We start from the raw sequence: 106,552 nt of genomic DNA, 5'->3' as shown, positions 1-106,552 counted from the left end.
TAAAATCAACATCTGAACGAAGCCATGGCGGCCATGTCACGACTACAACGACCCACTCTTTCTCGCTCAGTACGATTTGACGGGTTGTTTGGTGAACACATGCGTTCAATTTCGATGCCGTCCTTCGCGTCGCCGAGTCCGAGTTGGAGCGTTTCTTTGCATCGAAGTTGTTCGGTTGGCGCTTTTTCCTCCACTTCTCAGCAGAGAAAACATAGCCGGTTTGAATCAAACCCCACTGGGCTCCTATCTCCGGTCACGTTGGAGCGAAAGAGCTACAGTGCGAGCATCCCTGTGTGTGTGTAAGAGAGAAACAGTAATCGAGAGATGCTTGAGCTGTGGAACCCACTAGGAAAAACAACGCACAGAGAGCAGACAAAAAATAAGGAAAATTATACCTTTACCAGAGCTTCAAGCGAATCCCGAACCGAGCAGTCGCAGCCGGGTCCGAGCGAGAGTTGATTTTTTTTTAGAGTGCGACGTTCAATAAAAATTTATATACTCCATCATAATCGTTTATCACACTCGGTGAGTGAAGGCAGTGAAAATCGGAAGCAGCGGGAAAAAATTGGTGATCAAGAGCAGGTCGATCCGGGAACGAGCAAAAATACGCTACGGCACACATTTTCAGTTGTTTGTTTTTTTTGCGTATAATTTCATTTTATAGTTTTAGTTATATTGTTGCTATCAATATCTAATAACATGGGAAAGCCGAGAAACAAGTGTAAAATCATAATGATCTATTAAAATATTTATAACATCAGCGCTCGAAGAAAGACAAAAAGAAGGTGATGAGAGGATAAGGCGGTTAAATACGCGTAAATTTAACACATCGCAATAATCATAAACAATAAATTCATATACGACTTTTGCCTTCTGGCAAAGTGACTGGAGGAGCAAAATAATAAATCGTTTTAAAACAAATATAAATAAATAATTAGCTGATTTTAATATTCACTGCTCGTGCCCACGCATGTACGCGTTCACGTCGACCAATAGTGGCAGTGGTGATAGTGAACGGAACAACAGTAAAGATTGTCGAGATAGTGAAACTAGACAGAAGTGAGAAGAAACGCATAAAATTAAAATATACTGTGTTAGTGTGAGTGATTTTTCGAAATTGTCGCATTTTTATGTCAATACACAACGTATTCTGTATGACATGACTTCAAAAATGAAATTGTAAAATCGAAACGTTGTGTATGAAGGCCCGTGCTGCAGCAGTGATCGATAGAAGAGAAACATAAACGCGAGCAAAAAGTTAAAATCAAACAAGTTATGATCATTAAAAAAGGTAAATATGTTTGTAGGATTATTGTTTTCATTTGCGTGTTTAACGTTTGGTTGGTATGGTTTGTTTTGGATTTAATTTTTCAGTTTTTAGTCAAGACACTAGTGTAGCCATTTGTAGAATATATGTATTTTTCATATCAATGACACTAAAGTAAGTACTGGGTAGTTTAAAGTTGTGTCAAATGGGGGTGAAATATTTGTTGAGGGATGACAAGACAGCAGCGTGAGGGTTTTCATGTGCGTGTTTCAGTTTCTCAGTATTTATTTAAATTACAATTTGATGCGTTTCATCCAGTAATAAAAATGAATTCAATGTATAAATAACATGGCGAATAAAGCAGCACACTCCCATCGAAATAAGTTGCACTATTGTGACAATTGTGCTGCTAGGGATGGCTTATCATAAATATGTTGAAAATATTGTCCAATGACTTATGTAAAGAATCAATTATACTTTAAATTACTTCATTTCATACATTTATACAAACTACAAAGCGCAATAGGTGGAGCCTCTCATTACGGATACGATTTTTTTTTCATTTAAATCAAAAGTATAAATGTTTATACTCGAAACATATAAATTATCCAAAGTAAATTAAAATCAACTTTAACACCAAAATATGTTTGTTTAAATTCAATTAAAAATTATGCTTATTTCAATAATATCGAAATCAACTAGCATCTGTTGCCGACGTGTCTGTGTTTGACTGATGATCATTGTCTTCTGTACGTGACGAATAATAATGGAATCAATGTCCAGTGGGACCTGACCAAGCGGGACGGTTTATGGGATCAAAAGCGCAGAAGACGGTAGTTCTTTCGCTGGCAATTTCGCAGGATCTGAAGTTTTTGGCAGTGGCCAATGAGATCAGGAGCTGACGGAGTGACACTGGAGCTGGTGAATACTCTGAGTGGACAGTCACACGTTGTTACCGGGGTGTTTTTCCGGAAGAATTCCCAATAATTATATTCGTGTACGAAAGATAGGACTAGGGCCCCATTGCGCATCTTGAAACGATAAACTTTTTCATACAGGCATTCGTAAAAAAAATGTTTCGTTTCGAGATGCGCAATGTAGCCCCTGGTCGCTGAGATTTTCTATGTGGAGACATTATACGATCATCAAACGCCGGTTACCACCATTGATGCCCTCTCTCGAAAACGGTGCATTCCTTCCGGGGAAACGATTGCTCTATACGCATCTGCAAGATTGTGGAAGAATCGTAGTTGGTGTGCAACTGTCTTCCCAGCACGGATATATTCAGTGTGTCAAGTTGATCGGTAACGAACAAGTCGTGTCCTGTGGGACTCATCGTTTCCTATTGGCTTGGAGTTCTGGCAATAAAAAGCCCCTGAACAATGAAGGATGGTGAAAAACGTACCGTTTAAGCAAAATCGTCAGTTGCTTGCATTATGGTTCATTACAATTTTTTCAACTGATTCATGGTGCAATATGCACTACAACATTGGGGCAAGACGCACGACAACAATGGACAAAACGCACCAGAACGTTGGGGTAAAAGGCACTGCTTGATAGAGAAAAACCATAAACTGCAAGTAGAGAATACAAAGGCATGAGATATTTCAAATGAGTATTCCTTTATTTTACATCAGAAATAAGGTCTCAATAGTGTTAAACTGTTATTAATAAAGTTAAATATATTAAAAATAAACGAAAAGTGCTATGTTGTTTAAAGCATAATTTGTAGTCGATAATTTTAACAACTGTGTCATGTTTTGAACAAAATTCAATTTTTTCATCGAATCGGTATGTCAATAACTAGGGGAAATGGCTCTAATGTTGACCCATGGATCTAAGATTGGGCCCATCGCTAAAAATCTGCTATTGATCTATTTTATCTAGCTAAACGCGTCATTGGGACGATACTAATTGATATTTCTAGTCGCTATTGAAAATTTAGTCGATTGCTGAATCTATGTATCGGCCCAAATTAGAGGCATTTAGGCTGACATGACATCAATTTCCCCTATATGATTTAATGATCAGGAATTATTTGTGAAACTTTCAGATGAAAACAAATACAATTCGTTACACGGAAAAAAATCTGAGGAAAAGTTATCGCTGTTTTCTACAAGTGGGCATTACACCCCAGGGGTGCATTATGTGCTGTTCTCCCCTATTTTTAAGTTTGCCCATGGAAAGACGGACAATGGGGAGGAATATTGGAGAAGTGCCATCGCGTCACTTCTGATACGGATACGGATACGGATGGCGATAATGCAAAGAAAAGCACACGCTTAGTTTGAATCATCTTAGTGTCTGCAACGTATTTAAATCTGGTGTTTTAACCTAATCGCGCATTTTTATTTGTGTTATCGCGCATTCGAAGATAATTTATTATCATAAATAGAGAGGGGAAATGGCTTTAATGTTGGCCTATCGATATAAGGTTGGGCCCATCGCTAAAAATCTGCTATTTATTAATTTTATCTATATGAACACGTCATTGGGGTGGTGTAATGTCTATTTTTGGTCGCTATTGAAAATTTAGTCGATTGCTGAATTTATGTATGGGCCCAAATTTAGGACACTTAGGCCGACATTACCTTCATTTCCCCTTTGTTTTTCTTAATATAAAATACGAAAATCATGTTTAATATAAAAATGTTTTTGTCAAATCAAACAAAAATTCACGTTAATTTTCAACACGGATATTTTTTAAATATACTGGGTTCAATCCCAGCCGAGATCGGTGAGATTTTTCTGAGGCATAAAAATGTCTTGTCGCGTCTTCCTTCGGATATCATACGCAGATGTGGAAGTTGCCGCCTGCACATTCGATTGCCGTTAATGGATTGCAATCGATGTCCGTCGGTGATTGGCACTAGGCACTGCGGAACAGAGACCGACTTTAAATAAAGGAACGAAGACGAACGTATAATGATTTTTATTCTAAACATTGATGTCACATGACTTTTAACATTAAATACGTTTGAAACAACCTAGTTTATTTTTGTGGCCAAATCAAACTGAGATTACGTTTATATTTACCTCAAATATTTTTATTTTGATGCTCGTTTTTTTCTGCGTTATGTTGAATACTGCATGTTTAAGTAAACATCATTCATCACCAATAAAAAATTTATTATAAAATATAATCCAAACAAAAACAGAGTATGGCATTTAACCACTGGTCCAAGTCCAAGTTTTTAGCTTTCTATCTAAATCAACTCCGACGGATGATAGATTAATGAAGGGGGTCAGATTTTGATAAGTTCTTTAGTGGGAATGACACTGATGAAGACTGCACATTGTAGTCGAAATACGTATCTGTCATGGATACCAAAATTAATTAAGTGGAATTAAATGGAAGATAACCTTTTTTGCTGTTTTATTTAGCATTCCGCTAACAACCCAATTTCATTACTTCATTATGATGGCTACCAAGCCTTTGGGGATTTTCCTTATTAGAGAGTTGTATAGATTTTTCTCCTTTAGCTTACTTAAATCTTTGGTTTTTATTAGTTAGGTAGGTTCCGATTCAACACATTGTAGTTTCATTTTTATACCTATGATCTTGACTTTTTTTTTACCTAGGGGATGAGTACTTAAGGGGGTCAGATTTTGATAAGTTCTTTAGTGGGAATGACACTGATGAAGACTGCACATTGTAGTCGAAATACGTATCTGTCATGGATACCAAAATTAATTAAGTGGAATTAAATGGAAGATAACCTTTTTTGCTGTTTTATTTAGCATTCCGCTAACAACCCAATTTCATTACTTCATTATGATGGCTACCAAGCCTTTGGGGATTTTCCTTATTAGAGAGTTGTATAGATTTTTCTCCTTTAGCTTACTTAAATCTTTGGTTTTTATTAGTTAGGTAGGTTCCGATTCAACACATTGTAGTTTCATTTTTATACCTATGATCTTGACTTTTTTTTACCTAGGGGATGAGTACTTAAGGGGGTCAGATTTTGATAAGTTCTTTAGTGGGAATGACACTGATGAAGACTGCACATTGTAGTCGAAATACGTATCTGTCATGGATACCAAAATTAATTAAGTGGAATTAAATGGAAGATAACCTTTTTTGCTGTTTTATTTAGCATTCCGCTAACAACCCAATTTCATTACTTCACGATAGATTAATGGTTGAAAACGTTTTCAAAAAAGGAATTCCCAAAGAAATCTTCGATTGCGAATCATGCAATATTTCCAGAGATCATTTGCAATTTATAGTCGTTAAAAAATTCCTTATAATTAATCTTTTGATTGTGTCTCAGAGACCAACCGTTGCACGCACCATTTGCATTGAAATTCTATTTAGTATTGCACACTTTGCATCTAATTATTGAACACCCATAAAATATGGCTAAATGCATCTTAGAATGAAATTTTTCAGCAAGAAGAATTCTTCACTCCTTCTGATTTACTCCTAGATTTAGATATATTGTGTAGGGCCTTCCTTAGTTCAGTTGGGTTGGTAAATTTTTCGATTTCCCTGGTATGATTGTACTTGCCACACAATTACACTAATGCAAAAATTGTAAAAGTGCGCCCCTTTGTCAGTCAAAATTGGATTCCTTAGCAACTAATTAATTGATTAATTTATCTTCATTAGGGAGGCTTTCAGCCTTGGGCTGGTTCGCCTCCAAACCCGGAATCCTTAGCAACTAGTTTTTGTCTTTGCCTGCAACTATTTTATTTGTCGTCAATCAGTGTATACCGTTTTACAATTGTTGCCTTAAGTTCTATGTTTTACAATTGTGTCTTTGTTATACCTATACATTTTAGTATGCCATGAGAACAAATAAAAATACTACTACTAACTGACGTTACGCAAGGAATTAAAATATTGCTTTAATTTGGTTTGGTAAAGTCAATGTTATCGCAGTGCTTATTGTATTAATCATTTTGTTCAAGAGTCCAAATTTGGCACAATTCGTATGATGGAGATTTGTAGCAAATATGTTTCTATTTCGTAGATGCCTAGATGTAAGGGAAATGGCTCTAATGTTGGCCTATAGATCTAAGATTGGGCCCATCGCTAAAAATCTGCTATCTACCAATTTTATCTAGCTGAACGGGACGGAGTATATCCCATTAGGCATAAATACGTTAGGCATACGCACGTTAGGCATACGGACGTTAGGCATACGGACGTTAGGCATACGGACGTTAGGCATAATGGACGTTAGGCATACGGACGTTAGGCATACGGACGTTAGGCATAATGGATGTTAGGCATAAAGTGATTAGGCATAATGGACGTTAGGCATAATATACGTTAGGCATAATGGAAGTTAGGCATAAAATACCTTGCTGCTGTGCAACTCTAGAAACCTGTTTCGAGCATGGAACAATGCTTAAATTAGGCTAAGCATTGATTAAAAATTGATATAAGTTAAACAAACATAGTTTATTTAATAAGCACAGTTTGGAATCCATTATTAATCATATCATTAGTGACGTAGCTACATATATACTTAGATCCAAAATAAGTAGCGATAGCGGTTAAGCAATCTGGCAATGAAAACTCAGCATAGTTTTGAACTATATCTTGAAATCAATCGCATCTAGAAAAATCACACATTTGTTGTAATATATTCTTACAAACATATTGCAATTTTTAAAGAAGAAAAGGTTTTCCTCAAAGAACAGCTCATGAAATTGAGAATGGTGAATTCATTCAATAATAATAAAAAAAAAACAACAAAGGTTGAATTAAATATGATGCCAGCTCATGAAACGAAGAATGGTGAATTCAGTGGTTTTTCATTCAATAACAAAAAACATACCTGTTGCTTCCAGGATTTCCTGCCATACTTTTCGATACAACGATTCTGATTTTGTTGTCATCAGAATGAAAACTAGCGGAGCCGTCTGATGATGTGAGGGAGCGATACTTTCATGAACAGTGACCGAAACAAACAAGGAACTGTGGCAAACGTACCATCTGTAGCCCAATACTTTGCCTGTCCAAGACGTCGCAAGTTTTCATGAGTTCCAAGAAATAAGGCTCTTTCATTATTGTCCCCGAAGTCAGCAATCAATAGACGGTCCCCATTATCATCCTTCCGGAATTAATCGGGTAGCTTATGCCTAAAGTCCATTATGCCTAACATCCTTTATGCCCAACGTCCATTATGCCGATCGTACATTATGCTTAACGTCCGTATGCCTAACGTTGTGTACCCATTGGGACGGTACTAATGACTATTTTTGGTCGCTATTGAAAATTTAGTCAATTTAAGTATGGGCCCAAATTAGGGGCTTTTGGATATAATGTCATCCCTTTCATCTGTATAAATATTTTTTTTTTCAGCAAAATCAATAAAAACTCATCTTTTTTGCGATCTAATGTGCTATAATATTATTAAAAAAAAATGTTTTGAATAACTTTGTTAAACATTTCAAACCAGTATAAGTTTATAGAAAGCACGGAGCGTTAGCCTTAGAATGTTAGCCTATTGCGTAGTTCATCTCTTACTAGAATCAAGAGTTCGGCTTTAAATCTATATCATTGACGGGGTTAGAATGAAAGGGGTGTAAATGACAAACCTGTAAAAATAGAAACTTTGAGCATCATTTTATATTCACATCAAGGGCTGTCCATAACTATAATATGAGGAGAGATGTTTTGATAAGTGCACATTTCGAAAATGGAGTGTACATTTATGTTCAATAAAATGCACATAAATGGAGCGTTTATGGAGTTAACATTATAAATCGTGTAAAGTTCTGAGACATTTCATGAAATGTTACAAATATTGCATATAAAAGCTCATCTTTGCAAGCCATGTAAGTTGCTAGGTTCCGTGAATAAAAAAGAAGTTTACGTGACGAGTTCACAATTAAAATTAGGATGTTTTGCTGTGCGTGTATGCGGTTGATATTATCTTATAATAGTGCCCGTTTCTATTTGTCACTTGAAACCATTTTTTCTGACCCCTCAATTCATATTAAAATATAATTCTCTAGACTGCTATAATTAACTAGAGCCTAGAATCTCAATTCGGCCTATCAAGGAAATAAATAATTTTTCGGCGATTATTCACACTTTTTATTGAACTGCTCACTGAAAATTGTGATCCGCAAACGAATTTATGTGATGAATGAAGTACATTTTCTCAAACTTAGTGTTCTAGATGCACTTCCACAGTTATTAATTGAGAGCTTTCGATGCCTGTACCATTTTTGCATTGGTATAATTGTGTGGCAAGTCCAATCATACTTCTATGCCCAGGGAAGTCGAGAAATTTTCCTACCCGAAAAATTCCTAGACCGAACCGTGAATCGAACCCAGCCACCTCCAGCTGCGACTTTACCGACTGAGGCTAATAAACATAGGCTAATATGACATCCATTTACCTGAAAAGTATTCATGTTATAATGGTTTAAAATTTACACGTCTTTCGTTATATATTAATGTAATTTTACACGTGCTGTAAAATTCAAATCTCATGTAATATTAGCAGTATGAAATGCTTTATGGCTATAGTTGAGGTTATGTACCAAAATCTCATTTGGGTTGTTTCTTTCAGAACGCAATCAATAAAATAAACGCTGCATTGTTTTTCCACTGTTAAAATTTATTTTTATCATTATTTTTTAGAACATACCGTGCCGATTCAAATTTCGGACACTTAAACTCGAATTTCGGACACTTTTAAAAGTTGATTATCTCGGTCGAATATGATCCACATGTCTTGTAAATTTTAATTTTTTTTGACTAGTGCCCTCCACGATCATCTAACATTATTACTTTGTTTCTAACTGGATGCAATATTTAATTAAAAATGAAAGTGTCCGAAATTTGAATCGTCCGAAATTTGAATCGGAACGGTACTTGGATTGACGCTGATTTTTCAATGATAGATGTTGAACATTTCGTTAATTTTTCCGCTTTGTCTCTTCGAAAGTGCATGTCGGAAGTGTACACTTCTGCAGAGGGGCGTGCGTTGCTTCTGATTGTCACTGTCTCAGAAATTTTCGGAAAGGTTTATAAACACTGAAACACTGCTTCACAATTTTCGACCAAGCATTTTATCTTCCGGTGTACTCGAATATGTTCCGAGAAGCTTGAAATGTTCTCACACAGCTTATTTAAAAAAAAAATACACTGCATTTTCACTTTTCATATTTTTTCGACACTTACGTTCAACACTCACCAATGATAATGGCTGCCGCGATACTTTTCAGGTAACGCCAAGCATTTTTACGTTGAATGTATGTAAATTTATAGCGTATATTGTTTGGTTCTATAGAATATTTCTGAATATTTTTGGAATCGGTCAACTGGTTTCGGAGAAAAAATACGTGATTTTCAACAACCACTGAACCGAATGAAAGGTTTAATTGTACTATCAGTTGCCTTTAATTATTTATAAAATCTGCAATGGACTCCGGAGATATGCACGGAACAACATCCTAAAATAATGGATTTAGAAAACTAAGTCGTGTTCAGTCAACCACTCAACCGAATTGGACGCAACAACCATCAAATGAGAGGTTTCATGGTCCCATAGAACGTATATCGTTGGAATCGGTTAGGGAACTAAGTTGTATTTCTCGAAAACCACTGAACCGAATAGGACACAACAACCACCAAATGAAAGGTACTGAGATCCTGTCGATCAGTTTTGAATATTGTTGGAACAAGTCAATTGGTTCCGAAGACATGACCGAAACATGATCTGGTTTTTATGTGCCATAAGATTAAATCCGTCCTAAAACGAATAAAACCTATCATGTTTGAGGTGTCACATGAAATGAGAATTCATAATCCAGATCAAATGTAGTCCTTTGATGTGCTCAGAACCACACTGGCCATATCTGACCATGTTTTTGGAACCCCCGGATAGTGAAAAATTTCTGACTTGGGTTAAAATCCATCATGCGATATCTTTAGTCACATCAGAATTCATATATTAAATCACATCATATGAGCCATTTTGGTGGGATTTTTATTAGTAAGAACGGTTAGATTTCAACATAGGTGAATTAATTCAGGTTTTCTTTTTCAAAAACTTCTGGCTTTTTTCGTCGTGAACAGATTTTAGGAAATTTGGATCAGTTTAAATAATAATTTCACTCAGGATACGAAATTACCTCTTTTCGTTGTCAAAAATAGACGTCCTGAAAGTAGAGCATATTTTTTAAATTAAATTAAATCCATCGATCACACCTATTGTGGTAAGGCGGTGCCGTTGGTGTAGTGGTAAACATGATTACCTCTCACCCCAGCAGGCCTGGGTTCAATCCCAGTCGGCGCCGCCAGGATGTTCTGAGGCATAACATCTCTTATCACGCCTTCCTTCAGAAGGGAAGTTGATCTCCGATTCATGAGTTGATGGGTCGATAGGAGGAAGGGTCCAGGTGTAGGAGCTGCCTCCCTGAAGTCGGTAGCATTGGTGCTCAGCACGGAAAACAAGATCGACGGAAAACAAATCAAAGAAAAAAAAGCATATTGCGGTACAGGCAATACCTGAAATTGTACCTGTTTTCAGGCGTGAAGTTACAATTGAGATGAAGAATAATAATATGAATTCCAGTATGTGAACTTAACGTGGTAGATCACCTTTTTGTGGTACGTTACGGGATGTAAGATCTACTGACTACTTCAAACTAGGGGAACAGGATTTTTCAGTAATCAAAGGAACACATCTTAGACCTTGTTACTTTTTATGTCGGGTTACTTTTTATGTCGGGTTACTTTTTATGACTTGTTGACCAGACTCAGCTTTGTCCACCGAGAATGATCTTGAAACAAGGAAAAAATGAGTTAGTTAGTCTTCATCTAATCTCCTAATCTTCCATTCGTTGTTCCCTAGGTTGAAGTAGTTAAGACTAGGGTTCTGATGCATGGTCATTATCAGTGTCATTGCTTAATTGTGTTGCTAAGGAATCCAATTTTGACTGACAAAGGGGCGCGCCTTTGGAGGGTGTTCCAACACTCCTAATGGGTATAACTAGCGGGATCTTTTAATTAGAGCCGGATCCTTGCGATAAATGCAAAAATGACATACACTTAACTTAATAAAGAAAACCTAACTAACCCATACACTTAACTAAGGACACGGGATATAAGTATTGTAGTATCAAATTACTGGTCGGAGTAGTGTTAGGGCCCGAACAGAGGAAACAATGTGGAACGTAGCTTTATATTTCATATAAAATTTTGTGATAGCAAAACGTTATCATGTGAAACTTAAAAGTCTGAATTATCTTTAAAATTACGAAACTTAAAACATACACACTCACTTTTTCTCATCGAAATCGGTCTAATTTTTGACGAGATTAGAAAAGCTGAGCACTCAGCGAACGGTTCGGTTATTTACAAAATATGACGAGTGCTCAGTAATCAGGGCACTCCTTCGTGCTGCCAAATATGACGAGTACTCAGTAATAAGGGCACTCCTTCGAGCTGCTAAATATAACTGCAACGTTTGCTTAGGCGTGACGATTACTCAGCACATTATTTGGAAAGCTTTCGGCAAAAAATTATAAATATTATAGATCGATAGCTGAGCAGCTCAGTAATTTTATAGCAAAGTTCTGTAAATATGAAATGTTTTTGTTTCCAAAAATGACCAAAAACTTGAATGAATTTGGTTATAATCTCGATTTGCGGGAGAATTTTAAGTTTTGCATGGGAAAATGTATAGGAAACGAAACGATCATATTCATTTGCTTACCAACATGCCAAATACTGCTCAAATTTCACCAAATCTCGAGATTGAAAATGCTTTACAAAACAACTTTGTTGAAGACTACAAATCGATTTGATCTTTGTACAAAACGTTACTAATCTTATACTTTAGACCAGGTTTAGACTAGGTATGCGCGGAGCAATAGGTCTGAATTAATATAATAATAGCTTTTTTCTCAGAAGACTAATCAATTTGCAGTCTTGGACAAATTTGTTCTGCATAGTATTACTAAACTATGTTTTGTACTATGTACTAAGTATATTTCGTTTTCCATATACACGATTTAAAATTCTCCCGCAATCCAGATCACAACCAAATTCGAACAAATTAGACACCGTTAATAATAATAAAAAATATAATAAGTAAACGTGTGTCAATTTATTACTTACGGTTGAAGAAGCAAAATTGTTTTCCATATTGCCTTTCCATTCCTTGCCATATCATTCCCAATATACGTTCAGTATAATGCATCTAGTTTGGTACCCCAGTTTCATTTAGTTATTTACGTGTATCTATGATTCTGGCATACCTAGAATCCTTTTACTTTTTTTTTTTATAATCCTAATTTTCTGTGCAAGGTCAGCCAGTAAAAAATCCACTCGCACAAAAACTAGAGCAATTTATTCCCGACAAGGTCTGCCATAAAAGTAGGCATCAAGGCAATGACCTTCAAAAATCTATTTTAAAATTGCATCACCACTATTCTACCCTTCTTTTGGGTTTGATTGTTTGGCTGAGTTTTCTTTGTAGCCTTCCTCTGCCGTCATCCGACGGGTTAACCTTGAACGGCTGGGAGCGGGTGATAAACTAGATCAACCGACCGATGCCGATGGTAAAAAGGATATCCTGCTGGCCGGGAGTGAGCGGGTGTAAACATGCGTTCAGTTCCAAAAAATCCTTCGATGCTCTCTGCTATTTGAGACAGCTCTGTGTTGTTCGTGTGAAGACAAACAATCCAAAGTTTTGAACTAAAGTGCTACATTTGGCTGAGAAAGGTTTCGTGTAAACAGTGCGTTCCAGTTAATTTTCGTGTGTTAACGTTTACGCGAGAATTGAGCGTTGTTTGTATGGTTAAACATAGGGTCTTTCATGGGGCCGCGCCGGCACAGAGTTGTGATATCACTTCGAACATTAAACGACGGTGACGCTACGGGACATTGTGACACATCGAAGAGTAAATGAATCATCACCAGGTTAGGCAGCTCGAAAAATGTGTTACATTATTTCAGACCATTCAAAATAAAATATTGTGGGTGGGTAAGGTGAGAAGAAATGCGATTTCGTCTAAAGGGGCTTGTGTGACATTTTCTTGGTCGTAAAACGTTGAAAGTAGTTTTTTTTTGCATTGCCTTGCGTCAGGGACAGTCCTCCTTGAAAATGAAGCGGTGCGCATCATAATTTGCTTGATATACGACGAAGACTTGGTAATGTTGAAAAACGAACCGTACCGACCTGCTGTTGTGCCACATATCTGCCGCATCCATGGACTGTTCAGTGCATATGTATGTATAGGTACATGCTCAGAGCAAAGGAGTGTATAAAATATGGATTGCAATTAACATCACATACCGAAGGATGGTCATAAATAACGCGAATTTTTTTTTTATGTCATCGTAAATATGCATTAGCGAGTTCTCGTTTTGGTCCCGCTGTCGTTCCAGTGGGACTCTACTGTACTCGCGCATTGGAATGTTACAAAATCCTCTGAAAGGTTGGCTGGTTGGAAAAAATATGACATTTTCGACAAAGGTACACAATTGACGATTTAATTGTCAATGTGCAGGTGAACCTTTCCATCCTGGTAAGTTTATGACGTGTTTGTGTTACCTTTTGAAAAAAATCGTTACTTATCATGAGGTAGTCTACTTCAGTTGAATGAAAGCGACGGTAGCGGTCACGATCAATTAGGGCCGTCGTAAAAAAAAACTCATTTTGCTGCACGTCAAACTGACCGTGCTGTACCATTAACGAGTAGTGATCACATCAGTGGCATTCATATGCACGGCGATAGTAAAAAAAAAACATATATCTAAGGTTCCGAGTAGTCAATAAATAAAAGAAAACTATGCTCGGCACAACACACGAGATCCAGAGTCTACTCAGAGGACGACCGGAAACGAAGATCAAATCGACCTTATGCTCTGAATAAATATTTACCGAATAATTTGTGAAGACATGAACCCAACTGTGATCGTGTGATGGAGTTCAATTTTGAAACCTGGCGTTGGAAAACTGTGGAATGAGAAAGGGCATTCCTTTTGAATGGGGGTGTATGTGTGTGTGTTCGTGTGAATGTTCTCAGCTCTTCCGTTTGCCGTGTGCGCTCTCATTTTACGATTATTGCCCTAGTAAATATTTATTCAAATATTTATGAAGATGAACGCGTTCGAATGTGTGCCGTACATATGCAGTTATGGGTGTAATTTATTTCAACCCAAGGGAAAATCGTAGTGGAAAAGCCGCGCAGAGAATGGAAGAAAAATAATGAAGCACGGAAAAGTAACTGTAGTCGTTGAAGGTGCTGCTCTGCAGTTGGCATTTTGTTTTGTTTTGTTTTGTTTCATTAGGGCATAATGAGGCTGAACGGTTGATCTGCTCAAAGGGCATAAAGGTTATAATAAGCTAGTTAGAGCACACGTGAGTTTTTCAGGTGCTTAGACGTGCGGATTTACAAGGAGGAAATGCTCGGTGTGGATTTTTATGACCGTTACATGTTGCCGTGGTAATTTTGGTGACGGATAGCATATACCTGTCAGTGCATTTCAATGGCAATAGAGTATCGTATAGCTTGAAATTACGCTCCGTGCGAAAAAAGAGGTACAGAAGTGAGTTAGTCTCGACTAACCATCCATCGTGTAAACCATAATTTCCTACATACGCGTCTTTCGGAAATATTTAAATGCAAGATCTTGATGTTGTTGTTGTTGTTGATCTTGTTGTTTCTTTATTGTTGATATCTTCCCTAAGAATTGGAAGAAATTCGGTCGCTAATGATAATGCAGTAAGCCAAATAACGATTATCTGAAAAAATGTGTAGGCAAACAAGGAATTTGGGCCTTAAATGCAAAGTAGCAATGTTTGCCAAGAGCAATGATATACACACTAATCTAGGCATCCACTGGGCGATAAATTTTAAACTACGGAATTGTTCGGTAAAAGTTTAAAAATGAATGAAAAATTCTAAATTGAATAAATCTATTCCGAACTTGCGTAGGCTTTGTTCATTTAACCCCATTTAATATAAAAAAATACATTTGTCAATTTTATTGATATATCACGTGTAACGGTAATTTGAACCTTTTACAGACCTGTTCAGGTGTTCAAAAACCCGGTTAAAATTCTACAGACTTCAGCGATCAGAATTCAGTGTGTAGCGCTGTAAAATGTAGCTTCTATATTTAAAGAAATCTAAATCTTGATTGTAACTTAAAAAGTTAAACCAATGTAAGTATTACACGGCCTAGCTGCAAGGTTGCAAATACTCATTTCAGCTAAAACAATGTTTTTTTATTATGAAATAATTAGATGCTATGATCATAGTTTGAATTTGTAAGATACAAGAAGAGGTTGCAAAAAATGTGTTTGACATATTAAACCTGTTTATTTCACTTCATGAGAGTCACAATCAGCGATTTTTCACAAACTCACTCACTCACTCACTCACTCACTCAGCGATCAGCAAATCGCTTATTGTGACCAATAGAAAGCAAAATTTTCAGGTTTTACATTTCAAACGCATACATTGTAACCTCATCTTGTAAGTTACAAGTAAAACATGTCATCATACCATCTTTTGGTTTTATTATTCCGAAAAACATTATTTTAGCTGAAATGAGTATTTGCAACCTTGCCTAGCTGACGACTTTAAGACAGTTGAATCTGAAGTAGGGTAGTTTTAATTTAGTCCGACGGCACTGCTCATCAACGATTTCTCTCTAAAATGAACCTCCGGTAATTAATTAATTAATTTATCTTTATTAGGGAGGCTTTCAGCCTGGGGCTGGTTCGCCTCTATACCTCCGGTACCTCCGGGTCATTAAATCTAAATTTGTAACTAGAATTGATGTAACACATTAAATGTAATTCGTTAAATATTCACAGATCAATGATGTTGATCAACTTTGAACCTTTGTTAAAGCAATTTAAATTCAAACTTATTAATTGTCCATAATCAATATTGAATATTACTTAAAAATATGCCATTGAGTATTGCTTGAAAAAATCCATAAAACATTCGTTTTTCAATTGGGGAATAGTTTTTTAAATTTCCATAATTAAAAATTTCAAATCGAAATGTACCAAAATGTTCGAATGGAATTCATCCTTCGGAATGGAAGTAAAACCTTTGGTCCAGACCCATGTGTTAATGGGTTCGATGAGTTCCATCTATGGAAGTCGCCTCCCTAGTACTCGAATTCCCTCGGTGATTAATCACTAATCGGCAATCGACGCTTGCCGAGGATTGGCAGTCAATTACGGCACATAGACCGGTTCTGTTAGTTTCCGAAAAACTCCAGGAACTATTAAGAAGTTCCTAGAATTTCAGAGAACTTAAACGGTATCAAGAGAACTTTAGAAATTTTGAGAACTATATAGAGAAATTTCAGAGATCTTACGGACAGCTCCTGTAACTTTAGTCCAGACTTTCATCTTTTTCTTCGCATTTCAAGCTTATTGCTGAAAAATATCGAGAACCCTTAGATGTTCCGAAAATTTTAGGGAAGTACAGAGACCTTCAGAGAATTTGTGAAAATTTCAGAAATATTTCTGGAGTCTCTCAGAAGTTCAGAGAAATTCAGGGAAGTTTAAATGTGTTTACGAGAATTCAATTTATTTCAGAGCAGAACCGATATCTTCAATAGTATCTTGGCAACCTATGCCTATGTGGTTTCCAGCATCTCTGCGAATGCAATCAAGATAGGCGCTGCTCGATTTTCTCTGGCTATGACAATTCGCTTGGCTCAAAATCAGCGAGTCCGCTCCTCTCTTACACTACAACCTCTCTATTCGATAATATTAAGAGCCTCAGGTAAGCTCCGAGAACATCAAGACAGATCAGAGAATCAAAGGGCATGTCAAACAATTTCAAAGAAATTGGAGAAACCTTAAAACAGTTTAACATGCGATAAATGTGAAAGTATTTTAAGGGTGTTATATTATGGAAATTTCGAAAATTTTGTTAATTTAGCAAAGTTTAAAAAATGGGAGAGGTTTTAGTAAGCACCAATATTTAATTTTTTTTATTTTAATTTATTTATTGTGGAAACTTCAAGGCAATTCAATTTACTTCAGTAAATTGGTGGTTTTCATAAAAATGCTAAGAATTTCAGGGTAGTCAAGAGAGCTCCTCTAGAGAAGGAAATTCAGAAATGTTTTGGGCAGTTTTAATAATATCGAGAAAGTCTAGACTATTGAAGAAGTTATGAATTAGTGTCTTCCCTTTAAAGTTCCATGAAATTCAGAAAAAAATCTTGAGTACTCATGAGACTCATAGAAGTCTATTAATAATTCGTTATGATTCCAAGGTAATTGTGGAAGCCGGGAAAACCGGAAAATAACCGGGATTTTGAAAAGTAACCGGGAAAAATCAACAATCTCTGAGATCTGTACACTTAACTTCTATGTTGTATTTTAATTTATTTGTGAATGTACAAGTTTAATTTAACTAATAATGGTTTTAAAAAAACAAAAAATTATAATTGATTCTAAGTACCTCGAAAATATCGTGATATTGCAATTATTTCAACACATTCGTTTTTTTTTAACTAAATAGGGGAATTTACGTATTCTCGGCAACCTAAGCAGCGACCTTCTTTCTATAGCCTTTTTCTCTATGGAACGCACACATATGCAGTATTGGTTTGTTTACAATCTTTTGCTGCCAGCTGCTCTAACAATTTCAGTCGAAAGAATTGTTAAAAACTGTTTTGAAACGCTTTTACAAAGCTCCAATCTTCTCTAGTGAGAGCGAGTATTGTCGGCAACCAGTTTTTCTTCGGCAACCGTTCCATTTGAACTGCATGTAAATCTGCTGTTCTATTATCGGCAACTCGAAATCAGCTACAATTTGTAGTGCGTGTGTTTCATTTCAAGAAAACCCTGCTAGATTGCTTTTCTCAGTGGTAAAAATATAGTCAAATTGAAGCTGAAAGCATAAAGAATCGTTTGCATGCATTCAGCGAAGTGTTTTCGTAAGAAAATCCAGTGAAAATAGTGTTTTAATTTGGGTTGCCGAAAATAGTCTGTCATGCAGAAGCCGTCATTTCCCCTATTAACAACCGAGAATTGTTTAAGATTTGAATCGGAAAAACCAGGAGAAACCCGGAAATTAAAAAAAAAAAACAAAAATTCACGTGCCGCTCTGAATTCGAATTCTTTTGAAAATCCTCTGGAGTTATTCTCAGATTTAATTGTAATCTTCCTTTTAGCATCTTTCACTAACGCCTAAGTATTCTACAAAAATTTGCAAGGACTTATGCTCCGGGTGCGTTTTCTCCCACAAATTTCATGAAATTATTCTCAGAATGCCCTTGGAATTTATCTTTGAAGTGCACAGGAGTTCTGCTCATCAGGAATTCCTATGAGTATTATCTGAATTTTATGTTTAGCCTACTCAAAACTATCTCAGGCATATGTGTGTGTTTGTGTCCTTACTCAGCTAGGAGCCAGCATGGAAAATAATTTGCATTCATTCCGTGAATTCATTTACATTCATTTTCCCCTAACTTTTTTCATCAACAGAATTCCACATAATAATGTATGTAACTTTTGTAGGTTTTGTAATAACATAATAGCTAATAAGCTACAACTTTTGTAAACAACTCAAATCCATATCTCTTATGCATGACGAACCAGAGCGAACAGAATCCACTACTATTTTTCAGTGAATGTATTTTACATTCACTGAAAAACAGTAACAAGTTCTGCCCGCTCTAATTCGTGATGCAGAAAAGATACAGGTTTGAGTTATGAGCAAAAGTTGTAGTTAATAACAAAACCTACTAAAGCTCCATACATCATTTACATCAAAAGTTAAAGACAAATGAATGTAAATGAATGCATGAAATGAATGTAAATGATTTTCCATGCCTGGCTAGGAGCGTTGGAAAAATAAAGCTGCGAATAATTTGATCAAACCTAATGCTCCGTAATAGTGCGCTTTATGTTGTGATGATCAGTACTTTAAAAACGACCACTTTTGAGGCAGGATAGGGCGTCCTTAACAAGTTTAAGGAAAAGGATGTACTAATGTCCACAACAGGTACAGCAAAACATTACATAGACGCCCTTATTCGCACTATCAGGGATAGTGCGAATATTCAGGTAGAGGATATTCAGGGATAGAATGAAAAGAAGAACCGCAGTAGCCAACTGAAGCTTGAACCGTGTACCTAGGAAACTCATAAAACCGGTGGCAACAGCCATTGCATTTATGAATGCGTTTTATGTTATATACTGGAATGAATTTAATGTTTACTAAATGGATGAATTTCACAAAATTTTGAGCCGGATCCATTGAATGTCATAATGTAGTGTTATGCTGACTGCCCACTTTCACTACTCCTCTTTCTGAATTCTACAGACTTCTTCCATTCATAATGGGGGTTATTCCGAGAGTCGAAGTGACTTTTGTCACTGGTGAAGTGAGAAAAGTCACGTCGTGGTGACGTGACTCTCCATTTGATTTTCACTGAGAGTCACGTCACCACGACGTGACTTTTCTCACTTCACCAGTGACAAAAGTCACTTCGACTCTCGGAATAACCCTCAATATCTATTCCATATACCAAACCTCCACTACTATCATGATCTGAACTTTCTTCTTACCTTCTGAACTCCTGACTTCTGAAGTAAACCTTCATATTCTAAATTCCTTCGTCCCAACAGTATAGATTTTCTCTCGTTTCCATTGTTATTCTACAACTTCGATACCGGACTTCACGAACCCTTCACAACTACCAAACCCTTCGTTCACTCCTTCCTCCTCTTCCAACCGTCGTTGACGCGACACACTAAAAAAAAACACTACTTAATTTTCCACTATTAAAAAAACGATCGAATCAACGTCACCAAAACACTACATCAACCGAACAACCGTACCAAAACCACTAACGATAACGTTTTTCAATACCGGAAAATCACATACGCGAGAAAAAAAAAACGAAAATCGTGACAGCTCTTTAAACTGCCAACCGACCGCGGGCAGAGCCTACTGTCCATGTTTCAACAATCTCCTTCTTCACATGCAATCTAAAATTCCTCAGAAATACCGTTCCGATTCAAATTTCGGACGATTCAAATTTCGGACACTTTCATTTTTAATTAAATATTACATCCAGTTAGAAACAAAGTAATAATGTTAAATGATCGTGGAGGGCACTAGTCAAAAAAATTTAAAATTTACAAGACATGTGGATCATATTGGACCGAGATAATCAACTTTTAAAAGTGTCCGAAATTCGAGTTTAAGTGTCCGAAATTTGAATCGGCACGGTACCTTGAAACCAGATAGCACTTGATGTTCCCTGAAAAAAAAAATCCCTGAGCTCCATTGGAATTATACATTATTGTCTTTAAAATATCCTTAGTATTTCTTTTTAATTTTCCTTGAGTAATGATGAGATTCCCTGAAACACTTATTTCTTCAACATGGTCACTAAACTATTTTGGCAGCATTGATCGCTACCAGCCCTGTAAATTTGTTATTGGGGTTTTTCAAAAATCCCGGAGCTCCCTTGGAATGATGTCTTTAGAAATTATAATAAAATTACATGAGTCTTTAAAATTGTGCAAGAAATGACTGCAGATTCATGAACATTTCTTGAAGTATTGTAAGTTTTAAGACCAGAATTTCAAAAATTTTAATTAATTTATAATGTAAATTTTATTTGTCACTAAAAATACATTATTTTCTTTAAAATATCCTTAGTATTTTTTTAATATTCCTTGAGTAATGCGCTATGATGAGTATTTCCAGGAAAGATAAAATTCCCTGAGGATTCCAGGTTTTTCAAGTAGTAGACACCCTGACTACACCGTGGGTTTGGTCATAAACTTTCTATTGAATCTTTCGCTTTGAAGGTTCATATCGAACATAAGTGTCTATGAGTTAGCAATTGAATAAGTCTAAAATATTAAACGTTTATTTTATGTACATTCAGAACGACTAATTTTCTTCTCTTAGTTGACTTTTGACGCAGGACTACATCTGTTATTTCTATATGGGGGTACACTTGTGAAAACCGATTATGGAAAATGTAACAAAATTATGAAAGATTTTGAACGTTAATAACTAAGCTGCCCCTGGACCAATTTCAATAATTTTATCAAAAATCGATCAGAAATATTTCTAGGCACTTCACTATTGAAAATTACACGAATGTGCAATTGTTGCTATGATAATTAAAATTATCAACGATTGCCTGCGAAAAGCAATTTCCCTAACACAGATTTCAAAGTTGAATTCCATCCGGTCTCACCAAACGGTATTTATTCAACCACCGCGTAATGAGTGGTGGTGTTCTCCAGTACACAACGAAAGGCTCCCCTCAAGCAGCGAGCTGCAGCCCACATGAGCATCCATAGAAGGAAGAAGAAGCCGCACCGCTATTGATCGGAATCAGTAGCCCTTCGTGAGTCGCTGTGGGCCATCTATGTCAAGCGCGTCATACTTAAGAGTATAAACAGAGAGAACACCGCTCAAATTCCTATTCATACACAAAACACAAGCTCCTGTGTCAGTTAACAAATAAGATTTATTATATAAGACCACGTAGTTCTACGTAGTAGTACAATCCCATAGAGCTGACGCTTGTAGTTTTAGACATTTTTTTTACAACTATAAGTCGCTATTTGGTCACTTATTTCTTCCACCTGGTCACTAAACTATTTTGACAGCATTGATCGCTACCAGCCTTGCAAATTTATCATTAGGATTGTTCAAAATATTCATTTTGCTAAATCAAGCTCAATCGATTTCAAATCAAGTCCTGATAATTCTCTCAAAAATTTAGCTCATTTGGATGCCAACTCATACTGCACTGGTCCTCTGAAGTTAATATGGGAATTACTATAGGAAAAGTGAACTATTTGTTCACCTTGTCCTAACCTTTAACCATAATGATTTACTGATAAACTTGCTATCTGTACTTATGGGAAATTTTCTCAGCTACAACTTTCTCAAGGCCACTTTTTAATTGATCGTCAGGATAATTAGTTAATAATTGATTCGGAAGATGATTGTTTGTGCAAGCGTCCACTACGTGTGGTACTACCCTACCAGGTGTGCATTGTATTGTGTCCTATACATTATCAATAAATAATAGTAGTACGTATGCCTCTGCCATGGCAGGACGACCAAAATAATCGGTCGTGTATTTTATTTTCACAACACAACGTCGAAAGGGTCCAACCCGTGCGCGATCAATGATATTCTTCTGACTTGCTCCATCAACTGCTCAGGAGGGAACATTGCACAGTGGGCCAGGAAATAAATCTAGCAGGTAAACAATAAAAACACGCTGGTATTGCATCCAATTGAGTTGAAGTCTTCAGTGAAGTATCTCAAATATATGCTTTGATTCAAATCCAAATATCTACAATAGGGGAAATGAATGTAATGTTGGCCTATATGCCCTTAATTTGGGCCAAAATTGATAAAAAGCGGATTTTTAGCGAGGAGCCCTATCTTAGATCCATAGGCCAACATTAGAGCCATTTCCCCTATAGAGAGGGTCTAGTATGAGAGAGGTGCCGACTGGCTGGTTTTGAGCCAAACGAACAGCGCCTATCTTTATTGCATTGGCAGTGTTGCTAGAAATTACCTTGACATAGGTTGCCAAGGCATTTTGTTTTGAATCCGCTCCTCTCTTATACTAGACCCTCTCTATTCCGTCATGTATTTTATTAAATTTCATGTAAAATACATTTTTGAGTATTCTTAAAATAATAGCATTGATCTGGAAAAGATAAGATTGATCAGTACCGATCGAGAAAAAAGGATGACTGCCGAAGACAGCAAATTATGCGAATTAAAAAAAGTTCGTAACGGTGCTCCATCTTTGCGGCCAAAAATTAAACAATTTTTATCCACCAAATTGTAGTCCTAATACATCCAAGCAATTTCACTGAAGACGTCAACTCAATTGAATCCAATACCAGATGCGTTATTAATTTTATTCCTGGCCCACTGTGCTTGGCGCGTAGAATAGGGTAAACAATCCTGGCTACTATGTCATAAGTACAAGATGTAGTGTTGCCCTGAAAACAGTTGATTAATCATATAAGAAAGTAATTGGCTTTGAAATCAAAGAATTACTATTTACCTTGAAGTCTAATAAAAAATGTGGGTTTGAGCAAAGTTGTAAGCTTACCCGTAAATCATTATGGAAAAAGACTAGGACGGTGATAACAAATAGCTCGCTTTTTTATAGTCATTCCCATATAAACATTGAATGGCCACTGCAGGATGAGTTCGCATCCAAATGAACTGAAATTTTTGGTGAATTATCAGAGCCTTCTTATTCTTCTTATTCTTCGCATTTCAAGCTTATTGCATATCGCATATTAGCTTATTGCGTGCTCTCAACTTAGTGTTCTAGATGCACTTCCACAGTTATTAATTGAGAGCATTCGATGCCTGTACCATTTTTGCATTGGTATAATTGTGTGGCAAGTCCAATCATACTTCTATGCCCAGGAAAGTCGAAAAATTTACCAACCCGAAAAATTCCTAGACCGGACCGGGAATCGAACCCAGCCGCCTCCAGCATGGTCTTGCTTTGTAGCTGCGCCTTTACCGGCTGAGCTAAGGAAGGCCCCACAGAGCCTGATTTGCTATAAATAAAGAATCGATATAGTAAACCACCATATTCCTAAATGTTTTCATAATTTTAGGTCCATTAATTTAATTTGCTTGGCTGATTTAGTAACTCACATGAGGTCACCTTATTTTTTTTCTTTATTTAAGAGGTTTTCAGCCTAAAGACTGGTTCGCCTCTAAGATTACCTTATTAAAGAGATTATTTGTATTTTTGTTGACTTATTTTGTTGTGATAGAGCTGTGTTTGGTAGTTCCTGAAACAACACTGACAGGGTTTGTATCACTTAACCTTTGCTCGTTTTACCTAATATCATTTTTTGCAGAATGAGTTACTGATTTTGGGCTTCCCGATGGCCAATCAGCAGTCAGGTTTGGATATTTATGCATAACTCTTAGCTTATAACAGTGGAAGTACTCAACACAATACAAAACAAAAGAGGTTCACGGCAGACGTAATGTTCTACTTGCGGCCAAGAAAAAGAAGATGGGTCACCTAATTTTGACAAATACCTAGAATGCAGCATTTTTCATGGCTAAGATTTACCTTGAAATCAATGAATATTCAATCACCTCTCATGTAAAAAGTTAACGTTGATGTTTTTTTTACTTTATTAGAGAGATTTTTAGCCTTTGGTTAGTTCATCTCTATCAAATAGGAGGCCCCAAAGGGGGGCTCTGCCTGCAAATTGTGTTACGGAGTTGGCTTACAGTTCACAAACAAGCTGATACTATGCTACTACTAGTATTTCCTTTATTTAACGTCGGTCTCTGTTGCGCAATCTAGTGCCAATCACCGAAGGACATCGATTGCCATCCATTGACGGCAACCGAATGTGCAGGAAGGCAGATTCCACTCCTGCGTAGGATATCGCACCCATTCACAACACACATGGGCCGGGACCAACGGCTTTACTTCCCTTCCGAAGGAAGACGTGACCAGAGATTTTTATGCCTCAGAAAAACCCACCGACCTCGGCTGGTAATGGAACCCAGACCCATTGGGGTGTTAGAAAGCAGTCACGCTTACCACTACACCATCGACGCCGGCTATCTGATACTATACTGATACTATACTTTCCTTGAGATGCATTATTGAAGGAAAATGGTCAGATTTTAATTTGGTTTTTACGTAATTAAAGAAGTTCTTTGGACAGGACTTTATTTCATGTTCGGTTTTTGCATTATATTTTTCAAATACAGTACTGATCGCATACATCCAAATAAATTAATAAACTATTACTATTTTTTTTTTTTTTTTTTTTTTTTATTATAGTCACTTTAACACTCTTGGGTCATTCGTGACTTGTCCGGGGGTGAGATTTGAACTCGTGACTTTGGCGTGAGAGGTATGGATGTTAACCACTACGCCGGGGTCGCCGCCCAACTGTTACTACTATTGTGTTTTTTTTATAAATTTTATGTGCCTTTTGCTTCCTATTTTTCAAGTTTTTTATTTGTCTGTTATACCAGACTGGATTTTGTGTGTTTCTGTAGCGTCTTTTTTTTCTTCAAAGGAATTTCTTCCGAAATTATTTCAGTTAAAATTTTGTAGAACACGTCTATACCAATTTCGACATTTCCTACATTCCTTAAAATTAATTGCCAATTTACACTGTTTAATTTAAATTTTATTTTTTTGTAGTCTGCTAATTTGTATTCAAATACTTCTTCGTATTCGCAGTCGTTGGGTCTTTGGTTTTCATGCACAAATAAAGAATATTCAATTGCTGTGTGAAACGCTTCATTTTTCCACAGTGGATTTTCGGTCACCCAGAAATAATCATAAATATTCGTTAGTAAAAAGTCCAAATAGCAATTTTGTTGGTTTTTGATGTGGTTAATTTTTTGATGTTGGTATTGCGGACACAGGCATAGGATGTGTTCCATCGATGCAGTGGTTCCGCAAACGTAGCACATTCTGCGGAACTGCGTCCCACCAAAACTATGTGAGCTCCTTGTATGGCCTGTCCTAAGACGAGAAACCACCTTCTGGTCCCGTAGTTTCAACATATCCGTCCATTTGCTCGTCGTTCTTTTGATTCTTCGGATGATTGGCACAACTCTGCTTCCCAGGCTTCCCACATTTTCCAGACCCTGCCAGGCTGTCGGCTTCGCTATTTCCTGAGATCCAGGAAAACACCGTGTTCGGAGGTGTGGCCTTCACGATACCCTGTATCCAAGGGTGAGTCGGGGTCTCAGATGTAAGGGCTTATATCACGCTGTACGAATCGGATAGCACCAGTATGGGCCGGTCCGAGGGTGTTGTAACGGCAACAAAGATGGCCGCAGCTTCGGCGGAGAAAACCGAGCATTGTGGCGGTAGGCTGCTACTCATCGGTGCTGAAATTCCGGCTACTCCAATTCCGACCCCGGCTCGGGAAAGCGATCTGTTCGTGTATATGTGGGCATGGGTTGGGTAGTCCGAGCCTAGCATAGCGACTCTCGATTTTTGGTGGAGGTATGCGCCAACTTTTGTCTCCGTACCAGTGGACCTTGGCCACTGGGGGGAGCTCCGAATTGGCAGTCATGCGGAGGAGTCTGTTCCCCTCATCGAGGAGAAAGATCCTGCCATTTCCGGAGGTCATTGCTGTAAAGGCAGCGGCTTTCGTTGCAATTGCTGCGGTCATACGATGGCGGAAGGGTAGCGGTGCGTTGACGGAGACAATCCGAACGTAGGTGTTGAAAGTTGGTGCTAGTATCTGCACGAGCTTTTCGGTGGCGATGCACGTCATCTCATGACCGTACAGTATGCGACTATCGATGTTGTTGATGTTGAATGTTAATGAACTAAGAGCTTGTCAGCAAATAAATCTACAATCAACGATCAACGAGTGTTGTCACCTGAGTCACCAGCTGTCAGTTTTTCGAATTAATTGCTAGTCGAGGAAAAACGGACGGATAAAAAACATAACTGCACAAGCCGGGCAATCAACCCGTCGCTCAATCGTAAAAACAGCCTTTGCAAACTGATGTCCAAATCCGACAAGAGTCGGTCTTGTTTGCTATCATAAACAATAACACTCGGACATGTCGCCGACGGAAATGTTCAAAGACGGGGATAAATATCAAAGACTGGAAAGATGTGAATTACATTCTGCGATGAGGTGCTCATGAGAGACAAAAATGGATCGAGCATTACTGAGATTGATATATTTGTTTCAGCTCTTTCAGTTTGATTGGTATAGTAAAATTCAAGTGCCGTTCGAATCAATTTGTAAACTCTAAATAGTGTACATTATCCGTCGTTAGGTCCGGTCCGGGATTTGATTTGCTTGGTTCATTCATAAATTGATTATACGAGGCTATTAAACGAAATTATTGCTCCTTCGCTTTGGGAGAGGGCAGAGGTGCTATTTTAGGTGCAAGCGTTATTGCCCATCTTGGCGTCGTCGGCGGTGAATGCGACGCTGGAGGAGGTCGCTTTATTATTAGTTAGTTGGTCACAAGAGAATAAAATGACCACTTGATTCACGCTTGCTCAGGTTGCTCGCTTGATGGACCCATCATGATCACTCACCGCCGGCCACTGGCTTCATCAAGTGAGAGTTTAATGGATTTTTAATTTAATTTACCACACGCAATTGCCGGGTTGAACAAATTTTTACAACCCACAACCGTAAAATGCGCATACGACCACACCACCGGGAGTGTGTATTTAGTGGATTGCAAAGCTAATAATAAGTAGTGCTGTAAAAAGTTCGAGATTACGAGAATGAGTTTATTACAATTTTTATTCAACCAGTTATAGCTTCCTTAATTACTTAGTGTCTGTTGTCTCTTTCTCCGGCATTTCACGATTGTTCCATTGGAAATTGAGCGGAAAATGCTCTCAGACCTTATCAATCATATTAAAAAGCTTTTCAGTGAATGCCATTAAAATGTACGCACTCTGCCATTGCATCACACGACGCCGAGAAAAATGAATTTCCATTAGCATGATTAGCATTTTTCATGGCGGCGCTAAAGGTCGTAAAATATGTTCCGTTCTCGAAGCGCCATAGCCAAGAACATGGTTGGTAGATCGATGCTCACGATGTTGATACGACGGTGGGAAGGGAAAGTAGAAAGAACCAACCGGCGATTGCGCGTTGCGGAGAAAGTTCATTATCACCCGGCCATTTCGTTCACCATTTGTAGCACCAGCTCGTCCCAGGTCCTATGTAGGAATTCAAGCGAAACCAGTTTCTCCTACATCGAGATGGAGATCGAGCCGTGCTGAGTGCGCATGTGTGTAGAGAGTGAGCGTGAGAATGTGGTGGTAAGAAATGATGGCCGATTCGAGACGGTTTTTGGGGTGTGGCGAAAGAACCGGTTGCCTGTGACTACGGTCGGTAATGTGGAACGAGGAGAGCAACGAGGGTGGTTGGTGAGAAGGAGAGGAATGAAATGAAATAAAAGAGAATGAGAGCATATGCTGAGAGGTTCATGTGCTTAGGAGATGGTGTAGCATAGGGCTGCCATTTAAATGGATTTACTGCAGTACTGAAGCGGAACCTAGCATAATGCTAGTGTGTGTGATGGTATGAATGTAAAAAAAAAAAAAAAGTGGAATAATTTTAAGAATTGATTTCGTATCGGTTCTTGTTGGAATTTCATATAAATTTAATTTTTAATATCTATAAATGCAAACTTTCCGGCAGGTGCTTGATTAAATTTAATATTTCGTAATCGTAGGTCTGAGGCGACGATTTCAGCTCAATTTATCATGTCAAGATTGACCATTTTGTGTGATAATCGGCATGCACTGCTATTATATCGAACAGCACTGTATTATTTTTTAATGGATCAGAATATTTCCGTTAAACCATAGCTGTCTCCATAATGCTGGCCTAAGTGTCTTCATTATTGACAATGTTTCACTAGCAATCAAAAATATACATTTTCATTGTCCGTATGACGCAGCGTTTTACAAAAAAAAAAATGAAAAAACAGCATATAACAGATCCAGAGGCCAACATTTGAGCCATTTCACCTAGATGAAATAAATGAACAACCCCAGTTTCTTTCTGCTTTCTACTTTGATACCAACAGCACCATCTGGTAGTTCGCTCGACTTGAAAACGATCTAAAAGTTTATGTTCAGCGCAAGCTTTTCAACTATACACCCAGAAGCTTGCTCTCAATCCGAAAGGGGAACGAGGGAACGAAAACGTATGTTCATTGTATTAAGCTCAGATGGCGCTAGCAGAAGCATTCGTCCTTAAACTTTCGTAAATGCGAGTTCTAACTCTGTGAGCTTCCGCGGCTGTAAAAATAGAGTCATCCACACTTCTGCATTTATAGGCAGTTAATCGAAATGAAATGGCACTTTAAGACGATCGCCATAAAGCAATCGATTGACTACGTGATTAATAGTTTTCGATGTAGTAGATCTTTTCCCCGCCATCCACCGACGGGCTAGGAGCAATCGGATTGGGACAAATTTTGGCAATCAATCGACGGCTGTAGTGAATCGACATTACGACCCGTAAAAACGACGAGTTAAAAATCAATAAAGCTTCGACTATAAAAAGGAAAAGAAAAACAAACCAGTGGCAAGGTGTAAATTGGCACTTTTGCCGAGCCATGTACAACTGATCAATCACGTTTCGAGTCGTTCAGGGATGGTTACGATAGATGGAACAAGCGATGATCATTATGCTTTTTCGACAGGCTGACATTTAATATCGATTTTATGACCTTTGCCACTGCTTGGAGTATCAGGAAGCGAATTGAATTACATTTATAAATGTTTACATAAGTGGCAAAGGAGACACCACACGGTGGTTCCGTTTTTTTGTGGGTGCTAAAATCAGAGTGGAGCTGTTGAGGAGGGAAGCAACATAATTCAATAAACATCTCCTGGCTCATTTTTATAATTTGTTAACAATTATCTCCTTCCTTAATGTGGCGTTTGGTGAGTGAATAGATAGATGGTTGTCAGGCTGCCACTGTTGGTCCCGGGTCCGGGGGCTCTATAAACGACCGTATGAGAGACAACAATGAAATTTTTATGGTTACGAGCTTTGGTCTCGGGGTGTGAGTGAGAGTAACATCGCGACTGAGAAGCGTATGGTTTGGCTTGGGCGACATGCACATAAAAGCTCATAATTTTTATTGTTTTACAAAATGTTTTTGCCCGAAAAAAAAAAAAGAGACAAAGACAGAGTCGGGAAAAGGCATGATCAGGCTAAGATTTTCCCGTCTGTCCGAGTTCTCATCGCTTTTCCTTGGTGTTGACTTCAAGTGGCCAAGGAGTGTGCGTGGTTACGTGGTGTTAGATCGCATAAAGTCACATAAAAAAGCGTCAGCCAAACAAACCATAAACTTTTTGAAACCCTCGTAAAAGAAGCCGTTTACGAGGGGTCGATAGGTGGCGTTGGCAGCGGGAGCGTGTGTGATTATCAATTTTTGTTTGATTCAATTTTATTACAATGTGAATGGTTGTAAAAATTATGGGAAATTATCATAAAGTACTACCGAAGAGGGATGCCGATAATTAAGTGCTAATTAGGGCGGACATAAGCTTATGCTGAACGGATTGCTTCTTTTTGGCAACAAATTAATCCAAGGTTGAATAAATCGGGAACTAATTGATCCTTCTCATTTTGTTCCTGCGGTTAGAATTTTCATCCACCATCAATTAGAGTCGTAACGAACCTTTAGAAGACAGAACATTTAAAGATCAAATCATCACGTTGGAAGATTTGTATCGTTTTATTTTTGTTCTATCCGTTTATCAATATGAATATTTTCATCGTTTCCATTAGGCTGCACACGAGCTCAGAGCTCAGTTGAAGTGGAAGTCGAAAATATTAAATAAGATATCATTTGACATTTTGACTAGAAGACCGTAAATCACTTGCGTTATTGCTGCCCATCTGGAAGCCTGGAAGTAGCGTCGGCTGCCAATTCACTGAGATGAGATGGCGACCGACGGCGGTGTAGATCTAAGAACTGAAAGAGCTCAAATTTTTCGGTGGCAATTTGCGATAGTAGTAGCGATAGCAGTGGCAGCAGTGCTCCTAAAGGATGGCTGCGTTTCATTTGTAAATTAAGTTTTCAATTAATATGGGAGTCAATTATAAAGTCGTAAAGGGCGACATTATTCCTTCCATTCGTTTAGGGGTAATTTGCATATTTTGTGCATAAAATGCAGGCTCGCGATAAGGATTTGCATCAGCTGGAGTTTTGGTTGAGAACTACGAAGAGAAGCTATTAATAATGGATGAAAAATTTAATCATTTGAAGTTCGATTTGTAGCTTCTGAACTGATCTCAAAGGCTATCGTTGTAAGCAGAGGCGTCGTGTGCTGAATCGGTGGCAGAGGGGGGATTTCGGGTTGGAAAATTTCTCGAATCTTCTGAGCATGGATAGCTTACAATTATCAACTGTGGGTGAACTCAAACAACACTTACTTGAAGGTAGGTGTAAAGTCCTTGTTAGAATGTGTTATTTAAAAAGGACAAATATTGTTCACATTCTCGGAAAAAAATTCTGAATTTTAACCATCGCGTAAAAACTTTGGAAGGTTTAACTTTGAGCTAAACCTGGCGTAATCATCGAAATTGTTTACAAGATTGTATAAAAAATTGCTGATTTTTGCGATATTGTTATTTTTTTTTTTTTTTTTAATGAGGCCCGCCAACACACCCCCACACCAAAGAGCTCACACTGAGAGCCCCCTGGTAGTGGACTCCTCGATAATATTTTTTTTTAACGTTACAAAAGAAAACATATAGACATATAAATATAACATTACTAATTTTAAAGGTGTGTGATGCAAAATAACAATCATTAACAAGGTTAGGATGTACCCAGTGGAACAAAGTTCCTTTGAAGGGATCCTAACTCTTAAACAATTCAATTAATTAATATATACAATTTAATATCTTAAGCTTAGCGTAAAGAGTGTAAATTTTATAATTATAAATCGATAGTTGAACACGAATTTATATCAAGAACTCGTTGATTTTGGATTTGTAGTATCGCTTTAAACTGGTTTTGAAAAATTGTCGGTTGTTTAAGTTTTTCAAACATTCCGGAAGTGCATTGTACAGAGATGGACCATAAAAGGAAATTCGTATTTGACCGAGGCATGTGAATGCTCTCGAGCGTATTAGGTTATTCGCATACCGAGTGTTATGATCATGATTTGTGATCGGTAAAATGAGGTTACGATGCATGTTGGGATTTTTTAGCGAATCATATATAAACAAACAAGACTGTAACTTGCACAAACCGCGTAACGGGAGAATACTGTGCGAATTATTTGCGTAGAGTTGAAGAGTGGAAAACAATTGTGGAAGGTGATAGATGATTTTTATGCACCTATTTTGCAATACTTGCAAGTTTTTTAGTTTAGCCTTGCAAGCATGTCCCCAAACGATGATTAAGTACTGCAGATGAGAATGAATACAGCCATGATAAAAAGTTAGAAGTGCGTTCCTAGGCACAAATTTACTAACACGATACATTAGGCCACATAGAGATGATACTTTGCGTTGTACATGTTCTATATGATCCCCCCAAGAGAGCGTAGGATCTAATACCAAGCCCAAATATTTAAAACTTGATACTTTCTCTATTACGTTAGACCCAATTGACGGACTGTTGTGTTGAGAAATTTTTTTCCTCGGTGGGTGGAACACCATATATTTAGTCTTTGATAAGTTTAACGAAAGTAAGTTAGTATCAAAGTATCTCATGAGTACCTGTAAATCATCGTTTATGCAGGAAACGATAGATGCAGTATCCTGATTTGGGTAAAAAAGTGCTGTATCGTCAGCAAATAATTTAGCTATTCCCTTAAGAGGTAAATTTCCTATATCGTTAATATAGATAAGAAATAAGAGAGGCCCGATATTACTACCTTGTGGAACCCCTATATTTACTGATCGGAGAGAGCTCTGTGCTTCTTTATATGCCACAAACTGTTTCCTATCAGTCAAATAACTACGTATAATGTCATTAGCCAATCCACGTATCCCATAGCTTTCTAATTTTTTCAGTAAAATATTGTGATTCAGGGTATCAAATGCTTTTTTTAGGTCAATAAAGAGGCCTCCTACGATACATTTATTATCAATTTTATTCAGTAAAAAATCAACTAGCTCGACTATTGCTGTTGAAGTACTACATCCTTTCCGAAACCCGTATTGAAATTTATACAAAACATTAAATTTGTTCAAGAAATTGACAAGTCTATTTACTAGCAATTTTTCGAAAAGTTTATTTATTACAGACAGTGTGGAAATAGGACGATAATTACAAGGATCAGACACATCGCTTTAAAAATTGGCACCACTCTTGCTACTTTGAGACAATCTGGATACTTCCCTTGTCTCAGTATACAATTGAAAAGTCGAGTAAAAATTTTTGCAAACTCATTGAGGTTATGTTTGATGATACTTGCTGGAAGATTATCAGGGCCACAGCTTTTTTTAGTATTTAGATTATTAATCAAGGAAGAAACCTCAATTACATCAGTAGGTTTGAGAAAAATAGTATGCTCTAGGTGACTTACAGTACTCAAAGGATTTAAGTTATTTTTTCGAATACTACTAGCAAGATTAGCTCCAATGTTTGAGAAGAATTGGTTAAACATTTCACAAATTTCTGAACAACTTGATGTTTTATGTCCATCATATTGAAGTTCAATATTTGGAGCATGTTTTTTCCTTCCCAATATTCTATTTAAGTTTTTCCAAACCTTGGCACTACTTGTGTCCTCAAATAATTTAATGAAATAATCATTTTTACATCTTTTTTTAGCAATATCAGTCTTTTTAGTTATATGTTTCAACATTTCTTTCAGATGATCATTATAAGGATTTTTCTTTACTTTTTTCAAATATTTGTTTTTAAGTTTTATCCATTGCCACGTATGATAGTTAAGCCAAGGACAATGTTTAGTTTTAACATTCACTCGTTCAGTTATCGACTTGGTGCATTGTGCTAATATATCATTATAAGCCGTTTTTATAGCTATAATGGATTCATTGACATCTTCGGAGCAAACGAAACCATTTAAAAAACCAGTAAAGAGTTGATTAAGTTTGTAGTTATCTACAATTTTTTTTGTTAACACGACATGTTCTTTTGGATTGCTTATTCTGAAGGATGAAACAATTACTAAGTGATCACTGATATCCGAATAAATTGTATCATTTTTTGTACAAGCAATATCCTCTTTTCGTCCAATAACATGGTCTAAAATGTTATTACTAACTGGGCGAGTTGTATATGTATTCGAACAAATATAATCATATGATTCCAATAAACTTGTATAACGACGAACAATATTATTATTAATTAAATTTATTGGAATATTCATGTCACCGACAATAAAAAGCGGACGTGAACCCTGAGTTGACAACAAACTCTCCAGCTCATTATGAAATTGATTGAAATCGAACGATGGAGGTCTGTAAACTCCTACAATATCGTAGATCAATCCATTTATATTAATTTCAATATGAATTAAGTGAATTCCATCAATAGAGATGTTTTTCTTTACATTAAAGCTCAACCCATTCTTGACATAGACTGCAAGACCACCAGAGGACGTATCACGACAAGAAAATATTGAATTATAATTGGGTATACTGAACAAAGGACAATTATCAGCTTTCAGCCACGTTTCACCCACAACAAACACATCAATAGGTATTTTTATATTATCTAAGAACAAAAGAATGTTATCAAACTTAGACATGTTATTTATTCCTCTTACATTCCATTGTGCTATACGAAGAAAATGATCACTACTTTCAGGATAATTTAAATTAAACTCATCAATACAATCATGGTAATAATTTATTCCATTAGCCATTTTATTTTATTTAGTTTACAAATTGACAAAGAAAATCATAAAACACATACATTTATAAAAGATTACTTATTGGAGTTATTATCGTTACGTTTCCTCTTGGGAGAAGGAGTTTCTTTTGACGGAGATTTTCCGCTATAACGGCTTACCAATTCAATTATATCATCCCTAGTTTTTATAATCTCAGGCTTAGAATTCTCATTTTTCTTTACTAATACATTTCCCCCTCTACTGCACCAAACATATTTTAGTTGCAACTTCTCCTGATACCCTCTCATTTCAGTTAAAAGCTCCATGGATAGTGGGGTCAATTCATCGCGCATTGTGACGGTTGTTGGTTTAGCGTTGATCATATAACTTGGATCGATTGATGATGAGAGTAGCTTACCGATTCCCCTTTTTTTAGAGAAAACAATCTCCTTGATATTTTCGTTTTTAAAGACAACACGAATAGGTACCAGTGAATGTATTGGTTTATTTTTAGCATTTAACCTAGCGGCAGAAACTATCGCATCAGAATTTACAGTTACGCCAAAACAAGCAATAACTTTTTGAACAATTTCTTTAGTATTTTCACCAGGGATAAATGGGACACCGAGAATTACCGCATTATTGCAATTTTTATCACGGTTACTTTTATCTACTTGGTGTTCCAGCTTATGTACCGTTTTCGACAAAATTTGTTGAGTATCCTTCAATTTGTCGATATTTTGCTTTAAACATTCATTCTCTCTCTTCAACTCATGAAAATCGGTCACGATGCCATCAAATTTAGACGATAGAAAGTCTTGCGACTTTTCTATGGCAGTCGTAATCTGTTTCACCTCACATCTAAAATTTTGAATTTCCTGGGACACAGCACTAGCCACTGCTCCCTTTAGCTCAACGGCAAGCGATTCAACGATTGATGATTTGTGGTTCTGCATCTCAATGATCCGTTGATAAATGCTCGAACAGTTGTGAGAGCAAAAGTACATCCTCTCTTTAATGCGTCGCACAGCATTCCCGGTAATATTGCGGCACTTATAATGTGCTTCAGAAAAACAATACATACAGGTTATTATTTTACTGGCATCCTTTTCAATTTTATTACATTCCACACAAATTGCACATTCGCTTTCCATGATGACCAGTTTAAAACAACAAACAAAAAACAAAATCAGTTAGAGCAAGTCAAAAATACATCCACACAAAAGATAAACAAGTACAAAAAACAAAAGTTACTACGCACACCTGTACAAAATATTGTTGACAGATAACAAGCCAGCAAATCCCCAATATTGTACTAAAGTACTCGAAAAAACATTATTGACTGTATGTGGCAACACAACTTTATTTTAAAGTTACTTTTGCTTCCGTTGATAGATTACTATGGATAGATTGAATTTTAGATATTTTCCAAAGAGTTTAGTAGGTTTGAGTTTACCTGACGCTCATTTGCTCTAATTTCGGCCAAATCTGCCTATCCAAACCAGGACTACTCAAACTTGCGTACAATGTTGCACGCAGTGAATTTCGCCCTTGCTAGAAATCGACAGAACCACGCAAAGTGTTACTACCAGCAGGCTACTTCAGCACCAATACACCAAGCTCGAACCAACGGCTTGATTGTGTACGACGCCCGTTCACTCTGTTTGTTACCAAATCTATTTATTCTGTGGGAGCTTCAACAACATGCATTTCATTTATTTGTCGGTTCAACAGAGCCACAGCGTGAGCTACTAATCGAGCTACTTCAGCACCCATACACCAAGCTCGAACCAACTAGCTAGATTGTGTACGACGCCCGTTCACTAAATTTTCACCAAATCTGACGATCTAACCACCCTGTGTGCTACTAATAGAGCTACTTCAGCACCAATACACCAAAGCGCGAACCAACGGCTAGATTGTGTACGACGCCTGTTCACTAAATTTTCACTAAATCTGCCGATTCAACAATAAACTACCCAACATGAGTTTCATCCGCACTAAATAAAAAGAACCAAATAGTGTGCACTATTAGAACTAATTCAAACTCAATGCAAAAAAAAAAAACTCAAATATACTTTATTTTTTTAAACCAAACCATACAGCAACAACAACAGCAGCATTCAACGGTCAATTCAGCAACAACACAATGCACAGCTATTTCCCTGTTTATTTTGTAGTATACCACTCAATCTAATAATCTTTTTTCAGGCAACTTCGAACACAATATTGATATTACTGATTTAGTAATAGTCAAAGAACACTATGAACCAGCGACATAAAGCATTAAATGTATTTTTTTGGACAATTTACACTCCTTAAATACAGATTTAAAACTTAATAAAGAAAAGTACAACTATGCTAATAAGCAGTGTTGCCAATAATTATTAAATTTGCCAATGTTATTAAATTTGCATAAAAATTTACATAAAATTGCTTAAATTTTTCACAGGGAGTATTGACGAAGGAATTCTTACTAGTTTTGGTTGGATTCATTCGACCGTATTTATTTCTGATGTTACGTTGGTTATAAAATTGATTTCCAAGGAATCTGAATTGAAAACAAAATTAATAAAGTAACACTTAAACTTGATTTAATGAATATATTTAGTTTAATTTTGTATCGCTCTCGGAGCCTGGAGTTGCAGCCTTTAGAGTTAAAAATTCAAGAAATAATCTATCTTATAATCTAATACTATTCAGGATAATGACTCTGTGACTCGATCATCAGACAGCAGAGGGAGTATCCATCAAAGCCTCTTCTGCCCAATCTCGCCTTTTGATGTGGTAAATTTAATGAGCTGTGTCAAAACCAGTTTATATTCTGAACAAACATTGTACTATCAGATACACGTTTCATTCACCAGCAGAACGCATATTTGAGATAAATTCGTGTTCACTGCATAAAGTTATGTGGGATAAATGATTTCTCGATTTGCTTTTGAGTCATATTTTCAGCTGGTCGAATTTGGTAGAAAATCGTGCGTAAATAAATGAAATTAGTTTCAACAAAAACTGTTCTAGATAAGTCAAACCGATCTAGCTTTCAATAATTACCATAAACTTTTCTTACTGGCCTTCTGGCCTGTTGATTCACAGTGTACATCATTATTGTAAAGACTTTAACCATAATTCGGGCAGTAGAAGGTTAAGTGTTTCATACAAAATGGATAAATAATTAACCTTCCCCTCGCCTGTTTTTTGTTATTTATTTTTATTTATTTGTTATTTTTTGTTATTTATACGTGAAGTCTACGATTTTCAGAGACGTTTCTTTAGCTAATAAATTGTAACTATTTTGTGTGTATTACTTCTGCGTGAAATTAACGATGTACATAGTTGAAGTCTCCAACTATGTAAATCGTTAATTTCACGCAGAAGTAAGCTAAGCGTCAAATAACAGACTTAAAGTGATAATTTTATACGATAGATGGAGGAAATATAAGTATAGAGTTGATAGTTTCGTTAGAGTACGGCAGTGTGGAAATTTTATATAGAGAGTAGAAAGCGAGCAAGGACAACTTTAAGGATGGTACGAATCGGGTTGAGCATCTCTCTTTACCGAACTCCCCTATTGGAGAGGGATGGTGAGGGGTATCCCCGGGGGTTTGGTAAAGAGAAATTAAAACGTTAAAGACAGCATTTCCAACTTTCTCTGAAAATGGATAACAATAACTCATTAAGTGGGTAAATAATTCACCCATTAAGGAGTTATGCCACTTTCAGGGTGATAAGAAAAACTTGAAAAGCGGGAATTTGCAAAATCTTTCAGGAAAATAATCTTGTAGCAAAGATTTGAATAATTTCTGAATTTCATCACTATAGGTGATAGAGGCACATGATTTGATAAATCTGATATGATCGTTTATAAAATCAAGCTGATCAAAACTCATCATTTCATTCAAATAACCTCTACGCAACAACAAATTTGCAGCAAGATGAACCAAATTTACGTCAAGTAAGGGTTTAGTAAATATATTGTGTATTTATCGTTATTTTCATGCTTTTTCCGAATCAGTTGGATTTATGAGTTGGTTACAATAGCATGTCATGGTAAATCGATTTCAAGTACATTTACTGGTAATAGGTAGCATGGTAGAACAAATCAATCATTTACTCCATCGATTTGAATACAACCGTAATATTGATACAAAGATACAAAGATAAGCACTATGTTTTAGCATACAAAATTAATACATGATTACCTCGCTGATTTTATGTATATTGTTCAATCTTCAATCTATAATTTGTTTGCACTCGATGAGAATTTTCTTCATATTCCTTCAGTTTCTAGCATGTTTTGTTTTACTGCTGTCCGTGCCGAGTCTATGTACAGTCATCTGCTTGATAGAGTTAACACTCGTTCAGCCATCTTTTAGCATCAAAAGATGACTATTATACATTCACTCTTATTCTCTTATTGTCTGACTCCAATTTAAATGAATTTAAATAATCAAAATTCGTTTGCACGAACTAAATTTTCCGGAACTTTTGAGAATTAAACAGAAATCTGTGTGAACAAAATTATACAACATTTAATGGGACTCAATTCAATTGAAAAAATAATTGTTTTTCTGATTTTTGTTCATAGTTCTAGCAATATTAGAAGAAGCAAAAAATAGATACGTTTTAAAATACTTTCATGAAGGGGCAAAATTCATTAACAGATTTCATAGAATACTAACTTTTCATTGGTTTTTTAAAGCCGATGTTTGCAAATGTAAAGCATGACTTTTTTTTAATTTCTGACGTCATTTTGAATAATTTGTCCATGGTGATCATTTTTCTAAATGCAGAAATTTTCGAGATACTTCGGAAAAAATGTTTTTTTTTTCTTCTATGTACAAGCCTTTTTCATATGTTTGTCGTGTTGTACCATCGGTGGCTTATGTTTTTGAACAACTGCATTGAATTTTCAACGATTTGTCTTTTTGCACCTTAAAGATTCAACCAACCGGTTTGAAGCTACCACGAAGATACTGACGCAACAGGCTCGAGTTCTATTGTTTTAAATTATATGGATTGAAGTTGTTTTTATTAGTTCATTAAAAGTGTTCAACTATTTTTTTTTCCTGTGTATATATATTTTTATGTTCTCTACAACTTGTCCAATTTTCTACAACTCGTCCTCAGACACCATTTCGGAACAATAGATTTGAGGTACGATCTTTCAAACATCATGAAAATACATAGGCCCTTAACAAATATGTCAAAATGGCTATGGAAGGTTCAGATTCCTTATTGTTGAAAACATAGACAAAGTTTAATTTAAATCGGAAAGATTCGCGTCAAATTTTAGTTTTTTTCAGGAAGATTTCGGAATTGGAACTGCTCTATGAATGAATGTATCTTGTATCTTGTTTGTTAAGTGTAATGCATTAATTTTCACAGATTGCTAACTACCCCTCGTCCCTTAGAGTGTGATTCAATATAATATAATTTCTTCCACATTTAAAAAATGTCACTGAGCTCAGTAAAATTTCCAACGGCAGAAAGATTGATTCTTATTTCTACAGCTATTTTAATCAAAACCAGCTGCATAACACTGTCAGCCTTTTTGATAAAAGAACCAATATTCATTGATTGTGTAATGATTTGGACGGTTTTGAAATTTTGGAATTCATAAATCGATACGTTAGAATTTACTAGGTAAACTGGTTGTCCCAAGTGTGTAAGGGGTGTCCCACATCAAATTGCATCACACAAAAACGCTGTAGAAAATTACGTTGGATTGGTCAAACTTTCAGACGATAAAATATAACCTATGATTTTGTCATATTTATTTCATTCGACTTCAATACCATAACCGTACGCTTGCACCTTACGCTTAACTCTACTCATTAGGTTCTGTACAACATCTGGCTGCAACTTCTTCTGTACGGAAACCCACGTTTTCTTCATGTCTTCCTCAGATTTGACCTCCTTGGGATGCTTCCGTAATGCCTGCTTCATAATAGCCCAGTATTTTTCGATGGGCCTTAGTTCCGGGGCGTGGGGGGGGGGGGGGGGTGTTCTTGGGTACGAAAGTAACCACGTTGGCTTCGTACCACTCCAGGACAACATTTGAGTAGTGGCACGAAGCTAGATCCAGCCAAAAGATCGTAGGGCCCTCGTGCTGCTTCAACAGAGGCAGCAGACGCTTCTGTAGACACTCCTTGAGATAGATCTCCCCGTTTACAGTCCCGGTAGTCACGAACGGCGCACTCCGTTTGCCGCAAGAGCAGATCACTTGCCAAATCATGTATTTCTTAGCAAACTTTGAAAGTTTCTGCTTCCTTACTTCCTACGGAACATCAAACTTGTGCTGGGCGGTGAAGAACAGTAGCCCCGGAAGCTGCCGGAAGTCCTTCATGCATGATGAGACAGTGAGGCTTCGTCAGCATCTGAGTGTACAGTTTCCGGGTCCATGACTTTCCCACCGTATTTTTCCGTTCGTCACGATTTGGAGCCTTCTGCACTTTGAACGTATGCAGTCCCTCCCGGTCCTTGGCTCTCTGAATGAAAGACGGAACGGAACGGAAAACAAATCAAGGAATCATAACCCTTTACACAATTTAATGTTAAAAAATATTTCCAGCCTTAGAATAGTTTAACTTTAAGTAACATTTTGGTCCTGATTTTCTATAAAATAACATAATCATACTTTCATCTTTTTACGAAATATTCGAATCTTGTTAATGGATAGGAGTTTTCATTATAAATAAATTAAATAAATAAAAATGTCTGTTCTTTACCCTGGTTTAGCTGTTCCAAATTTGGTAAAAAATACTGAAGTCCATAATGACTTTCAATTTTCCAATCGCTTTATATATTCAGTGAAATTACTGATACTTGCATGAAGTCTTGTGGAATTTATTAAGGTGGGAACCAACAATTTAGAGTGATAATTTTAAAGAATCGAAAAGATGCCTTGTGGTTTAAGCAGCAATGGATGAGTTTAAATTATCTGAACATTCCATCACAATCTATTGAAATCTTTTACTGTGCCTAAGGTCGTATGAATTTTCAATTCAAATTCTTATTAAGATAACCCTAAATATTGGTTAATGATATTATCATATTGCTAATGCGGCATTTCTCATGAAAATTTGTTGCCTCCAACTCATGATAAATTGCAAGTAAATTGTACAAATGGAATGCCAAATATTACTATCCAAATGGAAGGCAATAATGCAGTAATGCTTAACGAAATTTAGGCCCTTGAATTCCAAGTGTCATAGTTGCTGTTAGCTGCACCCATGACAAACCAAAGAATCAGTTTCCATTTCAACTTCATCATTGTTGCTTTATTGCATATTGCGTGCACTCAATTTAGTGTTCTAGATGCACTTTCACAATTATTAATTTAGAGCTTTCGATGCCTGTACCATTTTTTGATAAGTATAATTGTGTGGCAAGGCAAGTACGACCATACTTTATTATGCCCAGCGAAGTCGAGAAATTTTACAACCCGAAAAATTCCTAGACCGAACCGGAAATCTAACCCAGCCACCTCCTTCCAAGCATGGTCTTGCTTTGTGGCTGCGCCTTTACCAACTGAGCTAAGGGAAGCCCGGACTGCTTTACCGTATTTTTGCTGACTAATTGGATTCTCATAGTTATATTGTTATTATAAGTCTAAAAATTACCTTTGTATTTCGGGATTCAAACTGGCAGTCACTGATTCACAGGCGTCAACCACACCTTCTGGACCACTTAAGCATATATTTGACAAAAGGTATGATCATCAACCGGAAGAGTATTATACAGCAATGAAGAATTAAAAACAACAAATGCTGACAGTAGAACATTCCTCTCATTTTCAACTGCAGTTAACACAATGTGGACACAAGTGCGCGGTTTTTTTCGATGGTCATTTGGATGCTGTTTTAGTGCCTTAATTTTGTTCTATTTTTGGAATGCGGTCTGAAAATGTAGTGCAATATAGAGTGCTGGACAGTCAAAACACAGGAATGCAACTTGTAATACTTACGACGTCGTTGCAGTCCACTTATACCTAGAGCTATTCCTAAAAAACTCCTCTTTCATGTTTCTACTGCTGGTGCTGCTTGGCATTAGAAAGGTAGGCAGTGAATTTAGAAGAACTAAAATGATTCATATTTGTCTATCAGGCTATCCAAATATTTGTAGAGCATTGTTGATTTGTGGATTAGTGTTATGCTTAAATAAATCTTGTTCAATCTTTAGATCTGCTAACGTATTGAGGGTGAATTGTGGGGATACAATTTGCTTTAAGCACTACTAATCAACTATGTATTCAGCCTAGTGTTAGTCAGCTTTGTACACCTTAAATCTACCAATAATCAGCTTCTATTCTTACTGTTCAGCTTGAATTGTTACAAAAAAGCATATCTACGTCTTAACGCTAGAAGAGGGATTAATCTGGATTTTTTGACGTAGGACTACGTCTGTGATTTCTATATGGGGGTACAATTTGTGAAAACCGAAAATGGAACATGTATCGAAATTATGAGAGATTTTGAACGTCAATATTTCTACGCATCGATAGCAATGCTTCAAACTGTTGATTTGAAAGAAGCTATTGAAAAAGTCTAAGTAACTTACAAATCCACTAATTACGTACATGCATATGCTGCTCCCCCAACACAGTAATCAGAGAATCGTTTATAGACGAAACATGTCGATGTAGCATTTCTGCTTCCCAAACACTGTCATCAGAGGGTCGTTAGTAGACGAAACAAGTCGAAATGGCATTCATCTCCGATCTTCGGGCGTGTGCAAATAGGGAGGATGCAATTGCGTAACATTTTGCACACTCATCGCCATATTCAGAACCACACGACCACAAAAAGCTCTCCATAGTTGTAATCTAACCCAACTTGGAAGCAGGGGTGCAAGTGATTTTGATCGATTCTCTTCATCGACTTTCTGCTTCGTTAATAATTCGACGGCAAACACATTCATTGATCCGTTTGTTGTTCTGGATGATAGAAGAGCATAGCAGAAATAGTGCGAAATAGCTTAGTGAAGCCATGGTCATCAAAATGAGGAAATCGATTAAGAGAATTGACTTTCACCCCTCTGCTTCTAAGCCCCTTAATTCAGTCGTCGTCATAGCAATAAAAACTAGCATCGCTTCTGGTTCTTGGGTTACACTTGCTGGTTGCAATTATGATGTTCGACATTTTCGAAGGACCACCAAAAAACATGAAATTACACTACTTTCTAGGGATGCATAAAAAACCAAATATTCGATTAACCATTAGTCGCAAAGATTTTTCCAGCTATTCGATTTAATTTCTACCGAATTTTCAATTATTCGAGCGCGTAGCCGACATCCCTCCTTATTTCTACTGGTTTGATTTAGCGCTGTAGAGCAAATAAATAAAAGTACTAATTTATCTGAACAGGCATAGAGAAGAACCATGACGTGTGAAACACGATCATGAATTCGTCGAAAAAAGTGTTAAGCGTCTTTCTGCTAAAAGCTAAAATTTACCAATTTGTTGAGAGAAGGAGTTTAACTAAGAAAACTGAAAAGGGGAGGAGCTTTAGCTGGGTGGACACTGATATTCTGCGGCCTTCCAACCTGTCGCAGTCACCAGTTCAACCCCTGTCCAGCGGTCCGAGACTCTTGAGAGTGCCCAATAATTGAACCGAAGAATATGGGATTGTCCGGTCCAATTTGCTGATCCAGCTGCCTACACATCATCATCATCTTCCAAAGGCTCTTTTCAGGGCCACCAAGATTTTCCAAAAGAGTTACATTTCTGAACATATCCCAACTAAAAATCATATCGAAAGGTTCTTTTCAGGGCAATCATAGTCATACTAATGAGTATTAACAGAGAGAACCCCGCTCAAATTCCTATTCCTACACAAAACACAAGCTCCTGCTGGAGTTAACACATAAAATTTATTGTAAAAGACCACGTAGTACTACGTCACCATTGCGTACAACCCCATAGGGCTGTCCCTCATATTTTTTTTTAAAATTTGCTTCTATGACTTCAGTTAATAAATCAATAAGAAAGAACCATGCGTCTTCACATCAATAACGATATCTAAGGTTGGCTCATGGCTATCGATTTGCTCAAGGATGGTTGGTGTTTCTTATACTTAAATCCTTGGTGCTAGTGAGTTCAGTCTCATTTAGTTGTAAATGATATGTAGTTTAAAGATAAGAAATTTTAGTTTACCCACCTTTATTAAGGGATTACTTTTTCTGCAGGTGCATTAATTAGATACTGAAGCCTACAAACGGCAAGTAATGGAAACGAAGGTCAATTTGTTTTTCATCGACATTCACCTGAGAATAATAATTTTTTTCCGCTAACTCTCCAGGACATGTAGCAATAGCTGCCAATCGGTGGACGTTTTTTTCCACCGATCTTCTCATGCTTGTAAGGACAACAGCACTAGCGTCTTGAAGGTCCCAGTTTTTCTCGCCATGCCGGGTCGAGATAAATTTAAATGTAAATGAACAAGCACTGACCGTCCGACGACCGGTGAGATCAACTTGCTTGGCAAGTTTTTTTTTCTTCTCTCGAATCGCTTCGATCTTCGGTGACTGGGTTTCTACCGTTTCTACAGTTGAAATCTTGCCTCCCTTTCACACTAGTACCAACTCGACAGGGAGTGGTGCTGTAAGCCGGCTTGAGTTTTATTTATTTTTTATCTATATTCTTGCTGCTTGACTCAGGTTTTCTTTCTTTTTGTTTTTCTTCTAGCTGTATAAAGACAAACGTGGAGGAAAAATTAAATATGAAAAGAAGTAAGAAAATTACATATGTGTTTCAGATACTTTTTTTTCTCTTCATTTTCAGTATTTTGTGTGTGCTCTGTTATCTCGTCGTTCCATTTATACCCTCCCATTTTTTGCTGTGTGTGCCGGGTTGGTTTCGATTTTTCTGATGCGGACCGAAGGAAGGTACAACGACACAACGTGTGTCAGTCATAGACGTGTGTAGAGTGTTAGACTTGGGTTATATTTTCCACCATGCCGTCCCCCTACATGAGAGGTAAATATAAAGTTTCCCACCAACCCGACCGACCGAGCGACAACGTCTAGTCAAGTGAATTGCCTCCCGTCGGTGGTTCTTGTGATGTTTCCTTAGTTTTAATGGGAATTTATGTGGCAGCTTTGAATAAAATGTTTAATTTAGATCTTTCTTTTTTAATATTTTCACCAGAGGGTTACCGATGGCTGGTTTCGATTCCTGGAACACTGGGCATATCGATTGACTTGTTAAAATTTTGCTCTATAATTCAGATTTTCTTCCGTTTGTTTTTTTCTCGTGTTAGTATAATATTTTTGATTTTCTAACAATGGAACTACAAGTTTATGTCTGCTTGTTTCGGCCACGAAAAAAAAATGAGAAATTCATAACGTGCACGTAGCTATGCGATAAGATTCTGCTACGTTCAAGAGAAAGAACAACAACATGGTGGAAGCCAAGAAACACTTCAATCTCTTCGTTGATAATTTATGTCTTTGTTTCAACCTTGATCCCATTCTGGCGAGCATAGGAGGAGGGTTCGCAGGCTCGAAAACCAAGAAGTTGTGCATCTGAATCCCGTCCCGTAGGTTTCTCATAAATTATGAAAACAACGCTGTTTTCCTCCATTTGCCGACGCCGTCACACGAGCTGAATTTTCTTGTTTTTTGTCTACTGGATTTTTCCCCTTGGTTGTGTGTTTCGGTGGGACGCAAGAAGAGAAAAGATTAATTTAGAAAGTAGACTGCTTCCCTTTCTTCTTTCCCGATGTCGTTCGCCGTTCATCTCAAATGCTGATGCCAAAAAAGCAGCTTCCATTTCCCGGCTCTTTCATGTCGTACTGCGGGCTTAGCCCTTATCTTGCTAGATTCAGCACAAAAAGCCAGAAATGGGCGGAAGCAGGAGGATTTAAATTTTGCCTGTGGCAGCGCACTGGCGCAGAACGGATCCGTTCCGGGAATGTGCAAGAGCGTCTGAACGGAATCCTCTGTGGAAATGGAAAAGCGACTTCTCCACTGCAGACCGCACAGCATCAAGCACAGGATATTGAGATTTTCTTTTAGGGCAGCATTTCCCTTGCTGCCGCTGTCGCTGTAGAACTGCGTGGAACATTTGTTTGTAATTTCATGGCGATGATTTTTATCAGTAAGGAAACGAGATTATCATATCCTCTTCTCTATCCGCAGGAAGCCATCTTGAATTCATCACAGCGCGGAGGGAATTTGGGAGTTGAACAGTTTTTGCTCTCGGTGCCCTCTTCTTGTTTATGTAAATTCTTGATTAATTAAGATAGCTTGGTAGAGTGCTCGCTTGAGACGAATGCTATACTGAGTGGCCGGAAGATGGATTCGCTAACAAGAGAGAGACGACGACGGTCGTAAAAATAATGGAAAATTGTACTTACACCCAAGGCAAGCAGCGGGCTGTCCCGATCTTGCCATTTTCGACGGAGTAAGGACGGGATCGTGCGCAAAAGTCAATTGAAGATGCTATGACGTACTCGACCTTCTTGGCTCGTACTCCGCTTTGACTGTCGGTTACAGTTAACATGCCAAAACAAATAGACTCTACTTTTAGTCATGTTCACAGTGGATGTGAGTGTTCATTGAACCGAGTGAATCCAAACGATGTGTCGAAAATCAATAAAATTAATACTCGACATATGCTGTCGTCCATCACGATTGGCGGCAGCTTTGGGTAGGCTTTTAAGGCCAGCCAAAAGTCAAGCGTGACGATAATTTAAATTCACATGAAATAAACTTCCACCGAAACCGAACTAATTGGCAATCTGATGAACCGGTGCAGGAGAAGGGGACATTGTCATGGATAAAAAATCTTCCAAATTTCACTCGACAACCGATCAGCAGCACTTGATTTTTACTGCCTTTTTATTACTCCCTCGGTAGTCATCACCTCCCGAGACACGAGCAGCAAGAGAGAAAAAAAAATGAGACTCTTTGAAGAAAAGTCTTCCGCCCATCAATCTGCACTTTGGCCAATCGGTCGCACCAAAACTGCTACCAGAACCTAATTATCAATCACAATGTCACAGTCAATTGAATTTTTAATAACCGATCACTTATCACCGGTCGGTCGGTCGGTGGTTGCCGTACGTTGGCTCTGATGCCGCAGCAAATGAAAGTCATTCGGTTGCGATCGTAAATCTGATTTTGGGAGTTTGGAAACATGAGACAAGAAAAAGTCGAACTCTGCTTGCCTTCGGCAGTTGGAGCTATAAAGTCGTAATTTTTGCCTTTCATCTCCGGAGCCAGTTCGATCATCGGGACGGGTAGGAATTATCAAGTCTCTCCGGTATGGTTCGATACCGCAGGATATTTTACGACTGCCAAATTTTTCCGATAGCAATCAGTGTGCAGTTAATTAGATTGAACTAACCCCGTGCGCTGCTAAGATGTTTGTTTTTCGAGGAGTTAATCTCTTGAAATATTCATAGAAAATTGCAACCGTGGATTTGATATTTTGATTAAGCAATTAAGTTTCCGCTGAATTTTTGTGAGAGGTGGTTTGTCCATCTATGAAACCAAAAACCAGAGTTTTTGGCTGAAGCCAGTGGTGGTTTTCTGGTGAGTCCTCAAAGCAGTGATGCGCTTTTGTTGTCGTTGTTGCTGTTATATGTTGTATCTTGTTCATGATCAACGAAATGCTCATGCGAGTAGAATACCTAATGGATGTGTGTGACATGATGGAATTTTTCGGTTGCCTCTATCTCGTATACGAGATACATCTTTTCTCATGCAGGGCCGTATTATTGATTTTATTTCAAGATGAATATATATCTCATAAACCTCATGCCTTAGCTCTAACCATAGTTTCATTTTGGTGTATTTGGAAGTTTTAAAAAGATTTTAGCGTAAAAGATTAAAAAAGAAAACTTTTAAGATTTTATACTTTTTGAGAAATATAAACAGTCAATTGGGAAGCAATTTATATTCAAAAATTAACATACACACTAATTTTACAAGGGACGGAATTAGAATTTAACGTAAAAGCTGAAACGTAAACAATCATGTCATGTATAATTAAGTGCTTCTAGTCCTAAACATATGTAACTCGGAATAAATAATGTTTGATTGAACTGTATTTTTTCATCTTTAGGCTTGCATTTTAGGTCACTATGACACTCTGGCGGTAAAGAGGTGGTAAATGTATATTTTTACTACCACTAAATGATATGGTGGAAACTAATACCATGGAATTTTACTTTATAACATTTTCATGATACTTACCACCTCTGCTTACAGCACTGAAATTTCCGTGAATTTTTCGTAATGTGTAGTTGTAGGTGAGTTGTTGTATTTGTCTGCTAAAATTTTGCAGTTTTGCTGATTTTTTAAGAGGGTTCACCGGTTTTCATTTCGTCAAGATCTATTGAGGGAGAAGGATAATTTCATTGGTGAATTTTTGTTCTAGGTAAAATTGCAATTGAGGGAAGTCTTAAATTTGTTGTTGCCCCAAAAAGACTATTTACTCTAATAACTATCGGAACCTCATTACGGCCAGTAAGACTCATCCACCGAACAGCTTTAGTTACAAGACAAACCAGTTACAGATAGTATTCGAATGGGAGCTGATCACATTCTGCCATGTCCGCAGAAGTGCGACTTGTTACAAAGGCACCTGAAACAAATCGGAAGGCCTGGTCTACTACCGAATTCAACTCCATAGAAAGTTTTGGGCAATGGCCTATCCTGAGGATTGTCGATCTTTGAGCACAGGACATTCTAGCTCCAATAGACTAGCATTTTGTTTACCATTGCCTTCCGAAAAGCGTTAGCATGATCTTTGAAATTTAGATGGCGGTCAAGATAGACACCAAGAATTTTGAGATTTTGTTTGATTTCCAGTTCTGGAAGTCTACTGATACCTTTCTATTGGACCTAATATGAGAAAGCTGGGATTTTTTACGAAGAGACAAAACATATTTTTTGAATACAAAATATTTTTTGAATATCTCAAACTGAGCTACTTGTGTTCTACGAAAGTTATAACAATGTTTAGTTCAATTAGAAATTGATTTAATTTTCATGCCTGAGTCCATGCCTGTCATCCTCGTTCTGTTCAGAAATCCAAACCGTGTGCTGCATAGCTCGCAACGTTCGTACACTCATGTCCCGCGTTATGTAAAATCGAGGAGAAAATTGTTATTCTGTAAGTGGTACAGCGAAAACATGTTTTCTGAATAACGAACATGTCTCCGAGTTGAAGTGTACACATCGAATGTTGCTTTTGCTTTTCGATCGATCGTAAAACATGTGAAACTGAACTGCACCCCATTAGATAGTCCTCAATTTGCCGAAATTTTCTGCGGACCTGGTTGCAAAGCTAGAAATGCACTTGTGGTGCGTTTAACTTTAGAAAGATAAAATGTATCCGAAATCCAACGGTGAAAGCAGCCATCGACTTAGTTGTTATTGGCCGAGCGTTCAGTCCCACTTAATTATGATACAAAATTGTAGCATTTCTCTCTCTTATTTATGAGATTGTTCTCCGATAAAGTGCTTTCACTTTGTGAGTTTATCATCTGCCTAATTACACGGTACAATTTTTCGTCCAGCTTGGCCCACATCTGCCATGTTTTGCTGTCCTGAAAATAATAAATTCGATATGCGACAAGCACTGATGATGGCAGAGAGGACGACGGCCGTAGGAAAAGGCCTGGTGCAGGTTAATGATGATGTTTTTTTCCCGGGCCACTTCGGTATCAGTCCAGGTAGACAGCCGCCAATTCAGCAGCAGATGAACCTTTCTCCTCGGCCATGTTTGTTTGTATCTCCAGACACACACAGGGATGTTCATTAAAAACAGAGACTGGAGAAATGAGTTCGTGTTTCTACCCTCTACCAAGCGGGCGCAAGGCTTTGGTCGTAAATTATTCGGGAATGGCTTGATTCCTTGCTTCTTGTTTTACCAGATCTACTGCAGAAGGAATTTTTCGGCTGAGATCTGTGCTGCTCGTCGACGAGATATTCAAATTAAATCCATTAGTATTGGAAGCAATTCGTTAAGCATTTCTTCGGAATCACATTTCCATATCGACGATCTGGATCCAACCCGGGGAAAAAAAAACTCGTTTACAAGACAATCCCAAAGGCAAACCTTTCTCAGCACACACGCACAACTGGCGAGATCAGTTGGTTTCCTTCTGCTTCGGGTCGGGTTCTTTGTTGGAATAAAAAATGGCTTGTATTTCTCTCGATTCCAACAAAAGGTCTGTTTCCTTCCACAGTGGATGTGTACAATATAGAGAAAAGATGATGCTACATAATGCTATCGTTCTTCTCGTTGTTATTCGAGCCGAGAATCCTCCCTCGGTTTTTGTTCGCCGTTTCGCTTAAAACAGAGTAGAACTTTCATACAGCTCTTGTCAGTCAGATAGAAAATCCTAAATCAGACTCTGTTGGCTCTTGTTCCGAACGCCATTGTGTACACATATGAGACCGGGATCAAATCACATTGAACTGTGTTCTCCCTAGTCTTATTTTCCCGCAGAAAAACAAGCAAACGGAGGAACGTCCAACTACTATTGATTACAAGAAAGTTTTCTTTTCTCGCCAATGTTTTTGTTTATTTTCCTGGCTCATAAATAACGGCTCGCTTTCCATCTCAGCCCCGAACTGGAAGAACGGCACGAATGCGTCACTTGAAAAGTCAATAAAAGTTTCAAAACACTCGTGGCCGGAGTTTATTTCCCTCCAGGGTCGCAGTCCTCAGTGACAATGATATGAATATCGCTCCATATCAGCTTCAAGATGGAGACGCTTGGTAGCCTTCCGAGAGGAGGGGAGCGTGTAATATTTTAGCATAAAAAATCGATTCTCTCCGGTGGCAGTGGGTGGGGCTGGGTGGAAGGCAAAACGTGAATCCAGTCTTTTGAGGTTTAAAGTTTTCTTGGCCCGGTTTCTTCGGTCGTTTTAATCAATCCCTACTGATCTTCGGGCAGTGAGCGGCCCCCGAGGATGATGGGATTAACTCTTCGTCTCAGTCATTACAAAATGGATCCATTTAGATTTGTTCAATAAATTAAGATTACCGTACGTTCACCCGATTCGCTTCCATCTTGCATGCTTGATTTTCAACGTTTCGTGTCGCTCGGCGGAGGGCTGGTTGAAAGTGGAGTGATTTCATCATTCTCAGATGGCAAACAAACGGTATTATTCGAGGGAACCTAATCCGATTAGGACCGTTCCGTTGCGTTGGTTGCTTTCTGTCGGTCTGCGGGGGAGTTGTCCGGATCCATGACGACCCGGTTCGATGGCTTCTCCCCTTCGAACCGATGAATGTAGGGTTGAATGATCCAATGGTCAGCAGGAAAGTTCCTTGGTCGGATCGATAGAGCAAATGTTTGCGTTCGAATAATTGGATTGGAATTTTTGCGAGACTTTTGATGCAGGGAGGAAATGATTTTGTATGCTTTTGTTTTCTTTCTTCCAGTCGGCGGGATAGGGTTTTCCTATTTTGAACCTTCCAGAGGGTGATTGTTACAATGGTGCACATGTGTTGATTATGATGGAAACTGGATTCAATTTAGGGAACAATAGCGGATTAAACGGAATGTGTATGCCACCCTTCACATATCACTTGTGATATCGCAATTTTGTACTTGGTCACGTTTAATTTTTTTAATACTTTCGTTTTTTACAGAATATTATAGCCGGGATATTTTTGAGATTTAAACTGGAAAAGCCGGGAATTAAAAAAACTAATTTTCACTGACCACGGAACCGGGAATTTGATTGTAACCTAAAATATTTATCAATCAAATTCTTTGAATCCTGAATATTTCTTCAAGTTCAGAATTCTTCCTGACGAATGTGGTCATCTTAGTGGAATACCTGTACAAAGAAAGAGAGAAGGATTAGCAATTTTCATTTAATTCCACTACCTTATTTGCTTACCCTTGACAAATACGCGTATTTCGTCCAAAATATGCAGACTTCTTCAGTGTCTTGAGTGTCGTTTCCTTGAAATGTCCTCCGTCGTCAGTTGGTGTTCCTCGGTGATGATGTGTTCTTCAACTTTTGATTTGAAATTATATGTTAGGTCTTTTCCTTCTTGATTTTTGGCCTTATTATCCTCCGCTAGATGTTCTTTACTTCTAATTGCTAAAGTTCTCTTGGTTTGTCTTACATATGGGTCATTCCGCGCCAAGTGTACACAGCACATGAAATTGACCTCTTCCTATTTGGACCAAATTTGTAGGGAATGTTCATTTAAGTTCAAATTTTAAAAATCCAAAGTTTTATGCTAATCGGAGCACCCCTCGGTCAAGGGGTGCATTTTCCAATTTTCGTGATTCTTTGGAAAGCACTACTTTCTTTTGTTCATATCTCCGGAACAAATAAAGCTACAAATTGCATTAGGTATTGTTTCAATAAGGAAATTAGACAAGAAATCTAAATCTGTAACTTTTGTTTCTGTACAGTGTTGCCAAATATTTTTTATTTTTGTTTGAAAACTTTAAATGCAGTTTTCTCATAATACATGTCGTTTAATTTTCATTTCAAGGACATCATCGTGTTCTTCATCCTTTTTTACATTAGAAACACTTATCGACAAAAAGTAATTTGCGTAGTTCCTGAGATATTGCATTTTGAATGAACGAAAGTCATAAATTATGAGGGTAAAACTTTTTTTTTTCATTTTTTTTTTCATTTCCTCTTAATAAGTGGATTCATTCTCATGACTTATTGTGTGAAATATTATTTAAAGAAAAAAAAATCGATTACATTACCAAGAACAGTGTTGCCAAATTTAAATATTATTTAGCAACTAAAAACTTTAAACGTGATTTTTTTAAGTTGATGCATCTAAATATTTGGTTTGATGCCCCATCGTGTCCCACAGCATTTTTACATGAGATAGACTATCTAAAACAAAGTTCAACGCAATGTAACATTTTCGGAAAACAAATTAAAGAAAAGTGTTTTTTTATTTTTCTGATGCATTTTCTAAAGCAATTGAATTAATATCCAAACCTATTATTTTAAAAGTTTTCAGAAGGTAAGTACACAACGGACCTAAATCTATATTTTTTGGTACAAGAACGCCAAAATAACTATTTATGGTCAGCCATAAAACAAGACAAAAATGTGAAATATAGGACAAAACTGTAATTTGCTCATGTTTTGCATACGATCCAGAATTTCGAGATCAAATAGATGTCTTTGAAGATGTCATCTATTAACGTATAAAATATGACATTTTTGATTTTTTTTTTTCATATATTAGGCGTTAATGTTTTAAGCATCTCTGGCGCATCTGTCTAGTACATTAGAAGTTTGCAGATACCGAGTGGAAAATGGTGTGTTCTATTCAGGGGGTAAGCCACTTTGCCACCTTGTGTTAAACACATCAAAAACACTCTTCGACACTCTTCAACACACTCAAACACCCTTCAACCACCATGAGAACCAATTTTTTAATCTTTTCTGGCAGCACTGCCATTCATTTGATGCCCTTTTTCGTTTTTGATGATTTTTTTTTCTTTAGGAGGGACCTCCAGAAATCGGTAGGATTCCACAAAAAAAAAAACTGATCGGGACACCGAAGTAGCCCTCACCCCCGCAATTAGAAAAGAAGATTCAATATCAAGCTCAACATTGAAAAACAGACAATTTCAACCTCTAACGAGCTAGAATATCTGTAACTGTATATTAATGAAGCGGATAATAATTATCATATCAATTATTGATCGATAGCTGAAGACAGATATTTCTTTCTAATGTGTTTGATGCCCTTTCATCGTGGATTTCATATACACAATACCAAATCAGAGAGATCCATCCTACTAGCTGCCGCTTGCAAATAGGTTCGTTTTTTTTTGCGAAATTTAGATCCAGAGATTGCTTAGCAAGGGGCGTGCTCGGTTTGGTTATCTGGGCTTGATTGCGACTGGAATTCGGTTGGGATGGATTCGAGAAGACTTTACTGGTTTGAGCCAGGATGTCAAGCATCATGACATAAGAATGCGACGGCTGAGGGAGTACTTTTTGAGATCGGAGTGGAACTCCAGACATACATACACAGCACATTCTTTTAGATAGGTGTTGCGGATGACGATCAGGGATGCGAATTTGAATTCCTGTAAGTTGCTTGCATAGACGTGTGCATTATTTCTGAAATTCCGTGCTTTCACTGTGCATGATTAAATTGGTAAATTTTTGGAGAGCAAAAAAAAAAGAATTCTGATTATAAACAAAAGTGGATGTAATGCTAGCCAGTAAGCATTAATTTTCAATAAACGTTTTGACAGCTAGGTCGACATGCAGAAACACCCATAAACACCTTCCGACACCCTAAAACACACAAGAAACACAATTACCCCCCGTAACGTGGGTGGATCACCTTTTCGTGGTACGTTACGGGATGTAAGATCTACAACCGATTCCTAGTCCTGACTACTTCAAACTAGGGGAACAGGATTTTTCAGTAATCAAAGGAACACATCTTAGTCCTTGTTACTTTTTATGCCTTGTTGATAGTGATAAGACTCGACTTTGTCCACCGAGGATTATCTTGAAAAACAAGGAAAAAGGGGGTTAATTAGTCTTCATCTATGTGATTCCTAATCTTATATTCGTTGTTCCATAATTTGAAGTGCTTAAGACTAGGGTTCTGATGCATGGTCAATATCGGTGTCATTCCTTAATTTTGTTGCTAAGGAATCTAATTTTGACTGACAAAGGGGCGTGCCTTTGGAGGGTGTTTCAACACTCCGAAGGGTATAAATAGCGGGACCTTTCAATTAGAGTCGCATCCTTGAGATAAATGCAAGAATTACAACTGTTAAAAAATCGAATACTTCATTTCTCAATAGTGATGGAGTAATGCGACATGCACTAAACTAAGGACACGGGAAATACTACAATAGATCAAATTACTGGTCGCAGTGGTGTTAGGTCCCGAATAGTGGAACACAATTACAAACTTCGTTCTGGTGTTACGGAACTGAAAAGTGTTTGTGATGGCCATGTTAAGCAATATGGAGACCTGTATGCGACAATGCAACGACAGTGCTGCAACCCATTCAATCTGCATACAGTTATTCGTCGCAAGAGTTTGAAACCAATTTCTGCACGGTTTCATGACGAGTACAATAAGAACTTTGCCAAAAATTATCGAAGGTCGGAAAGTATGCGTGCAATGTCATCTGGCGGTTAAAAAAAACATGGATAATGACCAGCCATCTGCAGGTAAAATTCATCTTGAATTATTCATTTCAATCCCAGCCGTACGAAAGCACGTCTATATTGTAGCGAAACAATCCGAGTTTTTCAAATTCACTTGTCATAGCTTACGTGAAGGTGAAGTCGTTGTAGTGGCAGATTTCTCTGAAAACTATTCTTTTGTTTTTTAAAGTGTACAGGGAATTCATTGTAATAATTTGCTGGCAACCGTTCACACTTTTGATGCCTACACTGTACACCAGAATAAAGTTGTACCATTGAACTGCGTCATAATGTCCGATACTCTAGACCACAGCACAACAACATTTCATGCTTTCCAGCGCCATTTCAAATAGTATCTCAAATCCTAGGTATCACAGTTGTCCAAAATCTCGTACTTCTCCGATGGTGCGGTACCCTGGTTTTCCACGAAAGCAAATTTGGGGTGCCCACTCAGTGGCACTACTTTGTTACGGCACATGGCAAAGGACCAAGCGACGGATTGGGATGAAGTTTGAAGAGATTGGAAACGCGAGCTAGTTTACAAGGAGCCACTATTCACACGCCAAAGGAGCTCTATGACTGGGCAATGAAGAATTGCAATACAAACGTTAGATTTGTGTCATCTGAGATCTGTTCCGAAGAAAAACAAATACTGTTCCACCGTTTTGCATCAGCTGCATCTATTCCCAGTATTCGTTAAATAAATGCAGCAGCTCCTTCTGGTATTGATACCATTATTATGAAAACTGTTTCAGGTGCCACAACTGGTTCAGCTTTTAGAGTTGTGGCGACGAAACGTGCAAAGCAAGTAGATTCGAATAATAATGGGAAGAAATCATCACGAAGTGCTAGCCTTGAGAAAAAAAAATAAGTAAATTGTAATTTATGTTTTACATTGTTATAATAAAATGTAAGAAACAAATCGATCAGTGTTCGATACAACATTTTATTGGAATGTCTTAATTTATAATGCAATTCGTTTAAATTATTACTAGTGTAAAGTTTTCAGCCACTAAATAATATTTAAATTTGTCAACACTGCATAAAAACTATTATTGGTTTTATCATACCTATTTTGTTTCCATCAAGTATTATTTAACAAAGTAAGTCATGAGAATGAATCTTATTACGAGGAAACGTTATAAAAATAACCCTCATAATTTATGACTTTCGTTCATTCAAAATGCAATATCTCAGGAACTACGCAAATTACTTTTTGTCGTTAAGTGTTTCTTATGTAAAAAAGGATGAAGAACACGATGGTGTCCTTAAATTGAAAATTAAACGACATGTATTATGAGAAAAATGCATTTAAAGTTTTCAAACAAAAATAAAAAATATTTGGCAACACTGTACAGAAACAAAAGTTACAGATTTACATTATTTGTCTAATTTCCTTATTGAAACAATACCTAATGTAATTTGTAGCTTTATTTGTTCCGGAGATATGAACAAAAGAAAGTAGTGGTTTCTAAAAAATAATGAAAAATGAAAAATGTGCCCCTTGATCGAGGGGTGCTACGATCAGCATACAACTTTGGAATTTTAGAATTCGAACTTAAATGAACATTCCCTCCAAATTTGGTCCAAATCGGAAGAGGTCAATTTCACTTTTGCAATTTTTTGTGACCACTTGGCGCGGAATGACCCATATACTTTGTTACAATGAATACAGTTTATTTTATATACATCTGTTTTGCCTAAAGCTTTAACTGGGTCTTTAGTGTATCCTAACAATGATTTTAGCTGGTTTTGTCTACTAGTGAAAACTAAATCTAATCCGAATTTTTTAAACTGTGGCCTTAGCTTTACAAGTAATGTATTGATCAAATGGAACGGACACTCGTTTCAAGAGTTCAGCTACTGCGGTGAGGGTTGTAAATAATCTCCTTCGTATGATTTTCGCTTTTTAATCGATGGATTGTGGTTTGTGGTCTTTGGGGAGACCTTTGATCATTGGTAGAATGGGATTGGATCCCCGTGAATTCTTATATTTTTATGATTACGGAATGCCACAAACGTTAAATCTGCAATTTCAACGAATTAGCAATGTCTCAGTGTTTCGAAAATTTGTCGAGTTCAAGATTGTTATAATTTTCATATATGATCCAATGAGAATCCTTAACAATTTCTAAGGCTTAGAAAAGTGAGTATTTCCGTTGTCTGGAATTTTAAATATTTATTTTAATTTTAAAACCTTGAAAATGTTTTATGTCGCATAATTCAGAAAAATTTATCCATATCTGGGATATTGAATCCGGTGTTCAGAAGATTTTTCAAGTTTGAGATCTCATTCATCTCATTCACCCACCACGTTGGATACAGTTTTGCAAACGATCACCTTGAAGGAAACAAATGATAGATCGTCCAAACGTTTCCCACGAGAAACTAGCTTGAAAACTTTCACTGACGAAGAATCAACATTTGCAATATCAAGGATATGCTGTTTTACGTCGTCCTCTTTCTGATTTGGAGCAAACGGGGTCACATAAAAAGCTACCGTGTCGTCAGAAGTCTGGCCTAATCTTGCTACGCTCAAAGGCCCGGTACTATTGCTGTTACCACCAGGGTGGTTCGTGTTCCCACTATCAGTCAGGGTGGTGGTTTTGCTGGTACTACGCTGGCTAGCATTGTCAGTATTCGGCTGGGTGAGAGATTGGAATTCGCTGTTAGTTGGATGTATAGGTATCGCATAGGGAAGGGATGTATGCGTGATGCAGTTTGGAAGACATTGTTGGCTGCCTTCATAGATGTCGCTTCATTTGAATATATTTTTTGTTGAGTCGGTCGTAAGGGGCACGTTGGCTATAGAGCAACTGTTTTTGCTTAATTAGTAGAAGATCATGGGTTAAAACCCAAGCATCATTACATTACGAAGTTAATATATCCAGGTCTCTATTGTAGAAAATCGTTAGTAACAGAAATTGGAGGAACGATTCAGAAAAGTAATAAGTAAATTTTAGACAAATGTGACGTACGCCTGAATCGGTTCCGAAGACATTGTTAACTTCATTGGATGATTTTTTTTCGTCTTTATTTAGGAGATTTAAATTCTTTGGATGATTTCATTTTATTGTAATAGCTTCTTGTAACCGATAATGAACGATCGTCGGTCGAAGCTTGTTGTGATGTAAGGGACACGGTGGCCTTAGAGCGACCATTTTTGCTTACTGAGCAGAAGATCGTGGGTTAAAACATAAGCCTCTTTACATTACTGAGTAGATAGGATCGCGTCATTTGCTTAATAGGTTTTAAAAGATTGCATCACTTTCCAATGTGAATCCAGATCTAATTTACCCTTCCCACTAACAAAAACGTCCTTCTCGTGACAACCGTGGAGATGCAGAGGCAGTGTTGGAAAAAATATCAAAAAAGTTGGAAGGGTTGTATACTAGATACGACCGCAGGGTTGGCGTTGGATAACGTCTGTTATGTGTTGTACTTAATTGTGTATATTATATTTTAGGAATATTCCTTAATAACTCTTTTGCGAAAGTTTGGTGGCCCTGAAAAGGGCCGTTTTGTTGGGCTGATGTTGTTGGGTTTGCTCTACTCTGTCACCCTGGAGGAGCTTTGGAATGATGTTGGTAGTTTGAAGACAGACAACATCTCCCCTTCCAGCGTTCCCACACCCCAGTATAGTCCCCAAATTTATGTGTAACTGTGATAATTGTCTTCAAAACTAACTCTTTGTCGAATTATTGGTGGCCCTGAAAAGGGCCGTTTTGGTTGTGGTTTTGGAATGATGGTTATGCCGAGCATGGGTACCGGATGGCGATGGCAATTTTGATGAGCGGTTTGCATGCCGGGCGTTTTGCTTCAACCACGAGTGCGGTGAACTCCGGGTAAATATTATTACCAACAGCGTAGTAGAACAGCGCTAGGTGGTATGATGAACCGGGAAATCCACTCGAGATGTCGAGAGGGTAGATGGTTGTTTTGGAGGTTGTGATGAGGACGATTTTGGAACGGAACGGGTTGTGCTCGATGATGCATCGTTCTTCTTCACACAGTCTGTGAAGACGAGTTCGATTCTGAAATAAGTTTTGTAGAAATGCAATAAAAATGGAATCTATGGCTCTGCGAAGATTCAACTTTCGATAATCAAGTGTCGGAAAGGCATTAGAAAATTAATCGTTAAACTCTTTCTTGATAATGTTGTGGCCCTGAAAAGGGCCATTTTTCCAACGCGCTCGGCGTAGTTGCCCTTGCGGAGCAGACGGTGAATACGACCGACTGAGAACTGCAGCAGCTGGGCATTCCATGACGGCGGCCCAGTATACCGGAGCACTGGCACCAACGCACTCGGCGTAGTTGCTCTTTCGCCCCCAGGCTCTGCTGCCGCTGCTCTGCTGCCGCTGCTCTGCTGCCGCTGCTCTGCTGCCGCTGCTCTGCTGCCGCTGCTCTGCTGCCGCTGCTCTGCTGCCGCTGCTCTGCTGCCGCTGCTCTGCTGCCGCTGCTCTGCTGCCGCTGCTCTGCTGCCGCTGCTCTGCTGCCGCTGCTCTGCTGCCGTTGCTCTGCTTCCGCTGCTCTGGTACTGCTGCTCTGCTGCTCTGCTGCTGGGTCGACGATCGGATAGACAATGATGGAACGGGCGACCTTGTTGGACGCTTATATAGTAGAACAGAAAATATCAGAGGTGTCAGATACTCGCATCTGATGTCTCGGTTGGAGAAAGTATAAGAATATAAAAAAATCAATCGATTTTCACCACCTTTAGACAATGGTTTACTTTTAACCATTTTTCAATAGTTCACAGAATGAAATCAATAGTTTTGAAACATTCAGCAATTTGCTGGAAATATTTCCAATCGATTGATGCCATTATCTCGTAAATCTATCGAGAGACGGTTGAGTTATTATCGTTCAAAATCTTTTAATTTTTCGTAACGCATCCAAAATGACTTTTTTTTTAATTTTGTACCCCCGTATGTTGCCGAAAGACGTTATCCAACGTCAAAATCAAATCTCACCAAGCTCAAGATAACGCTTGATTTTCGTAGACAAAAATCAACAAGCAAACATCTGTGGTTGATTTTGCAAGCTCTGATATCGCAGTTCGGAATATCAAGCTAACAAAACTAACCAACTGCAAATCTCACCAAATTTTGGTGAAATTGAGTTTAATGATTTTTGCTTCACACCCGAATGCAACCAAAACTTAAATTACGGCTGGAAGCAGTCCCTTCGTGTCTGCCATCGGTGAAGATTAAAAAGAGATAGGAAACTATACTTTCTCTTTCTGAGAAAACGATTTGGAACGGAATCATTTTTGTGTCAAGTCAACGCTCAGCTTAATTTTTGCACGTTGTGAATAGTCTCGCAATATCAAAGGAGCTTTTAAAATCAATATCAAGCATGATATTTTGTTCCAATATCACGCGTGATATTGAGAGCGTATGAAAGCGGAAAATATTATTTTATTGATGATTTTTCCAACACTGTGCAAAGGCATACTCGGTCTCTAGTAGCAACGGTTGTTGAAAAAACAATCCTTTCCCTCACAAATGACCGTGTGGACGTGGCCGGCACCGTTATTGACCTCAAAAATATGGATTCTCCGGATTGTTTACACTGATAATGGATTGCTAGTCCCAAGCCCCATTCATATGGTTGTTTATGCAAATTTCGCTAAATCTGGTCAATCACGGAGTAGCAACTACTGAAGTGTATGGTCGTCAATGCTCATGCTACTGCTCATACTCATGCTCAAGCTTATTGTTTATCGCATTGCGTCCTCTCAACTTATTGTTCTAGATGCACTCACAGAGTTATTAATTGAGATCTTTCGATGCCTGTACTATTTTTGCATTAGTATAATCGTGTGGCTGTGTGGCAAGTAGAATCACACTCTCTGGCCAGGAAGTCGAGAAATTTTCCAACTCGAAAAATTCCTCGAGCGGACTGGGAATTGATTGAGTTCTCACTCGCCAATTCATGCAAATTCCATTTTAATTAATTTTCTTAGGAATTCCCTTGAACCGATCTTCAAATTAACTTGAAATTCTGCCATTAATTAATTCTTTGAATTATTCTTTATGCTCCCTTGGAGCGCTACTCAGAATTCTTTCTGATAGTTTGATTGACATTTATGTAATTTTTAGACGTAGTTGATCATAAGTCATATCATGTGTGTCATGTGATATCATCACTATGTTTGTCGTTGGGTTCACTTGAATTCTCTTTTGAATTCCCTTAAAATGCTCATTCGGCCTAGTACCCTTCCAAAAAATGGAACATAGAAAATTTTCATAACACCGTGACTTTCAAATTTCTGGCTTCAGAAAGCTATCTAAAATTAAATTAGACAATTAGTCGCGTTCTTCTTTTGGAATTATAGTTTTATATTTATAGTGTCGCTCAATTGCAGAAACCAACCATTATTGTTTACCATATTTAGCTGTTTATATGAAATCGGGAAAAATATGTCAGGCACCCGGTGAAAAACGGGAATTTAGTTTCTTAAATTCAGTGGCTACCATGGGCCTAAAATCTCTTAATACAGTTCTTCATGGGAAAATTTATTTTGAACATCATTTCAGCCATTTGGCCAATTAGGGGAGGGGTAAAAACCATAACTGGAAAACTTCCCATATGAAATGCAGCTCGCTATCGATAGAAGTTTTATTTTACATGAGAGCACACAACTTTCTTTTTCTTAGATGAAAAGAAAACTGAAAAGAAGTGTTGTGACATGAATCTACGGTGCGTTTTTTCTTTATTCCCAACGGTGACCCTACTGGAAGATCGGCTGATAAGTAAACTGGTTCCCATTATATGTTACGGTTGTATCTGAACTGAAATGAAGATGTCCCTTTCATTAATAATATGCCTCACTTTGGATTATCAAATTGAACGATGTAGAGTTCTATTTTTGTTCCATCCATACACAACCATTATCCAATCGTAAAACAAAGCATTTTCATTTCGATTGATTCTATTCTCTTTTCTTGTTACAGAAAGTAATGACAACCACTACTCGTCGCTCAGAGTTAGTGATTTGCTCATAAGGAAGGTGAGTGAACCCATTGTTTTATGTGCGACAGAGTTTCTTTATTGGGAATGTGTAGTGTCGCCGCTGGAAGCTCCAATCAACGAGAGAAGGATCCTGCGCAGTAGCCTGCCAGCTACCGATCCAGTGTCCCGTCATCACACAATGTGGCAATAGCTGACGGCAGGCTACCGCTCGCTATTGGAACAAGGAGAAAAGTATGGCTCGATTTCGAGGTGGATGCTGTGGAATAGATTTTCGAAAACCGAGACTATCAGAAAGAAAACAGATGCTAATGAATCAATTAAGCTTTTTACGACTTTCTAGATCGTCTTCTTCCCGGTCTATCGTGGACTTGTTCATGGCAATGCATTGATTGTTAATACCGTTATTATTACGACGACAAAGACGATGGAGTCCGAGACGCACCCAAGTGGATGATGCGATATACATTGCCCGGCCGGTTTGAACGTGGAGAGTGCAAAAAGTATAGCAAAATGTGCTCCGGTAATAAAATCGGTTCAACTCGGCGTGACAGTTTTTCATTTTGCATTGAAATCAAGCAAGCCGTCAGCAATATATAACCGGCCAACATTGTTGTCGCGATGAAAATATATTGCAGCCGATGGTGGAGCATACATAGTGCACTGCTGGTGAATGTATAATTTTCTCGTTTTTATCCCTGGAACTGGGGCTGAGTGGTGCGGAGATAACCGGCTTTTGAGTTTCAGAGTCGAGACATTTTTGCTGAAATCAATCCTAGAGTGGTGCTAATGGAATACACTATCCGATTTCCACATCTTGCTTGATAATACCAGAATCTTGCTTGCTGAAGGACGCCAAGCAAGAACTACGGGGAATGTGTTGAGTTTGCTAGAATAACACGCACTTAAGCCATGTTTAGGTGAAGCAAAAAGCACAGACCAACCTGAGCTGCCTCGGTGACGGAGGCGCACACACCATAAGAGTATCGAGTTTTAGACGAAGAAACACACGAATGTCGCTGGTTTTAATTTATGACCTTACAATGCCTTTACGTTTTGCCTTGGTGACTAGTCAACTTTGCTGCTGACGTGCTCTCCGCTTTGCTTCGTGGTTGTCTTCCTCCCGGTTGCTGGTGAGACGCGAGAGCAAAAACATGTCGAGAATTTTAAAATATTTAATAAAGTATACAAAATCTTTTGGGAAAAGGGAAAACACGTTGCCGGTTGCGCGAGGAAGACGGCGATCAGAGAACAACACACAACGGTGGCATAAAAGCATGATGGCGACGCTGAAAATAAACATGCATATGAGATATTCTTGCTGTTGAAGCCATGGCATAACACACTTCTCCTGACAGAAGAAGCGAAGCGATAGTCAAAGTTTCAAGAGTCAAACCACTTGGGTCGAAAGAAAAAAAAAGATGGAGAAACCCATTCGGCACCTGGTAACTGTCATCTTGAGAGGTCACAATCAGAGGTGACATTATGCAGTAGAGATGATTTTCAGGAAACAGTTACAGCTTAGAACCTAGTCTAATAAACATTCTCTTTCATTACTTTCAGAATATACCAAACATACTCGGTCGAAGTAGCATTCTGGCAAGTGCGGCTTACGGTAATTATGAATATTTTGATTTGATTTTATGCCAATGGTTCTCAAAACTGTACAGATTCATGATCGAAGTGTTATTGTGGAAGCAATTTAAATGGTCTTTCGTATGAAGAAAACTACCAAATTCAATACATTTTTAGTAAGTCGGTCGTGTTTCTTCCTCTCCTGATGCATATTTTAAATTTTCTTCTTCCCCTCTGATGGCTGCGGTTGGGGCTTCATTCGTGCAATTGATGCTAATCATTATAATTTATGTCTTTTGAATTAAATTTTTATTTTCTCTCTTTCTCGCCGGTTTCTTCGTGTTTTTATCACTAGTTTTTTTTTCTTTCATTTCAAGTAATTTGTATTCCCGGCTGGCAGTACAAGTTTTTCCATGTTTCTTTTATCCCCTGAAACGCGAGTAACATTTTTATACCGTTGCTGGTATTTCAAGCCTCCATCGTCTACCTCAGCCAGTGTGTTGCTCCTGCCTTTCCACCACGGTTTCCACTTGAATCAATTCAATGATCCAAGCTGTCTGCCATTTTTGTAGTCTGGACAAAAGCGAATCTCTCTGTCTCTCTATAGCCATCGCAGCGGCACGGCATCAAAAGAGGACGTTCATCATCAGTAGAGGTAGCAGCAGCAGCAGCAGCAGCAACAAAAATCGAATGGCGTTGTGCGCGAGAGAAGCGATTCGGACGCGCACAAAATGCCAATTTCGCGTAGCTTGGCGAAATCAAACCTGCTTGCCTTAATGCAAGAGTTTACCGTGATTATTCGCCGTTGCCATTCTGCTGTCCGTGCAGGCTGAAATCCGAGATCCCAATCTCACTCATGCCCAAACACGCCATTTTGTGTGGCTTCACGCGGTTTCAAGCGATGACGATCGAATGGCACACAAAATTCAACAACAATATGAGCCCAGACGGGCGGCAAAGAAGAAGCTTCAAAGTACTGGTTTCCGCATTTTAATTTCGCACGACTTGGCAAAGCCCCTTCTGCTTGGAAGCAAAGGCTCTGGCCTCTGAATTTTTCAGGATAGGCAAAAAATAAACGACGACAAAGTGAGGCCACGACAGCAATGATACTGCGCTTATCTGTTCGCGCTACCGCAGTAATAGACTTGAGGTGAACATTTTGAGCGTTGTTTTTTGGTTTCACTTAAACTCAATCTTAGAGCAAAAACACAATCTACAAAGGTATGCGCGCCGTGCAAAGCGAGTTGATGGTTTCGTAACATGGGCCCCTCGCGTCGTCATCCAAGAGACGGTGAATTCCACTGAATTGGAGGCTAGAGAGAGTCAAGCAGAGGGCATCCGCTCACTAAAGTGCATGACCGAAGAAGCGTTGTCGGTTTCCTTATTCCATCGAGTCAGCTTAAATTCGAGGAATTGACTACGTATTCCGGTCCTCGGAAAGAGAAAACACGGCCGTGAGTTGGCCCTTAGGCATTTATCAAATTAATAATTTCCGCCGTAGCTCACGGATGGTTGAAGATATGACATCCGGAGGCAAATGGGAGGGCACAGAAGACACTTTAGGTATAATCAACTAGGTCACCTAAGTGGGTGTGTTTAACGGAATGCAACCATTGAAGCAGCAAGTGATCGACAGCGTTTGTAGGCGAAGGTCATCTCTGGACAAGGTCAACTCTTCTATTACAACATTCCATGCTTCCGGTAATCTATGGCCACTGCGACGACACGCCAACCATGTTTCTCGGATGATATATGGAGCATTAAACCACACGGCACATACCCTCCACCAACAACTTTTACGCGAGATCATAAAAGTTTTAAGGTGCCAGTTTGAAATTGTGTTGATTCCTGGGGCCTTTAGGATCGTAAATGTGCTGGAAACTACATGGTTTACGATTTGTTAATTGTGAGTGTGCCTCCGCCGGTGCAGCTGGAAATCCATTGGTGAGACAATAGGTGTGCCGGTGCATTGATCGATGATTGGAGTGGAACCAATCTTCGAGTAACCATGAGCTGTAGTTAGAAAATATTATTCCAGGGTAGCTTATGAAGTCTTGCAAAAGTAACACATTATTTGAAAAATTCCAGAGGTGCCTACTACCCAAACCATTTTATGAATCTTGAAAGGTGTTGCTACAGATTTAAATCTGATTTAAAAACAGTTGGAGTCAAAATTACCATATATTTAATGCGTTGGATTAAATTCAATGATGTATTCCAATAATGCAATACACGCAAAAGTAATTTCTCTAGCATCCAATGTAAGGTTGAATTTATTTCATCCTCTGCATATGTTCCATTCACCTTATGTAACCACCAAGTATTTACAGGATGCATATTTTTTAACTTTCAGGAAATGATTTTCTAGACGCAATGCACTTGGAGAAACAAACTTTGTTCGAAAAATAAGCTACCATAAAAATTACATATTATTTTAAAAAGCTTCCAGCGACCACATCACATAATCTCTTCACGTCACGAAACATTGCAAATTTTTCATACTTTTCATGCAAATCTGTAAAAGAATTTGTTAAATATAACGGTTTAAATATTTATAGTATACGGACGTAAGGTATCTGGTTTCAATAAGTTTATCCTAGGATAACTGGTCTAGTGCCGAACTTGGATTGGATTATCTATATTTTTTCAATCCTATGAAAGTTTGAAAATTAATAATTTAATCATTCAATGTTAAATGGCAATCTACCAAAGCTGGTAAATATCACGGCCGTCATGATATGAGAACACAGGTCCACTCACTATCACGAGACAAATTACCTACCATTAGCATTCTTGTCATTTTTCAATGATCAAGCACTAATGAGAATAATTCTTAGGCGGTTTTGACATCAACATTTCTAACTGATTTAGATGAATTTAAGCAAACAACCGTATGTAATCAGTAGAGTGAATATATTATTATGATTTCCTCGGTTCAAGTAACTATAATAGCATTAAATAAGCTAGTAATTATAATGACCAGAACACTGTCACGTTCTGTCATGACAAAAAATTCGATGAGATTTTGAAGATAATCTCTATCATCGTTTTCTCATCCAATGATTGTGTTAGAAGTATCTCTGTAAATATCGCGTGAGATCTTTCATTGAAAATGACATCTGCCAGTCCTGCCATCTACAACTTAAATTTGGACTATTATTTATCATAGCAAATTTTGTTATACGAACATCACTTTGTTTCAAAATGTCGATTTTAAATCTTGCTTTTACAGAAAAAAAATTAATAGAACATCATTTAAAAAAAAAAAAAAAAATAAATTCGGTTACTCTCGACATATTTTTGCATGGGGTTATAATTATCGATTGAAATCAAACTGCGGTACAAATTTTCCTTATCAGAAAAAAGAGTCTCCAGAACAATTTTGATATTGCTGTCATGTCACACTGTACCGGAGTTGTGTTGTTCGGTTGAATGTTTTAATGAATGCGGTATTGATAGATGGTGTTTTCAAATACTTTGCTGACCTGCTGCAATGTTATGGGGCGTTTTACGTTAATCCGTGCAATTTGTTGTTATATCAGCCAAAAAGAAGACAGAAAATACTACCGTGCCTATCAGTTTATGGAAACTGAAAAATATTTTTACTCTCTATAAAATCCATTAACTGGAACTGTCACGCCAAATGATGAATCGCAAAACTGTACCTTCTCCGATTTGCATGAAAATTTACATAATTGTGTGTTATGAACAATCATTCACTTTTTTGCAAAAATTTGACCAACGTGTATTTTTTTTTTCAAAATTACGCCTTTGTTATTTTTTAACAATTGTAGCACAAAAAAGTTACTTCTGATCGAAATGAGGTCTGACCCAAAGTTGTTGAGGAAAGTAATTTTTAGTAATTTTAATTGAACATTCAAAACAGTGTTAAAAACTTAATATTGTTCAATTTTATATATTTTTTCATATAAAAAAGCTCGTGAAAACGAAAACTTTTGCAATATTTAAAACCACTTGAAAATTGACACAAATCGTACAACAAAAACTTTTGATCAACATCGCCACTGTTCAAGTGATCATACCAGCTATTAAAAACCTATCGTTCAGCAGTTTTCTAGTTGATATTGTGATAGCTTTTAAAATAATTTGATTGATTTTCATTTCTACACAGTTTGAAGAGTAGTGTAAATTTCTGTTCAATATGATGCACATAAATGAAGCGTCATACCACAGACAAACAGACGTAACTCTTTGAAAAACTTGTTCTTGAAAACATAGTATCTCAAAACATATAACCTCAGTAACGACATCTCTCTGGCTTCTCGCGAAAAACAAGCTTGCTCGCTAACTCGTAAACAATATTGCATAAAAGTTCTATAGAATGTATAGAAACGTCAAAGTGATCCGATGCCAGCGCTGCGGCGAGTAGTTCGCGGAACTGATAATATTCAAATCAACCGTTAAATGCATGAACGAAGATACACAATGAAGAGTTACGTCTGTTTGTCTGTGGTCATACAGTGTATCTCAAAATTGAGCGTACAGCTGTCCGTACTTAAAAAAAAAAACAGCTGTACGAGCACAACTTGAAAAGATAGATTTCTAAATATTGGGCTGCTGGTTCATCAACCATTTATCGGTTATCGGTATAGTATTGGGCTTATTTGAATGAGTTTGTAAGAAGTTGGAGCTATTTTGGAAAAAAATAGATTTTCTAAAAAAAACGTTTTTTTTTAAATACAGTGAGCCAAACATATTGAAATATTGCATGTGTAGTCATAATAAAGATCTTTAAAATGCCGCTAATTTTATTAAAATCCGCCTACTATGAAAAAAGTTGAAAATCGACCGTTTTACTGAAATTACTCAAACTTCATACATACTCTGACAATAAAGTCCAAAGCTATACTGATAAATCAATAAAGAGTTGTTCAACCACTAGCAAAGATTTCAAAAATATATCGACTCACAGTCTTTCAAAAAATTGCCCATTCAGGTGTACGGTCAATTTTAAGATACACTGTATGTCATATAAGTTTATATTGAATATCGCGTAAAGCTATGAGTCATTTCATGGACTATTTTTCAATATTGTATGAAAATAGCAAATTTTGTATGTAACATCTCTTACAAGTGCTAGTTTGCGTGAAAAGAAAAATAAGTTTACACGCATAGATGTATACATCATCAGTGATATTCAAATTTTTCTCTGTGTTGATTCTTTAAACTATCAAAAGACCTCATCTAACTTACTCAGCTAATTTAAGAAAGAGAATTAGTTGGAGGAAAAAATCATAGGACTTTAAGTTCTATGAAAAGTGAAAGGAGAATGGAAGATTCATCCATCTTACTTTTCGAAGACTCCTAAAACTTAGGAAATCCCGGGTTACCGGAACTTACAAACACGAGGAACTTAAAGATATTCGTCATTCTTGGGGCTATTTATAGTGTGTAAAATCTCCAGAGAATCTTGCATCAGAGTTCCGGAAAACCCCACTGTGGTGGACAGATTTGAGTTTGAAATAATAATTAGTATTTAGCACTAGTAGACAGAGTACCATTCCACAAATTCTGAAACTGCCAGGCCTCCATTAAAAACTACAATAATTTCATAAATCCTTCAGAGTGTTCCAATAGTACCCTGATCTCTGACCTTATAGCAGGCTTGATGGAGCCTCACTCGCAAGTTTGAAATGAGCCGAGCGTAGTATTTTTCTGAGGAGTAGTATGTCTACTGCCAAATCATTTCACTGAGCTTCAGAGCTTGTGAGCGAAGGGGGATAAAATGAGAGTGAGGTTTGCTGCCATTCATGTTCATTTTTTCTATCACAAGCTCTTACTCTCACTCTGGGTGAACTCTGAGCTTCTTGCGTCGAACAAAAAAGTCATCCGGAGTCTCGAAAAGCGCACCTCACGTCAAATCATCCTCTCACTGAAGTTCACTCTCCCTCTTTCTCTCGAGGAATTTTTGTTTACTTCTTCCATATTCCTGCCGCCACTCACTCGAGGTGAGGGCTGGCTAAATTCGCAGGACAAGAGTTTTTTAAGCCTCCAGTGAGTTTGAGGAGTTTCAGCGCCTGCCTTAAAGTTTTGTTAGCTTTGAAGGCTCCGTAGGTTGCGAAAGTTTCTGGCATTTTCAATGATTTTTTTTGCCACAAGGTTTTTATCTTGGACCATTACTGTTTATTCTATTTGTTAATGATGTAGAGCACATATTGAATATTCTGAATGTATCAATATATGCAGACGACATGAAACTTTTACTGGAAATTCGTCAAACGTCTGATCTTGTAGTATTTCAACAAGAAATTGATAACTTTTACACTTGGTGCTCAACAAGTTTATTAAAGCTTAATGTGAAGAAATGTAATTCCGTTTCATGTTTATGATGCTTTCCAAAGTTACACAAATTCATAGAATTATTTTGACTGTTATACAACCAAAACCAGTAATACAAAGCTTATATAATCGGTTATAGAACACGTGTGTTGCTTGGGTTGGATCTTCTTACAAATTCTACTCAAAAATTTACGGATTTACCTTCAATTCTCATATATGGTGGTTGATTATCTTCAGTTCTCAAAAATACACAGTTCGAAAAAATAGTGTAAATTTCGGTTCAATATGTATGTGTATGTAATGGAGCGTCACATATCATATAAGTTTACATTATAAGTCGTGAAATGTTTTGAGACATTTCATGAAATGATGCAATTATTGTATACAATTGCCCATCTTTGTAAACAACATTGCTTATAAGTTGCTCGTTTGCGTGAAATGAAATACAAGATTAGTGAAAACATCTTTAAATCACAATTAAAATTCAGAATTTTTTGCTGTGTTAGGTTTTCTAGTGTACCGGATATTAAAGCATTGCCGTGAATTCCACAAGTTATGAAGCTGACCCTTCAAAATCACGCAGCAAAAAAAAAAAATCCTGATTTTAATTGTGATGTAACAACATACACAGATAAAAATTCTGAATTTTAATTGTGATGTAAATATTCATTCACGTAAACTTGTATTTCATTTCACACAAACGAGCAACTTGTAAGCTACACAGTTCGAAATAGTAGTGTAAATTTCTGTTCAATATAAATGGAGCGTCACATATCATATACGTTAACATTATATATAATGTAAAGTTCTGACACATTTCAAGCAATGTAGCAAATATTGTATACAAAATCCCATCTTTGTAAACAACATTGTTTACAAGTTGCTCGGTTGCGTAAAATGAAATACAAGTCTACGTGAATGAATGTTTACATCACAATTAAAATTCAGAATTTTTATCTGTGTATGTTGTTACCAAAGATGGGCTATTGTATACAATATTTACAACATTGCATGAAATGTCTCGGAACTTTACATGATTTATAATGTAAACATATATGATATGTGACGTTCCATTTATGTGCATCATATTGAACACAAATTTACACTACTTTTTCGAACTTTGTAGACTCTGGAAGTCAGTGGATTAGTTCTGTAAAAAACCTGGAATATTCGTACCCATCAGCAGAATATCGTAAAATGATGCATGAAGCTTTTGTAGCTTTTGATATTAACTACAGCTCGGAGATAAACCATCCTACGGCTAAAAATCTCCTAAATAAAGAAAAAAAAAATAATAACTACAACTTTTGTTTATAACTAAAATCTGAATCTCTGAATGCATGACGAAATAGAGCTGGCAGAATATGGTATGGTTTTGCAGTGAATGCAATTTACATTCACTGAAAAACAATGGTGGGTTCTTATCTCTCTGATTTATCATGCATAAGAGACACAGATTTGATTTGTTTACAATAGATACAGCCTACAAAAGCTTTGAACACTATTTTACAGAATTCTGTTGATGAAAAAAGTTAGAGGCAAATGAATGTAAATGAATGCACGAAATGAATGTAAATGATTTTCCATCCCTGTCCATACCTACGTAGTTCAAAAAATTAGTGTTAAATGTTACTCAATATGATGCACATAAATGGAGTGTCGTATATCATTCAAGATTACATTATGTATCATATAAAGTTACTCAGAAAAAAGTTCTGAATTTTAACCATCGCGTAAATTCTCCCCTCATTTATCTTTGAGCTAAAGTTGTTTAGAAGCTTAATTCTGCACCTCTTATATCGCCTTACAATGCAAGACTAGAGTCAAGCTCAACAGGGTCGTTTTTCCCCGCTAGTGTTTCCAAGCCCGTTCCATTGGCTGTGGTTTCGCTAGATAGTAGATAGGGACAGAGGGAATCTCGTTAATCCATTCATGTGCGTCACTAATTAGATGACGAGGCATTTGGCTACCTTAAGAGAGTCATAGTTACTCCCGCCGTTTACCCGCGCTTGCTTGATTTTCTTCACGTTGACATTCAGAGCACTCTGCAGAAATCACATTATGTCAACACCTGTTGAGGCCATCACAATGCTTTGTTTTAATTAGACAGTCGGATTCCCTCAGCCGTGCCAGTTCTGAATTGACTGTTTGGTGATGACTGCAGTGCCCACGGGACACACACCCACACACGGGAGCCCGCGAAGGATCCGCGCGCAAGCGTGCACCCACGGAGGAACGCATTGAGGCAAACCCCCACCACGAAGCGGGAGCATAGCCCGAGTCATCCCAGTCTTCAGAGCCAATCCTTATCCCGAAGTTACGGATTTGCCGACTTCCCTTACCTACACACAGCAAAAAAATAATTTTGATATCACATCAAAGTGGATGCACTACAATCATGTCGAAAATTTCATGTAATTTTTATGACCACATAAATAAACAAATGCAGTAAAAGCAGCGTAATGTCAGTTCATGCATTGTATTAATGATAATTTTGCCCTTTTTAGCAAGTAATATTACACCATATTTTCGACATGATTGTAGTGCATCCACTTTGACGTGATATCAAAATTATTTTTTTGCTGTGCATTAATCTATCGACTAGGGACACAACTATTTAATACCATGCTCTACCAGCCTGTCCAACCATATCTCTCTATGAAAGACTTCCATGGCTAGCTTCTAAACAACTTTAGCGTTAATAACGTGTGCGCATCATTATCACAGAAATTTACATGAATTTTTCAAACGGTGAATGAGAGGTTTAATAAAATATTAAAAATATTGTATGCAGCCGTCTATCTCTGTGAGCAAAATTTCTTGCAAGTTGTTGGTTTGTATGATAAGAAATACAAATTTACACGCATGTATGTTTGCATCACCAGTAATTTTCGGATTACTTTTTTCAGTGTAGACTGGATAACATTTTAATAAATTATGAACAAGCGTCATTAATAAAGAAAAAACCTAAGCGTCACTCCGTATAAAACAAATTCTTTTTTGATTTTATTCACAATTGAGTAAAGTTTTATTATGTCTATGAGTGACCGAGGTTTTTGCGAACTATAAAGATAAAAATACTGAATTTTAACCGTTAAATCTCCTCTCGTATAATTTGGAAAAAACTACAAGGGGCTGTATGCAATGGTGACGTAGGACTACGTGGTCTTATATAATAAATCTTATTTGTTAACTGCAGCAGGAGCATGTGGTTCTCTCTGTATTTATACTCTTTTGTATGACGCGCTTGACGCAGTGACTCACGAAGAGCTGCTGATTCCGATCAATAGCGGTGTGGCCTCTTCCTCCTTCTATTGATGGTCATGTGGGCTGCAGCTCGCTGCTTGCAGGCAGCCTTTCGCTGTGTACTGAAGAACAATGTCAACGCCACGTGCTGGAAGCACTGCATCTGCTGCTGCTGATGCCGACGACCGTACAACACCACACACGGTGATTGGAACTGAATTCGATCAGCCGTTGTGGGCAGCCTTGATACCTAGCTGCTTGCGGGGAGCCTTTCGTTGTGTACTGGAGAACACCACCACTCACCACGCGGTGATTGAATAAACACCGTATGGTGAGACCAGATGGAATTCAACTTTGAAATCTGTGTTAGGGAAATCGCTTTTCGCAGGCAATCGATGATAATTTTAATTATCATAGCAACAGCAACATTCGTGCAGTTTTCAATAGTGAAATTTTGTAAAATGATAAAGTCTTAAATTCAGCAGATGCGTAGAAATATTTCTGATCGATTGGTGTTAACATTATTGAAATTGGTCCAGGGGCAGCTGAGTTATTAACGTTTAAAATCTTTCATAATCTTGTTCCATGTTCCATTTTTGGTTTTCACAATGTGTACCCTCATATAGAAATCACAGACGTAGTCCTACGCCAAAACAGATATTTTCATGATTTTTTCAACCGGTGTAGAGTTAATCGAACTTAAATTTGAGTCCGATTCAGAGATCTTGATGCCCTGTTTTATTTTGAACTATACGTAAACGGACGATGATAGCGACTCAAAATTGAGTCGATTCTAGTCAATTTCGTCAACAGTTTATTCACTCAAAAGTGAGTTTTTATTCCAGAATACTCTTTTGTGTGTTTTTTTTTTTTTCAGAAAACAAGAATATGAGGAAAATCCTATCGATTTTTTTTTCATATTTGAGGAAATATACTTTTGACGACCGTTTGAAAAATTCATGTAAATTTCTGCGCGATATAGCGCATATAAAATTAAGGCTAGATTTGGCGTAAATTTACACGATACAATGAGTTGATGGGTCGATAAATAGGGTTCAGGTGTGGGAGTTGCCTCCATGGAGTCGGTACCATTGGTCCCCAGAACGAAAAACAAGATCTACGGAAAACAAAGCAAGGGCAAAAACCGTTAGATTTGTTTCTTTAGGTGAGAAAACCATTATCTGAATGTTTCACCGCATTTGGTCATAAGATGAACTGGCGCTTTTTATTTTAATTTTGAATGGAGAATTTGGATTTAAAATAAATGAAACAAAAACCCTTTCTTATCATAATAAGGACCATTTTATTTTATCAACATAAACAACGTCAAGTTTTCAATTTGCTAAAATGCCTTAAAAAAGTTATTGAAAAAAAAAGTGTTCCACATAAATGAAGAAATCTCAAAAACAACAAAGCTCAAACCAGTATGTTTCTTCACAAAAGTTATTGATTTAATGCATTTGAATAAGAGAAAAATATAAAATTATATGGTTGTAAGCAAAAAAAACTAAAACAGAAAGAAAAAACATATTTTCGACATTTTTTTTACTCTATATGAGTCGGAACCAGTAGACTGTGAAAATTTTTTGCCTTGCAAAGAGTTGTTTATTTTGTCAAGATAAACAACTTTGCCGAAGACATCAAGTCTTCAAAACGTCAGAGAAAGAAGTTAGATTGTGGCGCTATCTTTACGGAAGAGTTTTTAACTATGTGTTTATGTCAATAGATGGTCTTATTATGATGAGAAACTTTGCCGAAGACACCAAGTCGCGGAAATGCTGCGGAGTTATTAATGTTGCTCCGCTAGATTGCATTCATGGCCCAGTGTGCAATGATTTCACCGTGCACAAATCAATACTACGTTTGTTTCGATGCGTTAGCTCATAAGCTACAAAACAATGCCTATAATAAGCTACAAAACAAAGCCTATACTATACACTCATTGATCATTGATCATTTTATCTGCCTGCATTCGTAGAACGAAGAAAAACCTAGAATAACCAATGGCGTTAGAACGAAATTGAAACTCATAGAACGAATTTGGAATCAAGAAGCAGTGTTAGATTTCGCCCAATATCTCAAACTCTTTATCAAATCCAACGGTACGTATAGAAAGGTAAATAAATTTGGAAGTCATCTTTAGTAGAATCAGTCCATTTTTAGGTTCATAACCGTTCGAAAAAGAGAGATTTAATGCGGATTTTGCTTAGTAGAACGGAAATTAGATCAATAACCCTATTACATAATTTTCTTTCATTATTTAATCTGTTTTTGGTTCGTGATAGAACATCATCTTATGAAAATGACTTTTTCTGAAAATCAAGTGCTCTAAAGATCAATATTCCTTACATTTATCGTGAAAATTCAACGAAAGAATTGTTCAATCTGATTTTAATACCTCTAAGAAATTATTTATTCTCAGAATATCGGTAATTTAAGAACTTTCTGAACGATCATTTTTAAGACTAGTAAATAAATAAATAAGATTCGTCAAAGATTCATTAAGACCAACAGTACGACATTCATATAGTGATAAACTATAATGTATGCACAATGATACAATTCACCATTTTTTTAGTTGAATTCAAATTGAGCTGTCATTCGCTGTTCATCACTCCAGTGCCTCTAAATCAACCCTTATTATATGAGCCATCAAAGTATGTATCACTTTTCATGGTGATCCATCCATCTGTGCTACAATTAGCACCGTAAAACTTTTCGAATCGCACCTAGGTTCAGTGGCACAAAAGTGTCTCGTTTTCACATAACTTTGACTCATGACGACAAAAATTATACATACACACTCGAAAAAAATATGTATACGAAGAAGCAACCCGAGAAGACTTAGAAAAACATTTACACGGCAATAAATCGTTAAATCAAACATGATTTTTTTGTCAGTGTTGTTTAACGTTTTATACTTTTATAGCACCATTTTCTGTTGCTTCCCCTCACATTGTGCCTGTCTGCCGCTCTGCCCAACCAGAAGGGGACCTCTGAGGTCCGTGTGAGTGCAAAGAGGTCTTTCCCATGAGCTGTTGGCTGCTGAAAGGTAACATTGTTAATTGTGCGGGAAATTAGTAGAGTAAACACCAAACAACAGTGACGTGCGACTCCGCATGCAAACAAAGGTGGTAGGAAAAATTAATGAAAATACGACCAACGAGTAAACATATTTTTATTCTCTTATTAGAGTCGTCATTAAACTTCTTCAGTAGCTCGCGTTCGGAAGGAAATGACATGAGCGGATTATTGGAGCAATTTGAGACCGATAATTAAATTATCACTTTATTACAAGCGGCAAACGAATGAGGTGCGAGTCAGAGTAATCATTCTTCCCGAATTGGACCCCCAAAGTAAACGAAACACTCTTCCTTTCACTCGTCGACCCGGGAATGACTGGGTGATGTTTTGGCTTGGTGAATGGGTCTTTAAACACCTTTACAGCTCCATCTCGGCTCGGCCATAGCAGCTCGTTTGAGGATTTTATTGGTTTTTGAAAGCCTGGCGCGAAAAAAAAAACGAACACTCAAAGAACAATAAACCAAGGCCACCGCGAGGACAGTCTAGCCTAGGTGAAAGTGCTCTTGTGGTGGGTCTTGGATTTGCGGTTTTTGTTGTTTGATTTGCAGGGCATTTGCTTGGTTATGTACTTTGTATTTTAAAATAGGATACGTGGATGATTTTGGGTTTTTGACAAATCTGAAAATATCCCATCAACGGTGTCTTCTTTTGCTCCAAAATGGGATTTTTGTTTGTTTGCTGGTGTTCCTGCATTCTTGGGATCCTCCTCCGCAAAACACACAGAGGGCCACAAATCATCCTCGCCTGTTGGAAAGGTAGGCCTGTGAGAATATTGAAGGAATGCAAGCAAACCCAATCCTCGCGTCTCGCCGAATACTGTCTGTGTGTGTGCTTTATTTTTTATGGGACGATTATTTTATGATTATTGCATTAATTACAGCGACCATAAATTATAATCACCGGAGGCCCACTGCTTGCTTCCCCACACTGACGGACGTCTGGTTGACGTGAATGTGACGAAAAATTAAAAAGTATCAGCATCAATTCGATGTGCGGGCGATTTATTGAGGGAGTTTCCTAGCGCCTAATGCATAATGCTTTGGGAGGAAAATAGTTTTGCCTATGTGGCGAGTGGCAACTGAAGGTGGTGAGCTCGAATGATGCGTCGATATATGTCTAGGCATGGCAGGTCTTGGAGATTCTGAGGCAGTGTTAGTTCGGATCCCGATCGAAAGATGGCCTTTGTGGGGAGCACAACTTCTCGCGCTTTTCCACAATGAACACAATGTAATGAAGGAATTGGTTGATACCGTGTAAACGCTATACTGTACACGCTGTAAAGGCCGCGGATCGCGGTTTCGTATATGTACACGGAAAGGAGAAAACTGAGAGAGCGCACGCGTACACCACGGCCAGCAGGCACCAGGCAGCAAAGTTCCTCTCGCGAGCTCGGTGGGTTGAATGGTGCTCTCTTGTGGCGGCCGCCTGTTATGCTCATGCTGTTTGTACTACGCCATATGCATACCCATTTCGAGGAGCAGGATGGCAGTGTGAGCATAAAGAAAAGCACAACTAGGGATATGCGATCCATGAGAGAGCAGTGTGTACAAGCATAGTTATACAGTGTTTTCTTCTTTATTGGGCTCTCTCGTTGTGTGTTACCCCTCTTGATCACTATCCCCTTGCCATACCTTGGGCCGCCCGTTCGAAAGTCCACCCGTGTACAATGCGCGACGTGTGTGCACAGAGAACAGACACCAAGAGACGGATCGACTGTTGTTCAACATTCTAAGATTTGTTTTCAGTGTAAGGCCGAACCTCTCCAAGTTAAGACACACTACCGAGACATCTCAGCGGGTCTTTTCGCGCTCACGTGAGATAGTGTGGATTGTCGTGGTGCATAATCTGTATAAGCTTTAGAGTGTACAGCGCGCACACAGTGTTTAGAGTGTCCGGTGTGTCGATCCCGGAGTCAGAGCGCGCGGTACGTCGTGAAGGATTTCTGACATTAGTTTATCGTAAGAGCGTGAGGGAAAACGTCGTGGTCTCTGCCACTCGTCTTGGCCGTGTCTTCGTCGTCGTCATCGTCGTCGTCGTTGCCGTCTTTGCCGATTTCGGTTTCGATTGCATTTTACGAATACTCCGCTCTTTTTCAATCCAACTGTTTGGGGAAGCACGAAACAAGCAAGAAGCAGATATTTGCTGTTTATTTTCTGAACAACGTTAAATCGCTGGCGATTGCTCAAGCGAACCAATGCAAGTGCAAGTGATTTTATTTTTAACCACAATAGTGATTTTTTAAAATTGCGAAAAATATATATATATCAAGTGGTCTAGAAGCAAACAAAAAAAAAAAATAAAAGGGATGAAAAGTTGAATTATGACAAGTGCAATATAAACGAGAAACTTGAATCTGTACAGTTTTGAATGTGACCGAAGAGTTGCCAAGAACAGGTTGAAATTTTTGTCTCATTTTCTTCTTTCCGTCACCAACAACCGGGTTTGGCGCAAACGAATGATCAACCTGTCGTATCAACGTCATCATCATCGACATCGGCGTGCCACTGCATACTGTGAATCATCGTGTCATAAAATGATAACAATAAAAATAAAATAAAATCATTAAAATCTATGGTTGATGTGTGGAACAAATATAAAACATCAACAACAACTGTGTTTTGTATACAACGGTGCTTAATGCTGATCAATTGATTTATGATTACCGTATTAAAATTATACAAATTGTGATCGTTGTGATTTGTGAACCCGAACTTGAACTTGGTTAATTGTGTGTTGTCCTCGGTGGCAATAAAACGCACAATAATCGAACAAAATCCAAAAAAATAAACTGCTGCGTCATCCGTTCGTAACGCGAATCGGAACGGAACGAATCCCACCCGGGATTGATATTTCTTTTGTGACGGTTTTAAAAAATCTGCAAAAATTACGATCACTTTGCTAAACCATCCACATCACACCTCTGACCTGGCGTGCGCAATATATCACGATCCCCACGATGTCACGGCAGGGTCGCACGCTGCTGCCGGGGCCTGGTGGGGGCAACACTCCCATTCAGTGCATACGGCCGGTGCTGCCATGTACGAGGACCCCACCGGTGGCCAGACAGGAGTCGGCGGTCGGAGTCCACCGTCCCTACAGAATACATCCCATAGTACAAACCATATCGTACAACAACAGCAGCAGCAAGCCCAACAACAGGCCGCAGCACAGCAGGCACAGCAACAACAGCAAGCACAACAACAGCAGGCTCCACCTCAGGTGCCAGCGCAAGTCACTTCACAACAGCCTAATTCCTCCAGCACTGGTCAGCAAAATAGCTCGGTCGTGTCCTCCCAGACTCAGATCGTGGCACCTTCAACGGCTAGTGAATCACCTGCCAGTGTGAGCTCCCAACCTTCAGGTAATGACTATCAATAATTTCACCTGAGTTTGCTATGGCTTTGTCTCTCTATACCTTTCCCGCTTACTAAATTTTGGAATTTTTCAAATCAACTGACGAATCCCCTGTCCTAACGATCCTTGTGCTAACCACACGTTCACTCCCTCCCCGGTGTGTCGAATTAACCCAGCCTGTGTTTAATGTTTTGTTTTGTCACTTCTTCTACTTCTTATTCCACCAAATCGACAAATCTTTTTAATTATCCAATTTTAAACCCGCCAATCCCCTCGTTATACGACATTAACATTAGGCCCTATTCATATACCAGCAAAACGTCCAGCGTTCGAGACCGATTCGTCCCGCCTGAGGCACTCGTATCCGTGGGGCTACGACTCAGGGGCCGACTCAGCCTACCATCCGCAGTATCCGTACGGACTCGGGGCGGACATCAAACCAATGTACTACCCGGGCTATCCGACCGATGCCAACTTTCAGCCAGTGAGTGTATTTTTTTTTTATATTTCTTCGGGCAGACTTTGCCGGATATGGCCCTATTGTATTCCCTTGGCACGTTTTATTTGGCAGACTGATTGACCTATCGGTCCTTGAGAATGTTCAAGGACACTGTGGTCCACTTAATGGGAACGGTAGAAGTCAGTGGAAAGAGATACAGTTCATTAGCATCAAATGGTTGAAAACTGTTCGAAGCCCAATCAGTGCGGCACGAGTATCGATTATATTATGCATATTCATATGTTGTGGGGCAATCGTCCGTAAACGTGACCGATGCCTCAGTATTGAGTTATTAAGGTTGAGTTTTTGTTAATTTTTGAATATTTAAACAACAAAACTCTAGGCATTGCTTAGCTATTGGTCCTTGTTTGCTGATTTTATTTTTTTCCAGTTCATTTATTTGGAAGGCTCAATCGCGTTAACTTTACGGAGCCGATATGTAATCGATTGTAGATTAACTAGAATAACTTAATACTACGTCAAGTAGGGGTGAGCCAATTACTCGAGATTGGTTTACTGATTTCTTTTAATTTAATTTTTATGAATATGGTTAACTTTAACAAGTTTGTGCAGTTTGGTTAGTTATACATGCATTTTTAATTTTTTTTAAACTGATTTGAAGTACAATTTTTTTTGTTAAGGTGATCCTGAATATGAAATATTAAAGAAAGAGTAAAGAGACATTTTTGTTAGGAGTTTTTAATTTTTGTATAGTTTTGCCGAAAAATTTAATAAATAATTCTGAAGGCTTGAGTCTTTCATGTTTTAGATCTGCAACCATGATGGTTTTTGCAGAACGATATTTTACTTACACTGCTTTAATTTCGTATTGTATTGAGATGTGGTGGTGCCACTTAATTTGCCTTATTTTTTTCTTCTTATGGGAAACTGCTGAGGAAGCCTTAGGTGAAACTTCAATAGAAAAAATGTCAGCTTCTACAGAACATACAAAAATGAAATTGCTCTATATTTGTTTTAGTGTAGCAAGCTAGGAGTAGCAATTTCATACCTGTAGGTTTTGTAAGAAATGTCATTAGAGTTTCACCATTAAAATAAGTATATACCTTGTTGTAACAGTACAATTTGAATGTATGGTTACAAATACTCATTTCAGATAGAACAATATTTTTCGGAATTATGAAAACATTAGATGCGTTGATAATATTTTTTATTTGTAAGATACACGAAGGGACTTTTGTGACTCCTAGAAAGCAAAATTGAAAGGTTTTTGTGACAAACACATACTATGCAACCTCTTCTTGTATCTTACCAATAAAAAATATGATCAAAAGGAATAAGTTTTTCTTGAAATCATGTTTTATACGAAATGAGCATAAGCAACCTTATTTGAAAGAATAGGAGAGAAGGGAGTAGAAAATGTTTATTTGGATTTGTTGTTAGTGCGAGTATGGATATATTGTTTTTTTTTTACGGATTTTGATAGGGAAATTTATTGTTTTATTTTTAATTTATTCTTAGTTTATTCTTATTTTATTCTTAATTTTGTAGTTCATATGAGCCCATCAGAATATTAAAATGTGTGCATTACATTATCAAAACATATTCAGAACAGTAGTCAATAAATTAAAAAAAAAAAACAAAACATTCAACTTTGTTTATCAATTATATGTTGTTGCACTTAAAATTTATAGTAAATTTGTTCCGTTTAGACATTTTGGATACACATTCACAGATTCATTAAAATGCCAGAAATTTTCAATTTCTAAAATTTAGTAAATCAGCAGTATGCCTATTTTATCATTCCCATTTTTTTTAATCTTTCTTTGATTTATATAAGTAATAATAAAAATATTCGGGTCAGTAGTCAATAAATTATCTTAAAACATTAATCAATTATGTGTTTTTACACCTGGAATTAATAATTGATAAGTTTTCCAATTGATAATACATAAAATATTAGTCGAAAAAAAAAATGCAATTTCCTGATTTCCATTTCGAAATTTTAGACAAAAATTTTACAATTGATTTATAACTAATTAAAATGTCCAGAAATTTTAAGTTGCTCAAATTTAGTTTTATAGTTTTATATTTTATCATCCACTAACATTTTTATTTTTTATTTGCTGTTGCCGAAGTCCCTAAGTAACGATATCGTTGATTGTGGCCGACTAAATTAGCCGCCTTCACATAATTATAAAGCAGCCTTTCTAATTACTGGGGCTGACGTTAACCATTTCGAATCGTTTGGAAAATATGTTTGGAATGAAATCCTATGATTTGAATTTTAACATTTATCAACTAAAGGATAAATTTCCAAAATTTTGACAGAACCGTTCAATTTTTTTTTCTACAAGGGAATACAATAGGCAGGTCGTCCCAAATACCAAAGGATTTTACTGTAACATGATTTTCATTTACTTCCCAAAACAGCATCACTACTACCCAAAGTATGAACCAGACGCCTACATTGCATCGTCCGAGCGAAGCCGGGCAGTGGCGGCGGATGCACCCTCGCTTCAATCCAGCTACGATACCTACAATTCCACCGGACTGCGGCCGTACTCCAGTGAAACATATCCTAATCCTGGTGAGTATCTCTTTCCACACAACTTTGTTAATGTACGATTGTTTCAAAGTCACTGACCTCCAGCAGTTTTTTTTTTCGGGTAAACTCGCGACAGCATTTCCGTGGAACCGCGAACAAGTCAGTAAAGCGGAAAAACGACCACCCCGGGAAGCCGCCAAAAGTTTTGGCCGTTTTTTTTCCGTTCCGTTCCCTCTCTTTGCGTCGCCTTCTCGCATTCGAAGCGCTGTTTATACTCGCCTTTTTACGGCTTAATGGGAAAATCGATCATCATAAACATAACCTCTCTATACGCTATGCTCGCGCAAGCGGCGTTGAAATTGGAGGAACTTTTTCGGCTATCTTTTGCTCAGCTGAGTCAGGTTTGGCGATCCGAGACGGGTTAGGGGTCACGAGGGATACATGTGCTGGGAGCAGGCGAGTAAAATAACCCAAAGCGGAAATGGAGAAGACATTTTTGGCGATCGTCGGGGAGAATGGAGCAAGCGGCTTCGCTGTTATTGCAATTTAAGTGAAGATGATACGAGTGTCGCCTAGGATTATGCATGTTGATTCTGTTATGTGCTAGCAAGTGGTATGTCGAAAGCTTGTGATAATTACCGTGCAAGGGGGTTTCCTTAATGACAATCGTGTGTCGTTAAAATAATTTTTATGATAATTTTATCAACGGGTTGCCCATGAACTACGTGTATGTTTTGAGAGATTTCAACCCTTGCTCCTTCCCGAAGCTGTCTACGCAGCTTATGGACAGCCGCGAAGTGGCTCGTCATAGACGACGAACAGATTTTCTCCCCATGAGAGGATAGCTTTTCGCGATTTCAAGCTGCCTCTCTTGAGTCAGGTGCAATTTTAATGAAGAGTGGGACAGTTTCGATTCCATTATTCATCGTCTGACCTCGGGACAGTCTTTTGCAGCAGTGCACGAGTTGGACGTCCGAGAAATCTCCCAGAAGACGAACGAATGGCTCGGGAGCAGAAGAATTTGTGGATTTCTTCGTTTCCAATTTAGCTTGTGCTTTCCCTCCTTGACTCGTATCGGTACACCATCAGAAGTGGTGCCGTGAATCGCGACGAGATGCTGTGGGTTTCGTCAACAGACGGTCGAGAGATGATGAGGAATTTTGAGAGCAGAAAAAGACCAAGGAAATCGTGCCTTGCGCAAAGGGAGCCAATTTTCTCGGTTCTCTTTAGTATTGTTTTCTGGGAACCGTTGCTTGAATGCAGAAGGCGGGGTAGGGTGATTGCTGGATAGATGAATATATTTTCCACCTTAGGTGAATGATGATGCGTCTCCACCGAACTCTCCGACTTTATATGGTTCACAATTTTAGTCCATTATCACCTTGGTCAGTAAATTCTCGGTGGATGTACTACCAACGAATGCCTTCAATTCTATTTATTGACTCTCTGCCGTCAGTTAGGTTTACATAGTACGTGCAACTGTTTTTGTTTACCTTGGTTAATGTAAACTTTAACACGCTTCAAAATGAATTATCTTCCGTTGATCTTGTTTTTGGAATCTCTATTCGGTCATTCTACATTTTCCATTCGCGTCTTGTAATCAATGGCTGGGTGAAGGGTGCAGGATTTCCTGTTTATTTGTTCAATGTTTTAACCACAAAGGGGCAGCACTAGCAGCAGAGGCTGGCTCCGGTTGGCGAATTCATTCCGATTGACTCAATGAACCTTCCAAAAATAATAAACTATAGCTCTTTGCCAGCCGACTTGCAGTTGGTGCATCTTACAAAAGTTGGTTTGTCTGCTTTGGGATCGAAAACATGGCAACAACACATCACAGTCAGTGGAAGCCTCGGTCATACATGTATCGCTTGGGAAATGAGGGTGTAAATATTTATAAATGTACGATGTAAGCAATATGAAATGTTAATTTAAACATGAACACAAGTGATCAGGCTGCTGGGGCAGTGTGCTGCTGTCTTTTGTATCCTGAGGGAAACGGTTTCAGTGTGACGGTAATATAGGTAATGGTTTAATTCGCGTGGCAGAAATATTGTTTGCGAACATTTGTTAGGTATCTATAGCTGATATACATAGTGGCTTATACATTCCGGAATAAATAAATAGAATATCGTACATTTTGTGGCAAGTAATCACTCTAGCCGGGCAGGGTTGGCATGCTCTATTCTTCGCACAAATTGTTCATTTGTTAATAGCTCTGCACTCACTTGATGACACATGTATTTTTTTAGGTAACTTATAGAAAAGAGTTTGAGGTTCCTATAGATACGTAAAATATAGCAGATTTATATTTAGACGAAAATCTGTGCTCAAATTTGCGTCACAAAAACGAAATGAGAAATACTTGCTGCTCATTTTAGACTTTCATTAAAAACAATGTTCATTGGTGTATATTCAAATGTTGTGATTTAACTACTCTATGCGTGTCTACTGATCATTCTCTTTACGTAGCTCAAAGTAAAACCAAGATTCATCAACTGAGTGAAATATTATTAACAAAAGAGCAATTTGTGAAAAAAAGGAAGCCATGCAGTATCTGATTTATTGCCCTATTTCCAATACAATTTCGATCTGATATCTAATTTATCCCGTTATTTCGTGCGCTATAATAACACTGCATAGTTGGGCTAACTTTAACGCGAACTTTTTCCTCAAATTGACCAAATCAGATCATCGCGGGAGATATAATTAAATTTCCTGGTGTAACTAATTTCCAAAAATGGATCGATTTCATTTCCCAAGTAACATTACAGGTTTTATCGAAGTTTTATAGCATTCTACACGTCTAAATCATGATCTACAGAACCCTCATAAAACCAAAATTGTTACTTGGGTTGTGTGTCATAGCTGGGCGTTTGACTAATTGTTACGCTTGTTATGTTGGGTTAGTTTGTCTCTATTAATACCTAAATTGGAATGAGTTCTAGAGACCTTACACAGCAAATAAAATGTGTGCTCTGGTCAGACGTAATGTATGCCAATGTTTTAAATATTGCTGTAATTGCATAACACTGATGCAATATTACATCGGTGGATAAACATGGTTAAACATGGTTCGCAAAAACTGGGTATATCGTAAACATCGTAATATTACATAACTAATTGATTAACCTGGGTGCAGCAGTTTCGATGTAATGTAAATCACTTTGTGTATGGTTTTTGCATCAACTAAACTGTGAGTATTACCTAAAAAAAAAAAAAATCAAAGAAGGTATTAAAATCCTACACTCCTGCACTTGTAGACACTTCTACTATTTAAGGGGGTAGTACACTTTGAACGTCCAAAAAGTAAGGCATTTTCGCTAATTTTTTTAAGCAATAAAACACTCAGGGAGGGCAAGTATGTTATAACCCATTTATTAGTCATCCTTCGAACTACAATTTGTATTTTTTTGAACTCGATTGGCATCTCCCCGTGGCCGGTTCACCAGGTCACGCGGAAGTCGGAAAACGGCGTGGGAAAATACTCCTTTCCATGTGATCCTGGAACATAAATCGAACAAAAATCCTGATTAGTAATGAAATTTGGGTTAGAAATACGTATTCCGATTGTTTTTAAATTAATTTTTTCAAAAGTTGTGGCTTAGGAAAAAAAAGTCCATTTTTTCACCCTAAAAATGCTTACAAAATCGTGGATTAAAAATCCATTTTTGACAAAATCGAAAATGTGGACAAGTATTTCTAAGCAGAATTTAATTCTAAACAAGAAAACCTAGGCGATATCCAAATTTGATGATAACTGGTTAGAGTTATTTCCCACGCCAGTTTGAAAAACCCCGTTTCGAGATAAACGCGTTTACAGATAAAATCTCTCTCTCAGCGCGTCGGTACATGTTTTAGGAAATCGCTTCGTAAAGCGGTAAGGAATATTCTGGCGGACTTGGAGTCTTTTCTAAATTAAAGTATCCATCCCAAGAAACATTTTAGGCCAAAAAAATGCATTTTTTTGAAAAATCAAAGTGTACTCCCCCCTTAAATCATCTAAATCAAGCCTGCTTAACCTTTCCAAAATTCTTTTTTGCAACTGCTGTATCCATGGCTCACTTTGTTTAATTAAAAAAAATGTAAGATAGTAGTTGTCTGTAAGGTTGTTGAATCAACTGTGAGAGAGACTCTAAAATTTGGGCAGCCATATCCTCCTACAATCTCCACATAACACCAAATTTTGATGCAACTGTTTCCAAAAATCTTAAAAAAAAACGAACTTATTTTCATCAGTTTGTTCGATCAATTTAACCCCAGTGATTAATTTACTCTCGCTTTACGATACCAATTTTTTCTTTGATTTATATCAAAGAAAAATTTGGTACCGTAAAGCGAGAGTAAATTAACCACTGGGGTTAAATTGATCGAACAAACTGCTGAAAATAAGTTCGTTTTTTTTTAAGATTTATTTTTGTAAGGTGATTCAAAAGCATGTTTTGCCAATATTTCTCAATAAGTTGTTTTAAAATCATTGATAACTCTACGTTATACATGTTCCCACATGTATAGTTGATAATAAACATTGTTTTCAAACATATGAATGATATTAATGATCTGTAATTACATCAACTCACATTCTGCAGACAAACCGTAAAAAAAAACATTCTGACTTGCTGCACTCGTTCAACATACACAAATTTCCATCACCAGCTACAGAAATTTTCTCGTTTTACTCACTGATTTTTTGTCAAGAAATACGAGATGCGAGCATTTTGATCCTGACACCTGACGCCCCTTCGGATTTCTCATAAATCAGAACGATTACGTGTAAGTTAATCTTTCTTGGTGCTGTTTCATTTGATCTTCTGTTCAGGTTAGTTTGAAGCTTAAATCTCAGTTTGGTGATACTTTGATCACACTTGTTCCCGGAATATGTACACTAAATTTGGGAAGGTTAGATCCTCAAAAATGTGAACACACCTGATTCCGGGATGGTTGTGAAAATGTCATCAAAAAGGAATCAAGTCACCTTCAATTTGATTTTCGGAAAATCAGCCAAACCTGACTGAATGTCTCTCTAATAAAGAAAACTAACTAAAGGGTGTCCACGATGAAATTGCCACACTATGAAATTGCTCTAACTTTTTAACCGTTGGGTAGAATTTAATGAAAATTTGGGTGGATTTAGTTCATAGTGCATTATTTACATCCTGCAAGTTTTAAAGTCCTGTGATCAAAACTCGCGGAAATGGAGTCGAAAGAACAGCTCGTGCGTGATAAAATCTTGCGCATTCATCACGAGAAAAAGGATCTCTCGCATCGTTCCATCGCTAAAACGTTGGGAATCGCGAATTCCACGGTGTCGCGAGTGATTAAGCGGTTCGAGGAACGGTTGACCACCGATCGGAAGCCCAGAAGTGAAGGAAAAAGTATTCCGTACAACACCAAAAATCACAACCGCGTAGTTGGGGCCTTCAACCGAAATCCGAACGCCTCCGTTAGGGATGTGGCTAAGAAGCTGCACCTAAGCCGAAGTTTTGTCCAGAAGGCCAAAACTAAGGCTGGGCTTCGAACGTTCAAGGTACAAAAGGCCCCTAATCGCGACGAGAAGCAGAACAAGTCCGCCAAAACCCGTGCCAGGAAGTTGTACCTCAACATGCTGACGAAAGTTGAATGCTGCATCATGGACGACGAAACATATGTGAAGGCCGACTTCAAACAGATCCCCGGCAACCTGTTTTTCACGGCCAAGGATAAGTTCAGCGTTCCGGAGCATGTCCGCACTCAGAAGATGTCCAAATTTGCGAAGAAATTCCTGGTTTGGCAAGCCATCTGCACGTGCGGGAAGCGGAGTGCACCTTTCGTGACCCAGGACACGATGAACGGACAGGTGTACATAAAAGAGTGCCTCCAGAAGCGGCTGCTTCCTCTCCTGAAGGCCCACAACGTCCCAACAATCTTCTGGCCGGATTTGGCCTCATGCCACTACTCCAAGGACGTGCTGAAGTGGTATGCGGACAATAAGGTCAATTTCGTGCCGAAAATGTTCAACCCTCCCAACACTCCGGAGGTCCGCCCCATCGAGAAGTACTGGGCGATTATGAAGCAGCACCTTCTTAAACGACCTAAGGTAGTGAAGACAGTCGAGGAACTGAAGAAAGTATGGGTTTACATGCAAAAAACGGTTGATTCACAGGTTGTGCAGAATCTTATGGCCGGGGTTAAGGCCAAGGTGCGGGCATTTGCGTATGGACTGTAAATAAAATACGAGTAAAATGGTAAAATGAAGTTTAATAGTTATTTCTCAATCCCTGAAAATTTGATGGCAATCGGATGAAAACTCGAATTTTGCGAATCAATTTTGTATGTGGCAATTTCATCGTGGACACCCTTTAGTTAGCTACTTTTGAGAATTCATGTATCTCGTTGAAGGCTTGAAGTTAGATTTTGATAAGTCTATAGTGGGATTGATACTGATGAAGTCTGCCCATTGTAGTCGAAATGCGTATGTGTCATGGATACAACAATTAATTCAGTGGGATTAAATAGAAGATAACCTTTTTTCACAGTATGTATATAGTTACATAAGGAGTTTTACTATAATGCCAATGCGGAAACAGCATCAAGTTTTGTGTTTTTTTTTTTAAATTTATTAACGAGATTTTTAGCCATTGGTTCAAGTTTTGATGTTTCCCGCAATTAAATTAAAACAGGGAGTTTAATCTCGCCATCGGCTTAATCGGTTTAATCTCGCATAGGCTCTACCTGATTTGATAAAAAGCAGTAGCACATATCCCTCGTCGCTAAACTTGAAATAGGGAAGGAGCTTAGAATCACTAAAAATACCCTTTCATAGATCCGATTGTTTCGTCTATTTTATGCCGTACAAAACGTAGGTACTATGGTCTCATATTTAGAGATGAACTAGCCTAAGGCTAAAAATCTCTTAAATCAAGAATTAAAAAAAAAAAAAAAAAAAAAATATGGTCTCATAGAACTTTTTGAATATTTTTGGAAACGTGAAATGGAACATGTTCTGATTTGTAAATGCCATGAAACTAAATACGATCTGAAATGAATAATCATGTGACAGATTGAATAATATGAGAATTCAAAAACCTGTTCAATGGTAGTAATAATCAGAGCACAGGACTATACTGGCCACATCCAGCCCTGTTCCGGAAACCCCCAACCGCAGTTTCTAGTTACTTATGGCAAACAATCCATCATACGTTACCTTTAATCACATGAGAATTTATCTATTTTTTCTCTCTTGAGTTTACATTAGTTTAGCTTTACTATAGAGACTTTCAGCACCTGGGTGGTTTGCCTCTTTGGAGAAAAAAATCTGGAAATTTTCTAAGTGGAAAACAATGATTTTTTTCAAAAAGGATAAGTTTGTAAGAACTTAAACCTATGTTAATCATCGATAGAATTTCCATTTGTCGCAATTCTGATAATATTGTCCGGATCCATATCTCTCCAGGCGCGAGTCAATGTTTGTCTGAGACTTGTTGTACCGGAGTGGCGTTTGGCACAGGCCTTGGCCATCATGACGCGCCACACAGGCGTTAAGATCGGGCTGAATGGCAATATCTTTCGGCCAGAACGGCAGATGTTCCTTCAGCCAAATCTGCGTGTGGTTCAAGGTGTGGCATGGTGCCCCGTCTTGCTGAAAGACCACATTCGGCTCCGGTCCATATTGCTCAGCAATCCACGGAAGGGCATAGGCTTACTAAGAATGCCGATATACACTTCCGTACACACAGGTCAAATGGGAGTTATATATGTATGATGGTGCAAAAAATATCACGCATACGGTACATACATACAACATTGATTACCTCCAGTTAAGTACCAAAGCAATCTATCTTGCATAATGTGTCCAAAGTAGCCTGTACATCTCATTACACCTAATTAGGATACAACGTTCAGAAATGTTTCATATAATAACTACTTTATTGATTTCATAAAATCATGTTAAAATTTTACAAAGAGCCCACCACGACGGTAACGGCATCTATGGCAATGACACATATTTGAAACATATTTTAAAGATTATTACGAAAATTTAGATACTTTTTCAATAACTTTATCTTGAACTGAGGCAAGCTGTGGCAGATCAATCAACGTTCAGGGGAAAATGCTCGCATTTAACTACAAAATTCGTAAACGTTTATTAAGAGATATTCGGGGGAACTTTAGAGTAGGAGTTATAACAACCATTGATAATTAAAAACAACAGCCACTCATTCAATTATAAGGTCATAAGAAAACAAACAATATTGGCATTGCTAAATTTTAGGTTAAATTTCGTGAACTCTCCTAAACCTTCTTTAATCTGTACCATTTTTAGTGCAGGCTCATATTTTTGGTCCATATGGTGTCATGGGCCTCATAGCCTAGTCAGTTTTTGAAAATATTTTCTAATGTTCTACGAAACCTATGCGCTTTTTCAGTGGTTTTATTGCACCAAAGTATACCTTAAACAGCCATCTTGCAGATGAATGTGATAGATTTGTAATTACGGTAATGTGCAATTATTGAAAGATAAAACTCTGATGCGGGAAGGGGCTAACAAAAACGGGCCATTGGTGTATTGGCTTTGAAACTCAGTGGTTGCCTTGATCAAGAGAATGTTGGCATGTCAAAATTCAAATTTATGCAGGTAGTTGGTTTATCTTTCAAGGTTGCCTCGATTTACAACTAATTTGACATCAGAAGAAATTATTTTTTTGAACACTAGTGGGATAAAAATAAGCGGTGTTTGTACAAGCAAAAACAAATATAAATCAAATTGCATTATCCTGCTTTTAATTGTACAGTCAACTCTTCGCAACTCGATGTCCACTAACTCGATATTGAGTTATAGAACCATAGTAAAAATTAATTTCATGTCTACTGGGATAGTTATTTTGTATGGGATTGTTAATCTATAACTCGATAATTCTATAACTCGATGGTCCCTTGAATATCGAGTTGTAGAGAGTTCACTGTATTTCAAGATCAACTCTACCTTTTTCTAGTAATGAATAAACACTTAGAACATCAAAAATCATGCTTTAATCTGGGGGTGCGATACATCATAATTTGTGATGGTCGAAAAATGTCACCCTAACGAAACAATCCACTAAACATCTTTTATAATCTCCTGCATCTAAATCCATGTACTTGCATCGCTTTCCAACATTTTGCAAGAAATCTTTAAAATCTTCAATTATCTGTCTATCTACTATCGTATTCATATTTTTTATTCACCCAGAATCAATATTAAACGGATCCTGATATTGGCGAACATTTTTTAGTCGATCGAGGCGTTAAATAGTGCTTCCTGATGGCTATTTTCGTCATATGATCACTGCAGGAAGCAATTCTAGATGGATGCTGTTTTTTTCTTTTTTTTCTTGATTTGTTTTCCGTTGATCTTGTTTTACGTGCTGAGCAACAATACTACCGACACCAGCGAGGCAGCTCCCACACCTGGACCCTACCTATCTACCTATCATATCAACTCATGAACCGAAGACCAACGGCTTTACTTCCCTTCCGAAAGAAGGCGTGATCAGAGATGTTAGGCCTCAAAACATCCTTGCGGCGCCGACTGGGATTGAACCCAGGCCTGCCGGGGTGAGAGGTAATCACGTTTACCACTACACCACCCCGCGCTGCTTATGGATGCTGCTTATCGGAAACGTTCAGATCATTGAGCATGCAAACATCGTTTTCCTTCTCTGCCAATTTGGAACGGGTCCACTTTTTAGAATACCTCTGGGGGCGACCATGGCGTACTGCCCGAGCAAAGTCGGTTAACAAAATGAAAGCAAATCGATATTAAAGTTTGAAGTTCCTATCATAATGAAAACTCATTTTGATTTCAATTGTCGTGACAGAAGTCTGATGTCATATTGTGCTTTCATTATGCAGTCAAGACTTTTTAAATCAAAGCAACTTAACTTGAAGTTCTGATGATAATTTTTTGTTTAAAATTTGATTTAAGTTCATCGGTCGTTGAACTAACGATTATTGTTTATTTGTTTTGCTTAACACATTTTAGGTCATTCGTGACTAGCCCGAGGTGAGATTTGAGCTTAAGTGTTTCAGCGTGAGAAGCATGGATGCTAACCATTTACGCCAGGCCCGTATTCAGTTAAACATTATGAATGCAAAATCAGTAATCACATTGATTTTATTGAAAGCAGGATTAGTTTTCCGTTTGATTCAATAGTGTAAAATGTTGCTCTCATTTTTGTTGTGTTAACCGTTAAGTCAACCAAAATGAGATCAAATGGTGTATTCAAAATAAGTTACATCATAACAGCAAATTCTGATTTCAATTTGATCTCTAACCTTGCTCGGGTGGTTAGCATCTATACCTCTCACGCCAAAATCACGAGTTCTAATCTCACCCCCGGACAAATCACGAATGATCCAAGAGCGTTGAAGTGACCATAAAAAAAGAATACCTGTGATAATTTTCACCATGGTTTCATTTCTTTTCCTTACCTCGCAACAATCGGAGCTGCCGTCCAAATCACTATTTTCAAGTGCCCATTTTTGGTGAACAACAGTCGAAAGGAATCCAATTAAATCTACGCGGTGTGGTCTTATAATTGGAGCACTTTTACCGAGTCTCTCATCGAGAATTTTGACCGATTTGCAAGAATAACAAGACACTTCACTATCTGAAGACTCCGTGCTATTACATTTTCAATTCTTCAGACTGTTGACAATAATTGTTATTATTAGCGGCGCCGGTGGTGTAGTGGTAAGTGGTAAATCTCTGATCACGCTTTCCTTCGGAAGGGAAGTAAAACCGTTGGTCCCCGGTGCATGAGTTGATGGGCCAATAAGTTCAGCTGTGCGAGCTGCTGTACGGAAAAGAAGATCGACGGAAATCATGGAAAAACAAAATTAGTTTTTTTTCTGCTCTAAGATATTTTTAAAAATTAAGAAAATATACCCATTTTTTGACTGTTTACAACAAATACAAGATACTCATTAAATAGGTACTTTCGAGTAATATTGGCCTATGGATCTAAGATTGGACCCATTGCTAAAAATCTGCTATTTATCAATTTTATCAAGATGAACGTGTCATTGGGATGGTACTAATGGATATTTTTGGTCGCTATTGAAAATTTAGTCGATTGTTGAATTTATGTATGGGCCCAAACTAGGGGCATTTGGGCCGACATTTCCCCTCTACTGCCTATAATCCCATATCAGTCCCATATGGAAAAAGTTAGCATTGAGAAAATGGCAGTTGAAGTTAAGAAGTGCAATTTCCATGTAAATATAAAAAAGCATAGAAAATTAATAGATAATTTTGTCAAGTTAAAAACAGTAGCAATGCAGCTTGCATGGTTGTTATATCAGCAAAAATATGGCGATTCAAAGGGCAGAACTGTAACTTAGCCTCTGGACGATTTAATTTCAGGATGGGACTGATTTGCGATTGCTTTACTGGATGGGACAAACTGACTTGATGTTGTTTTCACATTTTTCATGATTAAAGCCCGTAGTTTTATCACGTAATATGAAAGTAGATGCCAATTGATAGTCTATAGCGTTATTATCTTAAAATTGACGAAAATCCATAGGGGACTGATATGCTATTATAAGCAGTGTATCACGTCTTAAAAATAATGTTTAAGTCCATTTAACCCTACACATTATTATGAAAAAAATACCCCCGGTTGAGCATTTTCAAACTAGCCAGGAGCACCTAAAGTTTCGTTTGGTGGGTGTTTCAGCGATACCGATTTTGTTTTCTTTTTTTACAGGAGATGGAGCTGAAAATCTCCTTAATAAGAATAATAAGAAGTTTTTTTTTTAATAATAATGTTGTTCTACCAGATACTCCGTGAGCTACACTACAAATGTTATACAATCTTGAATGTGGTTAACGTTGGCGTCTTTTGAGATAAACATTTTCAAATTGCCTTTCTATTCCTGTCATTCTTATCTAATCTAATCTAATCTAATCTAATCTAATACAAACGCAGCCAGTACTAGAAAGAATTCTGGAAAATGATTAGGTTAGATAACGCCTAATCATGTTTTCTTGTCAACATTGATGTTTGCAGCATATCTGAGATATGACACAAACATCAAAACGGCCAGGCCTAGTGCGTTGCATTTGCCGTAAAGATGATTCTGTGAAATGATTCGAGTTTAAATAAATATATTTAAACAGCGATGCATTTCGTGAATCTACAGGGGTGGAAGGATGCGTGGACATACCGTACCAAACGCTCCGAGGTATGTAAGAGTGAATTTAAAATCAAATGTGATGTAATGAATGGATTATATAATATAGAATAATTAATGGATCTCACCAAATGCCTCCAATGTTCCCCAAATTCCTAATTTATAGATAAAAAATTACTTTCTATTCCATTCATTACCTTTAACATTGAAGTCTGCTGTACCATTTCGCGTTTCTGGGGCACAATTGTTTGTACTTAACGTCGGTCTCTTTATCGCAATCGAGTGCCAATCACCGACGAGCGTCAATTGTCAATTGGTGATTTATCAGTGACGGCTTCCACGCCTGGAACCTATTGAACCCATCAATACATGGACCAGGACCAACGGGTTTACTTACTTTCCGATGCAAGACGTGCCCAGAGATTTTTTCGCCTCAGAAAAATCCCACCAACCTCGACTGGGATTGATCCCAGACACACTGGGATGAGAAAGCTGTCGCGCTAACCACTCAACCAACGGTGCCGTCAATGGGGCATAAATCTCGTCACTTATAAAGATCCCATACAAATCTGAAATTTCATCTCGGTGCTTGCCTCTCTGCAGCAAACACCTTGTGGCTTGTTGAGCTTTAAATTTTGGTTAGTAGATTGTAAGTTGTGTACCCGATAGTGCGGAATTGTCATATAAATAAGATTTAAAATGGCTTCTGGAATACGTGTATTCCGAACATACATTGAAAACTGAATATGAGCTTATTGAGGCAAAAATTTGCTCGTTCAACTATAAAATAGCTTATTTAGCTTTTAACTGGCTTAAACTGTTTGTTGGGTTTCTTTGAGAATGTGTAGACATCTTCAGTGCCTAGTAAAAGGCGAACACGAAATTATTGCGACACCGAAAATGTCATGCCAATTTTCTTATAATGTTTAGAATCAAACCAAAATTTTAGGGTAGTTTTATACATATATTTAATTCAAAAATCAAAAGAAAAGTTAATCGATGGAGCCTTGAGTGTAAAATTGAACGCATTTTCGCTTGATGCCCTCCATCAAAGTCTTTACAGTGTCATCCGGTACCAGTTTCTCAGTTTTTTTTTTCCATTTTCTTAACATGTCCTTCTCGTCTTTGACTGTCTTCTTGCTCTTCCGAAGTTCCCGCTTCATTATTGCCCAGTAGTGCTCCACCGGGCGCAGCTCCGGACAGTTTGGCGGATTCATGTCCTTTGGAACAAAATGGACAGAATTGGCCTCATACCACTCCAGGACACTTTTAGAATAGTGGCATGATGCCAAATCTGGCCAAAATAGCGGAGCTTCGTCGTGCTGCTGCAAGAACGGCAAAAGGCGCTTCTCGAGGCACTCAGATTTGTAGATCTCGCCATTTACTGTTCCCTTTGTCACGAAAGGCTCACTCCTCAGTCCGCAAGAGCAGATGGCCTGCCAAATGAGATATTTGGAGGCGAACTTCGACATTTTCTTCTTCTTAAATTTGTCGTCCACATCGAACTTGCTCTTGCCGGTGAAAAACTCCAACCCCGGAATTTGCTTAAAATCGGCTTTTATATACGTTTCGTCGTCCATCACACAGCAGCCATATTTTGTCAGCATCTTCTCGTAGAGCTTCCGTGCCCGAGTTTTAGCCGTCGATTGTTGCCGCTCATCGCGGTTTGGGAAGTTCTGTACCTTGTATGTATGTAGTCCAGCTCTCTTCTTTGCATTCTGGACGTAGCTCTGCGACATGCCGATCTTTTTAGCCAAATCACGGCTTGAGACGTTGGGATTTGCTTTAATCATCCGCTTCACCTTTCCCTCCGTCTTTTTGTTCTCCGGTCCCGGTTTTCTTCCAGCTCCTTTGCCGTGGTCCAACGTCAACCGCTCCTGGAACCGCTTCAACACTCTGGAGACGGTTGAATGGTGAATGTTCAACATTTTTCCCAACTGCCGGTGCGACAGGTCAGGAAATTCCAGGTGTTTGGAAAGAATTTGTTCTCTCAACTCGCGTTGGTTCACCTCCATTTTCGTTGAATCGAAAAACACGACTTCGAGTTTGACAGCATGTACACAATACACATCAATAAGAAAGTGTGCAAAATTTGGTTGATTTTTACCCAATGGTAAAAAAGTTATGCCCTGTTGAATGTGTCGCAATAATTTCGTGTTCGCCCTTTACTTGGAGAAAGTTGGCAAATATCATAGCCACAATTTGATTATGAGAAAACACGTCCTATCACGAGGCGAAACTAACTAGAGTATGGTGGGGCAAAAGTTTGAACTTTCTTGAAAAAAAAAACAAATCTCAAAAGTTCCACCCAAAACATGCCTTATCTTATGCTTTGTGACATTTTTCAATGATCAAGCACTCGTGAGATTAATTCTCATATGCTTTTGGAAACAAAATTTCTAACTGAATTAAATGGTAATCATGCTGGGTATACACAGTTTTGGTCACGAACTGCTCATTTGCTATTAAATTTGCAAAGAGTTGACGAAACCTAGTTCTTTTTGAAGTAGGGTCGATAGAATAGAGTTTAAGCTTGCTGTAGATACGTGAAAAAAGATTTTAATTCTAGTAATAAGCTGTATTTGCTTTTGCGTTGCAAACATGAAGTGAGAAATGCTCGCTGCGCATATCGGACTTGTGTGTGTGTAAAAATTCATTGGTGTTGATTCAAATGTTAAGATTTACCTACTCTTTGCATGTCTATAGTAAACTATGATCCTAATCTATCAATTACTTTTAAGAAAAATATATTTCAACAACTGAGTGAAAAGTTATTAACAAATGAGCATTTGGTGTGTACAACTGTGCATTAGAGTGATGCAAAATTTGAAATTTTCGCTCCACAATACTTAAACGATTCCAAATCGGATCTTGACTAACCTCTCAAAATTTGAATCCATTTGGTGAGAAACTGAGATGGCACAAACCATTTGAAGTTTGTATGGGAATTACTATGGTAAAACCAAGATTTTTGTTCATGTCTATCTAATAATTCACCATATCGATCTGCTTCAAAAGTTTTAAACTACACTTGTAGGAAATTTTCCCATGTCTTATGATCATGCTCAATCAATTGCTCAGCAGGCAACATTGGTGTTTCTGGGGCGTTGAATAGGACACACAAAGCATGGCTACTATGTCACACTGCAAAATACAGTGTTGCCTACAGAGCAGCTGCTTGATCATGTCATAAGTTTACCAATCTCTTAAATAATTAATAACTTTTTCCTGTCTCGTTTTACATAGAAACAATCTTGAGCAAAGTTGTAGCTGAGAAAATTTTCTATAAGAATGGCTATCGAACTGTTTCGCAGCTCAATATGGAAAAAGACTTGAAGGCAGTGAACAAAAAGTTGAGATTTCCCATAGTAATTTACATGTAAACTTCAAATGGCTTGTGCGAAGTCTGTTTCTAACCAAATGAGTTGTAACTTTGAGAGGCTAATCAGGACCCGATTTGAAACAATTTAAGCACTGTGGAGCGAAAAAGTCAAATTTTGCATCAGTCTACTGTGCATGTCAAGCATGGTGATAATATAATTTTAGAATTTCCACGGCACAATTTATTGATTCATTCGTCGTCAATCAAATGTAGACCAGTTTAAATGACAAAAAAAAAAAAAAAACCTGACATCTATTTTAATCTTCAATCTCTGACTAACCTCGAAAAGAAACGTTTTTTATGAGCATTTTTGTTCATTGTCAAATCAATTGTTTCATAATGTTCATTATAACAAGACATCATTCTATTTAAAGGCGCGTTTCTGGGATAGTTTGTTCTTTGATTGTTAATAGAAAACATATTTCTGTTTCTTAAGGAACGCAGCATAAAAATTTAGATTTTCTAAAATCTCTGTGACATTCACTCTTTGTGCTACAACATCGTTTATAGAAGCTATCATTGCTATCAAGTGCATCCAAATTGATCAACATACATAGAGACTCATTAGATGGTAAGAATAAACTCCTTCACCCTAACTTTCTTAGAGTAAATAATAGAAACTGTTTTTGAACTGATTAAATGCGGTTTATATGAGTATCTTGATATGGAGCCCAGACTATACTACAGTACTCAAGGAGGGGCCTAACATATGCAACGTATAATGTTTTGATTGTGTATGGATTATAGAAATGAAAGCTAAACCTTTTAATTTACCCTAGCATGTTGCTTGCCTTGTAGATAATGTTATTAAAATGTCCAACAAAGCTTTATTTTGAATCTAGTATAATACCCAAATCTCTAACTTGATTGCACCTTTCAACTCTGTTTTGTCCTATTGTTACGTGTTCTTGCAAAATAATTTTCTTTCTTTTAAATGAAATGGAATTACATTTATTCACATTAAACAGAGACGAACGAGCCAACGGCTGAAAGTCTCTATAATAAAGAAATCAATCAATCAATCAATTCACATTAAGCTTTAATAAACTTTTTGTGAACCAAGTGTAAAAGTTACCAACTTCTTGTTGAAATACTACAAGATCAGACGTTTCACGAATTTCCAGGAGACATTAAGAATATTCAATATGTGCTCTACATCATTAAAAAATAGAATAAACAGTAATGGTCCAAGATGGAAACCTTGTGGCACATCAGATGTTACATTGACTACTGACGACAAATCTCCTTCAAATCTAACTCTTTGGGTCCTACCGGTCAAGTATGACTGAATCCACTTTAATAAATTTTGAATAAAACCTCACTTAGATAATTTGAATAGCAAAAGAGGGATATCAACTCTATGAAACGCTTTACTGAAGTCAGTACACTGGAGTCGCTTTTTACGCGGGTGATACGACCCGCGTAAAAAAACCGCGTAAATTCCGGAATCCGCGTAAAAAAACCGCGTAAAAAAGACCGTGTGAAAAAAACCGCGTAAAAAGCGACTCTAGTGTATAACGATATACCGCGTTAATTCTGAAATCCACGTAAAAAGAACCAAAATCCGCGTAAAAAAAAACCGCGTAAATTCCGAAATCCGCGTAAAAAAAACCGTGTAAATAGCGAAATCCCCGTAAAAAAACCGCGTAAAAAAAAAACGTGTAAAAAAAACCGCGTAAAAAGCGACTCCAGTGTATATAGTGCCTCAACATAATGTCCCTGATCCACAGTTACGTTCTGTCATGACAATGAACTTGACGATATTTAGAAGAAAATCTATATCATAATAACATTTTCAAGCTAAGATAGTTAAAAGGTTGTACATTAGTTCGAACTTTGCAAAACTTGTGAGTTTAAGAAAGTTTTTTTACATGACCTGTTCTTTCGAAAAATTTCTCGAAACTAAGATGAAATAATTGAATCTCCTTGTTTTGAGAGGTTTTTCCTTATTTTATATGTGAGCAGTGCTTTAATGTAAAACATATCAATACAATTTACTATTCTTTAAACTACACTCATTCTTCAATTTTTTTTTATTTCCGCCGTTTGTCACATTCAACCTTTTGTATTACGACCTTATGAATATAGCAACTACAAGCTCATTTATTGATATTATTGTTACTTGTGCCTAAAATTATATTGCTTACCTAAATCCATGTAAATTAGCTAGAAAACTTGTTGTCAAAACCATATGCGGAATATAAAAATCATAATAACATTTACCAACCCTGGCTAATATAGGGAAAAAATCTGCACATTGGTGAAGAAATATGCTTGTCTATAAATTGTGACTGAATGCTTTCAGCTTTCAACACTGATGACCCCTAAGAAAAGAGGTGGAACTCATATATTTTATTGTGGATTACTCAGCTGTGTGACTTTGAAGTTTTTCGATTTCAATCATCTTTGGTTTACATGCCTAATGAGAGTAACTCAACATTGAGTGGAATTTGACTCAAAATTGCAAAAACGAGGGCTACTCAGTGAATGAGTAAAATTTTTACTGGATTTTTCAAATGAACCAGCCCCTGGCTGAAAACCAGGATGAACTTCTTGAGTATAAAAAAATAGATATTTTACTCAGTCTATTATACTCCTAGACTGAGTTAAATTTCGGCCGATTTTCCTCTTATTCAAGCACATAGAATTTCACACACTTCGCAATTCAAGCATATTACTTATCACATATTTGCTTATTGCATGCTCTCAACTGCATTTTTACAGTTATTAATTGAGAGCTTTCTATGCTTTTCATTAGTGTGCATTAGTATAATTGCATGGCAGGGAAGTTATGAAATTTTCCAACCTGAATAATTCCTAGACCGGACGGTAATCGAACCCAGCATGGTCTTGCTTTGTAGCTGCGCCTTTACCGACTAAGCTAAGCGAGGCCCCGAGGTGTAAAATCTCCCCTCGTTTAATGTTGAGCTATAGTTAGCATAAACAACGAAATTGTTTGCAAGCATGTTTACAGCATTGCTGATTTCAGTGATATTGCTTATAAATTTACTTAAGCGTTGTTAGTGTGCCCTTGATATCACAGAAAATTACATGAATTTTTCAAACAATGCAGTTTTTCCCGCAAAAGTGAGTAACATTTTACTCACTCACAGAGAAACCCCCCTTTTTGCAATTTTCAGTCAAATTCGTCTCAGTAGCTGAGTTACTCGCATCGCCCGATGCATCAAATTTCCATTCAATAGAGCTGAGGCCACAGGATTCAATTTCCTCAACATCGATAAGATTAATGTTTGTCGAATGCTTCAATCCATTCTAACGGGTGCTTTTGTTCGGTTCATCATAAAATTAAGGCACTGCTTGATCGTACATTAAACGGTTTGCCGGTGCGCATCATATGCGATCGCATAAACCCTTTCGGGGTTACATCATTCCATCCTGTACGCTCATTAACCGACCCCTCAATTGGGTACTTATGTCTTTAGTACCCGTAAAATCCACTCGTTTAGCGGCACCGATTAGCCAATTTTGCTCAAATTTTAGTCCTCCCGCGAGGCACCTTCATAATAGTGCACACCTGTTGTGTTTACTGGTCATATAGCTACAATGTATCGCAACCAATTTTCCGCCCATAACAGTTTCCTTAACCACCTTCTTGGTTACTATGCTGGTTGTTTGGTGGGCGACTCATCCTTGTCCGTGTGCATTCTCTCTCCCGCTCCCTCCACCTCACCCACTCTCTCATTCACTAAACGCCCGGTTCGCCCATTATCCGGCTTAATTGCCCGCTCGCAAACGATGTAACAACAAACACTTTTTTTTATTGAAATGATGGCAATTAATTTAATTTTTATGTTTGGTAATAATTCATAAAAAAAGATCGTTTGAGCGTAAGCCACAAGTAGTAGGTGAGAGAAAAAGGAAAAAAATCCGCTACCACCGCGGGTTCGGACGTCTAGATACTAAAGGAAAAACTGGGTAAAAATATTCAAGGTTCTGTTTACTACGAAAGTGCGCTACAATTGCATACACTAGTGCGCTGGTATGTGTGTGTGTGTGTCTTTGCGTATTTGTTTCGGTAGCTGGTGACCATGGAGGTCACGAGTCTGATACTGGTGATGTTTGCCGTTTTTATTTTATGATCAACACCGAAGCATTTATTGTTACAGGCTGTTTATTGTCTATTCGTTAAGAAGCATATCGCTTTCCTCTCCGGTTGTGGCTTCGGAAGCAGGGTATTCTGCCGGTGAACAATATTGCTACCGATGCGTTGGCGGGTGCGAATCAGGTGATCTTGGTTTTTTTGTAGGTAATGTCTTTGATTCAGATGATAGTCAGCTTTTATGAGCTAATTTTCGATTCAATAATTGAATTGTTAAATTAATTTATAGCCCACTTGGGGCAATGCTTAAGATGAGGCTTTCGTATGCGACGGAACAAGTGGGCTCCATTCTGAAACCTGTATCGTAAAAACCAGCCATTAAACGCGGAAATGGGTTTTTCAAACAACCGTCACTTATAGGTTTTGGATGGTTTATTGGTCGCGGCAATATCGGGCATGTTTTGACGGGAAATTTGCGGTGATTTGTTTTCACCGGTCTTTTGTTTTGCTTAGGTTGTAAAGATTTCTTGAATTAGGCTTGCTCGTTATTCACGAGGGTGTTACTTTGTAACTAGAATGTGCTATTACAAGGGAAGGTAAGGTTTGAAAGGTAGCACTTACTGACCAAGTGTTTGTTTATTCTTTTATTTTCATGCCATCGTCACGCCAATCCAGTAGGTTCCAGCATTTCGGTGGGGGTAGGTGGAGTAGGTTCCTGTACACCGTCAAATCCATTGGAATGGACTGGCAATGTAACGGTACGAAAGAAGCGAAAACCCTACTCGAAGTTCCAGACACTCGAGCTGGAGAAGGAGTTCCTATTCAATGCCTACGTCTCCAAGCAGAAGCGATGGGAGCTGGCTCGGAATTTGAACCTGACTGAGCGACAGGTGATCTTACCGCCTTTGCTGTAACCAGTAGAACTTGATCTTAAATGGTGATTTTTGCACATTACAGGTGAAAATATGGTTCCAAAATCGACGGATGAAGAATAAGAAAAACTCCCAACGGCAGCAGGCTCAGTCCAACAACAGCAGTAACAGTAACTCGAGCCACAATCATGCGCAACAGCAGTCCCATCACAATCCACACCATTTGAATTTGGGTCTAGGAATGCCTCTCCATGGTTCCAAGATGCATCAGTGACCTTTGGAGCACCATCAGGACGACGCCAACGGACAGCTGAAGATGGAAATGTGTGACGTCCCGACTGCTCCGATGTGTAGCCACATTCCCCATCCTCATCTGATCAACTATCATCATTAGAGGGTGGATGACGGTCGGCCACAATGATTGGAGCTCCCTTTGATAATACGTAACAAATGCGCTATAAATACCATGCTAGCCAGGCCACCAGTACTATGCTTCTCCAGTGTGTCGTCGATGTGTGAAAAGAGGAATACTGAACATTAAAATAATTCAAAGAAAAATCATATTGCATGTATATAGTACAATTAAGCTAATTCGAGTGAGGAAAGGAAGGGAAAGAATTTTACTTTTCCTTAGGAAACTGAAAACTGAATCAGACGAAGAGAATAAAAAAAAAATCCAGTAAAAGTTAGTGATTAACTAGGACTTGACAAAATTCATTAATTGAACAAAATCGATAAAAATGATGAAAAATATGTGGAAAGGAAAATTTTATTTCCTCGGTTATAGGTTTACGTACAAGTTAAAATTCTCGTAGAAATTGTGGATCAAACAATGTGAAAATGGCAAGAAGGCAAAAGTATGTGATCATTATTTTAGTAGTTTTTTTTTGAGTAGTTTTTCGTCCTTCTTTCACTTGTTTCAGTTTTCCCCCGTCTCTCCCTCTCAATTTCTCGCTCACAGTCAGTCAGCAGTGCAGCAGTTTCTCAGCTTGATTTTTGCTCAGTTTTATTTTCGTTGCACGAGCTACTTTTTCTCGGCCCCGTCCCACCCTGCAACGGTGAGCGTGCTTTCCTAGCGTTAATGCATGAGGTGAAAGGTTTTTTTTTTGGCTCTTTCAAAGAGGGTGACGAGGAGAATATGCTCGATGTCAAACTTAGTTGAAATTCTGTCGATAACAAAAAAAAAAAAAAGTAGCAGACTCTTGTATTAGTTTTATAATATGAGTTATGATAGGAGTTGTTTATCGAAAAATGTACGTTCTATTTCCTTTTGTTTCTGGATTCCTTTCATCGATTGAACCAGTGACGTTTCGAGACTATTTATTTCCCAGTTGTTCTATTTGCCGTTCGAAATACAATCAAGAGAATGGATGGTTAACTTTCTTTTTATATTTGTTGAGTTTTGAAGAATCAGTAGACAGCTTTGATTAGGTTGGTTTTAGACATAAAAAAAAAACAATGTGTTCCGTTAATATCTGTTTTGCTCATGTAGACACAAATACAAGCTAGTGATTTTTCAGTTTAAAAATAGAAAACCAAAAAATCGAATCATGGTCATTGACAACTGCCCCACTCTCTTGTTTAACAGTTGCGAATTGTTTTTTAGAGCTTTTACTGTTCTACATTATTTTAGGATGTCTACCGGGATGATTGCAAATTTCTTTTACGTCGAGGAAAGCCTATGATTATTTATGTATTTTTATTTGTATATATACAATATGGAATCAACCATTTCTGGATCTAAGATAAATAGTTTAGTGTTAAGAATAATAGTGCTAAAGTAGAGTAATGTGTCTCCAGACGAAAGAGAAAAATGTAATACTAAACAAGAGCAGACATCACTATTTCTTAATATAAACATCAAAACAGTTTTGAAATTATAAAATGTGCTCAAATTTTTCATAAAACAAAAACCATAACTTTAGTAACAATGATATTAGGAGCGAGGAAATCATGTTTAAATAAAGAAAAAGAAAAGAACAGAAGTCAAGCATAATCGTACTGTAAAAAGCAGCTACTACCTACTCTAGTGCAGTTAATCTCTAATCTGCCACCAATTAGATTCCGTTTCCAATCCGTACTAAGACATTGGATCTAAAGCCCAGTTATTTCAATTAGGAAAATAAAACCTCTCAAACGAATTTCAACCAACTTAATACTATCGGAAGTATGCATCTCTTTCCTTCAGTTCAAGAATGAAAATGAGTCGATTCAGAACCCAATTTTCAGAACCTTCTGAAATGGTACAGAGAACCGATATGATCATATACAACCAAATTTATAGCAATCGGATGCAAATCATGTAAATACTACATTTCGGTGGATCATATTAGCAGGAGAACCATAGTTCTATTTATTTCGATGGATCTGTAATTGTCACATGCAAATCGAATGCAAAGGATACAACACAAACACACACACACACACACAAAACCGAACATCCATTAACGCTAAACCTGATAAAGGTGAGCTGTGAGTGGAAAACTAATTGCAGAAAAAGATAAAAGAATAACCAATGTAATGAGAGAACATTTTAACTATTGTAATTTAAAATTAATTAGTTTTAATATAATGACTTTAAATAAACGTATTAATATATTAACGGTGTTGGTCATTTTAATTGGCTCGGGGGAAAAGAAGCGAAAACGCTTGTGGCTTTCTTTCCAGCCCCACTGGATGCATAAGGTATAGGTAGGTATCTCGAGAGGCGAGTAAAAAAAAATGAAGCAAATTACACATTAGGCAATTAGTAGTTCCCCGGTCGGATTGCTGCAAATGACGCATGGTGTGCCGGAGAGTAGAAACAAATTGGCTGTGCGGTTGTGTA

General features: G+C 37.7%; 1 protein-coding gene across 2 annotated transcripts; it reads left to right on the top strand.

Annotated features, from left to right (window-relative positions):
• Positions 1 to 298: 298 nt before the first annotated feature.
• Positions 299 to 106,327, top strand: LOC135706445 (homeobox protein abdominal-B-like). Of its 2 annotated transcripts, none has more exons than XM_065228053.1 (8): positions 299 to 1,291; positions 62,679 to 62,734; positions 64,258 to 64,309; positions 79,868 to 80,260; positions 80,550 to 80,737; positions 83,144 to 83,300; positions 103,532 to 103,743; positions 103,811 to 106,327. In XM_065228053.1, the coding sequence occupies exons 1-8, from the start codon at positions 1,276 to 1,278 to the stop codon at positions 103,997 to 103,999; spliced, it is 1,263 nt and encodes a 420-aa protein (XP_065084125.1). In that variant the 5' UTR covers positions 299 to 1,275; the 3' UTR covers positions 104,000 to 106,327. The 2 variants fall into 2 exon arrangements, with proteins under 2 accessions (XP_065084125.1, XP_065084124.1); XM_065228052.1 differs by having other exon boundaries at positions 103,529 to 103,743.
• The last annotated feature ends 225 nt before the right edge of the window (positions 106,328 to 106,552 follow it).

Source organism: Ochlerotatus camptorhynchus, unplaced genomic scaffold (genome assembly GCF_037179485.1).
Source record: "Ochlerotatus camptorhynchus isolate MF236.1 unplaced genomic scaffold, CSIRO-AGI_Acam_v1.1 ptg000278l, whole genome shotgun sequence".
In the NCBI taxonomy this organism is placed as follows: Eukaryota; Metazoa; Arthropoda; class Insecta; order Diptera; family Culicidae; genus Ochlerotatus; species Ochlerotatus camptorhynchus.
This window is presented reverse-complemented; position numbering and strand designations above follow the sequence as displayed.

Coding starts and splice junctions, on each gene's coding strand:
- LOC135706445 (XM_065228052.1), top strand. Junction 62,735..64,257: donor GTGATTTGCTCATAAGGAAG/GTGAGTGAACCC, acceptor CATTACTTTCAG/AATATACCAAACATACTCGG. Junction 83,301..103,528: donor TGAAACATATCCTAATCCTG/GTGAGTATCTCT, acceptor ACGCCAATCCAG/TAGGTTCCAGCATTTCGGTG.